Source organism: Pezoporus occidentalis, unplaced genomic scaffold (genome assembly GCF_034315485.1).
Source record: "Pezoporus occidentalis ecotype Australia unplaced genomic scaffold, CSIRO_AGI_Poc_V1 ctg50, whole genome shotgun sequence".
Lineage (NCBI taxonomy): Eukaryota > Metazoa > Chordata > Aves > Psittaciformes > Psittacidae > Pezoporus > Pezoporus occidentalis.
Window position 1 is genome coordinate 3,689,246 of NW_026915836.1, and position 144,179 is coordinate 3,833,424.

The 144,179-nt window shown below is 44.4% G+C and overlaps 3 protein-coding genes across 19 annotated transcripts in view; 1 reads left to right on the forward strand and 2 right to left on the reverse strand.

The window, feature by feature from the left end:
* Nucleotides 1–1,253: 1,253 nt before the first annotated feature.
* Nucleotides 1,254–92,840, reverse strand: RPS6KC1 (ribosomal protein S6 kinase C1). 15 transcript variants are annotated; one of them, XR_009968195.1, is made up of 17 exons: nt 92,688–92,840; nt 87,783–87,818; nt 82,965–83,085; nt 74,156–74,271; nt 72,045–72,138; nt 67,469–67,528; nt 65,737–66,099; nt 50,190–50,308; nt 42,968–43,060; nt 31,334–31,381; nt 29,660–29,792; nt 19,556–21,133; nt 19,195–19,284; nt 7,793–7,875; nt 6,992–7,087; nt 1,972–3,882; nt 1,254–1,684 (listed from the first exon to the last, which is right to left on the reverse strand). XR_009968195.1 is itself a non-coding variant. In XM_062637065.1 (17 exons), exons 1-16 carry the CDS (start codon nt 92,790–92,792, stop codon nt 3,772–3,774), a joined length of 3,246 nt encoding a protein of 1,081 aa, XP_062493049.1. In that variant the 5' UTR covers nt 92,793–92,840; the 3' UTR covers nt 1,254–2,114; nt 3,769–3,771. The 15 variants fall into 15 exon arrangements, 14 of the variants coding, with proteins under 14 accessions (XP_062493049.1, XP_062493051.1, XP_062493048.1 ...); XM_062637065.1 differs by having other exon boundaries at nt 1,254–2,114; nt 3,769–3,882; XM_062637067.1 differs by adding an exon at nt 86,819–86,932 and having other exon boundaries at nt 1,254–3,882; nt 92,688–92,761.
* Nucleotides 92,841–97,395: 4,555 nt separating this feature from the next.
* On the forward strand, nt 97,396–107,650 carry ANGEL2 (angel homolog 2). 3 transcript variants are annotated; one of them, XM_062637080.1, is made up of 9 exons: nt 97,396–97,553; nt 98,722–99,155; nt 100,371–100,624; nt 101,398–101,467; nt 101,817–102,238; nt 102,934–103,060; nt 103,661–103,721; nt 104,144–104,307; nt 107,151–107,650. In XM_062637080.1, exons 2-9 carry the CDS (start codon nt 98,729–98,731, stop codon nt 107,303–107,305), a joined length of 1,680 nt encoding a protein of 559 aa, XP_062493064.1. In that variant the 5' UTR covers nt 97,396–97,553; nt 98,722–98,728; the 3' UTR covers nt 107,306–107,650. The 3 variants fall into 3 exon arrangements, with proteins under 3 accessions (XP_062493064.1, XP_062493067.1, XP_062493065.1); XM_062637083.1 differs by lacking the exon at nt 97,396–97,553 and adding an exon at nt 97,800–97,921; XM_062637081.1 differs by lacking the exon at nt 97,396–97,553 and adding an exon at nt 98,035–98,267.
* Nucleotides 107,651–109,027: 1,377 nt separating this feature from the next.
* Nucleotides 109,028–144,179, reverse strand: part of VASH2 (vasohibin 2) — a 36,914-nt gene continuing 1,762 nt past the window's right edge. The window contains exons 2-7 of the mRNA XM_062637084.1: nt 140,474–140,562; nt 137,845–137,901; nt 128,516–128,590; nt 119,513–119,894; nt 117,477–117,592; nt 109,028–111,454 (exon numbers count right to left, since the gene is read on the reverse strand). Of these exons, the coding sequence (XP_062493068.1) occupies nt 111,385–111,454; nt 117,477–117,592; nt 119,513–119,894; nt 128,516–128,590; nt 137,845–137,901; nt 140,474–140,562 (789 nt within the window). The 3' untranslated portion in view covers nt 109,028–111,384. The remainder of the gene's footprint in view (nt 111,455–117,476; nt 117,593–119,512; nt 119,895–128,515; nt 128,591–137,844; nt 137,902–140,473; nt 140,563–144,179) is intronic.

Sequence of the window (144,179 nt, forward strand, 5' to 3'; positions counted from 1 at the left end):
GGGGATGCAAGTAGACAGAGAAATCCTGACCACACAACTCAGACCCTGCAAAAGCTGTGAGGCTCCGATTTGAAAGCTACCAGTGGCTCAGAAGACAGAGAGCCAAGGGCCAGCTGAGAGAGGTGTTCTTCAGCCGCATCGCTGCTGGCTGCCAGAGGACTTTGGGGGTGCCCAGCCATGGACCACTCCTCACTGGTTCAGTGGCACATGCTGGGGACCAGGTAAAGGTCCTCTCACACAGAGCACAGGGCTGGGCAGCGTCTGGAGACCGCAGAGGCCAGCTCAGCACAAACCCTGAGAAATCAACAAATGTACATTTTCATTTTACTGCTAAAACCCCTACCATAAATCTCACCTGAGAGGAAGTTTCTGTTTCTCCAGCTTCCTACTCAGTGTCCTTGAGAAAACAAATGACACCACACTCACTAAACACCCTCCAACAAACCCGGAGCGGTTCTCTTCGCACTTCCCTGTACCTTGTTATGCTGAGTGCTTCATTTAGAGGAGGCTGACCTCCCCAGCCTTCTTCATCCCAGTGCCCTTCACTGCGGGGACACACCAAGGAACAGGTTTAGCACCAGGGAGAGGAGCCGGGTGGATGCTGCGGTGCAGGTAACCCTGTCGACTCAGCATCCCAAAGGTGTGCAGGGAGTCAGCGGGACAGTGACTGCTGTCTGAGAGGTGATTTTCACAGGAGATAGAGGAGCTGTGCTACAAGCACAGAAGCTGTGAATACAGCCACTAAAAGCAAAGTTATGCCCCTTGTATTTCATAAGATTCAGTATCTTCCATAGGTTGGGGCTAACCTCACTCCTGGCTCAATCCTACTCAGTGCAAGCCTTCAAACACTCATCTCACAGTGTTTCTTAGCAGGACACAAAAAACATTATAGAGCGCAATGAATTACCACAAACAGAATTATTTGTCCTAAGGGTGTTGCCTGCCTTACCTGAACATCCACAGGAGAACAGGAAAATCTACAGGTTTATTTTCCTATGTTTCACATAGATGCTCACTAATTCCTGTGAACAAAAGCAGCACTCATTTGTTTTGCTGGCAGCCATTAGGTGTAACAGAAGGAAGCTGGAGTGGACTTTGCACTACTTAACAATGAGATGGGCACCACAGGGCTTTGTAAGAGGCACCAAAAAGAAGATATATGTTGAGCATTTCAAGTCCTAAAAGCCACAGATAAAAAGCATTTATTAGGTAGGAAGGACTGTCTTCAAGAACTAAAGTTCAAAACCAAGGTCTGAATTAGGCTTGAAAGGTTTTGTTTATTAAAGGAATACATGTAAACACCAATACAATATAATACATGTTTAAGGAAAATAATAAAGATAGAAGTAGGCTGGGGTTTTTTTGTGCAATTAACTCCAGACCGTGATTCCTTAAGCAAAACCATCATCTGAGTCAGCTGTGAGGTTACAAAAACCAGTAAAGGCTCATTTCTGACAAGCCATCTTGCCAAGTGCCTCATTCCTTCTAGACTCCATCATCACGATGCCCTCACTACTAATGTACTCGAGAAAGAAACAGTTGTGTCATTAGCTAAACCAAACGTGGGTGACGGGTCCCCTGCCTTCTGCTAGAAGAGCGTGCTCCTTCTGCTGCTCACAAACCCAGCTTGTGCTCCTGTGCTATCTTATCCTGCCTTCACTTGCAACCAGCACACGGGCACAACCTGAACAAGAAAAGCATTTTAAAGCAACGTGGAAAATATTTGTTCCGCAGTTATCACCAGGCAAACGCAATGGGACAGATCAACATGGGCAGTGACATTCTCATGGCCGGGCTGGAGAGCCCCAGGGATGGAGTCAGGCGGCTGAGGGAAGGGAGGCTTCCCTTGAGCAGCGAGCCCCCTCCAAAGTGACAGCCAGGGCAGTGCTGGAAGGAAGCTCTGGATCACATTGGTCTCCGCATTAGAGATTTCCGACCCGCTCAGCGCAGGAAGTTGTTCCTGTGGCTCACCTGAGGGAGTTCCTGTTATGAAGCCAGAGGGTGGTAGGTTGAAACACAGTTTCTGAGTGATGTAATCTTGGACAGCGCTCCGTAGGCAGTGATACCAGTGACCTGGTTACAACCTGCAGTGTTGTCACAGCCCCTGCGCTGGCCTGGTGATCACAAGAAAGGGAAGAAAAGGGAAAAAAAGCGAAGGGAGTGGAATAATTTAAAGGGGGGGGAGGAAGAAAAAAAAGACTTTCCAGATTTCCTTTGTTTAAGTGAAGCATTTTCCTTTTCCACTTTATTTGAACACACAGACCCGGTGTCTAACAGATGGAGACTGTGCAGATGCACTTTTGGGAGTGCCCATAAAATACACTGCTAAAATACAAATGGAGGGATACTTTTTTCCCTTTTTTTTTTTTTTTTTGGAGTTGTAAATTCAATAATCATTGCTGTCACCTCATTTTCCCAAAGGAATTTGCCCTTTGTTCTCCGGATAAAGCTGGGGAGAAGAAGAAAAAGGAGGGGGAAAAAAAAAGGGAGAGCAAAGGAAACATTTGGGAAAACACCCCACAGATCCATGATCTGTACGAGCATTGCAGCATAGAGCATTTGTGTGTCAGGAGCCCATACGAGCAGGGCTGCTCAGCAGCAACAGCAGCACACAGCGCACTATTCTGCGTTTCTTATACTCTTCTCCCATTCTCCAGGCGTCCCTAACAAACAAACAGGTCAGCTAATTGGCTCATGCCCAAGTCTTACCCACTAGGGTTTGCTCAGAGATGTCACTTAGTCATCTGGCATGAGCAAATCCCAGGCTTCTTCCTGCCTGAGCAGCGGAGTGGGTGAAGGCTTTCTTTGATTTATTAAGACTGTTAACAACCAAGCAGGAAAGTTCAGAAGCTTCCTCAAGCAGAAGAGGACAAGCAGAAAGGGTTTTCTTTCCTGAAGTAGCAGCTAAAAATAGGACACTTAGAGGAAGCAAAGTTCATTAAGTGATAAAGTGGTGGCTGCGGCGATGAGAGAAGAGTTTTTCCTTTTTTAATCTATACATTTATTTAGCGTTATGTGTTCTTGCTCCTTATTAGAGTGCTGAAGCAGTGTTTATCTGGCTGAGGAAAAGATGATTTCCCTTTCTGTAGTGACTTTAACATGTAGCTCATCAAATACAACAAAGTCAAGAGTTATAAACAGACATTGCCAGCCAACAAAGTACAACATCTGACAGCATTATTTGCCTTTTATATGCTCTTTCCACAGTGGGAAACGATATGCCATTTTCAAGACACATTCCACAATATTAAGCAACAGCTTTCTTAATTTTTAACGGATATATTATTTTTAATGTGTCAACTTTTGCATAAAGCATTTTAGTATTTTATTCAGCATATGCCGTTAATAAATTATTTGCTCCTTCCTTCCTCTGCCCCCCCTCCCAGAGCTGCACTTAGCACAGGGAAATGGTCGACTGCCACTATGAAAGATACTTTGAACTGGCACAGCCTATAGACACTTCCACCGTTAGACAAAGCACCAGGAGCACCCTCCTGTTTCTGCTTGGCCAACGAGCTGGCAGTGCTAAACATCACAAACCACCCTTTGGCAAAAAGACATACATACACGTAGCAACCAGTTGCCGTAAGAACAAGCCAGCACCCTGTACAACCTGTGATTCCTGTTACAAGCTTTTGGCCTCATTGCTCCAACATCCTTTAGTCACCACGTCCAAACAGTCTGGGACATCCAGAGGAAGCAAGTCAGGGTGCTTCTGTGCCAGACAAACTTGTCCACTTGACCCGAGTTTGTTCAGAGGACACGCACCTCTCATCTCAGCAGATCTGCCCATTCTATAAGGGCAAAAAAGGGATGAGATTTGATGTCTTCAACACCAGCAACGCCAGCACCAAGACGCTCCGCAGGATTAAACTGCAAAAGCTTGATATGAAAAGAAAAATATAGAGATGATTCAGTGAGTGAGAACAAAAACAACCGCTTAAAAGTTCCAGAAAGGTCTAAGGTAAAGGACATCCTACTGTTTTCCTGCTCTAAGAATGACTCTCAAGAGTGTGAAAGCATGCTTGAAATTCCTAAAATCTAGTAAATGGAAGAAGACTCTCCTTTCCTTGAGTCTCAGCGCTACAGTCTTCAGAGACTACTGATCACAGCATGCAATTCCCTGAAGCACTGCACACTGGGACTTCATTTTAACCTCGTTTTTCAACAAAAGAGAGCAGCAGCCAGAGGTGCATCAGGAGAACTCTGGACACTGCGTTTGCTTCATGTTAACCTTTGCTCCCATCACCGCACTATGGCTACAGCAGGGACAGGGGTCTGTAACTTTCCACTGCATACATTGTGAGTTGATGCTAAAATACCAGGATTACAGCCAGTTCTCTATTTCCTAAAAAAAAAAACAAAAAAAACAAAACACCCAACTTTTAGAGTCGTATTAATGGACTAAAAGTGAAAAATGCAAACCCCAGTGAGGGAAACAAAACAGTGTCATGGCTTCATGGAAATTTCCTAAAATCCAGCACCTCGTTTGCTTTTCAGTTGTACATCACATGCTGAATTAATGTGAAAAGGAAATCACAATATTTACATCTGTTTAAAGACACCACTCCATAGATAGGGAATGCAAAGGTACTACTCCAAAGAGACTAATAAAGACACAACACAAATATTTAGTTTAGAACTGCTTATACTCTATTCAATTACAGGCAGTACAAAGGCATGATTTCTTTCTTGCTTTTTCTGCAACAGCTAATAGGATAACTTCTCCCAGTTGTCACTTGGAACAATGTGTATTCATATCTTAATGCACTCAACATCTAAGTGAGTCCACATCCATAAACATAGGAATTCACACATTCTAAGATGGCTCTGCTATTTGCAGTCATAATGTCACATAGTAAAGGTAGCTCAGTGACAGCGAATAGCGCTACTGTGACATCTTCCCCAAGCCACCAGAAAGAGATGCAGTCAGTGTGTCTCAGCCTTCTGCTGAAAGGCAACCAGCACCAGCAGAGGGAAAGCATGGACACTTATCTTCTGGAGTCTGTCCTTCCAGGAGAACTTTAAGCTCAGCAAGCAGATGCGACACCAGCTGCAGTATCTATTGGAAAGCCACGCTGAATGTTTTGTTGGTGGTAAAGCCTGGAGGTGCCTGACAAAAATACTGGGTACAAAATGCCAAACCAACACAACAATAACAGCTCCCTCTGTCAGCAGGAATAAAGAGATCACTGTTTTCCTAGAAGCTGGCTAAATGAAGGGGGTGTTTACAATGAAGTCACCTGCACTGGAAGCCACAGCAGGAGACAACGCCTGGCAGCTTTCTATAGAGCTGAACATTGATCCTGGAGAGTTACTCTGTGATGCTTTGACCTGTTTACCCTTGCCAGTGGGGGGAAGGAAAGTCACAATGACAAATGGCTATCCATGCCAAGAGAGCTTTCTTCCTTTTCCTGACAAGGCTTCCTCAACAATGAATGGCAGTTTCCTTGGATAGTCACACAACAAAACTGTGATTTACTACTTCATATAGCTGAACCTCCACCAGATAAGTCACCACCCTGCACTAGAAGGCTTAACTTCACAGGCAATGGGGTGACTGTTCTCTGAACAGATATGGCCTTGTAAATATATCTGCAAGTGGCAGAGATGTATTTTTCACCTAAAGCCCAGATGGCAAAAGAGCCATTCTTTGGCATATGGGAAAATAGGCACTAGGTTAGTCTGCAGTGAAGAACAGTCCTACACTGGCAGGGAGGAGAGGACTGAATGACTTCATTTGTCTTCCCATCTAGTCTTAATGGAGGGAATTCCCTAAATTAAGTGTAGGTTTGCTTTTCCTTAGACATTTGAGTTCTGCAGCACCTGTGGGTGAGGGTAGCAATTTGCTACCATCTAACATTATAGATGTACATTATACAGAAACATGGTTTTTCTTTAGTCCCTTCCCATTCTACCTTTGCCAGAAACACAGAGATACATGCTTTCACCTTCAGCAACTTCATGTCACCTAGCCAAAACAGGAGGTCCAAACACCTATGTTCCATTTCCATTCATTGTTTCACAGTAACAGCACAGAAATCAGTCATCAGGTCTTCTGACTCACTGAATTTTCAACATTTCTCTCCTCCTTTTTCTTCAAAAACTATTTTTTCCACTCTGTTCAAATCTGCATCTAAGTCACGTCATTAATTATGCATCCACTTGGAAGATGCTCTTCAAAGCCAAACAACACAATTCACATATTCCACTTGGGCAGAACAAGTGACACAGGTCAGATCCAGGCTCCACTTCTTCAGTTATGTCAAAATTCACTAGAAGGAAGATGGCATTACCTGAAATTCAAGACCCTGTACTACAAGTTTATTCTCTCAGTCATGACCACCTAAAGCTAAGAGTAAACTACAACCAGCATTCAATACCACCCCTATTAAGTTTGAAAATGATGTATCAGTCTGGAAGGTTGTCTGTATTTTAAAGTTTGCTATTTTGCCTTTTGTCCAACCTATCAGTTACCTTCTTATTACAAAAGTCACTGTATTCACAGCCTCAAGTACCTTCCTTAACAAATAGCATACAGAAGGTTTCCTGGAGGACAGCCACAGATTTTCAACCACAGCAAGGTGGTAACTTCTAAACAGTGTGTTACTGGTTCCACAGTACTTGGCATTAACACATTTCAGTTTAATTCAATCTATTACAAACGTTTCCATGATCATTTAGGGCAGGATTCTTAAAACATCCATATATCACCAGCAAGTGCTTCCAAAGCACTAGGCTTTGATCAAACTTGTTCTTTAAAGCAATGGCAAAGCATTCCAGTTTTCTAGAGACTCCTGGCAGCAGAACTCAAAGTCTCCAGATGCAACAAGAGAGCTGAGCAAATTCATCAGTGCTGACAAAAGAGCCACCAACTTTCCTGTCAGCAGCTTTCTGCTTCTGCATTTACTTCACCAGAACAGCTTAGGTAGAGAAGTATTTGTCCAGTCTATATGTGTACCTACAGAGAACGAATTTTCCCCTCAATTACCTGCTGAATCAGTGATCTGGCTTCCTTCGATACATGGTCTGGTATACTCAAAGAAGTGTGAGTGTTTATTCCTGATGGATGGCACTCAATCAGGGTCTGCAGAAAGAAAGAAAGAAAAGAAACATCCAAGTAGGCAGATCAATTTATTAATCAAGCAATTGTAGTGTTGGATTATCTCCTAAAAGACACGCAAATCAACGTGCACAGCTAAAATCTTGGTGCTTTCTAGTACAAAGTACTGATTCTGGGAGGAATGGCTGCAGGCACTGAGGCCCCTGGAGATACAGCTTTAGAACGCTTACGTCTTAGTGCTTGTGCTCTATTGCTCAAACTTGAAGAGTCTGGGAATTTGGTGGACTTTGCTTTCTTCATGCAGAACTGTCAACTAATCGCCTGTTTGATTTGGCTGAGCACGCTCTGTCTCCAAAGGCCGAACTAATGTGTAACAGCAACACATGGCTTATACATTGTCCCAGGAAATAATACTGAAATTAAGGCAAACTTTCATAAACATACAGACAGAACATTTGGGAGCTCAGATTTCACTGCAGTTCGGAGGGCAGCATGGTTATCGGTTGTTGTTTCAGCCCTGAGTTTTACACAGCTTTATCAAGCTGTTCTGCTGAAGCTTGAGCATGTTTCATTGCTCTGGTCCCATGCGGACCAAACCAGTTGAGGGTACTCTGGTCGACAAAGCATAACTGAGAAAGACGAGCAAGAAAACCACAACCGGGCACACTACTTGTGAGAAACTACTGGCCAAGAGGTCAGTTTTATTGAGGCAGCTGCCCCCAGTCCTACCTTCCCAGTGAGGAGCTCAAAAAGAATTGCACCCAGACTCCACCAGTCACAAGCTTCTGTCTCTTCTAGGATAGCGCCAACCTCTAAACACAAGACATTTCAATTAATATTAAAAGGGTCAGTTACACCTTCAAAATTAACATATATTTACAAGGTGACTGTTTAATGCTGACAGAACATGTACTAAATACCACAGAGCTTTCATTATGCCTGCAATTTAGTTAGCCCTTTAGCCACCTACAGTTTGCATTGTTCAAACACAGCAATGCTATCTGTTGTGTGCATAATTTGCTTTTCCCATGCATACACAGGCATTTTCAAGACTTATGGGCACTACGGTTAGGATTGCTCTATACTGGACTAAAACTGGACAGCGACAGAGCAAATCAGACAATCTGCCATGGTCAGAAGAGCTGAACTGACCAGAGTGGCCTGAAGCATCCCTAGGTGCAGCACAAGGGAGGTTACAGTAGTCCACTGTGTGTTTTAGAGGGCACGATTTGCCTCATGGCTAGCCCATGCCCTTTGCTGGGATCACCATAGGAGGCTTTTCACAATAGCCTCTCTTGTCTGTTGGGAAACAGATGGAGATGCTAAATCTACTTCACATGGCCTAACCACAGCCAGCAACTGCCTATTGCTACAGCTCAGCCCAAATTGTACCTAGGTACAAATAGTTGTTGTTCTTAGCATCCAGCCAGCATCAACACTCTTACTGCTGTCCAAGAGACAGCGGAGATGTGAGATGGGAGTTAGAGTCCCTTGCCATACACACTCACACATTCAATAGCATGATGCATGCAGAAAACTTGGCCTTCCCTGACTCAGGCTTTAAACTACAAAAATTATGAAATACAAACACACCACGCTGTCTGCTCTAAAACAGGCAGGAAAACAGATTGCAGCAAAGATGAAATCTTCATTTAGACTGTCAAAAAAGTGCAGAAGCTGCACTAAAATAGCTTTGGTGGCAAAAGCCACACCAGTTTCCCAGCAGAGGACAACAATTAGCATACAGTTACACAGTGGTTGCCATGAAAAGCACTGTAGCATGTGTAAGAAAAAAATCTTGCTCATCATTTTATGGAGCTTTGCATGAGCATGGCCAAGGAGAACTACAGGTAAGTCAGAGTCCAGGGTCAGGGAAAGGAAGGCAGTAGACCCAGCCCTCCCCAGATGCAGGGATGGAGCATGGGAATGAGCAAGGGGATTCCCCCCCCCTTGGGCATATGAGCTGCAAGACACTCAGCACCTCTAGGACTAGGCTGAGGTTGCTGCTACAAGAGTAACAAGGAAGGATGGCTCGTTGTTCCTTTGGGCAGGACATCCCTCACATTGAGAAGTTTATTACAGTTAATGGTGTTTGAATGACCAATACATCACTATACGGGTGTCACACGTTAGAATTTATTCCATCCCTTACAGATTAATGTTTCTATCAGCATGGAGAAACTTCTACAAAGATCTAATGACAGCCACGTGAGGAACTGTAGCAGCATAATTACATGCATTTTTAAATGCCTTTAAGATCCCAGGCAAGCATCCAAATGAAGCTGAAATTAGGGTAAATTGTGAGAATTTGTGTAAAAATCAAAATCTGTTCTTGCAATTTAATTTTACATCCCTTCACAGACCTTCTAGGTAACTGTCCTGTAAAAAAAAGAGAAACTAAACCAAACTCGGGCCTTAACACATGAACCAGCTGCCGAAAGGTTTTCACATCACCTCTCAGTGAAACCTCCTGACTGGAAAGGGCTTTCCAGTCCGACTGGGATTTCCTAGAGCTGTATGCTCCAACAATGTACACTCAAAACCAAGATAACACGAATGGAAAGTGAAATCTAAAACCAAATACTTTAGGCTTCTTTAGAGCGGAGTTTTCCTTCCCATGTGGTTTTTACCCCGTGGATAATCCAGACCAAAAGCGCTTTCTTCCAAACAAATAACGGGGCTTATTTTTAAATTAAATTCCACACTTCTTCCAGAATAAGTTCCTATACTGCCATTAGCTTCCCCACGTTGACACATTTTACATTTTAGAATATAATGCCACAAAGGAGATAATCCATTCTTCCCCATAGCCATTCAGCGGGGGAATGGGCCTCTGGAGTTACAGCCAAGTATAAACCAATAGTCTAAAGGTGAGAACCACATCATTCTGAGCACAGGGGAAAGAAATACTACAAAAAAAAAATTCATTTCTGAGTTTTGGAATTATTTCATTTTCTCTTGGCAGTCATGGATGCCAATCCAGCTCTTTGAAGCAAGTTACGCTGCCTTCTTTCACAGAACCACACGCAGCTACTGACATAACCTCCCTTACTTCACTGATGAGGAAAATGGACAAAGAGCCAAAAAAGTAAACCGGAGCCCACTTTTCCAACAGCCAAGCTCAGATTTTCAACTGTAAGAACACCTTCAACACATGCCAGGTCAAAAAGAAATGTCATCGAGAAGAGTCATCTCTCCTAAGAAAGCAGTACTGAACTCCTTCATCCACTTTTACCATGACCAAAATGACACAAGTAGGATAAACTGAGAACAGTCAAATAACACAGATTTCTACCTGGGCTGAAGGGCTCTGGCTGGGTCCTCATGCACCCATCAGAAACTGCATGACAAGTCATCCAAACCAATGCAGAACAGAACAGTTTCCTCAGCTAAGGGAAACATCTGAGCATCCATTTTTACACAAACTAAATCTTAGCTCAGCTTTTCTGCTGTTACCCAGTGTCTGCTTTCCTAGGTTCTAGAGTTTCCTTACTTCAGATTAAGACACCTTAAAGAAAACCCCAAAATCATTGTGAATACTACAAATAAATATGTGTTGTTTACATTTCCTTACTTCAAACAGGTCACAATACGCTGATCATAATAAGTTCAGTATATCGCATCGATGTTACTGCATTTTATCTTGACTACACATCCTGGGGAAATTCAGAAACTAGATTATGAAGTGCTTTCAAGTGATACAGAGTAGCTAGCTAATGTAATGTACCACACAGGGCATATGCTCTTTTTAAAGCTTTAATATTGCAATAAATCTGAACTACAATATCTGCCTTCACTAAAAAAACATTTTCATCTCAATCCATCAGCAAAGTAATTTAGACTATAAATGCGAGCAACCCATAAGCTTAAGTGAATAACATGGGGATATTTGTGCCAATTCTTTACTTCATGAACCTTGAAATCAAGGACCTTATCCCCATTTGTACAAACATAAACGTGCACACACGGGTGGTGTTTCTAGGACTAGCAGTAGGATATTTGCAGGAAAAAAAAATCATATTATTCTGCAATAAAAAAATCCTTTCAAATAAAAAAGTAGGGTGAAAAAATACTCAGGAGCTCTTCCTACTTCTTCACTGCAACTTCAGAGGGAGAGCTTTCTTCTTTCTCCCTTCCCGATGCCTGTACGACATCTAGCACCAAGTAGAACATGTCAACAGCAATGCTAAATTCCTGCACAAAGCAATCTGAACAGCAGCCGAAGGGAAGGAGATTTGTAAAGGGCTATCAGGTTCAGCTAGAGACAGATGGTACAGGTAAACACCTTCACTACCCAGCACCATCCTCCTTCCAGAGCAGCTGGTCTCAACTGAAAGGCCATTTCTTTATGGTTTCCATACTTATCTCAATATTTGCATTATACACAGTGATACCTTACTTCCTGATAAGGGGTATGTTGCTGACAACGCTCTGTATTTCTAAACAGAAGTGCCAGTTCTAAAGTAAAAAAGCAGAACTTCACCTCTCTTGAACACACATCCCCGATGAAGTCATTAACCCTAACAGCAAGGCTGATTTTCTCGTTCTATCTACAGCACTGTGACCTGAAATATACTGTTCATGCTGAAGGATTTCAAAAGCTTTTATTACCACACCTCAAACATTTCCTCCTAAATACAGGTTCCTCCAGGGCCCACAATAGGGCCTCCCACCCAGCACTCACAAACACTAGCTTAACACAAAAGCAGCTCAGATTAAGGGTAAACTCAGACATTCAGTCAACTCAGGCCAGATGGGTTGCAAATCACCAAGAACAAAAACTCCAAAGAACAAAAAGACCAAGAGCTTTGCAGGATAAACTATAACATCCAAAAAAAACCCCTGCATCTGAAGCCAGCTCACAAGAAAACAGGCTCTAGGTGGAAGCTGCTTCTCCAAACACCTAAGAGTCAGGAAGGGCTTTGCACTGAGGTGCTTTGCCTGAGTTAAGAAGGGAACATTTGACTCTTGGCAAGTTGGTAAGAACTCTAAAACCTGAGGAGCCCTTTTCCCTTACCCCATGTTTCAAGCAGCAACGGATACCTTCTAGAATCATGCTGCACTGCTAAGAAAACAAGGAGACCCATCTGAACTACTATCAGGCACCTGAAACCATTCAGGAGGAAATGGACTTGTCCAACATCCTGCAAACATCACACACAACGTTCTCCCCTTCTGTGGCCATTAAGATAAACAGCATTGCATGAAAAACCATTAGAGTCGCTTCAGAAATTCTATTTACCTTACACTCGTTTGATTTTAAAAGCTTACTATTTTATCATATTTAATATCGATATATGTGAAGAAGCATTTGCAGAAAACCAAGTAAAATGAGTCCAAGCTAATTTACTCTAGGCAGATTCAGTCAGCCAAGATATCGTAAGATGCAGTGACTAAATAACACATCACACAAGCAATCTGGCCATAATGCTTTGCCTAAAATGCTTTAGCAATTTATAAACCACAGTATTGAACCATCTATAGTTAAGTAAAAAAAAAGTTTATCATGGTCTTTAAACAATAAAGTAGTGAGGCAAGTCCAATGAACATCTGCTAACATCAAATGGAGTATGAAAATAGGAAGTTTCATCTTAAAGGTATTCAAAACATATGAGGTTCCTCTTTGGAAGAAATTTCCTCATGCCACTAAGAGAAGAAAAACGAACAGAAGGAATTTGTTCTTTCTTCCTTTTAGCAACCCAAGATGGAATTAAAACTTCTTCTAAAATGTGTAGGTGACAAAAGAGACAAAGAAACCTTTTACTGCTCTGTTATCAAAGCAAACACGAATTAACCTTTCAGTTAGCTCCATTTGCGTTCAAAAGGCACCTTCTATGCTATCTTCAACTTTTAGCCCCATCTGTAATAATAATTAAAAGAAATAAATAAATCAAATCAATAAAGAAAAACCAACCACACCACACGGATGAATTACAGCTCCTCCCAGAGGTATTAACCAACCACAAGAACACGTACTTCACCTGAACACGTTGTGTACTTATAACAAGCCTGAGTGCCAAACTGTGTCAGATTCTTCTCGGAACACACCCAATTCTCTCCCCAGACCTAATGCTTTCAATTACCTACTCCAGGTTCATGGATGGCATCTCGCTATTTTGGGAGCAGTCAGTTGTCACCCTTTCTGCGGGACACTCGGGTGTCACTGGAGAGCTGCAGCACTCCAAACGCTCGCTGGAAAGCTGGTACTCCACAATAATCAGCACTTTTTCTGCAGCTCCAGCCCTTTCCTCGTTATTCACAACAACCAGATATTTTTCATGTTAATGTTTAGTCCTGTTTCCTACTGCCAGGGCTTTTCAAATCAAGCTAGCCCATCCTGCTGTCTTTGCTGCTCAATGCTCATTCACCTGCCCTGTTTGTTCCTTTCCTTTTTAGGATTACCCTGAGACATTCATGTCACACACAAAGCTAGGACAGAGGCAGAGAGAAAGTCTAGGAAGTCCAGTCTTACACTATAAGCAGGAGACCAGCCCTCCCCTCGACACCTCGCAGGGTCAATGGCACTTTAATCTACCACAGTTATTTCGCTTCTTAAACAATCTACTCAAATTAAATTACTATAATACAGAACAGCAGATTTAATGAGTGCCTGCAAGCTCCTACTGAAAAACACATACACAAATGATATGCAGATTTTCCAGCATCAAATATCTATTTGGTAAACAGAGGCAAACCATTTTTTCCTTATTCAGTAAATAAAAATTATAGCATACAGGCTAATAATAGCAACCTAGCAATTTTTAGTTTCATGCCATATGCTTTAGGTTATCAGCTGCACTTTGCATCTGTATTTTCAATTGTCTAAGAGCAGAAGTGACATCTTCATTTGGGAGCACAAAAATCAGGTTGCACATTGAAACAGTTTGTTGGCTGGTGGGTTTGGTTTTTTGGGGAACAAAATCGTCTACCCACAAAGCCTTCTTTTAACGTAGGCTTTGCATTCTGTACAATCAGCAGCAGGTTAAATAAAACTAAATATACCATGTATTTATGTGCAGGCTTCTGTGAAGGCTACTTCGTGTAAATAAGGCTTGATTACAGCGCACAGCTCATGAAAGCATCACAATAATATGATGCATTACTGATGGCCAGTTTCCTGCTTACATTTTCTACGAAGCTAAGCTCTCTTTGGCTTTATGATCTCAACAAGCACACCTCCAGTTTTTAGTGAACACAGTCTGGTGAAAACTCATTGTTTGGAGAAGAAAGCAAGCAAGAAAGACTCCAGAGGCTGCCCAGTTCTGAGATCTCATCCTCTGAAAGCAGTACAGGGATGCGACAGAATGCATCCCTGCTGCTGGAAAGAGAACTCTGTGAGTGTAAACAGAACATCTCATTCGCACGGCGTATTTGCACAAGATGTTAGAACAGAAAGCTGCTTCTACAACATGACACTTCACTGGTGAGATGGAGAAAGAACCGAAAGGATTTCTCTTTATGAGTAAATGCTCAACTTAAATGTTTTACTTGAAGACAGACCTGACTAGGCTGGAGACAATTTTCTCTCTCTCGCAGGCATTAAGCGTGCCATGAAGGGACTTTTTAACAAAGTTAACTATTTGATTTTTAACCCCCCCGACTATCAAGAACAGAATACAATTATTACTCCATTTAAAAGGTAATGACTCTTTATATTTAAGATCACAAAGTTGGCAAAACCGACACTTCAATAACAGAAGGTGATCATTTGCATTTCAAAATTCATCTATCTTGCTTTTCCCTCAATTAGACCAAAACATGTTGATTCACAGGTTTGTGCGTGTGTTTGTTTCTTTTTTAAACTTATTTATAGAGCAGAATAATGGCCCCCCTGCTAGGCTGGCATTTGCTCAAGTTTCTGTCCCTGTAAATTGAATCTGTTACCAGAATTTTCCCCCCCTTCAGAATACCAAGGCACATTAACCAAGAGATAAAGAGATAGGTTGCTGATACTATCAGCCACCAGGCAGGTGGATAATGCGAGGGAATTTCTGTTAGTTTTTGTGGGGTTTTTTTGGACAAATATGTGATAAGAGTTCTCAGGGGGCACGGAGAGCAAAGGGCTGTTTAAACAGAAGTGAATCATTCTCATCTGATCTGCTAATAACTTTGTGTTCAGACATCAGCTGCTCAGCACTCTTTAAAACATTCAGCAAACAAAATTGCTATAAAGAGGAGAAAAGTTAAAGAAATAAACCACATAAACCTCACATTAGTCACCTGAACTGCATTTACGCAGCAGAAATTCACAGTTACAAGTGCTTAATTCTTCTTTAAAAGCAAATAGGTTCCTCTTGGCCAAACCCCCCCCAGTTTTACTTGAAGTGGTGTTGAGTTTATAGGGGATGATTTATAATCCATCATTTCCCTTGTGGGTTAGAGAAACAACATTTGACTTATCATAGGTGAACAGCAAAGATTTAGTTTGGCCATTAATCAAAGTATAGCACAGGCGCTACTTTTAAGCATCTGCAGATAGCTTTGTTGTTGCAGTAGCTGGTTCAGCATGAAGTTTATTTTTAATTGGGTAGAACTATGCAGGAGTAAAGAGAGTTCTCCAGCTTTACCAGCAGCTTCAACAGCACTATAACACCCCCCGACTCAGAGCTGTGAGTACAATTGTCGATATGCAAATCGTTACAAATAAATCACATCTCCCGTCTCCAGTTCTTAGATGAAGTTAGGCGAATTAGAGCCAGCAAGTGCAACAGCAAAATCCATTAATGGTACAATGCCATCTGCCGTCTGCAGTGGAAAAGTGCCACCTCCTGCCACAGATTTAGCCCTGCTTTTAATTTATGCACGATATAAAATGACAATAGCTATTTCATACAAAATTAATTACATTGCTAGCAGGGAACGGTATGCAGCTTTTTAAACTATCTCTTCCCTCATCTTTTTGACACTTCTCCATTTACAATGTTTGCATTTGTGCCATTATTTTATACATGCACACCAAATAATCTCTTTTCTACACATGCAGTCCCATTGCTTCCCTGCTCCTCATACATTACCAAGCGCTGAGCGAGCCCTTGCTCTTCACCACGGCGAGGACCTGATCACTGTTTCTGTTCCAATACTACCTCATTTTGCATTAATACAAGGTTACAACCTGGGGTTCTAAAAGCCTCAAATACAAAATCCTACATGCTGCAAGCAAGCTCCACGTAGATGGACCTCTGTTCACCCCTGGGTGTGAAAAGCTTCACCATTAATACATTACTATCCCTACACCCCTCCAGGAATTAGATTCAGATACATAAATTGTAGAATTCAGATTCCACGTTTACATGCAACCAATAAAGCAACTTAATATTTAAATATGTCCTGAGGCACTTCACTGCTAAGCACTTTATAACTTGCGCTGTAAAGAATTAACACCTGAAACCTTATCAATTAAAAAGATCAAATTGCTTCAAATACATCTTTACAACATTCACGTAATTCAGCAAGTTTCCTCCCTGTTTTAAATTGAGCATCTCCTGCAATCTGTTTGAATTTCACACTCATCCTCCTTTTTTCTGCCTCCAAAACTTGCTCCTCAAAAATCAATGCAGAAAAAGAACTGCATCCCAAGACTCATCATCTGCTCCGAGTCTCAAACACCAGCTAAGCATCTTCCCTTTCTTACATACTCTTAACAAGTGCATTTAAATAACAAAACATTGCAATCACGTAACATGTACATTACTATGCCTAAACCCTGTCTATCCCAAACTCTGATAAAAACACACACCAAGCTATACACAGTGACAACATTTTACAAGCCAAGTTCCACTGCATCCTTCAGTTAGGAGGGAAAAGGAGACGGAAGGCTCAGCACCTGAGGTAGGGAGACACAGCACACAACACTGGAAACACCAGGAAAATTCAGAGCAAGGTAAGGACTCACTTTGAGACACCTTATTTAGTCACTGTGTTGTATTATGATACGTGATGAAATCTTGTAAAGATTACTTGTTCACCTCTACAAAACTATAACCCACTTGCCCATTTCTCTTAATGCACTGAACTAAAGCGTAAGTATCATTTCAAACTCCTTATTCCAAGCAGCAGGTTGAGAAACAATGCTCTCAGGATAATGGGGAAACATAGGTTTCCAGGGACATGGTACACTCCTTAAAATGAAAAATGATCATCCAAATAAGGGGTTTTTCTGTAATACCAGAAAGCAGAAAGGCCCCTAACATGATTATATTTTTAATACTGAACAGAAGTTCTAGAGCAAGATTTACCATCAGGAGGGGCACTATAAAGCTACTCTGGACTCCACCACACATCATCATCAAAGGTACAGGCATTAAATCACTGCTCACAATAGAATGACACTTGGCTCCAAAAATACATTTTATATTGCTAAATTACACCAAGCATTACTCTCCTATGCAAAAAGTAGCATGAAATAGCTCTACTAAAAGTACACTTAGCAGAGATAACATAAAGAAATATGAAAGAACCCCAGAGCAGTATCAATGCAGCCATCTTGCATGTATCTAATATTTGCATCTGCAAATCTTAATCTTGCAGCTCACCAGTGACAGCCACACAAAGCAAAGTGCAGCTCAGGACAGGACAGGGAGAGAAGGCAACTTAAGCAAGAAGAGCCCGGATGGATACCACATCCATACTGCGAGGTGGAAATAAGGATGGTGCAGAAAACTTTGTTCTAGCATCTGGGGACTTCTAAATATGATTTCAGTTGCTCCCTATGCACTTAATTACTGCAGGAGTTGGCTGGTTGGGGTTTAAGGGGCAAAAAAAGCCTCTCTTTGGATCCTCATTAAAAGACAGAAAAATTAAGCTTTGACTTTCCCAGCTCATTAATGATGACAGGGTGGGAGAAGGCTTCACTCCCGTCTTTGCTACTATTCAACTAGGGAGCACAGTGTTCAAGGCTGGGTTAGGGAGGCAGGAAAATGCCACTTTCTAACAGGACATCACGTATGTTGGCAACCAGGACACATCTCTACCTAGCCACCACAAGAACTACTCGGATTCCCTGATTTTCTTGCTCTTGAATTAAAGTGGGGTGAGAGTGGAACACAAGAGTTGGGTTTGCTTTGATAGGTAAAAAGGATTGTTTTCTGTCATACCTGCCTTTTTGACTGGCACCTGAAGAGAAAATACTTTATTTACTATTTATCTCAAGAGCATTCAAATTCCTTGTTGAGATCCTAGCACTTTTATTCACAGAGAGCAGTTTCTTACTGTGTTTCAGTCGCAGGACTAAGTCACAGAATAAACACCTGATGCCACGCTCAGTTCAGAACTTCCACTGCCGATAACTTGGATTCTGACCTCTCCTGAGCCCATCTGGAGACTGAGCTTGAGGACTCGCTGCATGCCAAGCTCAGAGCGCTCAGCAGAAAGGGTATGTTGGCAGTTCAAATTCCGAATAAAGAAGAGAAACTGAAAAATAGCCACCCAGTACTCACTTTAACTCAAAGAGTAGGTGTTTAAGCTAGCTATGAAATTGCTTATAGCTTTATATTTAAAGAAACACCTGCTTTTTGGCTTTTGCCGTCATCTGATCACTACATGAGCAGAAAATAAATTGGAAAAAGGAAAAGAGGGAAGGCTCTGTTTCAAGTGCCAACCTTGCTATAAAAAAAACAAGAGATATTGATTTTATCACACTCCTGATTGATGAAACTAAAGAGCTCTCTAAACTATTTTAAAGCCCACTGTAGCTCATGAGAAATGTCAGAGGCGCCTCTGAGCATAGTAAGGGGTTGTCAAACTGCTACGTTGGGGTTTTGCCCCCATGTCCTTTGCATGCATAAATTTTTGCATTTTTAAGGCTCTCGGTATCATCTTTTCAATCTGCCCCTTCCCTTCTTTGCTCTTTTCAGTTATGGAAAGTTATTGAAAGTAAGCGCAAGCAAACAAAACATTCCTCAAAGTTGCTTAAACAAGACATTCAATACAATTACTCTTTATGGCAACGATCTAACAAACACCACCACAGTTCAACAATAAAGCAGTTATGAGCCCTCCAGCTTTTCAAGACATTCAGGCAACGAAAATTCAGATATCGCATGATCTCGAGCACTATGCTATAGAGGCTCTGTGAGAAAATGAAAGCTGCTCATCTACTTTCCAAGTGAAACATTGTAGGTGATTGCTCTAACCTGGGGCACAGTACATTCTCTCTATGGCATCGTTGTCACAGGAATCTTCAACCTCCCTCCACCTGCTAAAATACGTTAGCTGAATGTGTCCTAAAAACAAAACGACAGGAGAAATCAAAACATTTTTCCCTTCCATTTTCTGCAGAAGTGAACTGTAATTACTCCTTTTGTAGCTAAAAACAGTATCATTAAGAATAATGGCATCATTAAGTACTAGAAGCTATTACTGGGGGTGAATTTGCTGCACTGATAATGAAGCTCTAGACAGGAAATGAAGATACTAATTACAAGATAAAACGCCTACTCAGTTAATTGGAAGCAACAGCGAATAAAAAGAAATGCATTTGCAAAAGTTCCTGACCTCTATCATTCAATAAGATGTTGTTTGGGTTCAAATCACGGCACACAATTCCTTCTCTATGTAAAGCATCAAGGGCTACAACCATTTCAGCTGCCCATCTTTGAATACAGTCCTCTGGGATATAAAACCTGGAGGTTATCGCTAATCTTTCGTCCAGGTCCTGGAAAATCTGATGTATTTCCTTCTCCCCTGCTACTGATATTTTGTCTTCCCTCTTTGGTGCTGTCTTTTTACTCTCAGGTGCTGGTAACAAAGCTGAGTCTGCTTCCTCTTTCCCAAAGTCTTCAGTTTGATCTGAAAACAGCAACACTGCTTCATTTCTTAGTATGTCTGAACCCAAGCTCACATCTTGAGCCCCCGAGAGCTGGTTGGAAACAAATGAACTTTCTTCTTCACATGTCACATTTACGGAGCAGGCTCCAAGCCCTAGAAACAGATCCCCATCTTCTGAACTACCTACATCTTGGTCAGATGTAAAGAGAGTCCCAAGAGCTCCCTGAGTGACACCACTTTGTCCATCTGCTTCCTTGCAGGAAGCATCACCCACTTCTGGTGCCACATGATTTGGCTCTTGATCAAATGCTCTGCATGGCTCTGCAGAATTATTTAGCTGTAAGACATCAGGGGTTTCTAATAACTTTACTTCCAACACGTCCCTATCAGTTTTTGTAAACTTTGTTGGCCTTGACACAGCTGCCTCTTCTGTTTCATCAGACAAACCAGGTAAGTTTATTAGGAGATCAGGCCTTCCTTCATCAGCACTATTTACATCATCAAAAGCAGCATCCTTAAAGGAGATAACTGGGACAGAATCATTCGAACCCCTGCTTACAGTGTCATGAGCTTTCACACCCATTTTGCTTTCTAGGGCATCCAAGCTTCTGTCGTGATCTGGGACAGAAAACAACGGTTTCAAGGGCTCTGATTTCAGGTTATAGAATTTTTCTCCAAAATCAAGCCCCAGGAGCTCACTCGTGCTGTCTTTGCTGTCAATTCTGAAGAGTTCCATGGGGCTGTTCTTTGATTTAGTTAACGAGTCCAATATCCTAGTAGGGCTAGCTATTTCTGACTCACTATCCTCAATGAAAAGCTTTCGTTCCTGAGATGCAATCTGAGAGGTGAAACTGTCGCTGCCAACGACACTGCGTTTCGGTAAGCAACTTCTCTCTTTGGGATTTAGACCTTCGCTCTCCAGTTTAACCACTGGTTCCTCATTTAGAGAGCCAGAATCAATTTTTTCTTGCCCATATTCATTGCATAATGTTAAATAACTAGTAGTGCACTCTTCCTCTGAGCTGGATCCCGAGTCCATCCACTTGGAACTCTCTTGGCCATCTTCCTGGTTGCTGCTGTCATCCTGAGAGCTCGGCGTTAGGCTGTTCTTCAGTGGGACCACCTTTAGCACGCTCTCCCCACAGCTTTCTCTGGAATCAGTGCTGCTGCCAATTTCTTTAGGACTAGGTGTTGGCTGCTCCAGGTGAATTTTAGTTGCACTGGATGTTCTGGCTTCAGGGATTTCAAAGCTTTCCTCAGGACTCCTGTTTAAGAACTTACTGACATAAGACCACAGTTTTCCTCCTGCAAGAGAAGAGGGAGAGGAGAGAAAGTCTTAGTTTCACTCACAACAGGATCAGTTTCATTGTGGAACAGGAAAATAACTTCATTGTCACAATACGCTGCATCCTTATGCCCACAGAGCACGCTGGATCCAGCGCCTCAGGAGGAAGTACTTACAGGGACCACAACTTGCTTTTCAAGCAGATTTGTATTATTGCATAAATATTTAAAGAGCCGCATCTGAGATGAAGCTGCCTTTTGTTCCTAACTTCAGTAAAGTCCCCTTTTAGAGTCTGCCTCAAGTTGCACGGTGGTCACTACTCTCCATCTGCTGTCTCAAAAGAAAGGAAAAACTCAGGAAGATCAAACAGTTTAGTAAATGGCTTAGTGTCCATTGCCAGGTCTGCCTGTACTGAATACTTCTGTATCGCAGCTCCAAGCTCCTGAGCAACATTAGGGGAGATGGATTAAAAACTAATTAGCAAGTTTGGTAAGAGGAAGGGAATTACCTCATATTAGCAGGATATTCTCTCTCTGAAGAGGTGGTTTTGCTAGTTAAATATGGGTGTTATTTCTCCCTTTAACTTCAGAACTCAAGCTTTTGCGCCTTGCTGCACTACACAAGGATTTATCAATATCAAAAGTTACACTGGCAAAGCAGTTCCTTCACCTCAAATACTCTAAAGCTACAGCTTCAAAAGCAACACTTGTATTTTAAAACTACAAAATAGGACTCTCTCTGTTTCCAAATATTGTACAGATAAAAAAGCTTACAGACTAAAAAGCATAATTCGCACAAAACAAACTGAGATGTTACTGCATATCCTGCACATGCCAAAGCGTTCGGCCTAAAGCTAAAAAGCCACCCTTGACAACCTATGGAAAAATGCAAAATCAAGACATTTCCATTTAAAAGATTGTCCAGATTTCCTGGAAAATGCAGGAGTTCTAACAAAATCTTTGTAAAATAATAATAAAAACAAGTATCCACCCCACTGAGCAGCTGTAAAATTCTGATTGATTTTCCTTTTTTTTTTTCCTTATTTGGATAAAACAGAGTTTTCTATTTTTCCAAAATACAGTCTTTAACAGTTACTTTTAGACACTCTTCATATCAAGAAAATTCCCCTAAAAAGTACAATAAAAGTATTTTTCATTGCCTACGAACAGGTTTCTGTATATTCCCAGGTATTTCAAGACTCACTTATCAAAGGCACAAAACCTTGATGCTTAAAAAATGAATCTGACTAACTGAATGTGGGGTTTTCTTGCCCTCCATCCCCCTTGCTAAGACAAGACTTGGTTTTGAAGGGAGAAAAAAAACCAATCCTGCTGGTTGTTATGAAACCACATATACTAAAAATAAGAGGGAATTCTAAGAGACCAAGGGCCCTGGCCCTGCCACAAGAGCCCAAGGAGCAGGACCCTGCTTCTCTGAGAAGCAGTGAGTCCATGCAGACTCTTAAACCAGGGCTTCTTGCCTTGAATACAAGACGTTACACAGCCCTACAGCCGCGCAAAGGCAAAGCTGGGGCACTGTGGTGCCTCCTGAGCCCTGCAGCTGGCACAGGAGTTCAGAATTCCCGGGTTTCAACTGATCTGGTAAAAATAAAAGCTGGTCATTCCACAATTACCAACAATTCTTTCTCTAATATTACATTTGTACATTTATTCATGCTTTTGCTATGGAATGGCAAGGACAGAAAACAACAGAAAGGAGAACGAGGAAGAGCAACAATATATGTGTTTTTATAGATCTGGGAAAGATTTTCTTCTCTTTTCCACACTTTCATCTGTGACCAACTGGTTTTCTTAAACTAAGCGAACTGAAAGTTTTATTCAATTAGATTAGTTTTAGCAAACACTATAATTACTTTAAGCAAACAGTAAACTGGGCAAAATCAACTTTGCCCAGTTTATTAACTGAGCATTGAATTATTCAGGCTCTTTCCAAACAATAAAATCTCATTTGACAACCATAAACCACTGCATTTCATAAAACACAGTCTTCCCCATCCCACCTGCATTATATTTATTAGTACAAGTAGATGCTAAATAATTCCATCTTCATATTACTAGTGGTTATGATTTGTGCTTCACAAATGTCTTGTGAAGACACAAATCCCGGGTTTCAAAGGGTGTTCAGAGAACATGACCCACATAACTGCAGCTTTGGGCAGGGCCTGGCACAGCAGCACCTCAGCCTCCAGGCACAGCTTTAATGCAAATATTAGCATTACCGCTTCTTCAGACGCAAACAGTAAGAAAACATCTTTCTGATGGAAAGCTGGGTTGAGCTTTGATTCAGGGATGCAGAAAGCTCAAAACCTTACTTCTGTGATCTATTGCCGCATTTTCTTCCTGTCATTACTGGTGTGCTTTTACATGCGACACCTGAACGGCTGTTGCCTACCTAAACGTTTCATACCCCCATATTAAGGTAAGAAGTGGCTGGGCTGCCTGTCAGTATGAAAAGGGCAAGAATTATCCTTGCACAACTTAGCTTTTCACCTATCAAGAGGTCAAGCTGCTCCCAGGACACCTCCTGCCTTCTGCTCCCTCCGCCTCCCATCATCCAAGATTTCATGCAACCTCCACTAGTGTAGCTTAAGAAAGAAGAAGACCCAAGAAGGATTAAGGAATGAAAACAGATGTGTTGAGATCAGTCCTTTAAAACCCCACAGAAAAATGACTGGAAGAGTCAAGGGGCTCTGTGTTTTAGTACATTCAATGTACTAAAATTTGCAAGAGACAAAATCTCTGTATCCTTACAGTATTCAGGCATTCACCCGACACCTCTGAAAACAGACAGAACTTGCAACAGCGACTCATTTGTTATTTGTAAATGTATCATCTTACCTTTGTATTAAAAGAAACTGCCTTTATAATCACTTGGCCTTAAAAATCACTTCCTGCAACTGCAATTCTGAGTGAAAAGCAAGTAAAAGCAAACAAAAACATTATTGCATCCAAATCTGTTTCCATACAAACATTTCAAGCCTGGCCTCCTGGTCAAGCAGAAACACGTAAATAAATGCTGTTCAATAATTGTGTTCTATAGTGAAAAACAACAATTTCGTTCCTTTCTGAAAAAGTCCAATCCAGGGTCAAACAAGAGTGATATTTGTATCTGGGTATATAATTATGCCTTTATGAATGACATACTAATCATCTTTCCCCCTCTCCCCATGTGCTGGGTAAGATCAAGAAAACCCATTAGCAAGCCATGCTAATACAGTATCAGGAATCTGTAAAAAGTAAAATCACAGAAATCAGTCCACACAAGTAAGCTTCAGTCATTGTCGGATGGTCTAACATAACAAATAACTATAAAAGCTACTGCTTTACGCTGAAGTTTATTAGTGTTTAATATGACTTCGGAAGTACAGTATTAACCAAGTAGTATTTTCTTCGACCATGAACTACAACCAACCTAGCTCACACTGTCTGGCTTGATTAGCACATGAAAACCACCAAGTTCTACGTTCTTCTGCAGTTATTCAATGTAAAACTACTTATTAGAATTGACTTCACCACATTTCCAGAGAAGAAGATGCGAAGACTTTATATCTATATCTATATCCTATATCATAGGATAAAATGAAACCTAACAGATCAGCAAATTTAGCCTCCTAAACACGTTTTTGTTCTAGCTGACAAGGTAAATTGATGATCTGTTGGATTCTTCCTCAGCCAGTGCTCAGACACTTACTGTTGCAGCTGCACATCCTGAAAGGCTGGCTGGCTAAGGAGACATATTCCAGAATAAATCAGTGACTTTTGCTAGCTTGGCCCATGAGTTGACTCTGAAGAACAATATACTCCAATTCCTGCAGAACTGGAATGCAGCTAAGAATGCAGTACCCACTGTGCTTAGGAAACTCCAAAGTCAAAGTGAACAATCCAGGCTTCCCAATAACTGTGACCGGATAGGGAAGAAAAACAGAGTACTGAAAAACAACTGCTTGAATTATTCTCCAAAACTGGGCCCAGCTCTCTACATCACTGCATAAGTATTTGTTTGTGCCCAGAAGTACCAATCATAAGTCATGCACCTCATGTGAATTAATATTCTTCCTTGCTGGAAAAAGAACCACTTTATGGTTTTCTTAGAATCACTGCCCTCCTTTTTTCAGGGAGGACATGGTAAACTTCATGATGTTACTATACAATGACTACATTAAATTATGCTTGTACAGTTTCTAGGCCAAAAGGGAACCAGACACACAGGCACTACCATGATACACGAGCATTTCACAGCATCCCAATGGCAGCCACAGTGGGGTCACAGTGTGCACATGAATCTGAAGCTCGTCTCCAACCAAATCTCTAACCTGACAGTAGTTACTAACACCAGACTCTTACATACGTGGCTGCTGGTGAATCTCTGCAACAAAGTTTGCTAGTTCAGGCAAAGCTCCCACTTCCCAATGCACATTGAGAAAAAGCCATTATTTCAAAGCAGCCTCCTGAAAAAGACACTTGCCAGGGACCATATCACCTTTCCTATGTTTTCTGAGTGCTGTTGAAAACCTACAGCTAGTACCATCTCCTCCCCTAAGGACGAATGCCCAGCTCTGCAAGCCAGAACACTAACACGGTGTTATCTCTCATTTCCTGCATGCAGCAAGCCTCTTCAGCATGAAGTTTCTTGAGTGCTCTCCAGATTGATAGGAACTCCAGCTTGCTCATGCTTAAAGAGATTTGACAGCTTCTAACAGCCACTTAAACTTTGATGTCCCATGGAAGCCCCCGAGCCTATTTTTGAAGCATCTGTTTCTAAAATTTCTGGAGTTGGTAGTGCCAAGAAGAAGTGAGGCCTTATTAACATGAGATTGGCTCTCTACCACACTGGAATTTGCCAAGTGTTTTCCAACAAAGCTATAAGATAACTTCATGGACTTCCATGCTTCTGTGACACTGCTGAAGCCTCCATCTATGGCCATGAGAAAAGTGTGTAAGAGAATCCAAGACCTCACTCACCCAATTTCAAGCATGCAGTGGCATAGAATCATAGAATGGCTTGGGTTGGAAAGGACCTTAAGATCATGCAGTTCCAATCCTCTGCCACATGCAGGGATGTCTCACCCTAGAGCAGGTTGCTTCAAGCCCCTGTGTTTAAGCTGGCCTTGAACACTGTCAGGGATAGAGCAGCCACATCCCTGGGCACCCTGTGCCAGCACTTCAGCACCCTCACAGGGAAGAACTTCTTCCTTAGATCAACCCTGAACTTCCCCCGTTTCAGTTCGAAACCATCACCCCTTGTCCTGTCACTACAGTCCCTGATGCAGAGTCCTTCTCCAGCATCCTTGTAGCCCCCTTCAGACACTGGAAGCTGCTCTGAGGTCTCCACACAGCTTCTCTTCTCCAGGCTGAACAGCCCCAATGTTCTCAGCCTGTCTCCATACAGGAGGTGCTGCAGCCCCTGATCATCCTCATGGCCTCCTCTGGACTTGCTCCACCAGCTCCATGTCCTTCTTATGTTTAAGACACCAGCACTGCACACGGTGCTGCAAGTGGGGGCTAACAAGAGCAGAGTAGAGGGGCAGGATCACCTCCCTCAACCTGCTGCTCACACTGCTTTTGATGCAGCCCAGCACATGGGCAGTTTCAACCAACACCCCCAAGTCCTTCTCCGCAGGGCTGCTCTGAATCTCTTCTCTGCCCAACCTGTACCTGTGCCTGGGATTCCCCCTACCCATGTGTAGGACCTTGCACCTGGGTTGGTTGAACTTCATGAGGCTGGCACTGGCCACCTCTCAAGCGTGCCAAGGTCCCTCTGGATGGCATCCCTTCAATTACCCTTACAATTACCCTTGTAATTTAAAGAATGAGTGCTACTAGCGAAAGACTTGATACGATCAAGACCATGAGTGGGGTGAGCAAGACTAGTCCCTGCATATAATACAGCATAACTTAAGCAATAGCATAACTATTTTTATTTATGCTTTATTCATGTAGAGCTAGAAAATGAAGCTCTTCTGAATCATTCCAGCATCAGTCTCCTGGGACAGGGTCAGGTGCACAGCTCATGCAGTTCTAGAAGGAACACAAAACTATTGCCCCAGTTATGGATCCGGGATCAGCCCCTATATTTGCAATACACTTGTTATATGCATTCTTGGGCAATTTACCACTTTGTACCCTAGCTATCCCTCTGTAGAACAGAATATATCACTCCTTTTGCTTTCCTTCTGCCTGTTCCAAGCCCTGACAGCAAATTCATGAAAGCAGGGAACTACCCTTAAATAATTAACCTTACTAATTCCCTAATCATCAGGGAAAAGTCCTTATAGCACATCATCATTTGTGAATGGCTTGTAAACAAGGATAGAGGTGAATCCATTTCCAAACTGCTTGCTGTTTTACCAGAAAATGAGGGAAAACCCTATGCAGTTTGTAACTTGTAGATGTAAGTGTCCAAGTCAAGTGAACCCTTGTATCATGTATTACTAACAACAGCCCTCACCCACATCAAAATCCCTTCCGGTCCCTGCAGCTCTCCTCTTCTTCCCCAGCACAGTCCTGCATCCTCTCTGCACTGCTTCCCAGTTCTTCCCACAATCCCTACCCCATATCCTGCTTCAGAGCTCTCCCTGTAGAAAGCATTTATATCATCACACTTCCTCTTCTCTCAACCCCAGCTCAAAATAACCCATGTCCCTCCCATGTCTTCGCTTGCACAGCTTTGACCAACAGTGGGGAGAAAGACAGCATGAGCTGCAGCTGCCTCCCAGTACGTGCTTGCTGCCTGCACAGCCAAGAGGAGGATGTTTGACAGACACCACCTTCACTGTTGGCAAAACAAACCAGTGGCCTGAGGTGCTGCACACAGCCAGTGTTGCACTAACCTGATTTAGAAGGCACTCAGTAAATTAAAAATCCTTCCCCCACAGAACTCAAAACGTGTTACAGCTGATGTTGGTAAGAGCAAGTCATTCAGGTGAAGCACATTTCACTGGATTTGTGACCATGACAGCTAGGAGAGAGTCATTCCTTTTTAAGCACAACACTCCATCCATCCCAAATGTTAAGCTGAGGTTTCAGTTCTTAAATGGAAGAGCTCTCATCATGCAATGTCTCATTTTTTCTCACTACTGTCACAATTATCACTTCCAGGAGATCACCTCTGTCACTGGTCACATTAAAGCCTTCCTTAAAACTTCTGTTCTCTCCATTTGACCACCAGTCCACCCAGATTCTACTACTTCTTCACCCAGTTATCCATCTGTCCTGTTCTTCCTGAAGAGCAAAACTGCAGATCTTCAGAAACTGCAGAAATACTAGGAATTATCATTTTATCCTGCCTCTTATCCTTTGACTATGCCAGCCTTAAGCAGTTTGCATCTGACATGGGTTGAGGGTGGCGTTTTTGTTTGGTTTGGGGTTTGTTTGGGACTTCTTTAAACCTTATTTCTCTGAACAAACTGTACCACCTTATGTGGAGATTACAGTTCAGGTGAGAGCCTCCAAGTTATTCTGCTGAATTACACACACCTCAAGGAAAGCCGCATTGCACAGAGCAGCACTGTACACCCTCGAGATCACCATCAGGCAGTACTGTAATGTGAGGCTTTTCTTCATGCGTCACTGGCCATGGCAAAATGAAGTCACACTTAGTAGGAACAGTCATTCACGTTGCAAAGTGAACTTTAACTGGCCTCATGTGACAAATTGTTCAGGAAAAAGCCAAAATCTAAGTTATTGGGGGGGGGGGGGGGGGGAAGAAATAATATTCAATATAATAAAATTACCTTCTTTATCAGTTAGCTTAGTTCCTTCACATCATCCATTCTGAGTTACTAACATCTCCTAAAAGGGAACTATTAGCAGTTCCCAGATTTATATTCTGCACTCATTCTAAACATGTACGGATAATTACATTTAGGGAATATTTAAATCCAGGTGTTAGACAAAAAAATCAAAATGCAATTATTTTGTGCCACCTGTTCCCTGTACATTTAACAGGAATTTTAGAGATGGTTTGAAGGCACAACTCCGTGGCTCTGCTTTGAACTCCCATGTGATGCCAGTAGCTATTTTCTTAGCAATCCAGACCAGAATAACTATGCAATATTAACCAATGGGCAAATGTTCATGGTTTTTAGCAGAGTTACTAAATTCCTGTGTAAATACTTGCCATTTTAACTATAAGATGCTGAAAAGATTTACTAGCCAAAGTTTACAACAGTAGCCAAAGACTTTAGTTCTGAGAGACAACTGTAAATACTGCAGATAGCTGCTGCAGTCAAAGCACTCCATCTCCTGTAGAAAATAAACAGTTGGAAGCTTTCAATATTGCTACAATTCAAGTAACCCACCAGGATTTGAGGCCATTTGAAAGAGGAATCAGATCCGCTGCAGAATGAGGGGGAAACAGGGAGGGAGACAGAGGATGGGAGTGGGGTGTCTTACACGACATCTCCTAGGCACACTAAATATGTTTTAATTGGATGCACAAGAGATTAATTTGATAATGAAATGTTCCATTGATTAAAACTTAAACCTTTGACTCTTTCCAACAATATACTTAAACGAGAGACAAACCTTCTGCATGCTGTAACACGAGGAAGACAGACTCCTCGGAGATGATGTACTTGTGCAGACACACCATGTTGGGCACGCAGCGGGGGATGATGGTCGTTCTGCTCCTGCTGTACTCACTACTTTTCCTTAGACCCTGACAGAGAACAAAAAGGTCAGTTGTACCCTCAGTTGCCTTTGGAGCCTGCTGTGCTCTGTGTTTATCAACCAAACTAATCTATCCGAGTTACTCTGGGCTTCAGAGAAACCACTCATCTGCTGCTCTATGCCCCTCGGTCCCCCGAGGCTGTGCTGATGGCATCTGGCGCATTTCCAGAGAACAGAAGATGGCACAAAGCTGCCATTAAAATCAATTACATGGGTCAATGTTTTTATTAGAATCTCTCTCAAACTAAGTCATCAGGATGACACTCAGTTATTTCCCTGTGACCTTTCTTTAAAATTTGATTTTTGTGTGTGACCAAAAGACACTATTACCAAAAAACAAATCCAAGTTCTACAGACAAAAGAAGTGCCTCAGCCTTACAGGTAACCCTCACGTGTCCATTGCAGCACCACAACAAAAAGGAAAGGAAGGATTAGTCTCCTTGAGAGGTAATGATTTTTTGGGAGGTAGCACAGAGATGAAGTTGCCAGAAGTGAAAAAATTGATGTGGGAGGGAGAAAGGGAGGGGAGAGAGAAAGAGGGGAAAAAAAATTATGTCAATAGTGTGACCTATTACAATATTGATAAACATAAGCAGTTAAATGGGAAATTCAATGTTACCCTATCTGCCAGTAGACAGAGTGAGCTTCTAATACACAATCTTCACTAATAATCCTTTCTGAGGAACAAACAGGTTTTTCTGTACCCTGCACATACAAGGCCAGATGCACAATGTTAAGGCAGGGTTGTAAGCCAGACCTGAAGTTACAAAACGTTAATATCCAATTACAGCGCTGTGTTTGGGACAGCAGCTTTTCAGCCCTTTCTCCCATCAGCAGTGGAATTCCTGTCAGGGGGAGCCTGAAATAATGGCCACAGTAACAATGCTCCTACTAAACTAATGCTCAGCATCACAGCTGCTCTGAGCATATTGTGATCTTGATCTGAGCGCTTTCTGAAACACAAGAGTAAGGTGAAAAATGTCATCCTGACCAATAAACTATTCATTCATCCCATCGTTCAGTAACATTAAACTCCGTTTTCACAGCCTATTGATGTAAAACATAGGAAAGCAATTCTGAATAAGACCAGTCGTCCATTTCATCCAGAATCTACTTCAGCCAATCTCATATTCTTCAGCCAAGAGAAGACCAAACAAAGTGTTGCGGATGTACTCGGGCTAAGGAGAATTTTCACCTTCAGCAGCAGCCTGCACACGTCCTGAGACACAGGGCTTTACAGATGCAAGCCCTGCAGCACAGTGATTCTTTACTGAAGCCTGCTAAGGTGTTGGCCTCAATAATCAGTGGCAACTCAAGTGACTAAACAGCACATCTGGGCACTAGAGACACTAAAAAGAAAGGCAGGGACTGCAGCTGAACGCCAAATACAAAAATACCAGTGGGCTTAATAGGGACGCATGTATTAACATCATATAACACAGGGATAACACTATACCTTAGATGCAAATGGATCTTTGTGTAATTTAGGAGGCCAAACTGTTTAGAGGAGCAATAAAACACTTTACCCACCTTCAGTATAAAAGTCTGCTGCGTTCTAGTGTCCATCACAAGCAAAACCTAAGCAAAAAGTATTCAGAGAAATATTTAAGATTCACGTAAGTTAACAAAACACAGTTCTTCAATTAAGAATATTCAACATTAGAGAGGAAGCTATAAGTAATCATTAAAACACAAACAGTCTAAAGCCCTGTGGCATATATTTGTTAACCAGCCTTTTGTTAGAAGAGAAATATGATTGAGGATATAGATCCCAAGAGAGCTAACAGAATGTGCCCCAATTTCCAATCAGCTAACTTACAGAATGAATGCTAACTTGGTAACAGAAAGAATGAGCACTTCATAATCATAGCAATAATCTAGCAGAACCCACTTTATAGAAATGCAGTGGTAGCAACACAACGAAGCACAAACAGCAACCTTCACAGAGCAGTACCTATGTCACGGTGCTGAAGTCCTCACTGTACCTACTTTCCTAGTGCATCACTTTTTCCCCCCATCAGGCTTCCCCTAAATCAAATGGGTTGCCTGCCAGTGGGTTACCAGAGTGGGCTTTCATGGGTTGTTTCGGGTTTTTTTTTCTCAGGGTGGTTACATAACTGCTTTCCAGGAAGCCAAGCTAGAAGCTGGCCACACAAGAATGCTTTTATCACCTGTGTAGTCACTGCTGTCTCATTTCTCCACTGGTGTTTTCATTTTGCAGCACTCGTAAGCCATAACAGAAATTGCTGCAAGGAAGTCCCCTTGTGCTGCTGTAAATTGGTATTAACGTAACAACACCAGCAACAAAATAAAGTGGATTTATTTAGGGAGAAAAGAGTGGATGGGTTTGCTGCAGAGAGGAGAACACCTACAGCTGCAGAGAGCGCGTTTCTGTTCACAGTGCATCACCTCTACTGAAAGCACTTCAAACACAGCACCAATGAGCGAAGTATTAAAGAACAACTACCCTCTTAGCAAGCTCCATTTATTTATGCGCTGAAAACAAAAATATACGTGTTTGGGAAACGGCATCTTTAGGGAGCTGGAACCCCCGGCATCTCCTTCTTGGAATCACCCTGCTCAGGAATTGTTTTCAAACTCCAAGAACACAGATGCACTTGAAAAGCACCAGCTGCAAGACAGCCACAGCAGCAGCAGCACAAGCACAACCCTCCTCCAGCAGCAAGGATTTACAATAGATGTTGTTTATTTACAATAGATGTTGTAAAGTTCTAGTCTAAACACTCACAGTCAAACCAAAACATTTAGGCTTCAAAACATCAAACACCTAAGGGGCTGCAAATGCCAGCACTAGGGTTGAAAGACTTTTGAGTTCAGTATACAAGATGCAGCAACTCCAAGTCAATAGGATGCAGTGAAGACCAAGTCATCTCGCACCAAAAAAGCTTTCTTGCAGGGGAATGACATGTCTGGTGTAACCAAGTGCTGGATTCATCAGGAGAGGAGGTCTCAGAGCAGGGTTGCACTCCATCTCAAAGATATCCTTTTTTACTAGGGTTGAACCCACATTTAAAAGCTGTTCTATCTCTTCTGGAAAAAAAGCAAATAAATCAACAGAAGCTGGTGTTTCTGGGACTTTTTTTGACAATGACACAGAATTTTCATGTCAAGGATATGGTAAAACAAAAGGCAAATGTCCCCAGGCCACTGAGTTTGCTGAACAGCTTCTCAGGGCTCTTACCTGGGCCTTCCAGACACAGCGGAAACCAGGGGAATACATAACTGTAAAACTGGTTTTGTTATCCTTGCTTAACCAGAAGGTGTTAAAATTAAAACCAAACCCAACCAACCAAGAAAGAAAACCAAAATAACAGGAGAAAAAAGAAAAGCCACTTCACAAGAGGTGCCAAAAGAAGACCGAAAGGGTTTGGAAAGGACTATGTGCTTACAGTCACTTTCCTTCTCCTCCCAAGTTTGTTTGTAACTAGCCACTGTTCACATTGAGGCAATAAATACGAGAACATATGTGATTTTTTTCCTCCAAATGTGCCCTTTGACTGTCAATATCTCCCAAACAGGTGTTGGCTAAATGATTATAAATTGGCCTCTGGATACACCTCTTCAACTGAGCCGTACAGGACTGGCGATAATATAATTAGACCTAAAAACATCAGGCTGGTGAATGCTTTCCATCTGTTTGGCAATAATGTTTAGTTAACAATAGTCTTTAAAAGAAGCACCTTCAACTTCAGGTCTTAAAGTTATTTATGGGGCCATTCTTAACACACCAGCACTCTTGCTAACAAGAGCTTTAGCCACTTGGAAATTATTAGCCATACGGCTGTATATGAAAAGGAATGGCAGCATTTAACATCTGTATCTCTCCAGATTTACAAGCACCAACCTCATTTAAAGTCATTTCTTAATGAACAGTTCCGTGGTCTGTATTAATATTATAGTTGCATGCACAAAGATCATAAGGAGCCAAACATTTTTTTAATACCAACAGTAGGCCAATCAGTAATGAAGCTGTCAGCATAAAGGACAGAATAATAGCTTCTTTAACCCTCAAACAGGATTTGTTCATTTGTAGAGTAGAAGACACCAATTTAAAAACTGCTCATGGGTTTGCTCACCTTTATAAAGACAAAAATCTAATTTGGTCCTAATTCGATACAATTGTCTTCCCAATAACAGGCTCCTAAAGCCATCTTTTATTCCATGATAAAACAACTGCTATAACTAAAACTGTCATGAAATAATTACCTTTGATAGCATACCTTATTGCACAAATACAATTAATGTATTCCTCCCTTTCATTTTTCACACTTGCTTATCAGCACTGTATTAGCATATGGTGTACAGAACAGATTACTGAGCCCTCGCCCTATAAGACAACATATAGAATGACTACCACTAACGCGACTAAAGCAGACAACAGGTCCCTTTAGGGCTAGCTTCATCTGTCCATTACAACATCAAAATGAAAGCAGCAGCTACAGTTTTATAACTGTAATAACAACAAATAGTATCGGTGTGCCTTTGAGGTTAACTGCCAACATGGGCGAAGCAGTCTCACTAACCAGCTTCTTTCTTTTACCTTCCCATCAAGCATCAGACTTCCCTGCAGTGAGGATCATCTCCAGCTCCACTTCATTTCATGGAAAGTTATTTCTTTGCTGATTCAATAGTGACCTTTCTGCAAGACTCCCTGTCTCAAAAGGCACTCCAAGAAGCCCAGGAAGAGCCATAACTGTAACTTTAGAAATCCACCTAGTGATGCTCCATTTGGCTCTGACAGACTGCAGACATGGGCCCACCTAACCAAGAACCTGCTTCAAGGGGAGGCAGCCGGCATGCATATCACAAAAAGGTGGTTTAACCAGGTTCACCAAATCATTAAAGGACCTCACGAATGAACAAATCACTATCAGAAAACTCAGGAAGGGGTAAGAGCAGGAACAAGATGGTCGCAAGTATATTTGCCTGACGTTTTATCACACATCCAGAGCAGAGAAAGGTGAGCAGCTCTTGGATGCACCACCAGGCTCCTGCAGAAATGCAGTAACAGTAAACCTGCCACTGACCCAAATGTCAGCTTACCCTCCCCGCCTCATGCTTTACAGCCAATTTCTAGATAGTAGAGCTACCCCAACAAGCCCTTCCTGTTTGCATTCCTTCACACTTCTCCCCCATTGCAAAATGAGGGTGCTTCAGTAACTCTTTTTTTAAGGGTTCTTTTTAAACTGCAAAGGGACAATTCTCCACCCCAGTGGCACAATGGGGCAAAACAGGATTCCACGTAGCATTCCCTGTGGCATAACACTGTTCTTCTCTGAAGCAGATCACAGAGATGCTCACATTAGACTAGGCTGCTTCTAGCTCACATAAGCTGAGGGAGCCTGTTTCACTGATGATGACCACTGCAATATTTAATACCTCCTAACAGGGAGCTGTTGGCTGTAACATTCAGCATCCTGACTTGGAGGGGAGGGAGAAGAATGCACAACAGGGCATTCCTAGGCACTGAGTAACTAGGCTGTGACACAAAAGGAGACAAGGCAAAATCCTATTTACAATACTAATGTAGAGTCAAGGTCTACATACCACGGCTGGCTTCTAGGGCACTTTTGCTTACTGATCCTTGCCCTGTTTTCCTGCACTGATGACAACCTCAACGTGGCCAAAACCACCAGCAGACAAGTAGCAATTGCCACAGATAAATATATAATGTAAATAAGTGTCTTCAGCAGCACAGACATCCCTATTTTGCAGAAGCACTTGAGCTCTCAGGCATATCCCAAAATACAAGCCAGTGCAGCAGTGCTGCATGGCAGCATCTCAGTAAAGTGGCAGAAAGCAATACCCCCCCACACCCCGTGATGCCAAGGAGGATTTTCTACTTGTGATATTTAGGGTTCTTTTCTAAGTCAAGGGTTAATTCTGATGCTGACAGCAGCTACTTAAAAAAATTAGCTTCTTAGATTTGATTTACAGTTTATCCAACGGCTTCATGGTAAATAAATTAAACTCAATTCAATATAGTAGGTACAATTAATTGGAGAAGAATAAAATAAAACCTGCCTGGTAAATAACCCTAGTCTTGCTTTAAGAAAACAGTTCATTTTAGGAGCCTTTAAATGCACAGAAATTAGCAAATGTTTCGGTATGCTAATTTTTTTAATTAAAAGATATTTCTGCAGTAAAAGCTCTTTCATATGCACTACTGATTCTTCATCAAACGTGAAGTTTCCAACTTAACACCACTATAGCCGGTGGCAGCCCGAAGGTTTACCATCTGCTGCCACCCAAAGTCACGGTGGCCACCTTCAGAACATATGCATCAAAGCCCTGAGATAAGAGACCGAAGGAATACTGCAGAAGTCAGCATAAGGGGAATCACAAACCCAGAGGCAGGCAACAGGCAAGTCACTGGGAAAAAAGGACGTGCTGAACCATCAGTCACCCCACCGAGCACCCAACCAAGGTCGCAGGGGACAGCACTGGAAGAACTAAGGACTGCTCTAAAGGCACTGCTCTCCTGCGGGGTGGCTTTGACATGAAGGCAGTCCTCTGTCACACTGCATACATTTGCTCCCCCAGTTCCCCTTTCTTTTCTTTTTCCCCTCTCTACCCCACACACAGCATCTAATACTGACTCCTTTCTAGTCTTCACACTATCAGGACGTGCCATAGAACATACCTGTGCTTCTCATTTACTTGAGAAGGTTTCAACACTGACCAAAATAAGCACCTTAAAACATGTTGGCTTACAAGAATGTGACTTTAAAGTCACTAACACAGGCTGAAGAATACCTCACGCCTGATCAAAGAAAATGGAATAGGATCTCTTACTGCAGTACCAGATACCAGAAAGGTTCTGAAGACACACCAGAGCTAAGGAATTACTTTAAAAACAGCTCCATTCTGTTATTAAATTACTATTCTACACTGAAAACACATCAGGTAATAATGTCACCAGTGGCCCATCTAGCAAATCTGGTCCTTAGCTCCTAAGAAAAAGCACTCTTACCATACAATTACAGAATGGTTTGGCTTGGAATGGACCTTAAGATCACACAGTTCCAACCCCTTGTCACCGGCAGGGATGCCTCACACCAGACCATGTCACCCAAGGCTCTGTCCAACCTGGCCTTGAACACTGCCAGGTTCTCTGGGCACCCTGTGCCAGCGCCTCAGCACCCTCACAGGGAAGAGCTTCTGCCTTATCTCCAACCTGAACTTGCCCTGTTTCAGTTTGAACCCATCACCCCTTGTCCTATCACTGCAGTCCCTGATGAAGAGTCCCTCTCCAGCATCCTTGTAGCCCCCTTCAGACACCGGAATCTGCTCTGAGGTCTCCACACAGCTTCTCTTCTCCAGGCTGAACGGCCCCAAGTTTATCAGCCCGTTTTCATAGGCTATATTCTCTAGCACAAGTCCTACAAACTCAAAGATGTATCAGATGATCACCCGGGATTCTTCTCCTTGCATATAGAGCTGGAAAATCCTGTCATAGGTAGTGACAAGACAAGCTGGTCACCCGAGTCTAGCATGAGTACTTTGGACTGCAAGAAAACCTTAGCAGGGGCTGGCACAGAGCAGGATGCCACACTCAGGATATGGTTGTGGTGACAAGGCAGAAGCAGGGGTGCAATTCCCCCCCCCCCTCTCCTCAGCTGTGTCCTGTCAAGGCTTCCAGGATTAAAAGATCCATTTAACACAGGTTTACTCTTGTCACTTTTCAGATTACACCACCCGGACTCTCGCTCGTCTCCTTCTGTTGTTATAAAAAGATTACATTTGCCTAATATGTATGAGAAATGTGATTATCGCTTATCCTTGTACCTGTGCAATACGAATTATCTTCAGTTTGCAATTATTCCTCCTTTCAAACCATTATTCTACGGAACTTAGAGCTTGTATATTCTGTGACTTGCAATAATAGTGTACTTAAAAGACAAACGGTGCAGCTTTGAATAATGCAAATGCTAAGAAAGTAGCAAAGAGTCAAACTTTTAAATACTTTTAGCTGGTTGGTAACAGAGAGGAAAGTCCACTTTCTTAGAGCAAACTAAAAGCTGGCCAGTGAATGACAAATGGTGAAATATTAACCTAGGAAATATATGTGGCAAGTTTTACTAGAGAATACAGTTTACAGCGTGAAATGCCACTCAGCATCACCAACTGATCGCCTGGCACAAATTATGGACTGAGCAACTCAGTAACAGTTAAGACTAACTTAAATATTAAAGGTTTAAAAGAAACTACCTCTAGAAATTATTTCTTTCTGGAGGCCAGCACTGAAATAGTCAGTAATTTAGTTTCTATTTTATAAAGGGAAGGACCCATGTCAGGTGAAACAAAACATTCACTGAAGTCAAAAGAAATCGTGAGATAGGGAAGCTAAAGACAGACTAAGGGTTATGACAACAGAACACTCAGAAATGTTCAGACTGGTACAAATGGAAAGACTTCAGGAAAACAAGTGGCAGGGGTTTGGGGACAGAGAAGATGGGACAGGAGTCTAAGTTGGGACAGAGAATGTGTTTTGAAGTTGAGCAAGTTTTGTTACTTGGGGCTTGAAATGTGACTGTAGCTTACAACTAATCCCACAGTGACAGGGAAAGGAAGGCAGTGAGCCAAGAAATCAGTTTTGACAACGACCCTGTAGTTGATTTGATTTTGTAAAACTTGGCAAGTCACTCAAGAAACTAAAGGGTTATCAAAATATAAACCAAGCTCTTGAAAGCTTATTTGTTTGTATTAACAGTTACTGCTATTACTCAGTTTCAGATTTGCAACCATTTTTGCCACTGCTATTTTCCATTATGCCCTGTTTGGATGAGGAAACCTTGCCAGTCAGGTGAATTCACTATACCCTGTTTACAGACAGCTTCCATTTCAAAGCACCATAATGAAACAGGAAAGAAAGTCTGGACTGGATCGTGTTGTTGATTACAGCTCCCTTTCCCCCATACCCCTTATATACACCCAGCCACTCATTCGAATCCGTAAGATGATCTCAAGAAACTTGGCAGTGTGCACCTGAGAGCCAGGAGAGAAGAAACATCTGCTACTGACAACTCAGTTTTACAACTGCAAAAGTCCTTATGTCACCTCGAAATACAATGTTGAACATCAAAGTTTTTAAGTGTTATTCACGCACCACACACACGCTGCCATAAACCGAGCCCATTTCTCCTATCCTCTGATTAAACTCCATTAAAACTAACCATAACCTGATTTGAATTCAGCTACGGGGCAGCAGATTATGCATGTGAACTCTGCATATACTCTGTGTACTTCTGCTTTTTGGCACTTTCACTCATCACGTAGACAAGTAGTAATCACCCTTTCTAAATAATTAGTAACACTGATTTGGTGGTACTGCCTCTTTCTAAGGTCAATTCATCCAAATGTATTACCATCAGACTTCTCACCGTAGCACGACAGCCACAAAACATAACCACGGCAGGGGGGTTGGAACTAGATGATCTTAAGGTCCTTTCCAACCCTGACTATCCTATGATTCTATATTCAAGATGAACAGAATTACTTCCAGTTCTTCAGAGAAGTCATTTATTTCTAGAATCCTCTCCAGAAACTCAGAAAATTTTAGCAAAGAGAGTATTTTATTTTCTAAGGTTTCAGATTGTATAACAGAGCTTAACAAACAGCGTATTGAACAACAAGCCCAAATGTACAGACATCTGTGGAAGGACTGATCACAGTCACACCAGTGCCAACACAGACAATGTGGCTTGATGGGGGACCAAGGGAGGGGATAGAAAAGACATAAAAGACAGTCATTGGTTACAGCAGCATAGTTATTACTTAATGCACTCTGCTTTCAAGATGAATCTTTAAATTGAATGAATCTAAATAACAGAGGGTTCTAAGGAATAAGAAATTGGGGTTGAAACAGCATTGTGAAGGTATCCAACAGCACCATAACAAAGTCGTTTCTTTAGGGGCCAGTTATAGCTTCAAAGCAAAGATTTGCCTAGGGCAGAAACTCAGCACAGAATCTGCAACCTTGATTTTTAATTAGGCAAATTTTGAAAGCAAAACCTACTATTCCAAAAAGAAGTTTCCTACTTCAACCTACATGAACTGATAAAATAATTGACCGTTCTACGTTGGTGATAATAGTAGGTAAAATATTTAGATATTAGCCTGTTTTCAGTGTGGTACCTGTGGTAACACTAACAAGAGCTTTGCTGCCCAATCAGCATGTCAGAGTCCGTAACATCTGCAGGACAAAAGCCACCCTGATGATTACATTAAACCCCTGTTTTCAGAAACCTACTCACCAGTAGACTTTTCCCATAACAAACACATAAAATACCTGCAAACACCACCTAGTTAACTGCTGACACCACAAAGTGAGCAAGCATAGCAGCAGTAGGATGCAGGAAACCTGGTTTCCTTACATAAAGTGTAAGCCCTCTTGGGTCTAGTAAGATAGCTGGACTTACAGCACATCCTTTGCATGAGAGCAGAAGGATGGGAGGCAAGGCACAGATAGGGTCATCATTCTATGACCTTTCATGTTTTAGAGAGTCTAACAATGCTAAGATCTCTAACTCAGATTCAGCAGAAAAGGGTCAACGCAGCAAAAATTGTTAAGGCGACAAGGAAGGTGGAAAGGCAGAAAAAGAGGGAAAGATGCCACACTGGGAATAAACTAGGCTAAAATTAAATGCCTAATCATTCTGGCTAGCCTAAAATAGTTTGAAAAACCCTGAGTTTCAGGTAGCAACAAGCATTTTGTCTGTGAAAATGAAGCCAATTCAAAACACTTCAAGAGGCTTCAAATGAAGAACAAAGACTGACATTACTCTGAGGGAAGGCACTGAACCTTTCAGCATTTGATGGAGAGCAGGTTAACAGCTGGTTTTCTCGAGGCAGCACTGTGGCAGACAGACACCACTCGGGGCTTCAAGCAGCAGCAGGAGAACAAGACTGCAAAGCAACCACCACCATTTTTAAGACAGCGTGTTTAAGCCAGTCTTGCACAGGATTAGGCAAGACAGCAGTTAAAATATGCCAGTTACTTTCCACACACCCATTTTCTGCTGAAACCAAAGCAGCTACCACAGGGTTAGAACAGGAGTTCAGGCAAAACTCTGTGATGCTGAATCTGCTACAGACTTGTGACCAAAAGCACGGCATCTTCAACACTGGCCTTGAAAATCAGAATCCACTTTCAAAAGCAAACACCCTCTGTCATCTACGTGTCTCCAGTGAGGATACTTCCACATTTATTCAGATTTCTCCGTGATGCGAGCTTCAGGGCACTACATAAGCAGAGAAGGAGGCAAAGAACAGTGATGGTGAGGAAGGAGGTGAGATGGTGCTTTAAACCAAAGGCAGGGGCATAGTCTCCAGCACACAGATACATGTGCATACTTCTGTTTTATATTCACATGCATTTTGCATAGGCGTTATAAACCCAAGTAAAAGATGCTCTGAACATCTGGGCTTAAAGCAGTTTTCCATTCACCTCACAACTTTATGAACACCTTAAAATAGATGAAAACAAAAGGCAGCATACTCAGAATAAGATGAAGTTCATAATAAGGAGAATCTGGAAGCATGGATGCAGAGTACAAAGACACCAGAAAGAATATTGCCCCCTTTTTCATACAATAATTAAATATCAACTCTGCCCCTTATGATATTGTTCACACAGGAGCATACCAGCTGTATACATGGGCCCGTTATTCCTCACACACATCTCCAACACTACCATCTTTTATTTCTATCATCACCAGAGCCCTGATTCTTCCCAACTCTGCCTGAAAGATCTGGATACGTTCAGCTCCCACCTGCAACACTTACTGGAGCCATGTGCTCAGAAAGATCGAGGAGATCTGATCCCACCAAGGACTCCAAAAGCTTAATTCTGATCAAGCATCTTTTCCAGTTGCTGTTCAGTATTCTGATGCAAAAATGAGGATACTGAAAAGGTTCCTTTCCAACACTTCTGCAGCCTCACACTGCCAAGCTAGTTCACAAAGGCCATGCCTACTGCATCTGCTTAGTCGCTACTAATTTAGTTAGTGCCTAATTCAACAGATAGTTGCTCTTTCCAACCTGTCTCCCTGATACATATACTAAGTGGAACACAGGCTAAATTCTGTACTTACAACTGAGGAAAGAAGATATAACGCATGTGAAGTCAGAGCTGGGAAAACCTTGTGTACTATAAAAACAACTATAATACCTAACGTATATAGCCCTCTGAGGAGAAGTTACCGACTTAGGCACATAATTACAATGAAATAGGCAAAGAAAAGCAAAAAAATCAGTCCCCATAGCTAGCATCAGTCCAACAAGAAAAAGAAACCGAGCAATCCAGACCTTAAGGGACCAGCTACAGGTTTTCTGGTGTATGATACAAGAGCATCAATTGACCATGCCTCAGTACATCACACGCAAACCAAAGACGATATAAGGAACCATCAAAAGGCAGCAGGGAATAGGCATGGCAAAAAGGAAATGAGCCCTTACAGTCTGCATTAGCCACTGCCACATTGCTGAATAACGCATCATCTTAGAAGTACTTGGTAGGGTGATAACTAATCAGCATCATCAAAACAATGCAGCAATTCTTCTGGTCTCTTCATTAGGCTTGCAGAAATATCCATATGGTGCTTTCCTGTCTAAAGAAGGGAATTACCCTGGGAGTTTGGAAGCCATGATTTGCATGAGTCAAAAGCAAACTTGGCTTCATTGCTGTATGTCTGTCTTGGCAGGGGATTTAAACTCCAAGTTCTCAGGGAAGGAGAAGAGCCATGTGTCCCCAAGCCCCCATTTCAAAAGTAACAGTTCAAAAGTAGGAACCGCTACCCCTCTTCATTTCACATATTCAGCAGATTATTCAACCAAAAACACATCAAGTCGTCCTTACCCCAGTACTGTGACCATGACTTCACTTTTGAAAAACAGGCCTCAGCCTATTGAATGCCACCAAACATGTACCTTATCCTTTAGCTCGAATACATTTTGCATGACCTTACATGAATTGCTTAGATAAAAGCCTTTTTTCTTCTACTTTTGTTATTTTAAAGTGCAGATGCATTTGAGTCATTTTCCCCTTTTGTTTCATATCCTTAAGATCCACAGCTTCAAAGACAAAATGTCAGCATGCAGTCGATTTATGACTGAATTCTTGAAGAGCCACTGAAGAATTACCTTGTCAATCACCCCAAGGACTCTGAAGGCCTTCAGTTCCTCGGCAGGGCTCCTTAGGTTCCAAGAGGGCCTTGAACTTAGTGATCCTGGAGGCTAATGGAAGATATCAAAGATGATACATCAATCAGGGTGGTACTTGAAGGAAGACTGCCTGCTGAAGCAAATGCCAGGCCGAAGGAAACTAAATTTATCATAAATCAGAGAGAGTGAAGATGAAAGGAGAAGTTTTCTGTTTGTCCTTAGTGGAAGGGATTGGAAAAAAAACCACAACAACTTGCAAGTAAATAAAAATCATTGAGATAACATTGAAAACCAAAATTTTAAAAGAAAATATAATGAATGTTTCTATTTTTTATGCTTAATGGAACCTGGCAATTGATTACTCAGTTCTTACCCATCACAATAATCAATCAAAGCCTTACAGGTATTCTGGATACAAAATAATTCAGAGATCACTGAGTGGAAAGCAAATTAGAGGCTTTTTAAGCCTGAAGAACATAAAATACAGAATTACAAACAGGGGTCTCGTGCTCTCTGGTGAGCTTTATGAAATCCTTTTAATAACAAGGTGCACAACAGAAATACATCCTCAAATTGCCTTAGAAAAAGGATCTAGCTATGTATCGTTCATCTAGAAATTAAACCATAGCAAGAGAACTGGCAGGAGCTAACTATTCAAGCAGTTCATATGCACAGATTCTTGTCTGTGCTATGTTCTGTAGCTACTCAGGGCGCACTCAAAGCTTGCACGTCAGAGGGGGGAACAACATTGCAACTGGAAGTCTTCTGGAACAAAGATCAACCCCTCAAGCATCACATATACCTCTGGCACATTAACAAACATTTCCAGGAGAATTCATTAGATGTTCCTCTAGACACCCAACGTGAAACTTCTACCAGAACCACAGACCTGGATCTCTTCCTCAGAAATAAGGTAAATTCATTTGCAGAGTTGTTGAATACCAAACTCCTTTTAACCATAACCTGGCCTTCCCAGCACACTGCTGCTGCACAAAGGTAAAGGAAGGTGAAAGGCTTCTAAGAAGTAAAAGCTGTTTAATTTGCCAGCATCCTGAAGTAATATTTAACAAATACATCACAAAGGAAAACTGCTGGTAAGCAATTATGCTGTGGATGAAATGTTTATCAAAGATCAAGAAATCCTTCCATATGATCAGAAACTCTCAGAAAAACTGAAGATCCTGAACTAGGACAATCCCCTTTGCTTCCCCACAAGCGTTTCTCTAGCATCCCTACTGTGCTATCCCCAACGGCCAGAGCACCTCTTCAAATCCCACCCCAAAACTGGTTCTGCTTCATGTTGCCAGTCAATCACCTTTTCTCCTTCCAAATTCTTTCCCCAAATCAACATTTATTTAAGCATTGGCCACAAAATTCCAAAGAAAGGGTCATGAACACGTTCAAAAAGCATGGAGGAAAATGTGCTTTTGTGTTCGCCTACCGGGCTTGATGTTTAAAAGAGACTATTATTTCTCTTCATTTGTCTCAACACTGCCAAGCAAGAGTACCAGCAACAGTTACGATAAAACCACCCAGATTCTGCATGAAGAAGAAATTAAAAGCCTCTAAATGCACTTTTTCCTCCAAGCCTAATTTAGGTTTCACATCCTAGTAAGCTGCTGGAAGGTCGAGGGAGTTCTTGTGTTGGGTTGTACTTTGAGTGTGTGCAATTCTTCTGCAATTTGCTTTGAAACAAGAAGTGGTGCTAACACAGAGCTTACCCATGACAAGATTTCAAAAGCATTCCAAGGAATATACTTAATGAAAGAGACATTTCCAAATCCTCCTGACTGCTATACAACATTTCCACTTTTATCTGCATGTTATTACCTTTTAGAACCATTCCTCAATAATCAAGCCTTTAAAGTTTTCTCTTATGCATACCATTTCAACCATGAATGAAGTTCCTACATTTCTACAGAAGTTAACTAATAGTTAACTATTAAGTTAACTAACTAATTAACTAGTCTAATAATGCTACAGAATCAGATTTCTTCACCCATCGTATCTGAAGAGCCCGCAGAAAAACCCAGTATGTACTTTTGGGCCCTTCTCTAGAACATCACCAGTGGTGGCACAATCAGCAATACCATGTACACACACCGCTTTTCAGTTATGCACTATACAGACACTTCTTACCTTAAAACGCTTTACGGTCACACCCACAGCTCCCAGTGGCTTCTCCATTTTTATCAGTTTCAGGTTATTTTTGCTCTTTACAGTATTTTGGTTTCACTGTTGTAAAGTCTAATAGCAGAGGCCAGTGCTGGGGAGGCATCATATTCTGTCGTGAAGCAAGCACACTCTAAATACCCAATTCCCAGAACTACACCAGTTAAGCACTCTATGAAGCCTCCTGCTCCTCTGAATAGTGAAAATCCAAGCTCTGCATCCAGCCATCAGTAACAAAGAAAAGCTAGCTCTCTCATCAAAAACAGAGGAACAGAATAAAATAATACAGAAGGAGTAACAAAGTCAAAAGCTTCCTTTGCCTATAAAAATAAGGCATTTATATGCTAAAGAAAGTGGCAAGCTACCTCTGCTGGCAGGTGGCCATCAGCAGCTTGTCCAAATGCTCAGCATGCTGCTCAGGTAACCCAGCATATTCTCTCTTGTGCCTAGACCCTCTGTGTTTTGAAACCATTTCCAGACTACATTCTGAGCAGCACAGCTGGAGTTACCTGACTTGGGATTGGCATCACCAGTTCCTTTCCCACCACCACCTTTTGCCTAGTGTGTGGTAATTTCAAGTAGAAAGGGATGATGCTGATTGTGATACTGCTCTTTGCAAAGAGTCAGCAGCTTGTGGCCTCCACCTGCCTTTGGAAGGCTCTAGTTTTTGCAAGCTACACAATGAAACACAGCAATAGCTCCTGTCCCAGCTTTGGCATCACTGCTAGCAGCTGTAAGAGCAGGGGAGAAAGAGAAGTACACCATGAGCCAAGCAAGAGGAAAAGCCTCATATGTTAAACTCATTTAAGGCAAGAGCACTATCCCAAGCTCAGTGACACAAACACCATTTGATAGAAAATGATGCTACTGCTGATGTTGCCACCTTTGACAGCAGTTACCACAGAAGCTGAGGATACAAAAAGAGCACTTTCACAAACACCGGTGCAGAGCTACACATCAAGATGTGATCTCCTCTCACCATTCGGAGGCCTGTGTCTCATGACTTCAGTAACTGTAGCTTGGCCAGGCCCTTACATATATATATATATATATATATATATATATATATATATATGCACACACACACATATAATGGTGCACAAAGAAACAATTCTCAATATAAAAAACTTGGCATAAGTAGCACTATAAATGATTTCAAAAAGTGAAAAAAAAACCCCATGCATTATAAAAATGCCAAAGTCAAACCAGACCCTAAGCCTGTACATGCAGCCGTGCTGGGCCTTGCAGCTGACAGCTTTGTGAGACTGCAGCTGCCCAACGGTCGATCCAGTGAGATGCAAAGGCTGTGCTGTAGCTCGTGCTCAGGTTTGGAGGTGGCTCCCCAGAGCTGCTACTAAAGGGGCAGAGGAGAAAATACACCTTCAGTGTCTGCAAAATGGCCTGCTACTGCTGTTACACAGCATCCTTGAGTGCTTGTCGGCGAGAAAGCCCTTGAGGCTGCCGTGCTGTGCCAAAGGAAGAAGAGGAGGACAGCATTTGCTGCAGCTTATTTTTCCCAGAAGGTCTACATGCCTGTTTACAACCTCCAGAAGCTGCCTCCGCATCTCCGATGGGTCACAGGAAGGCTTTTCTCAATGCTTACAAGACCCTGTCAAGCGAATTCCCAGTTCATGGTCAGTCATAGTTGCGTTAACTCCCTGTGCTTCTCTTCAGCCTTAAGAAATCTTCTATCCATCCGTAAGCCCTCTGCCCATAACCTTTTTTCAACAGCGCCAAGAGTTCTTCAAACACCTCCTCTTGTGCTCCTCTCTTCAGCACTCAGACTTGCCAGCAGTAGGGTGGTTACTAAGGATGCTATCCTTGAGGACTACACTGTTGGCTTTTGTTGAGGGAAGGTAAGCAACAAACTACTGTTGCTCTTTGTTTGGTTTCCATGGCATCAAAGATAATTTTTGCTTCTCAGCTCTGAAATGGCAGGCCTTTGCCTCTAGGGAAATCGGGTTTTCAAAGCAAAGGGCCTGGCATTTCAAGCTGGGGGGGAATGGGTTGATTCCTTCTGCCTCAGGCCCCTAGAGAAAATCCACCACGCTTTACCTTCACGTGGTGTTCAGATGGCAAATACGTGGCTTGGGGTGCATTCAGCAGGCAGTCTTTTGAGACTGCGGCACACGGCTCAGCACCCAACTGCTAGCCCAAGACTCTGGGATATGCGAGAGGCTGAAGGGTGCAGGATGATAACTGAACCTGCACTTCTGAGCTTCCCTCTTCCCTTGCCAGACATTTCTCATTCTGGTGGATGAGAAAGAAGTAAAATGTCATGTCTAAGAAGGACAGGTAAGCCTAGTTTTGATACTGATCACTGTGACTGCTCCTTGTAAGGGCATAATAGGAAGCACACAGCTATCTACACCAGACACGGTTGACAAAGCACTTCTGCCTTGTAACATCAGGTCATGAACAAGAACACTTTGCCTTAAATTCCTATGCTTGCTTATAAGTCAGACCTCTTTCTACAAGGTGCAAAGTCTCAGCACCCCCACTGCCCATGATGTTCCCAGCACTGAACCATGCTTCCCATAACAAAACCACACTCTGCCAATGTAATATTGCCGCAGGTACTGCTAAAGAACAGGATTTGTCCTTCATTTTCTCGCAAACCAATTTCAGTTGTGTGGTTCAAACTGTGCTGACTTGGCCATGCTTCTAGGACAGGCATCCTACGCATGCAGTGGCTTCTCTCAGCCTTCAGTATGTCTCCAGAAACATTGATGAGAGACCTCTTTACAGATCCATGTGGGCAGAGAAGGTATTGTATAGTGTTATTTAAAACACTGGCACACATATCCTGCCCAAGCACCAGCATTTGAAGAGATGGTATCAGTCAGCATGACCTACAGCAGTGCCACAGGAGGTGGCAACAGACCAGCCTTGCCCCAGTATGACCAATGGCATGTAAATGGCAGTCAGAGAAACAACAAGCTGGTGTGAAGTGGCAGTGAAAAGAGGTATACACACCTGTACACTATAGACTTGATTCCTTTAGGAGGAGGACATGTTATACATAGATGCAGGTCATTTCAGCTCACTTATCACTGTCTGCAAGGGGTGGAATAATTCATGCAAACTCTAATATAAACTATCTGGAGCAGTAACCATGAAAAGCACTAAGATGCAACAATTCAGGTCTGCTCAGGAATCAGCGTGCAGAAGAGTCACACTCCCCACTTGCCTCAAGACACTAAACCAAAGCACAGAGCATGCCAATCCTTAGTGGTTCCGACCACTACCCTTACAGCAACTTTGGAGATAAGTCCTTTTCTCAATGCACCTTCAGCTATCAACTTGGAAACAAGCTGTTCCTCACCATCACTATCATGACCCAGATGCACCATCTGCCCTTGTTGCCAGCAAATTCCAAAGCTCTACGATAAAAGTCAAATTTATGCATTATGAAGAGCAAAGAAAGGATATTAAAATACACAAACAGACTTAGTAAAGCAAAGCCAAACATGGGAACAGGGTGGGGTTTTGTGAAAAGAAGAATAAGCCAGGTGCACCATTTTGCTTGTGCAAAGTCAGGTTTGCCCTAACTTGTCAGGTTTGAGGTTTAACACACAAGAAGAATGGTTTTGTATTCTCATCACCTTTTTCTTCCTTGTCTTATCCCAATTAGTCCTGCTTTCCTTTGGGTCTGCAAAGAAGGCATGTGCCTTATTCTGTCCAGCATAAAAGAGGAAATACTTTACCTCTCAAGTTCACATACAAAACTACAACCTATTTCTTCCTCCTTCCCAACCACAATTCACTTTTAAACTTATAAAAAGGCAAAAATAGGTTGTTCACTTTTTTTTTATCTTGTTCTGCAGTTTCCAAACACACTGAGGTTTCCATTCAATACAGATTCTTCCCCATTTTCAGGGGTGTTTGACCCAAAGAAAGACTACCTAGTAGGAGTTCGTATCAGTCCAAAACACTAAATTGTTCAAAGTACACTTCATAGCAGCAGCAAGACTCCAAATGTCACAAAATATATCCCATTTGGAACATCCTCAAAACTGTACTTGTGGGCTCGCAACATTAAAAAGCTACCCTTCAAAATCACTGCCTTTGCTTTCTTCATTTACTTATTAGGGAGCTGGGTTTTAGAAGGCTTCCCATTTTTGCAGCAGTGGTCTCCTTAAAGCATTTTTAGATCTGTGCAAAATAAGAAGCAATAATCTTGTGCCCCTTTTGTCCTCACTTGATATAAATGTAGAGAGACAGGGAGTTGGTGACTTTTATATTTACTACAATAGGGCGGTCACTGACAAGCACACACAGTTTAGCATGACTGCAGTAAAAGTCTGAAGTTAAGAACAGATAAGTCCCAAAGGACCTGTTTGGGGAAGGGCAAAGTAGAAATTTATTGAGGGTATCTTGGAACAAGCTTTGTTTGTCTTTTGTACAAGTACAGATAAGGGTGTTTCTGCTTAAGAAGGTAGGAATTACTACAGGACCTCCTCAAAAAGCAAGAAGCAGTTGATCACTTCAGGATATCCATTTGAAGGGATCTGGAAGAACTTTTGCTCAATTAAGTACTTATTTTGAGGGAAACTCATCTCATCTCCCCTTGCAATGTGCTTGACTCACTTCTGATATACACTGTTACACCCTAGGCTAAAGAAGCCAACAGCCTTCTTGCTCCCTATAGGACTGAGCAATAGCAAGGGAAAGTCAAAAGCAGTGTTATGTTCTAGTGTAGATTTTTGCTTTAAATTCTTTAGCATGATTAAAAGAGTTTATGTCATCATGTGCTTACATCATTTACATTATATAAGTTGCAAGTAGAGGAAACCATGCAAAAAAAACAGACCTGTATTATATGAAGCACTCAGTGCTACAAAATGCAAACAAGAAGAATCAGAGAAGAATGGCAACTTAACAGAATAACATCAAAACACTCCTCAGGCTCCCTGAAAGAGAAATTCTAGACAGTTTGTGAACCTCAAGCTCATATTTGTTTTGCTAAATGCCAGGACAATTTAATTACATGAAATTCTGGTCAGAAAGAGAAGAAACTGAAGCCTACCATAGAAACAGATGAATCTTCTGAGGGTTTATGGCAGAAGCTGGAAATCTGTTCAGCACGCATAAGGTATTCTGCAGTCTTCCTTTTCACTGCTTCACGACGAGTTGGACTTGATTCACCTCAATGGGGGAAAAGAGAGAAGCACTAAGTAATCAAAGCACATGGCTGCTTTGATTCTACCTTTTTGGTTTGCTTCAGGTTATGCCTAATCAAACCTACAGATAGGTTTCCTTATAAAAAGCAAATGCTGTGATATCAGAGTTCTACAAAACCAACAATTCAAACCTTGCTACAGACCAAGGTAAACAGTCTTACCTCAGTTTTCTGTGTATATGTTTCTATGGTAACATAAGAAGTGAGACCCCTTATCCAAACATTATACTCCAAAAAAAAAAAAACACCTCAATTAGAGAAAACATAAGATGTTTGCAAGAAAACTATAAGGAAGCTGGGGGTTTGCCTCCTGTTTCTAATATTGGCTTTTCTAAATATAAAGGAAAGCCAGAAATGCTGTTAATAGACAAAAGACAATATGAGAGACACCAAGAAATCTTGCCCACAGCTTTCCAGTGCTAGCTCTTTGCCTGTTGGCCTGCGACTACACAAGAAGCAGCACTTACACCAACTATTTCACTTCCCAGGTGGCTGAACCACCACAGTGTTATGTCCACTTTACCCAGCCTCTTGCAAGAGGTGAGAATCCCAGGATCCTGCAGAAACTCCATCTTCACTCCAAAACTTAAGAGTTTATCACGAGCAGTATATTGTTATAATAGACTCAATTTGTGATGACAACAGAACGGTCAACTGCCAAGCAAAGATAAGACTGTGAGTCACAACTGCTATAACAGAGAATTGACATTACTATGCTGAAATATAGTTAGAGACAACTGTTCCAGAAGAAGTCTGAATGATGGCAGAGACTTCATGTGGCCCTGACAGCCTCCTCCAGCCCTGAGGCCATCCAAGACTTCAGAAACACAGCCTTGGCCATGATAGGCTTCTGCACCAACAGGTACAAGCCACCACCTCTCACAAACCAATGCTCTAACAGGGCAAGGAACTGCAAGGATATCTGCCTAACAGATACTCAACATGAAAGCCAAGGCAAGGAACATGAGAGGTAATAAATTAAGCACACAAATACACAAACCCTAACCAAGAGCAGATAACAGAGACAATAACAAAGACTAGAACTCGTAAGATACTGATCAATGGGCCATGAAAGGAACCATCTGAGTGTAACCTTGAAGAAGTTCAACCAGAAACTTGGTAACTGATAAGGGAAAAAAACAGATTATTGTAGGTTATCAAGAATGAGTCCCATAAAAAAGAGCAAACTTATTATGGGATGTCTGACAGAGACTTTACTGTGTAAATGCTTGCATGCAAAAGTTATTGTGGAAGATTTTGGGGGATGGGGGGATTGTGGCAATGTGTAAGGCTTTGTGAGATGTTTAAGAGCAGGATTAAAGGTAAGGAAAAGGAGAGGGTCAAGGTGGAGCACAAGCATGAGCAAGCAGAGGTGAGAATTTCATGGGCTGATTGTGTATAAGCAGGCTGATGATTGCTTGTCTGACTGAGCCCCATACCTGACCACCGCCGCCTGTCTTACCTTCTTATGAAACTCTGCTCCACACTATTGTGTGCTTATTATTCTCTGTGCATAAGATACACCAACAAAATTCAAGCTAGATAAGCAAGCAAGTCAGAGAAAAACATCTGAGAGCTGGACCATGGAGCTCTGGCATAGCCACCAGAGAGAGACCTGAACAGAGGATCTTTCCCTGACCAGCAACAGGTCGGAAGAAGTTGGTCATTCATGCAGCCTGTCGTTATGTAGGTGTCTGCAAAGGCAAGATGCTTCTGTCTGTGTCAATGTGTGGTCAGCCACGTCCATACAGAGTATATATACACACAGGCAAGCTCGTCTTACAAATCTGCACTCAGCTTCACTACTGGTAGGACCCAAAGGGATAGGGATAAGCTGCAGCCAGATCTCTCTAGCAGCTCAGGGCAGGAGCCACCGCTCTGATCCTTCAGTCAGCCAGATCTGGCTAGCTCTAACACCAGCTCCTTAATAAAGGAGGAGCAGGTTGTCTGGCTGTTCCATTTGCTAGGTGGCAAAGAACAATGAAAAACTAAGTACAAGGTCTCTGCCGAAAGGTCAGCAGAGCTGCTCTGCTGTAGGCTCTAGGAGTTGCTATTTTCCCCCTGCCCCATACAAGTGAAAATGAATCATTGCTCTTGCTTTAGACAGTCCTTAGACTCAGAGTGGGAAGAAGGCAGAGACTCTTTTTCACTTTATGTTGCCATGGTCTACTACCAATCATTTTGACCCTGTTATAAAATAAAGACTCCCCCTCCCTTTCATACTGTGACTACAAGTTACCTAAACACACAGAATCACCACACAGACTCCACCAAGAATGAACAGAAGAGACATGCAATCTACTCCACGCTCTCCAGTAAGTGACCTATTGTAAATCTCATTACCCACCTCACAGCAGGAGGGAAAAGTGATTGTCACTTCCTTGGACAGACATCGTGCCCTGCCCTGCAAAAACCTTTGGTTTGGGAAAAAAAGCTGGACAGTCATAAATTCGGTGCACTCGCAGCATACAATATTATGGGTATTTCTCGGTAACTTCTCTCATTCTAAACACAGAGGGGACTTTGTACCAGGTCCAGCACCTCTAATAGCAGTCTCCACTTGGTAGGACTCTTCGGGCGAAACTCCCCTAGATAAGACTGCTAGTTTTATTCCCATCTAGGAGAAAACAACTCAACAGCACTCCATTGTTTGAATGTGGATTTTGCTTGACCAGAAGACAAGAAACACACAGTGTTTCATAAGCGTTGCAATTTCTTAAAGCATGACTAACACTCTTGCTTTCATCTCTTCACTTAATCCTGCAGCACCATAAAACTCCCTTGTGCCAATCCACTGGTGGTCACCCACACTCTCTTAAAACACACGAAGTGGCAGGTGCTCAAGGAAACCAAGTCATCTGCACAGCAACAATAAACTATTGAGCCAGCATTTCCTTCAAGCAGACTGGTAGAAAACTGCTAGGTTAGTGTCTAAGGCTATCATAAAAGTCAAGCTCACTGCTTAATTGTTAGTTATGTGTATTTAGTTTGGATGTTTATTGCTCTTTTCCAATGCTTCAGTAATTTTACAGCGATTAATGCAAACAAGCCAGGATGCCCCCTTACAGCTGCCTTTATTCTCCCTACTTCCACATCCATCTCAGCTTCCCTTCTACTTTTCCTTCCTAATTTGTTAGCTAACATTTGCAAACTGTTCACTTCTTAAAATCTTCAGCCATAAAAGAGGGTATGGATTCACAAAGCAACATTTATCAGCAAGTTCTTGCTGTGAATAAGACCACTGACAGTTCAGTCTGAATGCTTTAACTGGTGAGTGTTGGAGAACTGGATTTATGGAAGGAAGATTTTTGCTTCCTATTCTTTGTGTTAGTTTGACCAATAAAATGTAAAAAGCTACATTCCAACACAGATTCCCATTTTAACAGCCAATATCTCACAAAAATCTGTGATATAGGATATGATTTCAAACATAAATGTTACTTAAAAAGCCTTAAACACAGGGGGATGAGTAATAATAAAGGCCCATTAAACTAAAAATAATCTTTAGCATTTATGCCAAATTTCAGGTCATGGAACTCTTCGCTTCTAATAAATCACTGAAACACAGCACTAGAACAAATCCTTCTCTTTGACAGATGTTAATGCTCTGACACAGACTTTATGCCTTTTTTCTTTAATGCAACATTACATTTTGCTCCAGGATAATGTTTTTAGTTACACAAAATGCATCCTCAGAAGAATCAACTCATTTATTCCTAGTTAAGAACTTTTGATTTAAACATTGTGTGAGCGTATTGCGCTCCTCTTTCTATTCTGTGGTTAGCCCACGACAATCTAAAGAAGTATCTCTAATTACAATTTAAACTTGAAAGGCATTTTTCTTTAAATGGCAGCAAACAGGAGATGTTTAAACTGTGTCAAAGCCTTTGATGAATCTTTACAACTACTCATAAAAGATCATCCTGCTTAAAATAATATTGATTTTTCATTTCTTTGCTCAGATACTACGAGATTTACGTTTCATCTGATCAGGATCAAAGCTTCTCCCCTCTCCTGATCACTGGGATTAAATCAGCAATGTCATTTTACACGTTTAAAAACTACGCTGCTAAAGCAAGATATGAAAGTGTAGCGAGGCTGATCATAGAGACCTTAGAATAAAACCCCCTCAAGATTCCCTGTCTCTCTCCCTCTGCATTTGCTAGGAAGCAGCTGTGCCTCACACAGCTTCACATGAATGAAAATATTAAGGCGAGAAACCACCCACTTAGTTTATTTTCCATATGACTTTCCTGTAATTATTTCGTAAACTGTTCACACAACAATATATAAAAACATCTGCAAAAACAGGTAATTAATGTGTCAAGCCAAACTAATGCATTTTTTATGGTGTCCATGCTTCGTCAACTGTAATTATAACTCTTTTTAAGCAAATGATGATGTGTTTGTTGCAACGTGCAAGTGGTTATTTTAGATGCTCTGTTTACTATAACTGCAAACAGAGTATAGAAAAAACTCTACAGCTACTTTGTCACACAGAGCATCCTTCATCCACACAAGCACAAGCAGGCTGCTCCCCCATTGTCCAAAGGTTTTTGCTTATTTCAAAGTAATAGAAGTATCTTTAAATGAAAATTGGCTTTGGAAAGGCTGACCAGGCCACCCGCTGACCAAAGTAACAGTAGCCAGGACATTAGGACAGCAGCCAACAACCTAAAATTTGTTCTTTAATTTTCATTTCTAAGGGCAGCTCAGCTACAATACATGTACAAAACCAGACCACTCCTAACAACATTCAAATGATCTTGAGGCTTTGACAGAGGAAACCCACAAATATCGGAATGATTGTGCCAAGGACTTCATCTGGGACTTGTTTTCCATCATTTGAAGGAGAACTGCAGAGAAGCAGCACAGGGGGCTTCTCCTCCCACCTCAGAGCATCTCAGAGGAGCACATATCTTTGAGAGATTAGCTTACTCAGTGCTGAAGTGTTCAGCTCAGTTAAGTGTTTATTCAGGCATCAAATCTTCTGTAATGCTATCCTATAGGAAAATGACTTATGTTCAGATATTCATAGCAAAAAACTATTGAAAGGGGGCCATAACCAATAAGCTCAAACAAACAACCTGGGCAGTAAGGACCATGGGATAAAATCTGTCCTTCTCCCCCACTTAACCTGGGGCTCTGCTAACACAACACATCTGAGGAGTGCTGTCGAACTCAAACTTGCTCTGGTCCTAACTATTTCCCTCCACAGATCCAGGATGAAGTCACATGGAAGAGATGTATCTTCCTGGGTGGTAACAAAGATAGCTCTAGTCTCCATTTGCCACTAACATACAAAACAGCCCCCATTCAATAAATCACAGTATATAGCACCCACCCAGGAACTGTAAATATTCCTTCCTTTGTTTCTCATCACATCCAAGTCATTCCTCAGTGGGAATTAGAGCCTCAGGAAGAGCCTATCTGCCAGGACAACATTAGTGCACTCCTTGTCCAACCAGCTCCTTGACCAGGATGTGGATCTTTCCACAGGAAAGATGAGGCTAAAAGTTAGCATTAACTGTCCCAATCCTCTGTAACCTTCCTGTTCCAAATCTTCCTGCTTTTCTCTCAGACTTACTAAAAATATATGTGGGCTGCCTTTATTTAAAGAAGATATTAGAAGAGATATGCTTCAGGAAGGAATGTCCTCTTGCAGAACAGGCTACAAGGAACTTGTGGGAGACTGCCTGTTGTGCTAACCCCAAACTCCATGTTCTTAACAATTTAAACAGTCAAACTTTTCTCTAAATACCGAAATCTTCAATGAAACGCTTATAATTGTCAAATCTAACAGCTATAATACCATTTTTTATTTTTAAAAGTTTCTTTATCTTCTTCACAGTCTTCCTGCACGTATCACCCAGCTGGATTGCTGGATTTTTCAAAGCCTTGCTCTCTATAAAAATGCAAGGGAGTAAGCCTTAAAAGATTTATTTCTTCTCACAATGAAAAGAGGTTTAGCAGCACCTTCCTTATTAGTGGGTAGCCCAGCTGTTATTTTTGCCTAATTGGTTCAAGAGGACCTCTGTTCTTCTTAGGGCAAACACTTCTTACATCATGTGAAGCAGACTCCTTTGTCCATATTAGCCAAACAAAAGCTCAGGCACCCCGTAAGTGACAATGCGGCTCATCATCCAGCACAGGTTTGTGACCACTTTGGACACACTTTTATAACCCCTGAATGTATTGCAGGAAGAGCTGCTGATTTTGGAACGAGTCTCCACCAACTTTCCCAGGAGAGCGGGTAACCTGGGATTTTAAACACTGACTTAAGTGAGATGTGGCAGGTGCTGGGGCAAATGGGCACTTCAGCATCAAGGGAAGATGCTCGAGATTTTAGCAGCAGGTGGCAATTTGGGATTGGGAAATAAGCCTGCTAGTTCTTCACCTCCAGTATGCTACATATTATATTAATGATGCGTTCCTTTGAGGTGGTGGCCAAATTCTGCAGCTGAAAAATATGTAATTATTAAAAATTAACACCAAGGTTAAGCCCACAATGGTAAAACAATTTTTTCCTCCCTTCCTCTTTCCCTCTTTTTCTCTCTTGCATTTTGAAGGAGTCGCATCTTTTTAAGATGCGCCACATTTATCAGAACCATTCTTTCTTAAACGTTTGAAAATACAGTACTGTACTCTAGCAACCAGGAAGAAAAAAACCTCTCCTGCTGAAGCACAAATGAGTGACAGTGAGTGGACACTTAAGAAGTCTTCCTCCAAACTTCCCATGTGCTTATAACTATTAAGTCTATATTTTATAGATCACTGGAGGTTGAGCCGCACACTTACAGATCTGCACTTCCTGGGAAGTTACCACTTTTGCATCCTGTAGAAAACCCAAGGTTAGACAGCAGTGGTGTAAAGGTCTAGGTAAACTCTTCTCTGGAGAAAAGATCTTGGCGTGTTTGCCAAAGTTAAGATTATACAGAAGAACGGTGTGGGTGAAATGCGAGTGACCAGTAAAGGAGTCAGTAACACTCAATATCATAGGATTCATAGATTCAGATTCACAGAACGGGTTGGGCTGGAAATGATCTTAAAATCACCCAGTTCCAACCCCCTGCCATGGGCAGGGACACCTCACACTAGAGCAGCTTGCTCTAAGCCCCATCCAGCCTGGCCTTGAACACTGCCAGGGATGGAGCATTTACCATTTCTTTGGGTACCCTGGTGCCAGTGCCTCAGCACCCTCACAGGGAAGAACTTCTGCCTTAGGTCTAACCTGAACTTGCCCTGTTTCAGTTTGAACCCATCACCCCTTGTCCTATCGCTGCAGTCCCTGATGAAGAGTCCCTCTCCAGCATCCTTGTAGCCCCCTTCAGACACTGGGAGCTGCTCTGAGGTCTCCACACAGCTTCTCTTCTCCAGGCAAAAGATACATAGATAATATCAACTTTCCAGCAACACTGATCAATCAACATCTATTTCTAGAGCAAGTCATGTTAAACCCACAAGGTGGTGGTGGATTTTCACACGTGTAGGACTGTCTGGAAAGAACTAAAATGAATGGTCACACCACAACAAACCACTGAAGGGAAGAAAAACTTCCCATCCACCTGTTAAACATGCAGTCCTCAACTGCAAAGGTGTTTCACCAAAGACCTCACCCTGTGAGAAATATTCTTGAACACTTTGTTATAAAAATACATAAGGGAAAACAACGGATACTGCAAGATAAAAGGACAAGCAGTGGCATCACAGCATGAGGACACGAAACATGAAAGCAGCAGCAGGTTCTCCATCAGGAGGAGAGAACTGACAGTCCGAGCAAGGAAAGAAGTTACACAGGCCGCCACCACCACAGAAAAGAGGAAATATTTTGCAAGTCCTGTGCACTCTTCCTTCCTACCAAAAAAGCCAGGTCCAGTTAGACCCAGCAACTGCAAACACTCCTGTTTTCAGAGCAGAGGCAACCCAGGCACACAGACACCAACCCCTTCAAGAACAAGTTACTGCAGTTTGAAGCAGAAAGAATTAAAGGCAAAAGAAACATGAAAAAAGCCCACAATTACGAGATTCATCAATCCTGACAGTCTAATAGTACTCATATCTATGTATTAAATATAATTCATGTGTGCTTTTATACAGCACTATGGGAAATTATATCTTACCATAAGCAATCCCTAAATTCCCTAAAACAGAAGGGCAAACAGCAGACGTTATAGATACCAAGCCTATGCTAGTCCTTCTACATAGCTTGGAAGCTGGAGAGGCTATTTCAAGATAATGGAAAGTAAAAAAAGAGAAAAAAGACAGGAAAAGAGAAAAAGAGGATGTGAAAAGAAAGAAGCTGTATATGCAAAACCTGTTTGCAGGCAGGGGGTGGTAGTATAGAAATCAGAGCACCGATTATCACACAGCATCACGCCCTTAAACACACCTATGCCATTTCCTACTCCGGCTAGTAATTTGCCTCAATTCACCTACCCTGCCCAAAGCATTTAATTCTGCAGCCACAGACTTCAGTTTTGTCACCTAAGGACACAAGTGGCACTGTAACCTAGGTCAGTCTGTTCTGTCTACACCGTATGCTGGAAGAAGTGTGGCAACCCTACTAGGTCTTCTGATGGGCAGCAGAAACCCCACATAGCAACAGTCAAAAAAAAGATGAATGCACTTAGCTGCAGCTAAATGCTGGCTAACAGCAGATAAGATAAAAGGCTGTGCAGGCAGGATGAGATGTCTGTCAAAGAGGCTGGGCACAAGCAGCAGCCTGGCAAGAAGCTGCTATGAGGACCGACTTGGATGTCTTGGAAAGGTCAGAGCAAGCTCAAGCCAATGCAGCTAGCTGTGTCCCCCAGAAGAGAGAAGAAAGAACTGATTTTTAAAGCCCCTTGGTCACATATTTATTCATTCTTTAACAGCCACATGCTAAGCATCTGCATTCAGAGCCATCTCTATATCATGCGCTACAGGCTGGCATATGGGTATTGCTGATATTACCCTTTACATGTATTATAAGGCTGTGAGCAGGGCTGCAGCTATGAAACCCCAGACCTTTATCAGCCTCTTGGTGCAGAAGTCTTGAGCTGTGCCCTAAGCATGCCCTTACATAGCTGAATCTGGCTGTATTTACACATAAATAACTTCACCACACTTTACAGACACATACTATATTTTACTGCCTTGCCACAATGAACTCTAAATCTGAATGGCATCTTGGAGCTGAGGCTGAGGTCCCCAGCATCATGAGTGGCCCAGATAAGAAAGAGGTGGCAGAAGCAACTTTGATGCAGTGCCATGCTCCCCTTGGCATTCTTTCTGAATATCTAAAGACATCACCCAGGGTGACCCATTCAGCATCTACTGCACAGTGATGGATCATACAGCACTAACCTGGTCCAAAGATCTGTATGGTCTACAATGGGCATAGAAACCAACGTATCAATTATTAACAGCTCGTAGCTCATGCGTAATAGCATGGGTTTCAGTACCACTGGCAGCACAGTAGGATTAGATGACTTTATAAAGCAAATCATAGCATTTCCAACATCCCTTCTTAATCAAGCTGCTTGCCAACAGAGAAGTCCTCTCACAACCGTCGGACCTTCCAAAACGGCAGCTGTGATTTCAAGGTTATATGAAGCACTAGGAATCAGGGAGCACTTGTATGCTGGCTTGGAAAGCCCAACCCAAACAGTTCTATAGCACCCTTACAGTCCAATAACAAGAAACAGTTTTCAGCTCCTTTGCAAGGAACCAGGGCAGGAAGTTTTTGTCTTGGCTGGTTCCAGTCCCAGGATAAGTGTAAAGCTGTAACAGCAAATAAGGCGAGTGATGATACACCATAGGAACACAGGTCTGAGAGCAGGCAGGGGAGACTTACAGTCCATCAGTCACCCTGTCATTAACCTCTCTGTGGGACCCAGCACAGCTTTAAGGGTCTCCCTGCAGACATCCAATGCATCTTCTTAGAAAACAGGTCTGTTGTTTCCTCAGGAGCTGCCTAAGAGACTGCTGCTCTCAAAGAGAAACTACTCTGAGGAATCATCAAGTGAAAGAAATTTAAAATAGCTACTGTGTTGTAACAGAAGTTGTGGTAGTTAAGTGCCAATCCACAAACAAGCAAAGGTGCTTTTCACTCTGGAAGCCCTCATGGAACATCCATGGCTGATCGCCTTTTCACAAAGTACTGTCTTCTTGGCATTCTGTCAAGCGTGCTCCTGTTTGCATCCCTGGCTCCATCACAAGTTCAAATCATAGCCCATCATAATCCCAGTAATTAGACACAAGTTGGTTTGTTTTCAGTATATCCAAAAATATCATGTAGTCATCCAAAGTATTCCCAGCATTTCATTGTATATGCATTTCTGGGTTAAAAGGCAAAGTCATTTTAGCAAGGTTCCAGTAATTTGTGTAATTTTTGTTCCAGCTCTGTTTACTGGATAAACATTAAAATAGCATGGTGCAGCGCAAAACTGACATTCACAGCCTGCTTTCAAAGACACCAGCCACTTATCTACAAGCTGTAGATACCTAAAACAAAATGCAGGTACCTGGGAACAGTTTGTGGTGCTGTGACTTAAGAGGCATCACATACTTCATGCAACAAGGTCCATGCTGCCCAGCCAAACCAGCCCCCTAAAACAAATAAATACTCATTGTGTGCAGTCACAGCTGCTACGCAGATGAAAAACACCCCACATCTCTCAGAGTAAATGGATCATCTCCCTTCAGATGTTAATGTGCGATATGGAGCCATGTATGTAACAGACCAGCAATGAACATGTTTGCTTTCTAAACCTCATGGAATACATATGTACTTTTCTACAGGTATTAGACTGACCATAGTACGAAGGGACTCTTCATCAGGTGCTATAGCAACAGGACAAAGGGTGATGAGTTTAAACCAAAACAGGGCAAGTTCAGGTTAGATCTAAGGCAGAAGCTCTTCCCTGTGAGGGTGCTGAGGCGCTGGCACAGGGTGCCCAGAGAAGCTGTGGCTGCCCCATCCCTGGCAGTGTTCAAGGCCAGGTTAAGCACAGGGGCTTGGAGCAACCTGGTCTATGTGTGAGGTGTCCCTGCCCATGGCAGGGGGTTGGAACTGGATGAGCTTTAAGGTCCAACCCAAACCAGCCTGGGATTCTATGATTCATTGTGTGCCTGTTACTGAGGTTACCAAAACACAGAAAAAAGTAATAGCGTTAACTCCATGCTCATCACCCACATCCATAACAGACATAACTTGAGAACAGTTGAAGTTGGATGAAGAGGAGCAATTTATGGAAACAGGAATCCCTCCTTTATTACAAAAAATTCTTTCCGTAACTTCAGCCTCCCCATCTATTTTCTCCCAACTTAACAATGCCCTATGCCAGAGTCAGGGAAAGCACTACTTCGCATAAAGCACAGTTAACTTCCACCCTGCAAGTTGGTGGCTTGCTATCGATCAGTGCATGTTTTTTCCATCACTAGACCTGAAGCAATGCATTGACCTCAAAGTGCTCTGACATGCAAACAAAACAACGGAACAGCTATAACTGTAAGCCGAAGTTTCTATCAGTTAGTGTACTTAGATGCTTCAAAAGGCAGAAAAATTGAATTCCTGAAGGTTTCAGCTCCTGGAGAGCTGTTTAACCACCATATGCAACCTCAGAGACCTGCCTTCCAAAACCTCGGAACTCCTGCATGCAGCAATGCCCACAAAACACAAGAGGGGCAGCAGCATTAGGACATACTCTGAAAAAAGGCAATGATGGCAGCTACTCTCTCCCACCACATGTGAAGGAGCACTCGTACAGATGGAACAGAGAGGTACCAGGTAGTTCAATGGCAGTTCAAGGGCTCTACTGCCAGTCCAAGAATTCGTTCTCCTTTTTACTGACAAACATGTTTAATATTAAATGCATGTACAGAGTAGAAATAGGCTGAAGATGTATAAAGAGCAGATGCCCAGCCTCTCAGAGCACAGACGGTGTTCATTCCCCAAGTGACATGTGTATTAGCACTTTTGGCAGGAGTATGAATAGGACATTTAAAGATTTAGTACTAAAACTGTGCAAGGGACTAGCAGAGAATACATGTGCACCTTGCACAGTATAATTAACACCACCACACTTCTGAGAGCATGCATATAGCTAAAAACCAAGTCAGGGGGACATCTCTTTGGATAGGCAACACCTGCCTCATCCAGCATTACTGCCATCAGCACAGAGAGCTGCAAAGTCGTCAGAAGTAACAGACTCAAGTGCACTCCACTGCCTTTATGGAAGCCAGCTACTTCAAACTGAACAACACAAGTTCATTACTGTGAGTTTACAGACTTGCTCAGACATGATTTTGATGAGGAAGCCTTAAGGAGAACTTGTACCAAGCCTAAAGGAAGGGCTGACAACAGAGACAGCCTTATCTTTCACATACACCTCACCAACCTAGAGGCACTACAGTTCAGAGGTTATTCAGACAGAAGTTTCAAGCACAGAGGATTGGGGATATTTCCCCCCCCCCAGGGCACTTCCCTGTTACACTTCCCAATTCCCATTTTTGGGTCTCAATTTCTATTTTCTTGGTGCCACCATGTGGCAAAAACATGTATTACCATTTTCCATGCAAAAGTCCAGTCCGTTCATGGAGAGGCCACACAACCTGCAAGGCCTGTATGCTGAAAGGCCGTGTCACTTTATATGTGTGTAAGTATACATGAACGTTGTGTTCCACTTTCAGATACCACAAAGGCTTATTTAGGCTGAAAATAATCAATGGCAGAAGACCAGAGGCATTTTGTAACAATTGCACCATCCTTATCTTTGAAAGGAGCACATTATTATCTATGTGAAATACATAACCAGGGGTTTTTACATAGCTGAAATGATTAAAGGGGGGGATTTATTGCAACATACACTGAATATTCACATATCAATGTCAGACATAGCACCTTCACAAAGCAACATACACTGAATATTCACGTATCAACGATACACATAGCACCTTCACAAAGCAGCTAGACTTTAAAGTGCAATACAGAGAGTTATTCATGGGGTTTTGTTGGTTTGGGTGGGGGGTTGCTGCCCTCATAGATCCCGAGAAGGCATGTATTTTAGGAAGGCATTTGAATCAGCCCTGTCATTATAAAGAAGGCATTGCAGCCTCCCTGCCAGCTTCCAGAAGCTGCAAAGAGAACAGGACACAAAATGAGCTGATCTACCCAAATCTAGTGTAAGTACCCAGCAGAGGATGAACATTCATTTGCTTTCCACCTTCACAGCCATGCAGGGTAACACAGAGAAAGGAGTAAAAAAGAGCTGACTGCTAGGAACTAGCCTGTGTACATTTATGTTCCAAAAGGATAAGATGCCAGTTAAAAAGCAACACATTCCCATTATTTCCTCTCCTGTATTATACAGATGCAATGTCAGCGGCTGCACTGAAGTTGCAGGTGCTGGCTATACAGCTCTACATCCATCCAGAACACCTCCACACACACACACAGAGGTACCACCACTTATTAATACATTTATCGGTATTATCCACTGTACTAGCTGAGTGGAATCAGGGAAACAGCACAGAATATCACACTTCTCTAAGACTCCTTGATATCTTCCTAGCCTGAAAAGCATGGATGCCAGTGGGCAGGAGTGAAGGATTAGCAGTTGTCTGAGACAGCTGGATGACTCCAGTTGACAGCAAAGAAGTCCTTGGAGGAAGTGTCAGCAAATTAAGCAAGAAGCCCAACTCACTCTAGTTGTTTAACAAGTTAGTGTGAGTCAGTTGAGCAATCTTCTACAACACATGCAAGGAAAGCCTTTCACAACTTCAAGGTAAATTTATTACCAAAAGGGTTATCATGGATTCAAAGCCAACATGTTTAACCACTGCCGCAACTCAACTATGCGTGCACAGTTACCACAGCTCAACTGATGTACAACAGCCTTCCTTGTGTTCATGCCCTAACGGTTTAATAAAGAAAGCCTTCTGAAGCTGAAACTTGAACTGTCAGTTTAAACCTGCATCATGCAGCCTTGTATCCTGGTAAGAAGATGCGTACATGATGAAACTGGATATTCATAAGACCATACCTGAATGGCACACAGGTCTATGAAGAAGTGTATTAGCCAAGAAAGAATAGCTGGGCTCTCCAACGGAAGGTTTGCCAGCACATTCAGCATCAAGAATGAAAAGCATTTTGACAACATGGGCAAAGAAAGATAGGATGCTATTGAAAAGCCACAACAAACAGCAAAGCAGCCACCCTACTGACATCAGTGGGACTTCAAAAGGAAGAGTGGATTTACTTCTGCCCAAACATACAAGACCATTTAAGCAAAGCCTGTGCACATATCTTGGACCACACCTCTAGTTTTTATCAGTAACCTATCCATTATTTTTTGCCAGGCCCCGTTACAGCAGCTCAGCAGGTAACTTCCATTCCTAGAGCTGCTCAGAGGGTCTGGACCACTGCTGTGCATCATACTGAGATGTAGCAAAGGCTTCTGCTTGTGTGTGCTTTGGTACATTAGCATTTGAGTTCAGATCTGGAGCAGCATAATGCATCCATGCTGTATACTGTCAAACAAAGGCACAGTTCTAATCTCACTCATTTGATCTGTGTGGGACAGACAATACAACACACAGACGCTGAAATCACTCCAGGAAAGAACAAATCTTTTCCTGTGCTTTATAGTTTTAAGCCATTGTTGGACAAAATGCAAATATATGAGGTTATCACTAGATTCTCAAGAACTGGAAATGGGGGGGAGGGGGAGAAATTGTTCCCTGGCTGACAAGGTGCAAGGACACTCCACAGAAATCTGCATGTAGTTGCATCTGATGCATTAACAGTAGCTTTGGTAGAGATATATTGACCCACCAAAAGCTTTGGAATCCTGTTCTCCTCTAGCAGGGCAGGAATGTAAGTTTGTAGTTTGCATGCATCCTTTAGCTTCAGAAGGGGAACAGTTTAGTGGAAGAAGCTAAGAGGCTGTGAGCCAAGAACAGTTCTAATCCCGTTGTGATTCGGAAGTTAACCTGAGTCTGCCTCTCCCCATCCGTAAAATGGGGATAATTAATCCTCACTTAAGCATGTAAATTAAATAATGTTTCAACAGTGCTGCAAGTGCCACATATTAATAAATGACTAGCTAATAAAAAGGGAAGAGGCAAAAGTGAAGCACTTTGTTACTTACCTGCAAATCAAAGGTTGTGCTGCAATTTCCAAAGAGGAGATAGTTGGCACTTGGAAGAGGAGACCCTAAATTATCATTCAGTCTTAGAAAGACTTCTCACTCTTGTATGCACAGCAGCTATCAGGCACATGAAAGCCACACACAAACCATTCTGCATTTCACTTCACCTCTTCGTAACACAGTGAGTTGATGTTAACTAAGGAAACGCCATAAACAAATACAAGTAACCAAAGGTAAGGCAAACATAATGGGGAGATCCATACCTTGAACACCTTCCAGAAGCAGATCAACCCCCTTTCTGTAAAAGCTGAAGGCAGTTTCATAATCTTCTTCCTCCTCCTTCTTCAAGGCCAGTTTTATCAGCTCTCCTGCTTTCTCCAGGTAATCTTGTTTCCCAGGTTTGGGTTTTAAGCTTCCAGAAAACAAACCATGACTTTCCCTCTCTGCTTCGGGTTTGCTCCACTCCTGCTCAGATGCCAGTGTGCTTTGTACCGGGGGTTCAGAAGTAAGGCAAAGGCCAGCAGCTCTACTGGGAGAGCTTTGGTTGGATGCCATTCCATCATCTAACTCAGCAAGAGAATCTATATCAACTGTTAGAGAGATCAGGTCGCTGTCACTGGAGAAGCCTGAAAACACAGTTAGAAAGACATCCATTACTCCAGATCTCTCATATACCTTAGGAACCTCCAAAATTCTTTATCCCATCCAAAGACTTTAGCTTATTTTCACTTATGACACTTCCTGAGACTTTATGCACACAAGTTCCCTGCATGTAAAGCAGTCTTAAAAGTTATTAGTACCTACACAAACAGGGTTTTTTAAATCAGCTACAAACTCCACAGAACAACTGGTCTTCATTATAGTATTGGTAATGAAAAGACCAACATCTAACACCCAATTTAAACTTTCAAATCCTGCTCACTGTGGGCTCCAGGAAGTTACCAAAACTAACTCTTTCTGCATAATTGCTATTAGAAAAGTCTATCAGTAGGAACCAAATTACTGTCGCAAGAAATCCCAACATACTGTCTTAAATCAGTAAGATGAAGCATTCCAAAACCAGTAAATTAGGAGTTTGAATTACAACAGAGTTACCCTCAGCTTATGCATCACAAAATGGTTTGGGTTGGAAAGGACCTTAAGATCACCCAGTTCGAACCCCCAGCTGTGGGAAGGGACACCTCATACTAGACCAGGCTGCTCCAAGCCCCATCCAGCCTGGCCTTGAACACTGTCAGGGATGGGGCAGCCACAGCTTCTCTGGGCACCCTGTGCCAGCACCTCAGCACCCTCACAGGGAAAAGCTTCTGCTTTAGATCTAACCTGAACTTCCCCTCTTTCAGTTTGAACCCATCACCCCTTGTCCTATCACTACAGTCCCTGATGAAGAGCCTCTCTCCAGCATCCTTGTAGCCCCCTTCAGACACTGGAAGCTGCTCCGAGGTCTCCATGCAGCTTCTCTTCTCCAGGCTGAACAGCCCCAATGCCCTCAGCCCGTCTTCACACAGGAGATGCTGCAGTCCCTGATCATCCTCATGGCCTCCTCTGCACTTGCTCCAACAGCTCCATGTCCTTCTTATGCTGAGGACACCAGAACTGCACACAGTGCTGCAAGTGGGGTCTCACAAGAGCAGAGTAGAGGGGAAGGATCATGCAGCATTTTAACTCATATCTACCATGTATAGCCTTCTTTATTGCTACCATGTGGTAAAACAAACTGGCTTACACCTCTTTCACTGAAATTTGAGCAAACACATTTTATTCTGCATTTGCTATAAACTAGAAGTACGTATACTTACTGCAAGCTGGCCTCCAGTAACTGAACCACTAGCAACTTCACAGGGTTATTTGGATATAAATGGCAACAAAGACATTTTACATGTACACCATTTCATTCTGTAGAGATTATTATCCACAAAAAGCATTCACTCATAAATACGACTTTCTAACAATTTAAAGGCCACAAATGTAATGGAAACAACTTCTAGATCTCACCTCCACATTCCGACTGGCTTGTAAGCGTCACATCATCAAGCCCGCTTAAATCCTTTCGAACTGAAAAGGACAAGAAGGACAAAAATGTCTCTGACATCCTTTTGTACAACAGATTAGATGTTCACTTGCCATCCAAATGAAAGGGCACAACCCTACTACAGGTAAAAGCATATAATACGAAACTACTCTTTGACCAGCTATCAGAGATATCCACTCAGTAACACACCATTAAAATGGTGACATTGGTATAAGATTTGCCATTTCTCATTGCCTCTGTGGTTAAAAACCAAAACACAAGTGCTTGCTCAGAGGGAGCTAATTCAAACCTCAGCACTCCAACTCGCCTAATTTCAACAGCAGCAGCACTTTAATCCCCATCTCTCACTGCTCTGATGGTTTACAGCTAAGGAGACGTAAAACTGGAGAGCCTTCAAAGCCAGGACCTACACATCAAGGTGGGGGGGAAGCTAGCCTTCAGTCTCAAAAATGTCATTCCAGAATAGTACCCTGCACAAGACATATGGAGCAAGCCATGAATTTGGCAGTGCCACCTGGATATCAAGTAACAGTTTGTTTTATCACCTTGGCACAGGTACCCACTGAGGCAATAAAATGGGCAACAAGGTCAAGACACTCAGCAGTGCGTACACACAGAGAAAGTAAATTCTGGGCTAACAACTGGTATCCGTTTTCTTCTGGATTATCAGGAGTCGAGAGTTTAACCCCATTATCAGGTAGTGTCCTGACTTATCTCCATAAAGTATGAGGCAGAAGCAAGGAGCTGACTCGAGGGCAGCTAATGCAAACTTTCTTCTGGATTTTGCAACCCCGGAGTTTACAATTTGTGGAAGAGGGGCCCAAGGAGCAAAGCGCTGCTCTTCCTTTAACACGAGTGAGCGGAAAAACACATGATGGAGAACAGATTACCAGCCAGTCTTTGAAAAGGAAGGGACAGTGATGGTGCCACAAGACTGCTTGAGAGCAGGGGAGAGGCTGCACAGAAGACAGTGCTCCTGATCTTTTCAGGGATGGACATAAAGTGTCCACGCAGAGAAGAGAAGTGCTGGTGTAGCCCCAAGCCCCGCAAGAAAGAAGGCAACCTCACCACAGAACAGCTGGAGGAAGACAGAAGATTCATTAAGCAGGGTATTAAAAAATGGGCCATTCACCTGCCCATTTTAGGGATAGCAGAGTCAAATTTGGGTGCAGAGGACTGAGTATTTATAACATTTAGAAGAGACAAGTTATTTTGCTCAGTGAAGAGAAATTGCTAGCCGGAGAACGTATAGGTGGAAGCAGAACTGACTGATGGACAAAGGGTACAGGCAGAATGAATGGAAAAGCTGGGAGTTCATGGGAAGGGTGTGCTGCCCACCCAGACTAGATGAATTAGAGCAAATCCACACAGACCCAAGTTCTCCCCCCTCCATTCCAAACAAAATCATGTTTGCTCTTCTCTTGCAGCCAACTTGACCAGAAGCTGTATGAAAGCAGCTAGCATGGCACAGAGCCCGAGCTAATAAACTTTGCTTAAGGCCTGGTCTGGCACCACACAACCACAGCCATGGTTCTTCCAGTCAGCCCAAGGGGTAGGAACAGTCTGAAGTGCATATGCTTGTTTCTGGGAAGACAATGTGAACATAGTAAAACAGAAGAAGGGAGGGGAAGGGCAGTGAGGAAAAAAAAAGATGAGGCTCCCAACGAACTCTCTAAAGAATCTGGCTATTTGTATAGAAAGGCTTTTGGAGAGGAAGTTGCATATTTGAGCATTATCGCACGTACCCAGAGAAGAAGACAGAGTGACTGTCAGGAATATTGGATGAGTACAATGATGCTGAAATCAAACATAAATCCCTGTACTTGTCTGTGCCTTGGGGAATTTCACGTATGAGGAGCAAACGGTTTCCAGGAATGAGTGGAAAGCCTGGATAACCCAGCCTCTTGAAAAGCAGATACCCGTGAAAGCATGAGCTGCCCAGCTGCTTTTACAAGCAAAACAAAACATTTCTACCCCCATCAGTTTGCATCTTCCACCCTTAATGCGGGAGAGGACGCAGAGCCGAGTATTGCCACTGCCATCTAGAGGCCTTGAAGACAGATGTTTCCTTCTGTCCCTAGTCTAACCCCGGCCCAAAATTTGGCGTCAAACATGAGAAAACAGGAGCTGGAAGACACATGGGTTTTTAGAAAATATAATTCCACAAGCCACATTCGGCATCAGGAAATCCTCTGCTCACAGCTGTGGCAAGCATCCCCTAAAAGCACTCCAGCTGACTCGGAAGAAGGGTATTAAAGAGGGGTGGTTTCTTTACTTTACAGCATTTTTTTCCTTTCATTATTTTATCTCACCTAAAGGAAGTGTTTTTCTCCTCAAAATGAGGCCCTTGTGAATAAAGAAGAGAAACATTCACATGAAGCATTTTTTTAAGCACTCTTACAAGGCACAGTGTAAAGCGAGGGCACTGTCAGAACCTGGAATGTTCATTTCACAGAAATAGTGCCCCTGTGTCACCAGCATTTACCATAACTACCCCATGTAATTAAACAGCTCTATACCTTTCCCTTCACAGAATAAAATACTGTGGGGGAGATATTTTATTGACATCATAGAAGACACTCCAAAATAAAACACAGAACTCTCTGCCCAAGTAGGATGTATTCTACAGCTAAGAACAAAGTTACTGACAGAGAGAGATCAGAGTGGCGTATAACCTCAAGCAGAAAATAAACCAACCCTATTAGAAAACACAAGCAGTTCCTGTTATTCAACCAGAGTTTTGCCAAAGCAAGTTCTACACCAGAAAGACCAGAGGAACTGACGTAGTTAAGACCAAACCCCCTCCCAACTAAGTGTGTTTGTATAATCATGTGTATTTATACACGAGTATAAAACAGTTCCAAATAATCTGAAGAGTTGGAAATGAATTTTTTGGAAGACAGAAGGACCAAAACTTAACTCAGAAATACATAAATATAGAATCATAGAATCAACTGGGTTGGAAAAGACCTGTAAGGTCATGAGGTCCAACTTTTACTGCTGCACTACCTATAAGACTGCATGGTACTTGGCAGATGATTACACACAGAGATGCTTCAGCTAGCTCAGCCTCCAGAAGCAGGCAAGAAGCCCCAGCACAGCATTTATTTGGGCTGATGGACCCTACCTTATAGCTATACTATTATTTACTAAAAGTGAAGTGCCACTTCACGCTATACATGGTATCCAAGTCAGCGCATCCATCTTCACACTATGCTAAGGAAATGCAATCACAGGAAAAGAGACACATCCTTCATTGCCACTGCACAACCAGAAAGCATTAGCAAGTTAAGGGAGGGATTTCCAGTTTTCAACTGAACACATCACACACCACCTCTCATTCTTTCAATGGGGAGCTCTTTTCAGCAAACAAAAACTGCCATCAGTTTTTCTTGAGAGAATTTAACAACTTGCTTACCTCCCAAACCCTGCGATAGGATTTCTCATTCACCACTCCAATATGCTCAATCCAGAAGGCATACCTGGACTTTTAAAATACAACACCTACTCTCTTCTGGATTTACTAAGCACTAAAAGCATGGGGACACCCAGAGCATGAACAGCTGAATGAGAACCCTCTGAAATTAATGGGACAGTTCAACTCCTAGACCTATTTTTCATGCTCTAGTCAAATTCAGTCATCTTTCCATTTATTGATCAACCTCAAAATGGTTTTAAAGTTCTCTGCAAATTTCTACAGCTTGAGCCCTGGGTCATGATTCGTAGCAAACACTACCACAGTGTTTGCCCAACCTTTTGGAAGCAGGCAGGATTATGTATGTTTAAACTAGAGGGTTCAGTTAGCACCAAAAGCAGTTCAATTTGAGCAACAGAACACTAGGACTTCTGGAATGAACTAGACAAACTCCCAGAAAACTTTCTGTGAGAAGTAAATTTCCAGCAGTGCAGACAGAGCTCTTCTGAGCCTAACTTCTCCTTTGTTAATCTCGGCTCTGGCATTTCTGACATACCAAGCAAAGAGAAACTGGAAGCCAATGCCCCACAGATATGGCACTTGTCATTTATCATAGAATCCCAGACTGCTTTGGGTTGGAACGGACCTTTAAGCTCATCCAGTTCCAACCCCTGCCACGGGCAGGGACACCTTCCACTAGAGCAGCTTGCTCCAAGCCCCTGTGTCCAACCTGGCCTTGAACACTGCCAGGGATGGGGCAGCCACAGCTTCTCTGAGCACCCTGTGCCAGCACCTCAGCACCCTCACAGGGAAGAGCTTCTGCCTAAGAGCTCATCTCAGTCTCCCCTCTGGCAGGTTAAAGCCATTCCCCTCATCCTGTCCCTACAGGCCCTTGTCCAAAGCCCCTCTCCAGGTTTCCTGTACCCCCTTCAGGCACTGGAGCTGCTCTAAGGTCTCCTCCTAAGGATCCTTCTCTTCTCCAGGCTGAACCAGCCCAGCTCTCTCAACCTGTCCCCATTGCAGAGGAGATACAGCCCTTGGAGCATCTCCACCGCCTACTCTGGACTCACTTGCTGCTTTAAAACAGATCACACTACAGGGTTACATGAGAAAAGCAAGCAAACCTTCAGAGCTGCAGTCAGACAGGTTGTCAGTCAGAGAGTCAGACAGAGGCTCAACAGGACCGATCAGTTCAGAGCCATCATGCACCTCTCCACCCTGCAAAGAAAGAGGGAAAGGAATTATTTAGCTGCTGTGCTCTATGAAAAGTCTCACTACACAGAAGCAATAGACAAAATTAACTTTCCTAACCAGTGAATGCTCCATTACTTTAGAGTTAATGTATTTAATTAAACTCTGTAAACCTGCAAAATTAAAACAGGGGTTTTGGTTAGGCAGTGTCTGATTGCCACAGACTATCCAGGTATCTAAACAGTCAGCCTACTGCAGCCTGAGAGTCCTGAGCCATAACAGGCTGCAGCACGTCTGCCTGAAATCCCAGAGTTTAACAGGGAGAAGAAAACCTGATGCTCCTGCTCTCTTGTGGTACATACACTCTGTGCTCTTCAGTGGTGCTCCCAAGCTCAGCAGGTCTCCCACACCACAGTGTTTGCCCATCAGACTAATGTCCCACCCATGACCCACTATCTTGAGTCCAGTCATAGTCAAAACTGGACACAGAGGGAAGATAAGGCCATCCCAGCCTAGGAGGTGGACATTATTCCCTCCCAAGCCTGAAAGGAATCAAAGGCAAGTGAAGTAACAACAGGAACAACTGATTGCACTAGAAAGCACCTAAATATTTCTTTCATAAACTTCTGCTTCACATGTCAGGTGAATACTTCCCACACAACTTCAACAGAAACTGCACCATTTCCAAGGCACTATTACAAATGGGCATTGCTAATATATTCTGATCTAGCCCAGGACATCTTCACACTAGCCAGCCAGTTTTTCTGGAGTCTATAGTACACAGATACACACAGCACTCCCTTCAGCTGTTTCTAAGACTTCGTTGTCCAAGTCTCTCTCTCCATGGCTATTTGCACAGGAATCTGAAAAGGCACAAAACCACCCCTGAGCAGAGCTAAAGGACATGGCTGAGCTGGTGACAGATCAAAACCTAAAGCTTTCTTACAGGAAAATATGATACAAGGGCAGCTGACAAATAAGCCTAAATTATTACACTTGCATAACTCCCCTTGTTAACACACTCGCTCCTGTAAAAACTAATGTCTTGCTAGTTTTACTCATTCCCTTGCAAAGCCCAAAAAGGTCCATTGGAAGGGTAAAACAAATACTTTTGTTGAGCAAAGCAGGGGAAGAGAGCTCTGAACAAACACCCCAAAACACAGAGGTATTTCCTAAGAACTGAAAAGTGCAAATGCAAATAAAGTGAAAAGCAAAATAACCTAACTTAGACTCCCAATCTCTGTTACCTTTAAGCTTTAAGAAAACTGATAGTTTAAAGAACTCTGCACCATGAAAACAAGTAAAGATTTGTAAGCTTTGCTCTTGTTTTGCTTTAGCATATGTATCATTTAAACATACTTAACACATTAATACACTTACGTCCCATCCCAGCCAGATAAGCATGCCCTTAATTCCAGGGAATTACTATCATGTTTACATGTAAATTTATGTTTATGTGTTTGCAGAATGCTGGAGTAAGCTACCAAAAATAAAGAGGTTTGAAAGAACTATTGAAAACAAACTACTTCAGATGTAATAAGGAGGAAATCTGGATCAACTTATCATTGTTTTGGAGAGTGGTTCTTACAACACTGTACAAGCAGCACATTTGACTAGTTATATGCCAGATTTGCTGTCATGGACCTTAATCCATAACAGCCCATAAGAAATCAGTCTAGGGAGTCTTCCCTCCTTTGGTTTGAAACTATGAATGCTTAAATAAAACATAGAAAACAGTGACAATATTTGCATAACTTCCCACTGAACACCTGGATTTAACATCCTGGGTTTTGCTCATCATTCAATAAACAAGAATTCCAAATTCTTTCACCTGAAGTTCCTGTAAAACTTTCCACCTTGTAGAGACATAGCATGAGGGGGGTTTTAAGCCTTATTTCCAGAGTGAATGGAAAACTCACAGTCACTTCTCAAAGCATGTCACATCAGCTCACCGTCACGCCACGGTTTATGGAGTAAAGCAGAATCAGCACTGTATCTTATTCAAATCAGTAAGAAGCAAATATGTCTGCAAATACTAACAAACCTTAAAAAAGTCTTCAAGCTGTTTGCTGTTATAGAGAGCAGGGATGTTGGCAGAAAACTGCAACAGATCTTCAGCACATTGCCTTCTTTCTTCAATCACGGTTTCATCGAATCGCCCTGGAACAGACACATAGCTTGACAGTTTTACAAGTAAGTACACAGTTATTTGCTGTAATAACTACAATAAAGAAAACACAAGGCAAAAGCAACCTTCTGGAGACAATGCCCTGAGTCTATGAAAGTCATTCCAATGCATCAGAAGAACACAGCGAATCTTCAAACTTCCTATTCTCAATTGTCCCTAGAGTCCCGTCTTCTGCAATCCACTCGGATGATGAAAGCTGGCAGCTACAACAAGAATCCTTCGCCCTCTCATCGTAAGAATATGGGAGGCAACAGTCTTCATTAGCCAAGAGACACTAACGGATGTCCAATGTTATCTAACAATAAATGAGACACGCACAATTTGACAATATGCCAGTCAGTGTCAGCCTTGATTACGGCCCGAATCCTGGAAGGAGCTGAGCAATCTTCACATAGTCTCAAGAACAACACACAATATGAGCGGACAGTAAACAAAGTATTGCTAAAAGCCCCCAAACAGATCATCATTTCCAAGGTGCCAGTTATGGAGGAGACAAAGTGGAGGGGAGATGGTGAAGCCCTGCTACCAGGCACTGAAGCTTTCCTCTGAAGTAGCCCCATGCACACAGGGTCTCATCTCCTCCTGGATTCAAGAGGTAAACAGAGCTGGAAAGCAGCTCATTTACTAACAACGTATGATCCTTCCCTTTTTCCTACCCTGCACCCAAGACATTCCAATTAGGAAAAAACCCATCTTTAAAAAACAATCCCACAGTTCACCTGAAGAGATTTGTTTCTCAGGAGAAAACCCTTGGATCGCTACCTTAAATTCACATTCTTCACAATCGCACACAACTTATTTTAGCTTTTCATATCAACATCACTTTGTTGTTGAAATAGTTACAAGTTTACAAAAGAAAAAGGGCAGAGGTTAACAGTAATAATTGGAGGAGGACAGAACAGATACTGGAACAGCTATACAGAGGGGAAAAAAGGACTGGGAAGACAAGTTCAAGAAACAGTATTGCTATAACAGCATGACCGGAAAAATAAGAACCACCTGTGACAGCTCTTGTGGCATTAACCTTTGAAGAGGACAAAAGAAACATTGAATACAAAAAGCAAAATTCATTTATACTCGGAGCAAGCAAAAAAAAAATAATAATCCCAGAAGAAAGTATCAAAGCAGGATTCTTTCCAGAAATTCTCCAAGTAAATAGCTCCTGCCCATGTGGTACCAGAAAAAAGGAAAGTAACACTAGAAAGACACACACATCCAAGATCACAAACAAAGCTTTTGGGGGTTATTTTTCTGGGAAAGAAAAGAAAAGACATCATTGGGCTAATTTGCAGCTGGATCAGTTCCGTGACTTGTTCACCCTGCCCTTTCAGCTGCACAAACATTAGCAAGCTGTACAAAAGAGCAAGCAACAAGCAAGCAAAAAGGCAGCAAAGGCAATGCTACCACATTGAGCGGCAACACTGAAATCAGGCTCATTAAACTGCTCCTCAAACTTCCTGTGTCTTCAGAGCAACACTGGGGTGCCTTAAAGCTTTTGTTTCATCCCATGCAAAACAGGACATCAGCTCCCCTCACTACAGCACAGCAGCACAGGCCAGTTAAATGAATCTACAAAATGACATGAACACTGTTATAATGCAACAGAAAAACGAATCGCAAAGAAGTAAACACCTAACAAGGCCAGAAACAGGAAGCATCTGAGATTTTTCCCGATTTCCCAGGGACCTTTCCCCATTCTAATTCATCAAACCCAAGAAAAACTCCTTTTCCTCATCCACATCATCCCAGTACTTCCAGTGGCCACCAGATGGGCACCATGTCAGGACCAGCCTGGCAGGGTTCACCGATTGCCCAGGCAGCTGCAAACCTCATGGGGATGAGCCTGCCTGGCCCTTGGTAGCCCCACCAAGCTTCTCACTCAGCTGGTGTTCCTCAGACTTTAGAGAACTAGAATTACATTTGCAACTGCACCCCCACTCATAATTAGCCGATATTAGCCACACGAGTAAGAGGTTTGACTTTGACAGCACAATTACATAAGGTTATTTTCTTAGGAAGCTGAGCTGAAAACAAAACACGTTTGAACAGAGCCACTGAAACATTAGTCACTGTCACATTTTCCAGCTCATCAGCATCATGATACACTATCAGGACAACTGCTTACAGAAGTAGAGGACTTCTGGGGGAAGGAAGAACATAATTCATACTGTTCACAGACTATCTGGCATCCTGCTGGCAGCTTCATTTCCAGCCAGCCCTGCCTAAGTCCTTCCCCTCTTCCTTCTTCATACTTTCACGGAATCTTGGATAGCTCAACACTTTCATTATCACCCTTCTCAATCAGATGTTCAAAGGTGCTTAGATACCCAGCTGCCTCTTCAAACATTAGGAGGTGTTCCTGCATATAAATCAACATCTCTCAGAGACACGGCAACTTCATCACAGTGATGGTGTCTTTCCAGGGCTTTAGGAAGTGCTAACTACAATCTTGGCATGTAACAAACGCGTTTGTACAGTTCTGCTGTTCCTCCAGCAACAATCCATTCAAAACTTGCTCCGTACATACAAACCAAATGTAAATCCCTGTGAAGAGAATGCACAGTTCATTCTGTGGAGCAGATATGAACAACAAAACACCTAGCAAGGTTTGTGTTTCAGTTTCTCACAAGGCTTCCAACTATAATTAAGTTGGAATCTTAAATATGCTACTTCATTTGGTATTTTCAAATGCAGGAAGCGTCCTTATCTAAGCTGTATGACGTGAATCATCTTTTTGACTTGCTGCTAACTTGCCATCACCTGGGAATTTTGGTTTCTTTTTGCCAGGGGGTGGGGAGAGTACTTTTCATACTAGAGTACATTTCTGCAGTTGTTAGATACAAGACATGCTGAGTACAGGTTTACCAGCAGTCTGGGAAAGTGCTATGTATAGCAAACACACAGGAATGCTTAAAAATGTCCAACAAAAAATAGTTTGAAAATACTGAAGAAATTATGTTGAAGCATATTAGGGTGGGAGAGTAATCACTCCCCAGAAACAGGTATCATAATCATAGAACGGTTTGGGTTGGAAAGGACCTTAAGATCATTCATTTCCAACCCCCTGCCACAGGCAAGGGCATCTCACACTAGACCATGCTGCCCAAGACTCTGTCCAACCTGGCCTTGAACACTGCATTTACCACTCCTTTGGGCAGCCTGCGCCAGCACCTCACCACCCTCACTGGAAAGAACTTCTGCCTTAGATCTAACCTGAACCTAATTGTTTCATAACATCTCAGGTTTTAGCAGCTGGATCTACTGGAACATTGTATATGCCCATGCTTGCGTTCATTATGTTTCCTCCCTAAGACGGGTGGGAAAGGTTCAAGCGAACTAAAAAAGAGTAAGAGTATTTCTTTTTCCCACCCCTAGCAAGTTCCATGCTTTGATGAGAGCAGCTCTATTGTAACAGCATGAAAATACATGTACTTGCACATTATAATTATCAAAAGCTGTGGTATCAAACATGAGACGCGGCCGAGTTCTGCAGATGTGGCAAGTCTTTGTTGACATGAAATGTAGAAGCACAGCATGACCCAGTTGTTTCTAAATAAATCACAGTTCTCCACACCATCTCCTAACACTCTGAATGCTCAACTTGAGATTCTGCTCAGGTTTAATACTTCTAATACAAGCGAGTTTCACTGTCAGAACCACCAATGCTCACTGTGTAAAGTGTACTCTCTATAGAGCAGTGTATGTAGGTTATTTAGAGCACACATCTTAATAAAACTTAAAAATAAAAGCCCTTCTAGCACAAAAGATACTCAAAAATTAAAGAATCTGAAGGTAAATGCTTTAAATGAAAACAAACCACACAGCAGTTATTATATGTAGAAGTGAGACCAGAGAATATGCAATAAAATTTCATGCTTTAAACAGAAATAATTCTTAAATCAAAGAGCAGAGCCAGATATTTCTGTTCCTTTCAGCTACGGAGCAATCACTTCAAATTTGTTTTTACATTACCTCCTCTTATCCTGTATTCTTCTGTGGCTCAGCTTCAGTCACATGTAGTGGGGATTGGTTTGGTTTAGTTTTAATTTCAAAGAGCTTTCTTATAAACTACCTTGAATATTCCTGTACACTTCCTACTTTTACAATGTGCATTTGTTCACCAAATACAATAGAAGAAGGATGTCTTTCAGAAGGAATTTCACTCAATTCTTCCCTTGCTTACAGGGCTAGTATAAAAGCAGTTAATTTGCATTTCTGGCAATTTAAAATGATTTCAGATACTAGAAGCCCATACTCTCTTTCCATCCTGATTCTTTTTAGCCCTCTTTGCTCCTCTACGAACAGCTACCACATCTTCTACCTGAAATTCAATTATGCTTTGCAAATATTAGCTTTGTAAACAATTTCTCCAGTAAGCACTCTAACTCTGTAGATCAGCTATAAAAGCATCTCAGGACGAAACTAATACTACATGCTCTAACCATTAACGCACAACTTCTGACATAGCACCAAAATTTACCCCACTTTCAAATTCATAAATAACTAAAAATGAAATTACATAAAAGTTGGATACAATTTAGCTGACGGGAAAGACAATTTAAACCAGGAATTTTACCCAGCTCTGCGCAAAGAGCCAGGAAGCCTGCATCAGAGTTCAGCTCCCTTGCCTCTCCCTTTGCTGCTCCACACAGAAAGCAGTTGTTCTCAGCTTCCCCAGGGAGACTGGACTTGGGTTATAAACTAACTTCAACTCGTTGAAAGTTCTTTATGTTAGTTTATTCTTCAGGGCATCTCAGTGCCATGCCTACACGCAGCAGCCATCAAAACCAAAAAGTAAGTACCAAAAATTCCAAGCCTGTCGCAATATTTGATCCCGAAACTTCAAAGGGAAAATCTGTGCTTTCCAGGCTGAGGTTTTACCTCCAGAGGAGTTTCAGTTTCTCTGGCACTCAAGGCAAAGGAGGGTCAGCAAATACCGCTGCAGTACCATAACCCCAGGCAGCATTATTATATTGGTGGAAAAGAGGCTGACTAAACACCCTCAATTTTGGCAGCTCCCAATCCAATAGGCTTAATTATCCCACAGCAATAGTAAACGCACACATACACAAAGGGAACAAAAAATAAATACAAAAAGCATAATACACTAAAAGAAGTATAATATTCATAGAATCACAGACTGCTTTGGGTTGGGAAGGACCTTAAGATCATCCAGTTCCAACCCCCTGCCATGGGCAGGGATGCCTCACACTAGACCATGTCACCCAATGCTCTGTCCAGCCTGGCCTTGAATGCTGCCAGGGATGGAGCATTTACCACTTCTTTGGGCAACCTGAATAAACAAATAAATAGATGTAAACCAAACACAACAACAACAACAGACAAACAAATAACCTAAAAATGCAGGGGCAAAAAAACCACACAAAAACACCAGGGTGCACAAAATGGCACAAAAGCTTATGCTAAAAACATGACAAAATGCTAAAAATCTTTTTGCACATTTTTCCATGTGAAGTAGGTATGTAGGAGATGCATGCCAACTAGACTCTAAAACATACTAAAATCATTACAAGGTCATGTAAAAGCATGCAACAGATGCATGTCAATAAAGTGCTAAATATGCTAATGTGAGACAAAAACCACAGAAATCATAGAATGGGTTGGAAAGAACCTTGCTATCATCTAGTTCTAACCTCCTGCCATGGGCAGGATATGGGGAAAATGCTCTAGATGCATATCTAACACTGCTAAAACTGCCACACACACACACACACACGCACCCTTCACAAATCAGCACTAGATTCATGCCAAAACACAGCAAGCAATGGCTGGGTGCTAAAACACAGACAATACATGGGAAATACATGTTTGACAAACACAGAAGACGGGCACAGTGCACGGGAAACATGCAAATACACACAAAGTCACGCACTGTATGCATGCCAAAAACCCACCAAATATGCTGGACACTAAAAATGCTAGAACTATATGGAAGAAACACAAAAAAGCAGGTGGTAGCAAGACGGAATAAAAAGCCAAACCCATGCTGGATGCTAAAACCTCTTAACAGCATATCATAAATGCACACAAAAAGAAATGCCCTAGAGTGTGCTGTGTGTTTAAAAGCCCACCAAAACATATGAGGAATAATGTAGCAATGGAAACCACCACCAGAGCAATGCCTGAGAAACAAAAAAGAAAGGAAAACCATACCAAGAAAGGGTGCAAAACCTTGGCTGGACACTAAATACCATGCAAGGTGCATACAAAAGCCATAAACACAGTCTGAATGCTTAAACAAAGCCAAAAACCAAAACTGTAAACACCACAGAGGCCTTAACCCCAAAACACCTTAAACACTGAAGCCTGCCCGTAAACACCTTGAAACTAAAAATCCATCCAAAAACTCCATCAAAAAAGGGCACATGGTAGACTCACGCCAAGAAAAAATGCCAAACGTGTTGGAAGCTTAAAAACCTGTTCAAATGCCCAATAATAGCATGCAGGAGATGCATGCTAAAAAAGCCCCAGATATACTGGGCACACAAAAAAAGTGCTGAATAACTTAAAGCCCACTGAAAATCATGCAGTGTATACATGCAATCCTCCCCTCCCCAAAAAACCCTATACATAACAAAGAAATCCTGGTCTTCTTCAAGGCCAAGTGAGACAGAGCCTTGGGGGACATGTTCTAATGTAAGGCATCCCTGCCCATGGCAGGGGGTTGGAACTGGATGATCTTCAGGTCCTTCCCAACGCAAACCATTCTGAGGCTAAGATCTATGAAATTACATCATAGGCATTCCCTAGGGACCAAAACCACACCTACAAATGCCCCAAATCCACACGAAAAAGAGCAAGCACATGGTAAATAGATGCCAAAAAACCCCAAGCATGCTGGCCACTAAACACCATGCAAAGGCCATATAAAAGAAACATAACACAGGCTGGATGCTTTAAAAAGAAAAAGCACAAAACCAACTTGTAAACTCCGTGGAAATGTCTTTGTGACCCAAAGAACACCTCACAAACCAAAACACCCATCAAAAACCCCATTAAAAGGAGCATGGTAGATTCATGCCAAAAAAAACAACACCAAACACATTGGATGCCTAAAAACCTGTTAAAACACCCAATAATTGCATGTGGAAGATGCAAAGAAACGCCAAACATATGTTGGACACTTAAAAAAAGAACACTAAAAAGCAGCACTATTCTGCACAGCTAGAAACACCTTAGAAATGCCTCAGAAACACTCATAAAGCATGCAGTAGATGCATGCCCCAAACAAATGCCAAATATGCTGGACACATTAAAGAATGCTGAAAAATGCTTAAACAAAGGCAGAACATCATGCAATATATGCATGAAGAAAAGCTACACCTCAGAAATGCTGGACACTGAAAAATAATTGCCACAGCAGTGCCTCAACCAAAAAAACCACACACAAAACAAGCCCTGACTTCACACCAGAAGCCTTGACAAATGAATGAGCATGAAGAGGATGCTTGCCAATACATGCCAAACACACTGGATGCCCAAACACATGAAAGGTACGTGAAAAGACACCACCATACACAAAAAAAAACACAGGCTGGATGCTTAAAAAAGACCTCAAAATCTATTAAAGCAACTTAGAAACACCATGGAAACATCTTAGTAACCCCCAAAGAAGTGCTGGAAACTGAAAAGCCTGCCAAAAACCACACCAAAAAAAGAGCACATGGTAGATGCACGATAAAAAGCAGCAAACACATTTGGGGCTGTCAGCAATGCCTTAGAAACACTCCTAAGTGGTAGATGCATAGCAAATGAAGTCAAAACATGATGGACACTTAAAATCCACAGAAAACTGTGTAGTATATGCACAGCAAAAAAAAAAAACAAACACCAAAGAAATCCTGGACACAAAGAACGCCACAGCCCTGCCTTAGGAACAAAAAACAAATACAACAAAAATGCCTTAGTAACACCAAAAGCACTTTAGAAACCAAAACGCTCACCTAAAACCAAACCCAACCAAGAACACATGGTAGATGCACGCAAAGGAATGCCAAACACTTCGTTGGACACCTGAAAATACTCAGCATTAAAACGTCTGGGGAAAAAGGCTCGAAAGCACATGGTGATGCACAACAAAAAGCTTTTTTGTCATGTATTTCTCATGCAGAGCCACGATTCTCTTATAGGTTGCTTTGGTGAAATAGCTAACTGCTACACAGAAAACGAATTCCAAAGGCCTAGCTAGATAAAGTTGATAACTACACTGAAACATCCAAAATAAACCCCACCACTTTCTGTAGCCATCACTTGCTACTTCACTATAACTCATCAGTAAAAAGCAGACGGCTCATACACAAACATCTTTGGTCTTTGCTCAAGTGCTGTTCATAAAGCTAATGTAGACCTCATGCTCCTGAAAACAGGGAATGTATGTTGCAAAGATACAGAACATCCACATCAATACATATTTGAGCTACCATCTCTAACACGGAAGCAAGGATTCAACTACCCTTACTTAACAAGGTGAAGCATCAAACTATGACAGACCTGCAGTAAGACACACCTGCAAGTACTATATAACAAACCTAAAAGTAGATTAGTAAAAGCACACAGAAAAGAGCTCTAGGCAGCCGTGAAACAAGACTTATTTACAGATATTGAGTTAAGGGATTTCAGCACATCAGGATGAAATTATGCTTACCAAATAGTATCGCTTTGGCAAAAGGTGGGAAGAGTTCTGTATGCCTGCATAGGTTTTTGTGAATTTGCCAGAGATCTTTGTGCAGTTTCTTAAAGTCACTGTATCTCTTCCAAACGACTATCTGAAGCAGAGAAAGGGGAGAGAAGTATTAGCGAGGTTCATTGTTCACATTGCCTCACACAACAAATGTATTGGGTTCATATGCAATATATATCTAATGTATATAATATATATATAATACAAATGTATATGCATTGGGGTTTTAGCAAATCGGACCACTACCTTCAGCAAATATGTTTAACAAAAATATACAGTCTGAAGTGCCAACTCTAACAACCGCAACAAAAAAGGTCATTATGTGTCCCCAACCCCATTTTGGCTACCAAGACTTTAGTACAGAGAAAAAAAACACAAGTAAATGCTGAAAGAAACAAAGAGAGCAAAGGCAGCACTGTCTCCATCACACTGAGATCCAGACCTACACAGAGAACCAGTAAGAGAGGAGAAGATGGCAAATGGTAGCACTTCACTACCCAACACTCCATAATATGCTGTGCTTGATGCAGCTGCAGGTATGGTGAAGTGACACAACAGCAGAAAAGAAAACAAGGCAAGAAAAATCAATACAAGACAGGGATTCTTAAGGACAGAACATTAAGCATCCAGGACAACAAACCTGCTTGCAATTTGTTTCTGTAAAATGCTGATCGGGGTAAATGCAAGCTCACATTTAAAAGGGTTTATTAGTAATAACCCTGATCCAAAAATTGAGTATGTTCTTTTTGTAATCCAGGCAAAATCTCTGACTTCAGGAATGTAAAGACAGCACTGGGTCATTACCCCAGCTTTTTCTGATCCGTCCCTTCCAGAAAGAAGTAGTCATCTCCCAGTCAATTTCTACCTTGTCGCTCTTCCATTCCTCCATCCCATTCTTTTTATTCTTTCCATTCAAGGATCCCAAATGGATAAGAGAACCCAACAGCAAAACCAGGCTAGGGAGAGAACTGAGCAACAAAATTTGCACTCCCTCAATTGCTAACAGGTTTCTTATCAGGATGAAAACAATTAAAGAAATTTTGTATCTTGGCCTCAGTTTTGCTCAGAGTCACAAAGCCATCACATTAAACCTCAAAACTAATGCAAAGTGACTAAAGTAGAACAGCAGAAGAAAGAACAAGAGAGGGAGACTGCAGTGCATTCAGGAGGTGATTCCAGTGTTCCATCAGTCAAACAGCACAATTAGCTTACAATTAACCATAAAGATTCCAAATACTTCTGACTGATTTAACAGTTTGCCTCAGGAGTGATTGTAACTGAAAAACAACTTTTTTCAAGCAAACCAGACCTAAAACCAAGTAAAAGGTTTCATTTTACAGGGGTCTTTTATTTGTTGTTCTTTTGTTGGAGTTTTCAAAGTTTTTTGTTAGTTTTAACACTAAGGTCTCAGGCCTTCTAAGCTTCAGCAGATACAAGTTCTACTTACAGAACAAGACAGATATATGGTAACAGGACTATTAACAGTAGATATGCAAAGCTTCAGTGTGGCAACACTCTCTCCACCTTATAAACTCAGCTATGATATAACTGAGTGCTATCATATATGATATAATAGCAGCCCTGATTCAGCTTCACCTATTGGGCACACATTTCCAGGACTCCACTACCACTAGTATTTAGTGGAGTTCAACAGACAAAGGAAGACAAATTATAACCTCTCAAGAAGGCAAACTATTTTTTCAATGCTGCACTTCCATCTAATCTGGTATCTTGGAAGTGGATGATTAGCACTTCTTCAGCACGCATATAGAAAAAAAATTGCTTATGATGGGGAAGTATTGAAACATTAAGTTATTGTATTGTCCGTACTTGGAGACAACATGAAAAGCTGCGAGAAAAATAAAAGCATGAGATTCTGTTCCCCTTAAAAAAATAGCAACTTTTACTGCTGCAAGTGATCCCCCAATAGCCAGGAGGAAAAAAAAATAACTGTAAGTAGCTTGCATAGCAAAAACAGTCAAAGTCACCCCAAAAGCTTTCACAAGCTCACAGAAATCATGCCTTTGCGTGCATGTGGCTCAGTAAAGTTCCCACTCTAACATAACTCATTAGAAATCAGATTTGGAGGAAGGACACATTGTACTTTGAGACCCAATAAAGCACAGCAAGTGTATCACAAAACATACGTTAGACTTGTAATGCAATAAGGTGCTTGTCATGGCTGCAGCCAGTAGATCTCTGTTAACTCATGCGAGTCATCTGTTCCACAACGAACAACCCTTTCTCCTCCATGAATAAGAGAAAAAACCCGCAAGACTACTCTAGCTACAACTGCCTCACACACCATGTTGGCACCATCAGTCCCCAGAAGCAAGGAAATTAAAGTCCACTAGCTTTTCTGTATCAACTCTTCCATTCAACTTGAACTCCTTTTCTTCTTCTGAGAAGAAAGCCCTTACAAGGTTATCTTCCTCCCTGTCCCAGCAACAACAGCTGGAATCATTTCAAATTGTAATTGGCTGCAGTGGGAGAGATGTTGTATTAAAGGCTTGTATCCCAAAGGGCAGTTAAAGGAGGTGAGAGAAAACTGGCAAGTAGAGCTGAAGTCACAACACTTAGCCTCATGTGCAGTTGTACATACATAATGTATGTATTAACATCACAAAAGTGGTATTGAAAGAGAATTCTGAGTAAGGAGGCACAGCTAAGTGGTGCTATATAGAATCACAGGATCATTTGAGTTGGAAAGGACCTTAAGATCATCCAGTTCCAAACCCCTGCCACAGGCAGGGACACCTTCCACTAGATCATGTCATCAAAGACTCTGTCCAGCCTGGCCTTGAACACTGCCCAGGGTGAGGCAGCCACAGCTTCTCTGGGCACCCTGTGCCAGAGCCTCACAGGGAAAGACTTCTGCCTTAGATCTAACCTGAGCTTCCCCTGCTTTAATTTGAACCCAACACCCCTTGTCCTATCGCTACATATATGGGTACAGGAAGGGGTTTGCATGGGACAGATCATAAAGCAACAGGGTGGTTGCGTGCACAAAATTTTGCCTATGGAATTTCTGAGAATTCTGGAAAGCTGAGGAACATTTATTTTCACGGGAACAGGTTAGGAGCATATTCTTTTTCTTTCAAAGGCTGCCCACAATCTTTATTAAACATAAGCAACCAATATAAAACAGAAAAGCTCACAAGGTGTGTGGTTTTCCGACTACAATTCAGTGTGGCAACTACCACCTAGGATATTCCTTTTAACACCTAGGTACTTCCAGATGCTCACTTATAACAGAATCACAGCACACCTAACATGCTATCACACACAATACACTCAATTTGGTACAATGAAGGGCAATCATCAATAAGCTCATAGCACATTCACGCCCCCTTATTGTCTCTACATGGCTAATCTACAGCCATGCTAAGCTACAACCAAAGCAATGACTAAAAGATAGTGTTTTGCTATTGTTTCAAACCTACTTAACATATATTCATGCAATACTCTAGCTGAAAGACACTTACAATATACTTTCCTGATGAATGGCTCATCGACAGCTTGCTATAAAGTGGTTTTCCCACAAATGAAGATTAAGGTAAGGGCAGAATGTGCCCATGGGAAAGTTCAATTCAGAAGTCTTCCTGGAAGAGGTGAACCCCAAACTAGACTACAGTAATGCAGTTCTAAACCCAGATCCATTATTCTCTCTGATTCTGACAGGCTATTTTAATCTCCTAGAGATTAAAAAAAAAAGGATAAATAAATACAAAAAGCATGAATGCTCATGATTGTCTGATTCCCAGGATTTCAAAGAAGGATGCAACAAAAGGGTGTTAGGTGTATTAGCTAATTCTCACCTCTGCCAAGCCACTAATCAGTAACTCATGCTTGACCACACAGAGATGCAATGAATTCATTTATGGGCTCTTCTTTCATCAACTATCCAGGTTCTCCTCAACTGTAGTAAGAAACTGCACCAGAAATTGAACAGATGCATATGTTACACAATGCCTGAAAAGCCATAAGGTTGTCCTTCTGAAGGAAGGATTTTGCATGTACATCATACAACAGTACCAGTGCCCATTAGTCCAGAAGAAATCAAGGGGGAGTGGAAAAAAAAGGGGTGTAATCTAAAAAACAAAACCCCACAAACAACACACACGTGATGTACTTTTTGGTCTCAATAATAATGATTCCTGCCAGTCTTTTGAGGTATTAAAGAGGCACGAGAATACAGCACTCTCATTCAGAGCCTTTTCAGAAGAGGCAAAGAGTAAGCAGTTTTAAAGCTTTAGTATTTTCCAGTTCTATGCTTTGCTAAAGGAGCCTCAGAGATACAGGCATAATCCATGACTTGCAGTCTAATCTCTCTCAACTACTCTACATTCCTCCATTTCCCCTAATACACAGTAATGGTGTAGGCTTTTCAGTGAAGTACTGGTTAAAGCAGAAAAGAGTACCTACAGCTGAGACCTAAGACTTGGACTGTGGACTGATCTCTAATTTTACCAGTAGGAGTCAAGTAACCATCAATTTGCCAATTCCATCCCTAAGAAAAGAGCTTGAAAAGTTATCAAAGCAGTTTTGTCATCAAAAGACACACTACTCCCTAAGACTTTGTTTCAAGTCAGGATTCATCACTGAGGAATGAACTGCAACATGTCACACTAGCTACTGTTTTCAACTGAAAGTTAAAGACAAATGGAAACATAAAAGAATTACAATGACAAAACACACAGAAATTGCTAAATTATACCACAGATGCTTCAAAAGGCATAGCGAGATTCACACAAAGACATTTGCACAAGCTTAAACTGTTACCTCCTGGACATCCTCTGGATTTTTTCTTGAAACAATCTGAAAAGCAAAACAAAAACCCATGTAAGCGCTTGGATTTCCAGTTTGGAAGTTGAGGAATAGACAGTGATCTGTTGCTGAAGAGAAAAATCATGAAAGGGGCAAACACTTGCACGTTCCTCCGCACCCAGAAGTGTTTTCATTTAGTTTGAGAGAAGTCTAATATCCAAATATAATACGGTGAAGTATTTTAGCAGCAGAGTCAATCCCTCCGATTAGAAATAGACATCCATTATAGGCAAAATGGCACAGAAGGCATCTCAAAACAAAGAGCACATCCCCCATCACCTTCTCAGTCTCTTCCTATTTAATTCATACTAAGACCACATTACTCTCAATAAGCGGAGCTAATTGAAGCTACTTGGCTTAATAAAAGCCGCACACAACCTCACTGTGAATGCGAAGCTTTGCATTTACTAAGGCAGTATTTCCACTTTACTTACAGCCATCAATGCGCACACACGTCTGGCTCGATCCTTGTGTATTTGTTTCTCCTTAAACACTCTTTGCCTGATCAATTATAAATGACTTTGTCCAAAGGAAAACTGCAGTGAAAACAAGGCTTGGCTCCACACCATAAAGAAGCCTGTCTTTTGTCAGGATTTTTTTTTCTTTAAATAAATATTGATTGCAAAAGCCTTTGTAATCCAAGTTCTGCATTGGGCTTATAAACAGCACTAAGCGCATATCCACACAAACAAATCAGATCAAGACATCTTTAATTCATAACTGCAATTATTTTGTGCAAGTCAGTATACCCTTCATTATAACAGCCAAAGCTGTTTAACAAAGTAATTAGCTTCTTGTTAGCTAAAGCAAGACAGGGCATTCTCAATGCAACTGAGAGTCTCCACAGTGACACACCCCAGAATAATCACTGCTGTGAATAAGTGATGCAAGTAGGCAAGTGCGAGGAGTCCACACTACCTGCACCCCAGAGGCTACAACACCATCCCACTGAACCGCAAACACCACGCTTAGAGCTGCTGCTCTAAGATGGAAGACACTGAATCTACACTTCCCTCTTGCTAAGTGACAGCAACAAACCCCTCATATTTAGTCCCCGCATATTAGCTCTCTTCCTCCCTTTCATTTTTCAGGAAGCCTCGCCAAAGCCTCCCAGATTTCATAACATCAGTTTACTCCACAGCCCAGCCACTCATCTTCCACACATTCTGGAGGAGGCAAGGCAGAAAAGTGTTACCTCCTCTAGCAAGCTCTCAAAAGACCTAAAACATTCTTCTTCAGAAGTCTTTCTCTCACCTTGCACATCAAAGTCCTCTTCTTCCGGCGCAGTCTACATTAGTAAAACCTTCCTCAACTTCTCCTCACTCTGCAGTAACCTAACATTTGGCAACTTTACCTAATTTTAACCTTGGCAGCCCTTGCTCCTTCCTTCATTACCAGGCAGTTGATATCTACAATTGGTGAAATATTACTAACCTTCTTTTCTAATAGCTGGTGTACTTGATGTAAGAAGCCTGCAGAGCTGGGGGAAGAAGGTATTACAGGTATGGCTACACATCATAGAATACCAAAGGGCACACAACAACTGCTTTGCTTTGCAGTTCACCTTTAGTTAAAGCCTTGCAACAGTTTTGGCAGCTAGGTAAGTTACCAGATGGGCAGAAGGAGACCCAGAGAGATGAGTAATTACCCAGCCAGTTAGTAAGAATCTGGAATAAAACCCACAGACCCTGTTTCATACTTGTTCTAATGTTACATCGCCTTCTATAGCTACCAGCCATGCCAGCTTTAAGTCAGTACGTAATAATTTATGTGTTGTCCTACTCTGTTCTTCATATCTTTTTCCGAAGGTCAACCTGAGAAGAGGTCTGCCCCTTTAAAACAACCTAGAGACTTGGCAAAGATTATCCAATCCCCCCCCAAATTTTCAGTGCATGTTTTTAACCCTCCCACAAGGATCAATGCAGTCAACTCTTACAAATCTGTAATGCAAGCAGCTTTATCCTTAAAAATATCATCAGGATACCCAGCGATGAGCTAAGCAATGCATAATTACTGTGTTAGGATCTGAAAATAGATCCTACAAGGATCCTGGCTAGCAAACAAAGTATTTCAGACTATCCTATTCTTTGTCTGACCAGCAGATATACAACATAACTCATCAGAATTTTAATCATCTAATCTTCAAAGTTAACTGAACTTTTATTTGTGGCCTATATTTTCAGATACCATTGAGGACACTCCTCACACTGTAACCCGCTTTAGGTTATTGTATCTTTGGAAATGAATATAATAAAAGGCAATATTAATCTAATCTTGTCTGCATTCACTGTTATTCCACAGTTTATAAGAAAATAAAATACATATTCTCTGCTATACAGACGAAGTCTTTAAGAAAAAGCTGTCGTAAGGATAGACCACCTTAGCACTCAGAAGAGGCTGCATGGGTGGTTGTGCCTTCAGTCAGATGTTTAGGACATAATGAAGAAGTGCCTGCATATCCATAATTATACTATATAATATTAATATATTAATATTAATTACATCTTTCTGTTGCAATACGTTATATTACAACAGAAAGTTCCTTGATCTTCATTTCACAAAGGATTCATAGACCACTGAAATGAACCCAAAGTCGCCACTTGCACATACTGAGTACGCTAAATCTCAGCCAGAAGGGTACTCAACACAACGGGAAGATCCACCTCACTTTTTTCCTGGCAGTCCCTCAAAGCTGCTGAGCATCAGATCAGCAAATACAGCTGTAGCGCTGTGATACCAGCCATGGAGCCAGATCACTGCAGGAACAGGAGGGGAGGAATAAGGAAAGAAAAAGGGAGTGCAACAGATTTTTTATTTTAAATCATTTTGTTCAGCATCTAACTCCTCATTTCAAGTATCAAGTACTCCATAACAGATTAGCAGACAGGGCCTTACTGAAACAAAGGTTATTTATAGAATTATTTGAATCATAGACTCATGGAATGGTTTGGGTTGGAAAGGACCATCCAGTTCCAATCCCCTTCCATGGGCAGGGATGTCTTATACTAGACCATGTTTCCAAATCCCCATCCAACCTGGCCTTGGGATAGGGCATTTACCACATCTGTAAATCCAGAGCATCCTTTGCTGCAAAGAAGTCATATTTTCTCCTTTTAGAGGATTTAGATATCAAAACACCCTGGAGAACTAATGATGTCTGGTTAGCTCAGTTTAATTTGGACAGCTCACAGACAGGTCAGCTCCATGCTCTACACTGAATCATGCGCAGTCAGCACATTGCCCGATTCTGCACTACCTCACTTGGAAAAGCACCAGAGCATCTTCAACTTGTGGGGCAGGGAGAAAGAGCAACACTGCTCACTAGGGAGCCATAGCTTGCTCTTGAACAATTCTGCATTAACAAAAGCATCACAGAGCCTTTTAACTGGCTTTAGCCAGTAAGAACAAAGTCACCTCAGTAAAATAAGCGAAGTCTTGGCTCATTTCTACTACTCTCCATTGCACTGACACAACTTTTTAGAACACACTCGCACAGCCCATCATGACTAGCGCAGAAAGAGATAATGACGCCGTTCTCTATCTCAGGAAAGGCTTTTTAGATTAGAACATCAGAGAGAAAAACACCTCTTTTCCTTTTTCCTTTAACAAATACTGCAGTTTGCTGGACTAAAAAGAACGTTTTAAACACAGCCCACATTTATGGTGGGTGGATTTGTACGTGTATGTTTGATTTAAAAAAAAAAAAAAAAGGAAGAATTTAAAACAGTATCTTAATTTCACAAGTCACACAAAGTGATCATAGCTGAACAACCCGAGAGCTACAATATATACATACATACAGAACATTGTATTCTTTGAATTTAGAGAAGATACATAAAAAAACCCACACTGTTCACAGGCAGAATGTCTACAGCTGCAATAGCTACAAGATCACAGGTCATTTAAATAAACTCTGTCCCTCCATGACACCTTCTGATGCTCTGAATATATCCCACCATACCTGTGACCTGAACTCGTCCTGCACCTATCTCCACACTTACTCCCCTCCCTTTTTGGCTTAAATAGGAAAGCGGAGGAGAAAAGGAAGCAGGAAATTTCCCTACGGGAACAGAAGGAGCTTTCACTAAAACTAGCATCAAGCCAGCTCTCCGCTTCAGCTTTCTTTCTCCTCCTGCTAGGCCTCTCTTACGCACTCAAACGCTCTTGTCCCCAATGGGGCTGAATGCTGGGCATATGCAACCCTTCAGAAAGGGGCTGCATAAATATTACCCAACTGAGCTCCGTGCTTCCAGTGCAGGCTATACCTACATACCCTGCTCCCATGGTTTTTCCCACAGCTGACTGTACTGTGGGGCAGGTGGGAAGACAGCACAATTAGGCTAAATGAGAGACTGGGAGAAGAATCACAGAATCCACCAGGTTGGAAAAGACCTGGAAGAGCATCAAGCCCAACCGCTACCCCAGCGCTGCCAAGTTTACAATCAAACAGGGAAACAGACAAATAAATAAACAGAGAGTTGATGTTTGTAAGCTATTCAAGCACAACCTGCAACAAACAGGAAAGAAACTGACACTGCGAAGCGCCCCGGGGGCCATCACGTTATGTGAAGCCACAAGTTCGCAGGAGACGACCGAGGTTCAGCTCAGAGGACCCGCCGTGCCCGAGCCCTCCTTCCTCCCCTCCCACCCGTCCTCAATGAGGGGGGCTCCACACCGCGACCGGCCCGACCAGCGCAGGGCACGCCAGGATGCCCATGGCCGTGTGCGGCTCTATTCCGCACGCAGCCGCGGCTTTACAGACCGCATGGGAGGCCGGCCGGGCCCGGGGACCTGGGGGCGAGGGACAGAGCTTGCAGCCGGCACAGAGGAGGCCGAGGCCGGGGCCGGGCGCTGACTCACCCGCGCCGTGACCTTGTAGACGGTGTGCCCGCGGGGATGCCGCCGCGGCTCCGTCACCGTGTAGAAGCGGGCCAGGTCCCCGCCGCGCTCCCGCGGGCTCAGCATGCTGAACCCCACACACCGCCGCCGCGCCGGGCCGGGCCCCGACACAGGCGGAAGCGGCGCCCCGGAACGCTCCGCCCCGCCCGGGCGGTGCCGAGGGCCCGGCCGGGTCCGCCCCGCCGCGGGGAGCGCCGGCTGGGCCCGCCGCGGGGAGCAGCTGCTGCGGAGGGGCGGGCGCGGTGCACTTATGGATGCTTCAGCGGTGGGAGAGGCTGAGCCTCGGCGGGGCTGGAGAGGGAGACACCGCTTCCAGCTGCCGGTTATGAGTATCCCCGGTTCCTAACGGGCAGCTTGGATGTGGCCTTTTCCGGAGTCTGAAAGCCTGCCTAGCATGGGGGAGGACAAGGGGTCATGGTCATAGAATCGTACAAACACAGAATGGGTTGGGTTGGAAAGGACCTTAAAGCTCATCCAGTTCCAACCCCCTCCCCACGGCCAGGGACCCCTTCCACTAGAGCAGCTTGCTCCAAGCCCCTGTGTCCAACCTGGCCTTGAGCACTGCCAGAGATGGGGCAGCCACAGCTTCTCTGGGCACCCTGTGCCAGCACCTCAGCACCCTCACAGGGAAGAACTTTTGCCCCAGATCTAACCTGAACTTGCCCCGTTTCAGTTTGAACCCATCATCCCTTGTCCTATCGCTGCAGTCCCTGATGAAGAGTCCCTCTCCAGCATCCTTGTAGTCCCCTTCAGACACACTGGAAGCTGCTCTGAGGTCTCCACACAGCTTCTCTTCTCCAGGCTGAACAGCCCCAATGTTCTCAGCCTGTCTGCATACGGGAGGTGCTCCAGCCCCTGATCATCCTCGTGGCCTCCTCTGCACTTTCTTCTACAGTCAAATTGAGACAATTAAAGGTGTTCTGCTAGGGCATGGCTGTGAGGGGTTTACACTTGGCAATGACCACCAAGTCCCTTTCAAATACAGGCACCCACATGGTGCCTACAGATCTTTAACAAGACCTTCCACTGACAGAGCTGGTCTGCCAATTCCAGTGTTCGTTGTGTTCTATTTTCAGATATGCTGCCTTAAATGTAAAGAAAGGCTTGTTACACATAAATGACTAATGGATTTCAAAGAGGAATGTTCACAGAAAGGCAAGTTTGATGGTTATTGCATTTCCATGTTTTGTGTTTAGTATCTTTTACAGATTCTTTAAGCTGTACCTGGAGTCCCTCCTGCAGATGGGCCTTCATGTGCACATAGGTCTGCAAAACACTTTGGGGTGAGGGAACTCTCCAGGGTTTGGCATGGCTTCAGTTCAGAGGAGCACAACTTTGTGCTGCAAGACATTCTCCTTCTGTAAGATTATAGGTACCTTCAACTGCTTGGCTGTAGTGGGCTCTATACAAAGGTAGCTCTATGCCAATAGAGATCACACTTTAGATTATATAAACTGTTAGGATTATTTTCTCTTTTTTATCATTGTTCATCATTTAATAGCAGATGTTAAAAAAATCATCTTTTCATTACCAGGTCTCTCTGGTCCCATGCAGGTCTTTGACTGAAGAAAAATACTTAACTGCATTTCTTTTTAAAAGATCAGAGACTCTTGTACTGAAGCTCACAGTAGCAAGTGTTTCTCCTTGGAGGACAACTGAAATGCACTGTGAATCTTTACACCATTCCCAAACATTGCTGTGTAAATGAAAGGTCATTGTCTATAATCACATTCATTTTCTGAGTTCTAGATCAGATTCACTTCCATAGATCTGGAAGCACAAGCTCACGTTGGGTACATCTAACTTCATGGAACACCTCTGGGGAACACCTCAGAGATAATTTGGTCTTGATCATCATTCTTCTAAAGCAAGTTTCCAAGTCCCAAAGCTAAGATATGCATCAAACTCCATTAGATAGCGATTGTTTTCTTATACCACTGATGATGCAGTTGAAGTTTCATTGCAAGAGACTTTCCAAAAGGAGATCTTCTGTTTGGAGTAGTTTTAATGTACAAGTGAGGAAACCTAATGTGAGGTTTGTTTAGAAGTGAAATTTAGATCAGAATTGAAGGGGTTGGACAGAATGATCTGAAGGACATGGTTTTATACTCAACTTCTTTAACTTTAGCTGTAGCTTGCAGCTACTCAGATGCAGTGGTATCACATGCAAAAAACAACCAAAGAGCTAGTTGAAAATACACTTCAATCTTGTAACTCAGAAGCTAGCAGTTTGGTGGGAGGAGGAAGGGAGAAGAAGCAGTAGGAGTAGAGAACAAGACAGAGAAGAGTATATTGCAACTGCATAACTCCATGGCTGAAACAAGAAGGACAATAAAAATGATCAAGTATATGGAATATTTTCCTCATGCAGAACAATGGAGTAGTCTGAGATTTTTCAGTGTGGAAGAAGGAATAATATGAGGAGACATGATAGTGGTCCATGAAAATCATGAGTGGCATGGAGAAGATGGACGGAGATGGACTGTTCAGTCTCATTTAGCACCAGAACCAAAGGCCAGTGAAGCTGGTATGAAGGAGGTCATAAAACTAATGATAATGAAAGAGTTCTTCATATGATGAGTGCTAGACCTGCAGGGCTCTTATCAGAGGATGTTGCTAATGCAGAACGTTTGCAAAGTCAAGTACTTGGGCGAGAAAGTCACTGAGAGTAACTAAAGAGACAAACACACCAGGCTTAGGAAATCTGCTGAGCTGGAAACAGCTGGAGGCAGGGAAACGTTCATTTGAAGTTTGCCCAGCCCCTGCACACCTCTAGGCATCTGCTGCTAACCGCTTTTAGAAAGCAGGAAACTGAGCTCACTGGACCATTGATCTGAACCACGGTGGCTGTTCTGATGTGCAGGATAATCAATCAAAACATCCCTCAGTGAGCCTCCATTCATTAGGGAGTTTCGAAAGCTCAAATGACTCATAAAGTAATTTGGCTTCTAGTTACAAACCTGAATTTGGAGATACCATGTTGAAGAATAGCTCTGAACATGGTGCAACCAACCTAGATGCACAAAATAATAATTAGAGGAGACTAAATAATCCACAATCGAGTGTTACTGGGTTGCTAAGCCTTTCCTAGATCAAGGCAAGAAATAATAGCAACTTTGAGAAGAGAGACAATTTGCATTGTATTAATAGGTTAATATTTTTCTTATCTTTTATTATGCTTCTTACACAATTCACTTTCATGCTTAGCAGCAGATCTTCCTTTTCATTAAGGTTTACCTTAAAAAAGCTTTACCCCTTTCCTTTTTCCAGCATCGCTACTGAGATGACTATTATGGAACAACCTTTGAAGTGGCAGAACAACTTGGGTGTCTCACACAGGTCAAAATGAAGAAACTAACTGCATTCCATAGGAAGATTCCCTTTGCTCCTAAAAATAACAGCAGTTGTTGTTGCTATAGCTCTGGCTTACTGTCTTCTATCTTAGAAACATACCTAATACATGAGAATGCTTCAAAAATTACCAGTACAGGTCTGGAAAGCTTAGCTGGGAAGTCTTGTACTACCCACATATTATGAAGCTAATAGCTTTGCTCTCTTACTACAGTGTGAAGAAACTAACAGAAAATGGATGGGTGTTTTTACCTTTTGCCAGTAACTTGCATCCAAGAAGCAGAAAACCCGCGGTGGATTTGACATCTTGCCTACCTAGCGCTCCCCTCACCTAACTCATTCTTCTAGTTCAGGCTTCCCTACCACCCCTGGGAAAACCTTACAATTATTGTCGTTTAAAGTCACTTCCATGACACCAGTCACAGGAATGCAGAGCCAGTGTTGGACGCGATTGCAGTGCCTGCGCAGCATCAGCGCTATTTGGCACAATCGTATTTCTGTACTACGTTTCCTTACAGTAAACAGCGCCAGCATTCACTCCGTCCTTAGACGACCTCAAGCAAGCATGTTAACTGCTTAAGCAACATCGCCAGGGACAGGGAGGGCTGTTTATGCAGCTGGTAAGCAGCAGTGGGTCCGTCTGCAGGGCAAGCAGCTCTTCCACCCATCCCTCGGGCCAGGTCTCGGCGGAGCATATAATCATAGAATCCCAGGCTGGTTTGGGTTGGAAAGGACCTTAAAAGCATGCAGTTCCAACCCCTGCCACGGACAGGGGCACCTCACACTGGGGCAGGCTGCTCAAGGCTCTGTCCAACTGCAGTTCCAACCCCTGCCACGGACAGGGACACCTCACACTGGGGCAGGCTGCTCAAGGCTCTGTCCAACTGCGCATCTTCAGGGGCGGTTTAACCTGGGAATGTTAAAACACTTTCTCAGGTGAGTGAGTTTCGGTCTCTGCAAGCATTAAAGCCGGCGCTGCTGCCCTGACACAGGTACCTTAAAACACAGGGCAGCTCTCCCTTGACCCCACGGGGGCACAGTAGCCGCAGGAACATGGCGGCATACAGAAAATACTACGTTAGCACACCTAAAAGAACAAAAACCCTGACACGCTGCGCCCTCCAGCCCGCTCCCCCAGCGCCCTGCCGCCACGACTCCCACCCGCAGCTGAGGCACCGCCTCCCGCCCCGCCTTGAGGGGCCCCCGGCCCCAAGATGGCGGCCGGGCTCCGGCACCGCCCTCTCGGGCCAAACATGGCTGCCGGGTCGCCGTGAGCCCTGGACTACAAGTCCCAGGAGCGGGCGGGAGGCCGCGGGGCGGGCTCGGGTGTCGCTGGCGCGGGGTACGCGGCGCGGCGGCGGCAGCGAGGGTGGAGCTGGCGCTGTCCTGGAATGACCCCCTCTGGGGGCAGCGGGGGTGCGCGGAGCCGATAGCGGGTCTGCCCTGGGCCGGGCCCGCACCGGGGCCCGCCGGGAGGTAAACGGGTCCGGGGGGGTGAGCGCTGGGCCTGCAGCCGGGGCGGCGCGGCGCGGTGGCGGCCGCTCTTCATCCTCCTTCTCCAGCCCCCGGAGGCCGAGGCGGTCTGCGTGCGGCTCCCTGCAGCTGCCGTGGTGCCGGCGGCCGTGGAACCGGCCTGATCGGGTGCAGGGCCGGGGAGCGGCCCTGCCGGACGGTTGGCAGCAAGAAGCGCCCGTAGAGCAGAGCGGGGCCGCGGTGCGGGGTTCCGCGGAGCGGGCGGCGCAGGAGCCTCCCCAGAGGAGCGGCGGCTCTTCCCTGCCTGCTCCATCCCATCGCCGAGGTGCCCTGGGCCGTGTTGTGCTCCTGTGTCTGTCGAGCTGTTTGTGGTGGGTGTTCGCGGACAAGCCGGGTCTTGCAGAACGCTGTATTTAGGCTGCACGGCAGGGAGGAGGTTCTCGCTTTGGTTCAACTTCAGGCGCTTCGGTGTCTTTTGTCTGTAAGCTCAAAATATGCCTTCCTTTTTAAACAATGAGGAAGCCGGGGCAGAGCGATGGCCCTCAGACATCCTTCCTGCTTTGCATTTGGTTTTGACACAGACGTTCTTCTTTTATGGAAAGCAACCAACCAACCTCCCCCGTATTTTCATGGCTTTAATTGCTAAGCTGTGGCTTTCCCACCTGCAAAAGAAATGAGAATCCAAGTCTTTAAGCTGTTGCCAGAGATTCCATGAGAGTTAGTACCTCCGTTTCCCGGTCCTGTTGGCACTGTGGCTTGATCCAAGTCAACAGCTTTTTTAAGCAACTTAAAGGAAAGTGGTTTCTGATTCCTTTCAAGTAGCTTTATCATAAAGTTAATGCTGCATGCTTGTTGTAAAGGTCATTCCACTGAGCACCTGAAAGATCTGAGAGTGGAATTCAGTAAGGCAGAAAATAAGTTGTAAATAGTTATTCAGTTGGGCAGGGTTTGGAAATGAAATGTCATTTGTAAATCTGAAGGGGAAGAATACACGACTGCTTCGTCAAGTCCCACTTTGTGTATTATTTAGATAAAAGTTTAAATGTCTTGTATGTATCTGAAAAGGTTTGAATATCTTGTATGTGTCAACCTGTGGGGAAGGAGTAGTTTGTATCAGCCATGTCCAGGATGACTTGAGTGTAGGTAATTCAATCTGTGCTTTCTTTGGCAGACCCCCCATGCTGGCCCGTCATGTGCAGAGGCTGGGCAGAGACTGCATCGCCCACTGGAATGGTTCTCAGATACTCCCCGTGAGCAACCCGATTTACAGCTGTATGAGATGGGCCGGACACTGTCCTTGGGCCTCGTTTCCACTTCCCATTCCAGCTGATTCCTCAGCAAACTGGAGACTCCCTCCGTTTTTTGGACCTTGGAGACAGTTTCAGAACTGTTATTGGCAGTTTGATAACTTCATGCAAAGTTCTTGCTTTCACCTACCCAATCCCAGTATGAAATCTGAGGGAGAAGAGCCACTGACAAAGAAGAGAAGAGTCAGTGGCCAGCATGATATTTCAGCTCCTGAAAAAGAAACAAACTTCTCTGATCAGAAGGAAGGGTTGTGTCTTTCTGTAGCACGGAATGAAAAAAAACATAGCAGCAAGAAAGGTAAAAGGTGGTCTTTGTTCATTTTCCTTCTTTCTCTGTAAAGCTAAACTCATCTAAGCTATAAGCAATCTTGCCTGCACCTTTTGAGTTACTGTTTTTCTTGGCTCCTTGGTCAAGAAAACATCTGTCTTAAAAGCCTTACAGTTTGTAATGCTGTTTGGTGTGTCACACTTGCGTTCTGTGCTGCCACACAGCCTGCCAGTGCTAGGTTCACTGTGGCTGGAAGTAGAACAGTCAGTTATGGGAGGGATTGCCCTCCTGGGGAGTCCTGAGTTTGGTTCAGACAACTCTCTCGGGTGTCTTTTGCCACATCCTGTCTGTGAACTCAGGAATCTTAAAGCAAAAAGATGTAGATAACTTGCTGCGGGGCTGAGCTGGGCTGGCAGTTGTATATAGCTTTGTGCCTGGTACTGTACCTGAGTCTGTAAGCCCTGCTGGACCTCAACTGGCTTTTTTCCAAGCCACCTGGTTCATAAATTTTTTAAGTGGAAAAATACATATCTGAAAAATAATCGGATACTTAATGATGGGTAGATACATTCTTAAAACCTTCCATATAATAAGTATGAAACTAGGAACGGCAGAAAGGTAAAACAAGCCTTTTTAGAAGCTGTTGGTAATTCTGAGGCTTATTAATGTTTTTAATTTCTCAGTCTCAAATCGGGTTCATTATCTGGTTTGGGACCCAGTTGTAGCGTATGTCTTGAGTTTTTCCGATTGTGCACAGGCTAGAGGTGAACATGTTGATTGATTTCTAACCCCTTCTTAGTCATGTATTGGCAGATCAAGATGCCCATGTCCGGTTCTAAGGGTGTATCTCAGACTGACATACCGCATCTCCACTGAGGAGGTAGTGGCAGAAGGCAGCGTAACACTGTCAGCAGACTGGATTTGGCTTACCAGTTTGACAGCATTTCTATAGGGAGCAGCAGGGTGGCGTAGTCTGACCACAACCATTTCCTTAGGACATACCAAAGCAGTTTGAAATCCAGGGCATCTAATGATTTTGGCTTGGGCCTGGGTTTGTTTGGTTTGGTTTTTACTGATGCTTATATAAAGTTCATCTTGAACCATGGTCTAAATCACTGCTACTCAAATAAGCTTTTAGAATTGATTAAGCAAAGACAAACAGTTGTCAGCAGAATGATTTCTAAGAGCAGTAAAAACTCATATGGTGTATTACATAATTTTTTCTGCTTCATGCTCTTTTAACAGGAACCATCAAAAGACACTGGGAATATTTTTGCCAGCACAGCAGAACAATTAAAATCATTGAAAATAAAGAAACTGACCAAAGCAGTACAGGAAGTGAGGCAAAATTTGATTTTACAGTCATGTCCTACAATATCCTCTCACAGAATCTGTTGGAAGATAACTCCCACCTGTACAGACACTGCAGGCAACGACTGTTAATCTGGACATACAGATTTCCCAACATTCTACAAGAAATAAAACAGCTGGATGCAGATGTGAGTAGACAATGAGCATGTGGACGTTTCTTTAGGACTGATAAACTGCAGTAGCAAATTGCTGCTGTTCTTTTTGATGGGTGGGTTGTCCAGTGAATCCAACTGAGCTATTAGTTATGTCGTGCTTAACACTAGCTTTGATTTATACTTATGCAGTTAGTGTATTCTGTGCAATCCGAACGTGGAGCAAAGGCAAACTCCACAGTACATACCACTCATAGTTACCTTTTTTGTCCATAATTCCTGGAATGGTCTTTTTGGCATAACTTTGTTGCCCTTCAGGAACTCGGTCCTTTCTCAGAGTCCCAAGGTGGTTGTAAATCTGTACTGCAGTGTACAGACAGAAGGCTCCAAGATGCTCAGAACTTTAATGGAGTATTTCGAGGTTGATCTTTGGTTCAGGTTATAGTACAAACCTTGTTGTCCACTCTGTGCTTAATGGAAAGTGTGCCCTTGGTCTCTTCATCCCACTGCTGTGGCATTTAGCCCTCCCCTAAACTGCTGGGAATGTATTCGCAGGTGACTACTTTGATTAAATTGAATTTCACATCTGAAAATGTGCAGCTGGCTGAGAGGGTGGGAGGAATTGGGGCCCTTTTCCCAATCTTAAGGAGCACTTTCTATAGGAGACTGAATCCTTTTGTGGAATTATGATGGCAAAAAGCCTCTGAATTATTATTTTTATAGTATACCCATACAGAGTGTCCAACAGAGGTGATGTGGTAATATTTTGATAGATTTAATAATCTTCTAATTGTGAACTTTTGCTTCAGGTACTCTGTTTACAAGAAGTCCAGGAAGACCACTATAGAACAGAGATCAAGTCAAGTTTGGAATCCCTGGGTATGATGAAACTTTTATGACCATAGAATCACAGAATCCCAGACTGGTTTGGGTTGGAAAGGACCTTAAGATTGTCCGGTTCCAACCCTCCTGCCATTGGCAGGGACATCTCACACTAGACCATGTTGCCCAAGGCTTTGTTCAACCTGGCCTTGAGCACCACCAGGGATGGAGCATAAGAATATGCCTGGTATCTTAAACAGATGCTGACACATCAGAGAAGATATTAGAATAGGTTTCCTGTAGTATCTAAATTGAAGCTAGACAGGGCAAAAAGGTTTTAATTATTTCTTGAGATAATCTCTATTTATACAATGACATTTTATGTTTGTCACTGCCTCTCTTGCAGGGTATCACTGTGAGTATAAAATGAGGACAGGGAGGAAACCTGATGGCTGTGCTATTTGCTTCAAAACTTCCAAATTTAGCCTGATTTCATCAAACCCTGTGGAATTCTTTCGCCATGATATTCCACTCTTGGACAGGGACAACGTGGGATTGGTGTTGCTTTTGCAGCCTAGATTTCACTATAAAACTAACGCTGCAATCTGTATAGCCAATACACATCTGCTGTATAACCCAAGGCGTGGGGACATCAAGCTGACCCAACTTGCAATCCTCCTGGCAGAGATTGCTAGTGTTGCTGCTCAGAAGGATGGTACCTTCTGTCCAATTATCATCTGTGGTGACTTCAATTCTGTTCCTGGTTCTCCATTGTACAGATTTATAAAGGAAGGGAAGTTAAATTATGAAGGCCTCGCCATAGGAAAGGTAGGCTATGCTTTTCACTTCTCACAAGTAAAGGTTGATGCTGATTAAAAGTATTACAGGATGTTTGTATCCCTGTGTTTAAGCATCCCTGTCTTTAAATAGGATAAAATAAGGGCTTAAGTAAACACCTACTGTGTACTCCATTGAAAGATGACTCTTGTTTTAGATAAACTTTGAATTACAGTAGCTAGAATAACTGTAAAAGCAAAAAATGCAATTAGATGCTGAATCTAAACTGTTTCAGGTTAGATGGGTTTTGTTGTAACCTCTTGTTATGTAGCTGTTGGATGTGTCAAATGCTATTTAATAGAAAGTAACTGGAGTACATACAATGAGAAAACATGGGGAAAAATAGCCCCACTGGTGTCTGTTGCTAGTGAGTAGTTGTTTCAAGCCCTGCTTCAACTTGGCTTGCTCCCAGAAGAATAAGCATTGTGAAGATGAAGTGTCTGCTGGGGAGCTGTGTATACTCAGTCCTGTTATGTTGATAAGTGTTCTTGGTAGTATCTCAGCTTAGTGTCACAAGAACTGGCTTGAAAAATTGGATAGCTGCAAAAACAAAGGGGGTGTGCGTAAGGGTTGTTGTTACTTTGACAGAGATTTGACAAGCCACGATAAAAGATTTATTCTAAGGGGCTGTGGCTTTTTTTTGCTTTAAACTTTAAAGTCCACTCATTTCATGTTGTTTTTCATAGGTCTCTGGACAAGAACAGTTTCCAAGGGGCCAAAGAATTTTATCTATTCCAATCTGGCCCCCAAAATTGGGTATTTCACAAAACTGTGTGTATGAAATAAAACAGCAACAAAAAGAAGAGAATGCAGGTCAGTTACTGGGTTGATGAATTTTGTGGACCTTTGAAAACATCATTTGGGTAGCACTGAAAAACATGTTCTGCTCTAGTGGAGGGGGAAAGCAGTGAGACTTTAGCTTGCCAGACTTCCCTGTTGGGCTCATTTGAGTGTGAAGTTATGGCTCACATAAGCATTTGCAAATTTGAATCTTTAGAAGATAACAGAAATTGCCCTTCAGGAGCTGGTGCATATTCTTTAAACTACTGTGACTGAATCATGAAAGCCAGTTGTGCTGTGGCTGGGAAAAGAGAGATGGAAGAATGCAGCACATGTACGTAGTGTGAGCCCACATTCTGCTTAAGTGGTTATGTATTACAGTGAAGGCAATTTATGGAACAAGTGGGAAGAGCAAGTGATTCCTTCCTTACTACATCTTTCATCCACCAATGAACGGGACATAATTTGGAAGTCTTTGAAGGGCATATTACAAATGGAACAGAAGAATTTAATCCAGTTTATATCCTGCCTGCTGCAAAGATACTTGTGTCTAGCTTTTCTATTGATCTTCAATATTGGTCTTTCTTACCTCTTATTTTTAAATGCAAATTGAATGCATTTTTTGTTTTACAGGAGAAAAATTGGAAGCAGGAAAACTGGACAATGCTCAGGAGATTGTAATAGCATCTGAAAAGTATGTGTTGGGGGATAAAAAATGGAATTCCTGTGCTTAGACCAAACTTGTTTGTGATTCCAGATGTGGATAGAAGATGTTCACCCAACCCAGTCTTGCCCATCTGGGTTAAAAATCATTGTCCATTTAAACATGCAAAGGCTGATCAGGCAGCAAAGGACTAGAAATGGAATTAATGGAGTGTGGGTTCTTGCAGGAACCTGCAGATACTATTTCAGAATGCAGAGGCAAGGTGTCAGTCCTGTTTAGGGGGCACTTTCTGTCTGCTTATTAGAAAATGTCTTTGACATTTTTGGTTACTTCTTGACATAAACAGAACGTTTGCTTTGTCGTGACATTGTAGGAAAGCTGGGAACTTCTTCATGCTCATTCTTTCTAGGAAAGACAAGAAAATAAGGTTCTTTTCTTTGATTCCTGTTCAGGGTGTCTTCAAAACTGCAGCACCATTTTAAGTTGTCTTCGGTCTATTCTCATTACTTTCCTGAAACTGGGATCCCAGAAGTAACAACTTGTCACTCCCGGAGTGCTGTCACCGTGGATTACATTTTCTATTCTGCAGCAAAGGACGCTGCTGCTGCCCGGCCAGGTAAAGAAACGACTTTCTGATTGTTTTCACCAAGTGCTAAATGGGAGCATTTGGATGCTGTTCCAAGGGAAATGCAGTGGTAATTCAATCCATATGAATTACCTCAGAGGTTTGTGGCAGTGCTTTGAATGTCAGCTGCTATCTGAGAACTGAGGCTGGGCTTGTGATCTCGCCACGCTTGGGCTTGTAGTGCCACGCCGGGCAGACTTTTCCATGTAACTGACCATTGCCGTGTTGCCATCTCAGCAACTACGGAGAAAAGACCTGAGGGCCCAGAAAAGCAGCATTGTAAGTAGCACCTGAGAATTACTGCTGTCAGTAACTCCTGCAGGGTGGTGGTGAGCGAACCTACAACAAAGCAGTGTTTCCAGTCATGAAAACGGCAAACAGCAGTTTATGATGTGCATTAAAAGGGTTTCTTAGTTACTTCTCAGATAGCCTTGATGTAACATCTGTCAAGTAGATGACCTCTGTGCTGTCTTGCTCTGAGAGCAGTCCCTTCCCCGTGTCCAGTTGTCACACTCTTGATTGTAGTTGCAGCTAGAACTCACCAGATGGTGCAAGAAAGACACGGTACCTCTGCGGGTGTATTGATGGGTAACACATCCATCCTTTACTGCTTTGTGCTCTCACCGTGGATACTTCCCAGCAGTGTGCTTTCCATGTCATCGGTAGTTCTGTGTTTTATGCCGTCATCAAAGGTCACTGCACAGTGCGGTGCTATCAGATTAATGGCTCTGCAGAACTTGGAACAAAGAAACCTGGATTCTACTCCCGCTCCCACTGTAGATTGCAACAGATTTTTATAAATTAACATTGTTTCTAATATGTGAAATAAAAATACCCCTTTCATTTCTCGTGCATTGAGACTAGATTGTTAGAATTCGGTGAGTCAATGCACAAAAGTCTCATTTATCATAACATGCACAGTAAGTACTACCTTAACGTAAAATACCACACACAAAAGCTTCACAATACAGAAATAAAAGCTTTGACTGAAAAAACAGGATCTGAGAAGTACCTAAATGACTTCTGAATCCTGTGTGATTTCAGAGTGCATCCTGTGCACAACTTAATCTTAATTCACTTGCTTCTCTATTTTTGTTGCACCATCATTGCCCCAGCAGAGCTATAGCAATTCTTCCTTTCTGCACTTGTTTTTCAAATAGATTCTTCACCCCACATCACAGTACAGAATGGGACAAACCTGGAACTCTCAAACTAGGTTAAACCGGTGTAGTTTTTATTCATTAGTTCTTCAAAACTAGAATAGTGGTTGCAGAGTGCTCTGAGCTGACATTAATCACTGCATGCAGGCCAAACTCTTTCCAGCAACAAACTGCTCCTTTGTAGACACGCAGGTGCTGTGCCAGATGATAAATTTGGCGCAAGGACGTGTGTGCTCTAAAGCTACCAAGGCATCTTCGCAGTGGAAAAGCTTTTCTTCAGAGCAGCAGTAAACAGCTGCTGGGTTGTTAGAGGGCTGCAAAGCTGGCAGGTGCCAAAGGAGTGAAGCTGTTGAACTATGTGAGGAGTTGAACAGTTGCTGGATAATCCTTTAAAATGTGCCTGCTGGTAAGTACCAGCTTCAGCCAGGAAGTCCTGGAATTGCTGATCACTTCCATACAGAAAGTATTTTTGTCAAAGTTACAGCTGCTGTTCGTGCTGGCCCTGAAAGCACTCAACCTGCTCAGCATCATCCCTGTGCTCTGCAGGCAATAGCTACGGTTGCTGACTAGTTGGCTCCACTCAAGTAGATCAAGAAGTCTAAAAGTTTGATGCATCATGGAAGGATTTTGTTCTCAATGGAATTTCTTGAGTTGAAAAAAACTTATGATGGTTTTCTGTTTGGTTTTAGGGGGTTGTTTTTTTGTTGTTGGTTGGTTTTTAGAATCATAGAATCAGCCAGGTTGGAAAAGACCTTTAAGGTCAAGTCCAGCTGTTCCTCAGCACTGCCAAGTTTCTTCTTTAATGAGGGGACAAATATTTTAAGTGTGGTATGTAATAATAAAGGCTGGGCAGGGACAGATGACATTAGAGTAGGGGTCTGCTGCAGGCCACCTGACCAGGAAGACTGAGCAAATGAGGTCCTCTATAGAGATAGGAGCAGCCTCATGTTCACCAGCCCTGGTCCTCAGGGGGGAGACAACACACCAGCAATAAGCAATCCAGGAGGTTCCTAGAATGTATTGATGATAAATGCCTTCTCCAAGTGATAGAGGAGTCGGTGAAAAGAGTGGTTGTTTTCTGGACCTTGTTTTCACCAACAAGGAGAGGCTGGTGGGGAACGTGAGGCTCAACATGTCTTTCGGCAATTAGGAATAGGTAGTAGCAGGAAATAATGGAGGAAGATCCCTTTCTGATGATGAACAGTTAGGAAGGGAAATGCCAGAAGGCTTTCACCCTTATGAGGAGGAGTTCCTGCCTGGTGGAGAACTGGTCTTGATGATACCCAAGTAAAAGGTTATGTAAACCAGTAACTCTAAAAGATGCTTAATTTTGCAAGTGTCAGCTCTGTTGGGCACTGCTGTTGTGCTAAAGTACAGGCCTGGACTGAGGCTTTTTCAGAGATACAATGAACAACTCAATCCCTTTCTACCTCTGCAAAATGGAGGGGTAGTGTCCTGAGTGCTTTGGGCTGTACTGATTGTAAGCCCTGCTGGGGGAGCAATCATAAACCAGAAGAATTTCTGAACTCCTTATTGGTGCTGTTACATGGAACAAAAATGACTTTCGGATTATTTGTGCCCTAGGGTTTTCCTCTTTCCGCAGGTGTGTGAAAATGTGATTCTCAGCCCCCACTGATGGACGTTCCCGTGTTTTGTTGTTTGTGTTTTAACCAGGAGCAGAGGATTCTTGTCGTGGAGGTCTGAAACTCCTTGGCAGGCTGGCACTTCTAACAGAGAAGGATCTTTGGACTGTTAATGGTCTTCCCAATGAAAATAACTCTTCTGACCACCTGCCCTTGCTAGCAGAGTTCAGGCTCATGGAACGGTAATACCCAAAGGACTTTTTGTGTAGACAAAGTTACTTTCACCTTCTCGCTCCATATGATGATCACTGTCTCTTTGAAGGTTAATTCAAGCACTGCTGGTCCGGTTTCAGTCAGTTTTTTGCATGCTGAGTTGTTAGTGTTGTGTAAAGTAGACTTTTTAAAGAGACTTTTTTTTTAAGGTTGAAATTACTTTATGAAGCTTTTAAGGCCAAACGAAAAGATTTTTACATTTGCTTCCTCTTTGATAACGGAAGACAGCTGTGCCAGCCTCGAAGCGGCATTATTTTTCATGAAGATGCTGTAAATGGTTTTTATTGTAAATCAGAGTAAAAATGATTATTCTGAGAACCGTGTGCTGCTTCATAGACTCATGGAATGGTTTGGGTTGGAAAGGACCTTAAGATCCTCTAGCTCCAACCCCCAAGCAAGTGTGGTTGTGTGCACAGCCCATTTCCTAATGAGCAGAAGATCATGTTTTACGACACCAGTGCTCTGTAGCCACTCCTATCTAAATACTTCTGCAAAGGAATTCACTTAGACTGTAGTCAGGCTGGAAGCTGCGGGATTACCCCTCCAAAGGAAGAAGCTAGCTTTGCAATACGGCAGAGTTTTAAAGGTTACTTCTTAAACTTCTAAAAGCTTAACTTTGGGTAGCATTCACTGGCATCTTCTTTAGACTGCCTGAAATAAAGCCGAGTGTAATGAGCACAGAACCTAACAGAACCCCGATCTAGTGCAGGAACAAAACAATCACTCCTTGACATCTTGAGGCTTCGTATGCATTGAACAACTGGGGGAAGGGAGTTTGGTTTGCCATGGAGTTATTAAAACTGGCCAGCTGTATATTAAAATGACAGATCCTGAGGTATTAAACAATCAAGATTTGTATTTACTCTCCCAATGCACTGACAAACACACCATTTCCAACATTAAAAGACTTCCTGAACAGTAAACTTGCAGGAAACAAGTCCAGCAGCATGTGGGTATGTATGTAAAACTGCCTTAACAGTACCATTTGGAGAACTGTCTTTCAGTGTAGTGCTGAAAAACCCGCACCCACGGTCCCGAGATCACATTCAGATGTGTTTGGCTCCTAGAAACATTTCTTTGTTCATTCCTTTTGCTGACTGCAGAATTACAACTGCAGTTACATTGTGCTTTGAGAATAATGCAGTAAGTACAGTAGTAACCACAAAACCAGTTGAATTGAAAAAGGCCTTCAGAGTTCCATAACAAAATATGGTTACTTACCACAGAATGTGGAGGGGGGATATTTTTCTCATAAGTAATTGAGAATAAGGATCTTCCCTCTCCTGGAAGATGACTGCGTATTCGATACTGGATGCTGCTTGATTTAAATATGAGTATTCTCAAAGCTGGAGCTGATAAATGCAAACATACTTGAATAAATGCAACCAATTTCTGGATATATACCGGTTACAGCTAAAAAAGCTGTTGCAGCAACTCTTGTAGCCTAAGGCGCTTTGGTAGTCTGGGGGACTCTTGTGTTACCTTCACAGCAGACAACTGTGAGCTCCTGTGTGTCTGCACCCTCGGCAGCACGCAGGCAGCTGAACAGGGGAAGGTAGGGAACAGAAAAGTGCTGCTCTTTGCAATAAGCTTTGTCACTCCTTGAATCTAGAAACAACAAATAGCTTTTCTGGAATAGAAACAGAACGGGACCAAAATTAACCGTAAGTCTTAAAGAGAAAAAGCCCCTCGAACTACCATGATCCTTTTATTGAAGTTTCATGCTGTGCATATACATACAAGTGATGTAAAAAAAACCCCAGCCCAGAAGTCATGCGTGTTTCCTACATTATTTGACCACTTTGCAGTCACTAGAACCACACTTAAGACAAACGCCATCATCGTGAAGAGTATTTCAGCTGAACTGCAAAACAGGAACCAAAAGCAAATTGTCACATGCCTCTACAGCATTCAAAAGTTTCAGTGCTAAGTTAGAGGTTAAAATAACTCAAGTGTGGTGGGCAGTGGTAAAAACTATACACAACCACCATTACTTGAGCTGAAGTAAACCATGGTTTCATAGAAAAAGCTTGCAACGCATCAGGTAACTTTGTGCTATAGGCTCCAGCTGATCAAAGTAAGTTTTTCACATCATTTTATCAAAGGGATACATGGAAAACACCTGTATAGGTCACAAGATACTAAACAGCACAAAGTTAACAGTGAAACGCTGCCACTGGTGTAAATTGTACAGGAATTCCTACCAAAAGAGTATTTCCCTCTTTTCAACTTCGCTCCTGAACCACAAAAATCCTGACGGTGAACGCAGGAGTGGAAAAGTTGAGAGAAGGAGGAATGGGAAAGGCCTCCCTGTAATTGATATGGTAATTTGTATAAACAAGTGTATGTAATACATTAGACAAGTCTTTCTAGACTTTCTGCAGGCTCATTAGTAGAAAGCCTTCCACTGGTTGTAGAAGGTTGCTGGGTCTTGGTATTGTCCTCCTGTCCTAGGTAGGGGAGATTCATTTACTTTTTTGAGCAATGAGGTCTGTGTACAAGCAATCATCTCCTGTATTCATTCAATTGCTGACTGACAAATGTTCTAGGAGCTTAAATCCTTCAGTTTGAGTAGGCATTACTGTCACCGTCTTACAATGTCATGCCTTCATTGAGATCCCAAAAAAGTCAGTCCCCAGGAGGGGAGGTACACAAGGCCCATGGCAGTATCATCTACAAGCACAGCACAAAGGGTAAAGGCTGGACTTGTACAATAATCCAGTTTCTATTTAGGCACCTAATGAAATAGTTTCAGGAATGCAGCACTCATCAGAGAACTTCACTAATGCAGAAGAAAGGCAGACCCCGGTGAAAGTCTTACCGTGTCACTTGAGAAGGCCGGTGTCCATCAAAGGTCCTCAGCTAAGTCTTAGAACAAAAGGACTGAGTAGGGAGGAAGCAGACAGGCTTGATTTTCACCCATTTCAGCCATTAAAGCTTCCTTATTCAGGTCTAAGCTGTTGTTATTACTACAACACACAGAGGAAAAACTCCCTACAGCAGCACGGCAGAAGGTTAACTTCAGCCTGCAATGTCTGATCTCAATATAAGATGTCAAGGCATCACCATCTGAGACTGCTCAGCCTTTCAAAGACAAGGTTCAAAGCTACACCAACTGCTGAAAGAGAAGCATGTGGGCTCAGGTTAGCATTATTCCAGGAACATATACAAGAAACAGACGGACGGAGAGGCGAATGCTTGTCTCTACAACAGCAATCTCTCTGTTTTGTGCTTCAGCAGAATAGTCCAGAGAGATGAAAAGCTTGTGACAAAGTATAAAAAACTTAGGAAAGTTTAAAAATTCATTATTATCATCAGTTAAAAACCCAAACCCTCCTATCTTGCCTAATAAGATGTCAGTGTTTAAGAATACACTTTGCATATTACTATTACTTAACAGCTTTCAGCAACATGCACAAAATAGTAATAGGGGTGGCAGTAAAACATCCAGTGCTGGTTTAATACTACCAGAAATGCTGGGAAACAGTACAAATTAGTTACAAAACAACAATACTGACAGGTTTGCATATCTATTAAGTTTAGTGAGGTAATTTTGAGACTTTAAAAACCCATGCCACTTCTGCACTGCTTGGTTTTATTGCTGAACTGAATATTAATACTGACTAGGATTTGTTTTAACTGCACTGCACCCCAGCACATCTTAACACTAAGAATATTGATTTCTTAGTTTTCCCATTGCTACTACCCAGCAAAATGCCCAAGTTCACTTTATACTTGTGGAGGCAAACTGTATTTGCAGAAAGTCTCTCACCACTGGAGTCATCTGCTACATGATGAACGGGAAAAAACATCATATCCTGGCAAACCTCACTGTAGGTTCCTCTGCACTGATGCCTTTTCTATAAACTGAAATAGAATAAATACTGCCACCAAAACCAAATTCCCGCCCCCCTTCTATTTTCTAGGTAAAACTTGCACCATAAGAGTCCAACAAGGTAATAAATTGTCCCATTCCTTTCTTCCTTCCAACGAAGTGCAGGTAAAGTGCAGCGGGAAGCACCAGGAAGCCCTCTGTCCAGCATATGGCTTTGTTAGATGCGGAGCTGGTAACCAACCTCGTTGAGCGTAGCCAGGTCTCCCTTCTTGTCCACCACAGCAGGCCTGCGAGCAAAGGAGGGAAGAGGGTTCTGCTCACCAGTAATGCCACACGGCCATGCAGGAGCACAGGCAGCAGTGGCCACCTCTGACTTCAGAACAGGGCTGACTAGATTCAGTTTCCTCGTCATAGGCACGATCCTGCTGGATCTGTCAGGTGAACCAGTGTGACTGTGCTATTCCTATGGGTTCTCCCTGAAGCCAAGCACCAGTGAGGAACAAGCTGTCCCATCCTGGGGTCCTGGGAGTGCCCCTCTCCTGAGCTGAGAGAGGGCCTAAATGAGCAGTTAAGAGCAGACACATCCTGCCCAGGATCTACCCCAGGGCACGACTCCGGGTTTTAGAATGAAGTGGAAGCAGCTGAGAGCAAATAGGCAAAGCCTCTCCCATGGCCACAGCATATTGTTGCTCTGAATCTCCCCTTTCCTCTGGGCTAGGTCCATGTGAAGGGCTGCAGCCCACCAAACAGAATCATAGAACAGTTTGGGTTGGCAGGGACCTGCAAAGCTCATCCAGTCCAACCCTCCACAATGAGCAGGGACATCTTCAACTCGATCAGGTTGCCCAGAACCACATCCAGTGTGGCCTGCAGTGTCTCCAGGGATGCGGCATCCAGCACCTCTCTGGGCAGCCTGTAGCAGTGTTCTACCATCCTTATTGTAAAGATTTTTTTCCTCACATCCAGCCTGAATCTCCCTCTTTTAGTTTAAACCCATCGCCCCTCGTCCTGTCACAACAGGCCCTCCTTAAAAGTCTCTCCCCACCTTTCTTATAAGCCCCTTTAAGAACTGAAAGGTGCAACAAGGTCTCCCCTTAAGGAGCCTTCTCTTCTCCAGGCTGAACAACCCCAGCTCTCTCAGCCCTTCCTCACAGGAGGGGTGCTCCATCCCTCTGATCATTTCTGTGGCCTCCTCTGTACCCTCTCCAACAGGTCCATGTCCTTCCTGTACTGAGCACTCCAGAGCCGGATGCAGGACTGCAGGTGGGATCTCACAAGAGCAGAGTAGAGGGGTATAATCACCCCCCTTGACCTGCTGCCCACGCTCCTCTGGATGCAGCCCAAAATTTGATTGACTTTCTGGGCTGCAAGCACACATTGCCCACTAGCATCCAATGTTTCACCCACAGAAATCTTTCATCAAACAGAAGACACAAGGTGAACTCCTTTCAGTCTCCAGGCATCTTGTGTTCTGATGCAATCCAGCCATTCACCGCAGTAATCCCATGCACACGTGGAATGCTGTTAGGTCATTAAAGTGTATCAACAAGTGGACCACGTGAAACCTGGAGACGGAGCCATCAGTCTCTCCCTATTTAGCAGGCAATGGAAAAGCTCCTGCAAAGCTGTCAAACCGAAACAATCCTGCTGATGTATATAGCCTATGGAAGTGTCTAATCCAGGACCTCGCTCCAGGCTCTCAGTTATTTCACACTAAGCTGTATGTTTGCTTTTCTAAAGAAAGGCATGGTTTAAAATACATTTCTCCTCATAGACTTTATTTACAGCATGTGCACTCCACTGCAGAAACACGGCTTAAAGCCCAAGTAGTGCAAGGTGAAGCTGGTGATGTCTCCAGTGCGTTCCTGCAGCTCCTCAGATCTGGCTTCCAGCTCTTGAGCTTTGCTCATCGTGCAGCAGATGAGTTTGCACACATGAGGCTAACACTGCTGCGGTCCTAAGAGGGGGGATGTGTAGCTTACGTTTGTACACACACATACATGTGTGTGGCAGAGCCTCAGAAACAGTTCTGAATTCTTTCATTCAATTAGTCTTTATTTCTTGTTAAAAGCAGAGCTGCTAACACCACATCTCTGTGAGAATTTGCACAGCATCTGAGACCTGGAGCCATTGCTGTGGACAGCTAATGCACTTCTGCCTAGTCACACACTGAGTGCAACCTGGGCTTCTTTGCAGTACTGCCCTGCACCCTGTCTTGTGTTTGTAGGTACTTCATACAACAGCGAAGGAGGCCTCTGTGGTCTCTGCCACTGCAGGAAGGGATCACACCTGAAGAAATCACTGTCCTTCAGTTTGGATTTTTCCCACTTTATTCCTTCAGAGCAGATGGGATTTGACTAGCCGGAAAACAAACTATAACCTGCATCCCTCAGAGCTCGTGTAGGAGTCTGAGACCAGCAAGAGATGCACTATGCAGTTCCCAGTGTCCTTTCTTCTTCCCTCATATTTAGGGATCCTCTTCCCACCCCTTCTCCCTCCCTTTAATTAAAGCCAGAATGTAGTTTTAAGTAAAGCACGGCATGCCTGGATGGTTCTACCTTCTCTGATTATCCAAGAGGGATGGGGAGTCACTGCACACCCATGACGACATGCCCATTTGCACCCCATGACAGCTCTCTAACTTGTAGCTACAAGCAGACTGTCCTCCATGAGGTTTTAGGAATAGGCAAGGATCCGTTGGAGCAGAAGCATGGTAGCCCCTGTTCTCCTGGGCTGGCACATGACCTGATGCCAAACATCCCCTCTGAAGCAAGGGGGCTCTGCCGTGCTAGCCCATCAGATCGCGTCTACCGAAACGAATAAGCTGTGCATAGCTGCTGGGTACACAGCACTCATGAGCTGCCTGATCCTGCATACATCCTAATATAATATAACCCCAATATACTCCTGCCCCCTTGCATGTCCTAATAGAATGGACCAACAGATTTTTCCTGTCAACAGCTAAATCATGCCGCAAGCACACAAGGCCAGTGTTGCTATGACACTCATGCATCTGTTGAAGCCTCAGTATGAAATTACAGGGAGATAGATCTGGTGAGCTGACATTTAGGAGCAGAGATTGCTTCAGGCTGCTGCATGATGCTCCCTTCCAAACTCCCCAGCTTCCTCTCCCAAACCCCTCCAGCTCCAAGCACTTCTGTTGAGGATGAAACACTGTTCCAGCACAGGCACTTGCAATTCACTGCACCCTCCTGCTTTGGGACTTCAGCGGGTGGACAAGGGGACACAATAAGGCTTCAGACTTGTCAGGCAGATTGACACCACCCTATGGGCTCTGTACTCATCCTGCCTGGTGGCCACCCCTAGCAGGGTAGCACCAGCTGTGGGCCAAGAGCACACGGACTGTTGCATAGCTCAGTCAATGAGCTGCCATTTGACTACACACCAGTCTCATCGACAGGCACCTACTCCTTACTGCATTGCCACCCATGTCCTGCTACATACCCTGTCTGCCTTGTAGCTGCATTTCCAGGCTTTCCAGTTCACCATTCCAGTTCATGTCTTTTTCACAGGGAGATTTCTCCCAGCAGGCCCGTGTGATTTGATTGTTGACAAACCCCAGGCTGTAATAACAGCTTGTCATCAGCGGGTGAAGCCTCTCAAACGAATGTGTTACACAGCCCCTGCCAGCTCCTGTTAGAGCAAAACACTTCTCTCCCCCTCCCCTGCAAGCTCTGAAAAGCTGTAATTACAGCATGTGAGTAAGAGACCCACAAAGAAACAACACACAATGCTGATAAGCATGGCCATTCTTTAGCTAGGATTTCAGCCCAATGCCTAGCAAGCCTGGAAAGCCTTTCCTCTTCTGTGTGTAACACAAAGGCCTCTCACTGCAACTCGGTTCTGGGAAATCTATCACGATGTGGAAGAAAATACCTGATTTCCCCTCCTGTATTTCCCACCCTGTGTCAACTGCTGTATGTGTTGGTACATGCCATCCAGCTCATCCCTGATGGGGGGATGCTGTTTCTTCTTTCAGGCATCAGAGACTTCCCACTGCAGAAAGCAGCAGATCTCAATTTTTCAAAGGAAAGGGTTTTATCACCAGGAGGGAGCTCCTCACAGCAGCACACTCCTCTGCAGCACCCCTCCGCTGGGGCAAAAGGCACAGTGAGCCTTCAGGCCACCCACACCACTGCACAGAAGCATTATTTTAACATCAGGAACCCGGTTCTTCTCCCTGGCACAGCTTTTCTAACACAGAAGAGCCTCTGGGCTCTGCTTAGAGGCTCAAAAGCTCCTTCACTCCCCTTTTGCTTCAGAGTGTACTGGCCAGGCCCGTGAGGGGCTGTGCAGGACCCACAGGGCTGTAACACAGTCACAAAGCACGTGCTGCAGGAGCTCTCACCTGCTCAGAGATGCTGCAATGCCTTCTGCCCAAGCAGAGGTGAAGGTCTTGTGTGTGGGGCCCGCTCTCAGTCTCCTGTTCCCCACATCATCTCATAACTGGGTCCTGGAACTTGTACTGTGTTATTTTAGAATAGCATATAATTCACCCTAGGTACAGAGCAGCACAGCGGAACCACCAAGCAGGTGAGGGGCTGAAGCTACTGCAAGGCCACCAGCACTTCACTTGTCTTCCTGCTCTGGAAAAGCAAAGCTACCAAGGAGGAATCAGCCACTGCAGCAGCAATCATGAAACCAGCCCAACAGGTGATCCTCCAAAGCCCAGCGAGACTCACTCTGCCCTCCCGACATACATGATACACTTCAGCAACTGCAGAAGCACTACCAGAAACCCAAAGAGGAAACCATCCCTCAAAGCACATGTAGGAGATGAAGAAGCCAGGAGCAGCCGAGCCTATTACAACTATAATTATCCACGCACTAAACAAGGAGCTCTCAGTGAAGCCCAAGGTGTGGCAGCATGGACCGAGTGTGAATTCATGCGTAAAAATAAAAGGCTGCTGTAAAATGCCAAAGTATCTTGAAGTTATCTTTAGAAGATGAGTCTAATGTCTTTGTTGGCTGCTTGAAAATAAATAAACAAGTGCTGAGACACTCGTCTGGGAGCCTATTTAAAAAGCAACGATCATAAATACGTGACTAATCTGTGTTATGTATAGGCTTGCACAGCTGTCAGCTTCCTGGCATGAAGCTGAACTGCTAAAACTTGACTCTTCCACGTCTAAGGTATGGGAGTCAGAATTGCCAGTGGCTGTAAAAGGCCTGTGATCTGGAAGCACAGTTTTATCCATTTAGAGGTAGTGCTTGCAGTTGGTCCACCCTTCCCCACACAGTTAAACCACTAGCTGTGGCACATGAGGGAAGTGGTCGCGGGTATTTTAAGCTGGTTAAAACCAAAGAACACAATGTAAGTGATGTTTGTGCTTTGGCAAGAAGAGCAAAGATCTACTTTTTCACTATTCCTGTGTCAGACAGTCCACAGTGAAAACCGCTCCATCAGAACAGCGCTGTACAAAGGCTCGTCACAAAGAATCCCAATTTCTGTCTCAGTGACCATGACAGCCGGGCACCACACCACCATTAGCAGGTCCATCCTCCTGTTTCTCATACCTTTGTCTGAACACCCTTAGATGTGATCAAACTGCTTTCCCTCCTGTACAGGTCCCCCAGGCTACATTCATTTCTCCAGGAATTATACAGTAAAAGGCTGAAGAAGGCAAACCCCACACTTGCACTTTCCCAGCCATCCAACCCCTGTAGAACTGAACCAAGCAAAGGCCATCGGGGCCTCCACAGACACCACAGAGAGAGGCCACTGGGGAGCAGTAAGCACAGCAATGCCAGAACAAAGAATCATGAACTGGTTTGGGTTGGAAAGGAGCTTAAGATCATCCAGTTCCAACTCCCTGCCATGGCCAAGGATGCCTGCCACTAGAGCAGGTTGCTCCAAGGCCCATCCAACCTGGCCTTGAACACTGCCAGGGATGGGGCAGCCACAGCTTCTCTGGGCACCCTGTGCCAGCGCCTCAGCACCCTCACAGGGAAGAGCTTCAGCCTTAGATCTAACCTGAACTTGCCCTGTTTCAGTTTGAACCCATCACCCCTTGTCCTATTGCTGCAGTCCCTGATGAAGAGTTCCTCTCCAGCATCCTTGTAGCCCCTTGTAGACACTGGAAGCTGCTCTGAGGTCTCCACGCAGCTTCTCTTGTCCAGGCTGAACAGCCCCAGTTTCTCTCACCAGCAGCATCAGCAGCTTCTGGAGCCTCCCTGGTGACCAAGACATCAGCCACGTGCCAGTGAGCACAATCAGGTTTTGTACAGCAAAATAACAGGCCATGACCCTCCATTCCTGCCCGTCAGTGATGGCAGAGGGATACTCACGACTTGTCTCTCCTGCAGGCCCGTCTCTGAGGGCTGGCTTGCCTTCGGCGCGGGGACAACGACTTACCCCGTGATCTCTCTTTCATTGGAGAATGGGCACTTGAGGGTTTCAGGATCTGCAAGAGATGGGGGAGGGAAGGAAGAAGCATTCGATAAAGGCCACGATTCACTGAAAATAAAAAATAAATATAAAGGGCCTCATACAGTGGCAGGCGGGGACGGCACACAAAGAGCCTTCAGTCCCTCGGGCTCTGTCAAACCCTGCCCAGGTCGAGAGGAACCCAAAGCTCTTATCATGTGATAGCTGTTCAGAGGCCCCCTGCAAAAATCAGTCGGTGTCACCAGTTCGGTTTCCAGCTAAATACCGAATAAAAAGCTCTCAAACACAGCTTTCTTCAGAGCTGGACACCGCAAGGGATAAGAAAATTGGCTTCGAGTCTCAGCTGAAGGGAACTCATGCAGCTACATCACCCTCTCCAGGTTTCCTCTCCACACACAGAGGTGATCGTCTCCCAGGCTGGCAGCTGAGCTCTCTGTAGCAGTGAGACTTTTCACTACGTCTGCAACTCGCCTGCATCCCCCATACCCTGCAGCCTCAGAAGGCCACCAGCACCACACTCGCCCTCCGCGCTGGTTTTAAGAGCTGATCCTCCAAAGTCAGCCCTTCACAATGGAAGCAGCTCGAACTCTGAATTAACTCAAGGGAAGAGTCAGATACAGGGTCTTCAAGCGTTCAGGGTTGTGGTCCTAGTCCTGAGGCGCTTACAAGGACTGGGCCCAGTGTCACAGCTCAGCACACCCTATCAAAAGCAAGTACTAAGTTCAGCAGGTCATCCGCCCACATGGACTTCTTCAACTTGAGCCTGCTTCAGCCCTTTGCTCTCTAGATGGCATTAAAAGTACATGAAAAAGGAAAAACCCCCTCCTTCATTATGTCTGTAATCAAGCACATGTGCTTAAGGTGACAGCATGGTACAAGCTGGCCCTCAGGAGAGGTGGCAGCAGGACGTAGGGACGATGCCACTGGTGATGCTCACCACAAGGTCAGGGTGAGGGGGCCCGAGCCAGAAAGGCAGAGGGCTGCTACGTCAGAGCCATTCCTCAGGAGGGCAGGGGCAGGGAACCCGGAATAGCTTGGACACGATGCCACATACCTCTCCACGAGAGCCAGCCCCATACTTAGCAACACACCTGCTCTGCTCCTGCTGCCAGCAGCCGGCTGGAAAGGCACCAAAATCCCCTTCACTAGGGCCACAACCAGCTCCTCATCCATGCCAGCATGGTCAGGGACACCCCTCATCCTCAAGGACAGCCAACCCCTCTGGCAGCCTGCCCTGTGTCCCTGTCATTTCCCTCTGGGCTCTTCAGTCTGAGCAACCAGCCTGTGAGGGACTCTCTTTCCTCGCCATTCCCACGTAACCTGCTTTGTGATTTAACTGTGGTGGTGGACATCAGGCAGGGCAGCCCATCAGCATGCCCTGCAAGGAGAAGCAACCACCAACACGCCTGTGCCACAGCACCCCTTGCAGCTCAGGTGTAAAGAGCAGAGATCCCTACCTGAAACCAGGCCACCCATCCCACCAGCCCCAGCCACGGTTCTGGAGTCAGTGAGAAAAGCAAATGGGAAACACCTTGATGGCCAGGGACAACAATGGCTTCAAGTGTGTCCCAGACTGAAGGGGAGAACCTTGAACTAACAAATACCTATAGGAGCTTGAGAACTAATGGGAGAATCGCTAAGGCCACTGCAAGGATGCTGAGAGGGACTGTTCTTCAGGGACTATAGCAATAGGAAAGGAGTGATGGACAGAGCCCTGGAGCAACCTGCTCTAGTGTGAGGCATCCTGCCCATGGCAGGGGGTTGGAACTGGATGATCTTAGGGTCCTTTCCAACCCAAACCATTCTGGGGTTCTACAAGACAGATCTAAGTAAACCCACAGCCCACCTGATACCACCTTTATCTCAGGGTGTGGTCAGCCTGCTGACATGGAGCAAAACCAACTTGTGCAGGCTGGGACAAGGTGTGCAGACCTACCTTCATCCTCATATCCCTGGCAAACTTCTCCAGCTCCTTCCTGACTTCCGTGCGCATCATTTTGGACACGTTGAGGACGAGCTGTTTCCACTCGATGGGCTGGAAGCTGTGCGGCTCATGTGGGACGTATAACCCGATTTTCACCTTTTTGACCGAATGCAAGTACTTTTTATAGGAGTCTTCAAAGTCAAAGATGAGGTCGCTCAGAGTCCGGTAAGTCAGAGGTTTGTCCATCAGGTCTGATCGCCTGCTCATGCCCAGCGAGCCGTACCGGCCGTTGCAGTAAATCCCGAGCACCACGTGATGAAAATAGTTCCCTGAGAAGTGGGTTTTAAAGCTGATGGGGAATCGTTCCACAGAGGGTTGCCCGTTGGTTAAGTAGCTGGTGTGCGCTGCGTCAAGGCAACAACAGGAAGGAGCACGCACAGTTACACCTCTAGACATCTTTAGCAGCTTTTATTTAAGTGCCAGGGCAAAAGCTTTCTTGCAGACACAATTTTATCGTTACTGTGCCCTAGAAACAGCCAATGCTGCCCAAACCCTGCTTGGAGAATAAGATGCAATGGTTCAGGCAGGGAAAGGACTGACTCTTAACCATGCTTGGAGGGGAAAAGCAAAAAATGCAAGTGTTGGGGTCAGCAAGGCAGGAGAGAGACCACCCTCCCCAGCTCTGTGGGAACTCCCCCATTTGATGCCAACATCAAAATCCCATGGCCCCGAAAGGGAAGAGCGTTGCCTTTCATTTCATGCTGGAGCTTGGTACGAGTCACCTTATTTTCCCACATCTTCAACCAGCACAAAGACTCTGAATGTATTCGAGTCAGCCTTCCCGTCATTAACAGGTCCTCAGCATGGCCACTCCTCATGCAAGGATGTTTTTGCATGTTGCCCTTGTAACGTCGTGCTGAGAGGAACAAAGTGAAGCTCCCAGGCAGATCATTCATTACATAAGCACACAGGCATGGTCAGGACCAAGCACTTTTAGAGAGCGAATCACTGCCTGGCCTTTCCAAATGCACCACGTGCAGGGGCCAGGGCCAAGCTCCATAACAGTGCGGTAGGTGACCTCAGCGGGGAGCTACAGGCGGGCCCAGGGCATCTCCTTAGAAAGCTGCTGGCCTTTGCCAGGGGGAAGGGAAACCTCAAGCAGGGGGGTTTAAAGGCATCGGTGCTTACGCTGCATGCGGCTCCCTGCTGCTAATCCCCGGACAGCTGAAGTCCATCCCGGCTCCATGTGCTGGCACCAGCCCCTGGGATAGCGGGTGTCCTCTCCCTGCAGCCAAGGGGATGGAGGAGGGATGCTCCAGCCTCGGGTTACTTCTGCCTGACGGTATCTGCTTTAACCCCGGAGGCAGACACGGTCAAGGCAGGCAGTCAGGTTCGTGCCACTATGAAATACACTGGCTGGAGGGGCAGCACTGCCCGCATAGCATCAGAGAATGGCTTGTGTTGGAAAGGACGTTAAGGTCTAGTTCCAACTCCTTGCCCTGGGCAGGGACACCTCACACTATACCATGTCACCAAGATCCCTGAAGAACAGAGCGGGGTCAGCTCCTGCTGGAGCTGCAGGAACCAGCACAGACAAGGGTCCTGCTCTGAGGACCATCCCCTCCTCCCCCTACCCTGTGCTCAAAAAGATGGTCTTTAACAGCAGCAGAGCAAGAGCCACCGCACAGCTCAGGTGCCCTGGGATGTTAGTGCAGCCAGCCTTCCCCTCTGCCTCCACAGCACGGCTGCCTGTGAACACAAAAAGCCTTTGCACCAATACCCTAAAGCACAACTTGAGCTTGGTTCTAGTCCTGCCCAGCCTGACACCCCACCTCACCAGCAGTGCAGCTCCCCGGGATGCTGACCCACCACCCACACCCCCCAGTTCACCTCTTCTCTCTACAGGGATGCAGGAGAAGCAGCCAGCGGCTCTCATCTGTCTCCAACACATTTTCACCCACCTCACACTTGCTGAATTTCACATACTCAAACTCTGGCCCTCCAGGTGAACACAAAAAGCAACTGTAAAGAGATTCATGAGCTGCCCAGACTCTGAGGTCAAAGGAGCTAAACCTCTGCACAAAAAAAAACCCAAAAGTGCAAGATAAAAACAGTCTCTCAGAACAGCCACAGGGAAGCTTTTCAGCTCAACGTCAAACACATTTCATTGTGCTCAGTACTACCTGTCATCAGCTTTAGCAGCCAGGAGAAAATGGATTAGAGGATATAGGAATGGACAACACCATGAACCCAGCCCCTGCTGCACTTCACCATCTAAGCAAGTCTTGCCCTAAGCAAGTCTGGACAAGCGTGAAGAGCAGAGTGCAGACCTCCACACATGCACACAGCTCCTCGCCCAGCCACGGCCACATGTGCCCACCTCTGTCCATCTGCTGCCCCACCACATCAAACACAAACACCCTGCAGCAACTGTCAAACCTCACCCTGATACAGAATCACTGGTTATGGTTGGAAAGGACCTTAAAGCTCATCCAGTTCCAACCCCCTCCCCACGGGCAGGGACACCTTCCACTAGAGCAGCTTGCTCCAAGGCCCTGTGTCCAACCTGGCCTTGAACACTGCCAAGGATGGGGCAGCCACAGCTTCTCTGGGCACCCTGTGCCAGCACCTCAGCACCCTCACAGGGAAGAGCTTCTGCCTTAGATCTAACCTGAACTTGCCCTGTTTCAGTTTGAACCCATCACCCCTTGTCCTATCACTGCAGTCCCTGATGAAGAGTCCCTCTCCAGCATCCTTGTAGCCCCCTTCAGACACTGGAAGCTGCTCTGAGGTCTCCACACAGCTTCTCTTCTCCAGGCTGAACAGCCCCAGTGTTCTCAGCCTGTCTTCATACAGGGGGTCTATATCAACTACACTGACAGAGAAGTAGCTCTGTTGCCCTCGTGGTCTTGCTGGGTTACTGCTGCATTAGGACTAGCTTCCCCAAGAAAAACCCACCAGTGGAATGAAAGATTATAAATACACTGCAGGGTCAGAATGGGGCCCACTATCACCCTATTTGAAAGGTCACCCTGCTCCAGGGCTTAAAAGGACCATCCCTCATACATCAAAGTCATGATACAATAATTTGTGCCCTATAGGCAGCTTCTTGCAGAAGCCCATTGTATTTATCATTCTGTGTAACTGAAAAAGCAGTATCTTTTATTAACACCTATGAAGCTTTCAAACATCACCACTATTTTTCTCCCTCATTATGAAAGGGTTTTCTCTCTGCTCCCTGAGTGCCTTTCTATTAAGTCCACACACAAAGCTTTGGTGGCCACCTGCCACACATACACGCATCTGCCACGAGGTCTCGGAGAAGTTGCAATTTAATCTCATTAAATACTAAGTAGGAGTAAAAGAATCTTTTGAGGGCAGAAATTGCCCAATATCAAATAACCCAGCAACAACCGCTGTGGAAATTAACCTTTAGGTATAGGTTGCTTCTGCTGAGTGACTAGTTAATGAGAGTCCCCACCCGAGATGAAATACACAGCAAATGGGCTGGAAAGGCATGTCAGATCTTCCTCTCCATCCATGCATCATTATTATTTCTTCTCCTTTCTGCTCTGCCCAAGGAGAGCTGTATTGTGGCAAACAAAAGGCAACGACACAGCAACGCCGCAGCTGCAATCACCCTTCTGAGCTGGGACTCTGACTGCAGGATGGAGAGTCAGGGAGTAAATTACATGCCACAATAGAGAAGCAGCGCAGAGCAGGAGAGGGCAAAAGCAGCTGCAAACAAAAGCTCTGTGGCCTCCTGATCCTGGGTCTTCGTGTACATCAAAGCAGCAGAAAAACAGCACTGAGAGATGCTGATCACCTTGGAGATCACACAAGAGGGACACCAACCTTCTGGCTGGCCACCTCTTGCCCTGGTATCCCTCCTCTTCCCCCACGTCCAGGAAACACACAAGGACAATACCTGGAGCTCCCCCAGGGTCTCCCAGGAATGGGCTGGTACAGCATGTCCCCATCCCTTGCAGGTTCTAAACCCTGCTCTTCTGCAGCCTCATATTAGCCCTTCAACCTCAATTTCTCTCACCCCACAGAGACACTAACACATGCCAACCAGGGATGTGTGTATTAGGCAATGAATTCTGCCCTCTTAACCCCAGGAGACTGATTTTGAAAGTGACAGGTTCAGGTCAAAGGAGTGTGAGAACTGGGCCCAAAACATACAACATGCTGAGGGGTAGCAGGCCATTGGGTGAACCAGCATGGCTCTGTTAACAAGAAGGCTTTCTTGAGCACACCAGTACTGCTGACAGCCTGCAGAAAGGGACACACTTCCCATTGCCAGCATGCAACCCCTACAGACCTGCAAGTCAACACAAGCATCCTCTGAGCCACAGGTTGAACTTCTCACAGTTGCCTTCAGCACCCAGGCCCATGCACAGCCTAGTTTGGATACCTGGGAGACATTCAGATCCCAGATGCAAATAGAAGCAAGACTTGGAGATCTAAATCTGATCTAAGGCAGAAGCTCTTCCCTGTGAGGGTGCTGAGGCGCTGGCACAGGGTGCCCAGAGAAGCTGTGGCTGCCCCATCCCTGGCAGTGTTCAAGGCCAGGCTGGACACAGGGGCTCGGAGCAACCTGCTCAAGTGGAAGGTGTCCCTGTCCATGGCAGAGGGCTGGAAGATCTTGAGGTACTTTCAAATTCAAACCCTTCTGTGGGTCTGTGATCTGGATGGGTTTACTTTAAACCTGCGCACTCACACGATGACTCAATCAATGCCCTTCTGTGGTGTGGGGTTGGGGGCTTTTAATTCCCCATCTCCTGGTGAGCTCTAAAATCAAAAGGATCCCACAAAGAAGTCTCAGCATCTTCCTCCCACAGTGCATCTTTCCCTACACAGGTGCCCCCACTGCAGAGCACAGACCAGCTCCCAGTCAGAAGAGAGACTTGAAGCCCTTCACCTTGTTTATTTGCCAGCAGCAACTTTTAGAACAAGTGCTCTCTCCTGCCTTTGTTTTCTCTTATTAATAAATAATCAGAGCAGGATCTTTCCATGCAGCAGCTGTGTGGCTCCGGGCTCCAAACAGTTCTGGCACTAGGTCTGAGCAGCTGACAGCACCCACCAGCCAGCCTCTGGCTCCCCATGGCTAATGAGCTCAGGTAACTGGCCACCAGCAGCTTTCCCACCTCTGCTAGGAACCGCAGCAGCTGAACCAGGAGGCAAGGGACACGCTGCAAGGACCTCAGCCCATCTGTGTCGACACCAGCTCAGCAGTTTAGCTGGGGGAAAGAAACCTGGTGCCTTGGCCAAGCTGACAGGCAGCAAGGGCTGCGCTAGCATCGGTGAGGAGAGCCGTACCTGCAGCGCCAACAGGGACCCCCAGGGGCAGGGGACATGGGCAGACCCTCCTCCTCAGAGCCCCATAGGAGAAAAGCCCAAAGGTAAGACAGTGCAGCCAGGCCCTGCAGAGGTCACAGCAGCTTGAAACACACCAGCTCCTCCCAGCTACCAGAGGGGCTGTAGATATTCAGCAGGAACCTCCTTGCCAGTATTGCGGTTAGCGAGTGGCTCAAGCTGTGCACAAGCCTGCAGGAGGCAGAGGGGCACTGTGGGGACCATCAGTATCCTGCAATGACTGCAAGAAACTCTCCTCTACCGAAAACACTAGTGCTGAGCCAAGATGTGTGCCTGCTAGGCAGGAGGAGCAGGATGGGCCCAGGTCTCCAGTGCTGACAGACATCATCCTCTGATTAAATGTGCAAAAGTGATAGTGCAGAACCTATTATATAACTTCTCCCTCCTGCAGCACTTCTCTGCCTCATTTAATGATATTGTTGGACAGGGGGAGGTCTAATACGCTACACTACCTCATGTGAACTGGGAGAAGCATGCTGAAGGCAACAGGAGTGAGTTGTGCTAACCCGACACAGACATGCTCTGTGAAACTCCCCAAGGATGGATGAACTGTGCCACTTCCCTCTCCCCCTCTGCTATTTTGCTCTCGCCATTTTAAGTAAGTGAATAGAGCATGGATAAAATTCCCTTGGCACATTTTGGTTTACTATTCCCTTTCCTGAGCACAAGACCTTTGGATCCTTGCTCAGAAAGAACGGGCTGAACGCACCATTACTCAGCTGATTTACAGCTGAACTGGGAAATGCCCTGGGGAGGACAGCAGGATTGCCTCGGGTCAGGCACTGACACCAGGCACACATCAAGCCTGTTCAGACAGCCACACAGAGCAGACTGCTGCAAAATAACACTGCAAGATCTGTACCAGCTTTCAGACAGGGTGCTGCAGGTATTTTAAGTCACTGCCCTATACAAATGCTGTAAGATCTAGCGCAAGGCAATTATGCAAAACTGAATTCTGCACCAAGAGGGATTACAGAGGCATTCTATAAGAAGTCACTTAGTAAAAGGCAATTGCACGGAGCCAGCAAGCAGCTCAATTAAAATGACATCTCGCTAAGCTGCTCTGTGCTAGTCAGCCTGTGAATGAAGGCTCACACCAAGGGTCTGCTCTAGCAGGCTGCGCTCTTTCCAGTATCCAAGCAACACAGCAAAGCCTGCCAGCACACAGATTACAAGCAGCACCTTATTCCCAGGAGGAGGGAACCAGAGGTTAACATACATGCACACAGGGATGCTCAGCTCAGGCGCATGTGAAGACATCGGTTTGACACTCAGGAGATGGTAAGCGCATCTCTCATCTGGCACTGCCTGAGCTCGGGAAGCAAGTCACAGTGCTGGCCTCACCGTGCCTTGCATCCAGAGGGCAGTGTTGAAGATCAGATTCTCACAGGCTGAGAAAAATCAGCACACTTCCCCACAGGAAGTTACAAAGATGCCTTCCAAAAACCCACACGGGAACACCAGGATGCTCTGCACAGGCTTCATGCCAACCACTTCCAAAGCACACATCTTCAGAAGGCACGTCCAGTCAGCACTGCTACACTCTGTGTACCCAAACCTCAAGTACAGTACTTAGGTTTTATACTGCATGGGTCTTTTAAACTTTCACACATCCGTTACTGGACCAGCACCCCAGCAGACAGTCCCTGTTCTCACACAGGAGACAGCAAGTATAAGGCATAGCAAGACAGACAGGGAAAGGTATGGGACAGGTTTAAGCCTTCTCAATTTACAAACCAAACAAACCACTTTTAGCCACTAGAGAGAGATTCATCCAAATCCTGAAAGTCTGAAGAAAGCCCAGATGACACCAAAGAGCATAAACCATAACTTTCAACTGCTGCTCTTCCCCTCAAAATGAAAACGAACAAAAGTCAGGTTTGAGGCAAGCTGAACAAATCCCTCTTTCCAAAGGAAGAGGAAACAGTCAAAACTTTCAGATCAGCAAGCATACTTTCACCTGTACACCACTAATCACCCTCTGCTCATGTGGTATGTGGAATAACCAGGCCATTGCTAGAAATACAGCACCAGAAGCTACACTGCATGCAGAGCAGCATCAACTCTACCCAGGGATTACTTCCCCCATATAGTTTGGGAAACAGCCCCGACACAAGTGTAAGCACCACACATCCACTGACACCATTTCTGTTTCTGGGAGCGCATTGATTTAAGTCTCTTGCTGAGGCAAGCCCCAGGACCCACATCCCTGCAGCTGCATGCAGACCCTGTCAGCCAAAGCCACCTTCCAGACTGAGACCTGAAGCTTATCCCTGGCGTACTGGGGAGCTGAGCACAGCTGCAAGCAGCACCCAGTGCACCCCACAGACCTCCTAGTGCAGCAGGGACTAATTCTGGCCCCAAGTCTCAGACAGGACACTCTTGCTTAGCCTATGTCCCCTTCCCACCCCACAGCAGCCACCCCTTCTCATGAACCTTCTCATGAACTCAGTCCCTGGCAGTGCTCAAGGCCAGGTTGGACAGAGCCTTGGGTGACATGGTCTGCTGTGAGGCATCACTGCCCATGGCAGGGTTGGAACTGGATGATCTTAAGGTCCTTTCCAGCCCAAACCATTCTGTGATTCTATGACTGAATCCGCACTGGCCATTACCTGTGAGGCTCTGCCAAGTCTTTCACCCACGAGAGGGGGCAGCAGCAGCAAGCAAAATGCCACAGGGACATGCCAGAAGCTGATTTGCTTTGGGGTTTATTTTGGGCTGGTTTTTGGTTTAAATCAAACTGAATCACTTGTGGGACAACGTATCCAGCATATGATTATTCCTGTAACCCTGCCTTGCCCTCCTGTAGAGCTTTAGGATGATGGAGGTTGATTTATCAGTGACAGCACAAATGGGTCAGGAAGCAAGTCAGTCTCTAAATGAAAATATTGTTGGGATTTTTTCTGAGACTGAACAGGAAGCAAGCATTACGTTAAGGTAAAGCTTAAATGTTTAACTGCATGGCTTCAAACCTAAGAGTTTAGGTTAGATCTAAGGCAGAAGCTCTTCCCTGTGAGGGTGCTGAGGTGTTGGCACAGGGTGCCCAGAGAAGCTGTGGCTGCCCCATCCCTGGCAGTGTCCACGGCCAGGTTGGACGAGGCTTGGAGTAACCTGCTCTAGTGGCAGGGGTTGGAACTGGAGGAGCTTTAAGGCCCTTTCCAACGCAAACCAGTCTGTGATAATACACATACGTTTCTGCACAAAGCACAGGGCTGAGACACAAAAACTAACATGACTTTGCTGTGTAAACACTAGACAAACAGGACAGAACCTGTGTACCTCAGGTATTACCAAGCTCCAACAATAACCAGCAGCCATATACTAACAAACAAAATAGGGATTGTGTAGACAGATACTTATCTGGGCACCTTGGGTCAGATCCTGACATCACACAGATTACCAGGGCAGGAGGCTAGGTTGGCACAGGCAGAGCATGACACCTGTGGGCTGGGCATAGGACATCCAAGCTCCTACCTGTAAGCCCAGCCAATCGGGCCACTTGTTGATCAGTACCACAGCAGCTCCCTGAGCTGCTGGCTCTCACCTTTGGCTTGCAACCATCTCAAACACCACCTGGGAAGGACATACATTAAACAGCAGTGCAGTGGGAGAAGTCACAGGAGTATGAAAGGATACATCCCCAGGATAACTGCTTCAAGGCATTTGATAGGTAAAGACTCCCTGGTCATTTCTTTTGCTGTCTCCATTAACCTAGGACAGAAACAAAACCAGTTTTCAGACCTTCCAGTTAGAGCAGTTGGCAGGAAACAAAGGGTCCTCTGGTACACTGAGAGCCACAGAGATAAGAACACAGGTTCTTATTTCAGCAAGTGCAGGTGAACTTGATTCTCCTCTTCAGCAACTTGCCAGAGCCCTGTTGACTTCTGTAGGGTGACTGAAAAAGAAAAGATATTAAAAGAAAAGGGTGTTTGGCATCCCAGTGCCTTGTGGCCCCTGAAGATGGGTTGGAGGAATGCAGTCCCCTCTGCCTCTCCCAGCCACTCTGTGAGCATCACTGCAGACTGTAACACAAAGCCCTGCAGAGCTACTACACATGCCCAGGATCTTGCAAATTCACAAGGTTTAGTTACAATCCAGACTCTGCCTTCGGAGTAGAGTTACGTGACAGGGACAACACTGTGACAAGAAACAAGTACCTAATCTCAGCCCAGCTGAGAAAGCTGTCATGCCAGACTAACAACCGATCAGGTATCCCATCCCCTTCCACAGGGGCATCCTGTTCCCAAAATCCGGGAGAGTATAAAGAAATACTGGAAGGAGACTGAAAAACATTCAATCACACACACAAAAAAGCAGCTAAAAATCCAAACAAAGGATGACTTCTATTCTGAAGTCTTCCTTAACTATATCTTTCCCTGAGAAGAGCTTTGTGAACAGATCCCTACTCTAAGGAAACATCACATTAAATGATAAAAATATTCGTATTAGACAAAATGATGGAAATATGCATCCAAACCCATTAAGATCTGTTTTTTCCACTATCTAATTTCCCTACCTCATGCATTTTAAGCCTCACGCTGAGTGTAGATGGCAATACAGCTTCCACTGCTATTACAGCCTGTCACAGCTATTCCGTGTCCCATTTTTCCAAGTTGGAAATTATCTTTTCATTTGTAAACACCTGCCTTTACACTCTGCCTGCAGCACAGGAGACAGATCAGTGCTAGCCTGCATCCTCCACGCTCCCCACCAGCCACAGAAACCCCACTGCGGGAGCACGGAGCAGCACAAGAGAGGGTGCACAAGGGGGGCCCTTCATCCCCCACAGCAGCTCCTCAGTGCTGGTCATAGCAGTTGCCACTGCAAAGCCCTGTCTTCGTCCAGGGAAGTATCACGTGCAAAAGTCCCTCTCCTGCATCCTTGCAGCCCCCTTCAGACACTGGAAGCTGCTCTGAGGTCTCCACACAGCTTCTCTTCTCCAGGCTGAACAGCCCCAATATTCTCAGCCTGTCTTCAATACAGGAGGTGCTCCAGTCCCTGATCATCCTCATGGCCTCCTCTGCAGTGCTCCAGCAGCTCCATGTCATTCTCATATTGAGGACACCAGAACTGCACACAGTGCTGCAAGTGGGGTCTCACTAGAGCAGAGTAGAGGGGCAGGATCACCTCCTTCGATCTGCTGGTCACATTGCTTTTAATGCAGCCCAGCTAAACTGAAACAGGGCAAGTTCAGGTTAGATCTAAGGCAGAAGCTCTTCCCTGTGAGGCTGCTGAGGCGCTGGCACAGGGTGCCCAGAGAAGCTGTGGCTGCCCCATCCCTGGCAGTGTTCAAGGCCAGGCTGGACACAGGGGCTTGGAGCAACCTGCTCGAGTGGAAGGTGTCCCTGCCCATGGCAGGGGCTGGAACTGAATGATCTTGAGGTCCTTTTCAACCCTAATTATTCTATGATGCATGGGAGGCATCCACGAACAAGACAATCCATTGAATTCCCTGATGCCATGATTATTAATGTACATCAGAAGCTCACGTTGTAAAGCTATTTAGCTTTAAGATATTTATGTGATGGTAACCTTGGACCTGGTTGCCATGGTCCATGGGACCTCCTTGTACTTCCTCTACATCTTCTCCTCCCCACTGGCCCTGCTGCCAGTCAGCCGGCAAACACAGTAACCGTACTGAAGCTGCCTCATCACCATGTGCAGCATCAGGTCTCCTAACGCTTGCATAAGCTCACTGCTGCCATGATTTCAGGGTGTTGTCAGCATGGAGATAACATTAATGGTTCCACAGCCAGGAAAGAAGTCTTCAAAGTAATGGGTCAGAATTTTAAAATTCTATTGGAATACTGAATTATATTTAAGGCACGCAAGCCACATACAAGCTGGTTCTGAAGCAAAGCTCTCCAGGATGCTACATGGTTATTAAGACAGATTTAAATCTAACAGGAAAGGCATTTTGCTTGCTTAAAAATCATGCATGAGCACTGTGGCTGGCACTTCTGAGGCTAGCAGCAGCCCTCCCTTCCCTTCCCACAGCATCCCAGGAGAGCCAGGCTCAGAAGGGATCCCAGGCAGCCTTCCTGTCCCACCTCCTGCTCAAAGCAGGCCCGGGAGCTGCAGCTCAGTGGCCACCCAGGACGTGGCAGCTCAGAGACAGCCATGGCCGCGGGACTATGACAGTGATGAGGGTCTGTGCAAGGGGAGCATCAGTGAGGAGACAGCACCAGTGATCAGCAAACGGGCATCCACCTGCACCACAGGGCAGGTCATGCTCTCCCACATCCATCTCAAAGGGCTGGGAACACTCTGCAAATGGTTTGCTTTTATTCTGTGTTTCCAGCACAGACCACAGGGTGACCCAGCTCAACAGCCACCAAGAGCTTTTATTCCACTTCTAACAAGCTTGAAATGAAGCATGGCTTTAAACCCCATGTTTGCATTGGAAGCAGAGCCTCTGGAGAATCCCCAGGCCACCGCTCTGCCCAAGGTAGCATAAGCCAAATCTAAATCACTCCTCACAGATAATTTTCCAACCTACTTTTAACCGGTTTCACAAAGGCTTGAGAACCCACCACTTAATCCATCCTATACTTAACCTTGCATCTAAGAAGGTCCCCTAACATTCAAACTAATTCATTCCTTTTTTGCTATTTAAATCAGAAGCTATTTCTGCTATCCACAGTGGGCTCCAAGACCATTTATTACCTGTGCTCTTGCAACACACACTTCTGTCTGCAACAGGCTGGAACCTACTCTCTCCTCTGTAAACATGAGCTTCATTTTGTTTAATCCCTCCCTCTCTTACCCCACATCTTCCCCCTCAGGGTCCTGGTTTTCAGCCCTTGGGCAATGTTTGTTCCTTTCCTTTTGAACTCTCACAACTGACCCTCATTTCGCAGTCCTCCAGCTAAGCCCACAACACCACAAACAGAGCAATTTCTTCTGAATCCAGCTTTCAGGATAACTTTGTGACCAACCCAGTGTGCTGCTCCCTGTTGACCCACACTGAGTATTTTGGGGGGCTGGGGTTTTGTTGGTTGAGATTCTTTTTAAGATCAGCTCCTTCTTTGGAAAACTAGCCTTTCATTCTCCACTGAGTATTCCCACAGCTGGCTATTCCCTAAACCCCCCTCTGCATTTGCCCTTACTAATTTACCTGCTGTTTGTTCAAGCCCAGCTCTCTCCTACCCTTCAAGATCACTCTGAAACCCAATTCCACCTTGCAAAGCCTTGTCACCTTGCCCAGCCTGGACCACAAAGCCCATCTATTAGCAAACAGTACCACTGTCCGTACCATTAATGAAAAAACATTGACCTGGGACAGAGAATGCAGACCTCAACTGACAAACTCTGCTGGGCAAGAGTAAGCTATTGCTTAAGTACCACCTTCTAGGTGCTGCTTTCCACCTTATGTCCTTATGTTCAATAGTTTTATTTAGACTCAAGGACCCTGCCTTATCTGGAGGCTGCCAAAAGAAATACTATAGCAAAGAATTACCACATCCACAACCTCTCCCTGGATTGACAAAAGCTCTTATATCCTCACAGAAGGAAAGTATCAGAAACAAACTGTGCCAAATTAAATCCACAATGCCTATTATTTACCCTGAAAGTGCAGATGAACAGCCCCATCAGGGCTCCTTAATGGTTTTGAGGTTGCTTGTCAGTTCTTGAGGTGATCTAGGACAGGTGACAGAGCATCCAGCTCACCTGAAAATAACTCCTTACAAGCACTCTTTGACTTGTCCTGTCCCTCCTTTGTTTTACTCCTACCTCTCTGTCTCAGCTGGTAATCATGACCAGAAGGTCTGCATGGTTAAACTTGTGAATGAAGACTGAAGGGGAAGAGAGAGAAGAATTAATATCCAGCATCAAATCTGAGCAGGGTTCGTTTCTGGGATTTTCCTTCAATCTTTCCAGTTATCCAAAAAGATTCCATGTCTATGGCTAATGCAGTACTTTCTGCCATATGACATTGTGTAGCTGGGAACTAGCCCAAAGTCCCTCTTCTCCACAAGACTCCAGTAAGCATGGGGCAGCCCAGCTCTTCCAGTAACTCAAGGGAGACTGCTGCAGGCAAAAATAAGCATCTCGTAGCTTCCCTCTTTGTGGCATTTACACCACTGCGTGAAGTCTGCCAGGCAGAGCTCTATTGCAGACCATGGTGAACACTTCTGCCTCCAACAAACGTAGCTGCATGCTCCTCCCTTGTGATCTAAACCTTGGCAGATGGTGATGTTTTGTTGTCCATTGACTCACTTACTCAACACACAGTTCAGTGTTCTCAGGAGCCCACCTGGATTTCTTGCTTTCTGCAGTAAGAGCGGTCCCCTGGAGTTGGTTCTGCCTCTCTAGGATGACCTTGTTTCAAATGGCAGCATCTGCAGAACCATTAATTCCTTTGGCCCCCAGATTTTTCACTAAGGCACCCAACTTCATATCTAGGTTAGAAAAAGCTTCAAACCTTTTTAAGCATGCCCAAACCTAGAGGATCTCACCAGCTGGCACCCATCACACTGGAGTCACTTCAGAGATGACCAGGAGAGGTTGTCCATTACCTTCACCAGAAAGGCTCTGTCTACAGACTCCAACAGAATTCCTGTTAGTGAGATCCTCTATCACATTTTCAACAAACTTCTCCTTCCCCAGCCCCCTGCACTCACATGAGGCCCATGAACCCCCCCCCCCCAAGTTTTTCTAAGGCTCCTGCCAGTTTTATTCTTCCCAATGAAGGCAAGAGAGAAGTGAAAAGGCACCAACAGGAGATAAAACAGGAGAGCAGCTACTGCTCTCGTGATTCTTCTCAAAACCTGATTGTTTCAGTGTTAAAGGCACTTCTCCCACATGCTCAACATAGCACCATATCCGTTACGTTCTCCCTCTGTGCGAGAGAGCACCAGATGTTCAAATGCTTTCCGCAGTCTATTGTCTGCAAACGGTACGAGCCCATTTTTCTTTACAGCCCCACTAGGGTTCCTTACTAACGTGGTGTGTTGAAACAGGGTTATTTTCTGTCCCCCCTTTACTGTTCTTTGGTTGCATCGCTCCCACGTGACTGCTTCTATAATACTCTTTTATTACAATTGATTACCCATTATATTTGCAGTCACTGAATGTGTCTGCATCTTCACAGAGCGGCTTCTGAGCTGTGTTACAGCTCCTCAAAGCCCCCAGACATCAGGTTTTGCTTCAGAGGTCCCACTGACCAGTTGGCACTGGAGGGAGCAGCACAACACTGCATCTATCTACACCCTCCCTAGATACTCTGTGGGGGACAAAGATATTTGTTCCTTGTGGTTCATGCCTGCATGCTAGAACAGAAGCTTGCAGGGGGCTTATTGCTCCTTGTAAAGCCAGTAATGAAAGCTCGTTGGTATTGAATTCACATTCATTAGTGAAATACAGGTTTTTTCCCCCCCTCTTAAAGCTCTTACATGATCTAAGCTTGGAAGTAAAGAACGCTCATTTCAGTTAAAGGCACCATTTCTTTATCAAGCCACTTGTACTGTAACATAGGTTCTGCCAGCAGAATCCTGTACGGGGAAAGGAAAACCAGCCCCATCAGGGTCTGAAACACTCAAATGCGGAGCTGAACTCCACAGGGGGCCCTTTACCTACCTACTGCAAAAGGGCACATTACTAAGCCTATGTGAAGGACACCACCCTGGGTCAGGATACCTGCATTCTCTATTAGCAAATCACTCCTATGGTGGATGTAGCTACACCTGCAAATCCAGGGTTTGCGCAAATACAACAAACTCAGCCAAGGTTAAACACAGACATGCTTTCAGACACAGCTTGTCAGTACAGCAGGAACACCACACACAGTTTGCAGGATCCCATCTCTACCACCCTGCCTCACACTGCTACAACCAACACAAGCCTCACACTTTCAAAAGCATTATCTGTAGTCTAGACAAGCCCACAGGGTGTCTGGCAGCCCAGAAGCAGGTTGATAGCTAACAGTGACTTCTCCTTAAGAGAGACTGTAAATACTGCATTGAAGTAAGCCCGTGCCTCTTAACATTGTAAGTTCCTACAGATAACTTGCGCCCTTCCTTCCAAGCGCAGCCAAGCATTTTGATTTTCTCATGCATCACAGCAATGCTGACAGTCAATCTCTAATATCCAGACCTCACGCCATAATAGAAAAGCTCATTAATATGCCCCAGCTGCTTTAAGACACTTTTGCATGGATTTATGAATATTCAATTTTCATCTAGTGCTCAGTTTCTTTGTGTCCGGCCACTGCTCTCTCGAAGAGAGGATGCCAAAGATCCTGCAATATTTTCTTCAGCTTTGAGCTGTTGTATTATAAGAAATAGGTTTAATACCAATAAATCACAGCTCTGGGAACAGCCTCAGCTTTAAGAGCAACTGGAGGCGCTCAGCATCTTGCCTGATTAACTTGCAAATACAAACTGTGTCTTGGAGCAAGCGAGGCCTTTCACGTCACAGAAAGCTGCTCAGAGAAGCGCTTGTCACCTCATACAAGGCGCCTGTTGTCACCACGCTGGAAGCAGATTCCTTACAAAGAGGAACACCTCTCCCAGAAAAACACACTGGCAGGTGTGGATGACTTTCCAGCTCTGATGGAAACTGGCCTGGCAGCAGAACAAATTGCCAAGGACAACTGCAAGAGAAGGTATGCTCAGATGGCATGAACACAAGCCACACAGCCCCATGAAGGAATAACATCCCTCAAGGGAGACCTTCCTGCTCTCTACAACTCCCTGACAAGAGGGAGTAGTGAGGTGGGGTCAGTCTCTGCTCCCAAGGAACAAGGGATGGGACAAGAAGAACCGGCCTCAAGCTGCCCCAGGGCAGGTTTAGATGGAGCTGAGGAACAATTCCTTCCCCAGAGGGTGCTCAGGCATTGGAACAGGCTGCCCAGGGCAGGGCTGCAGTCACCGTCCCTGCAAGTGTTCACACACTGTGGAGACGAGGCCTCAGTGCCATGGGTCAGTGGTGGCCTGGGCAGGGCTGGGGAATGGTTGGACTGGATGGGCTTAAAGGGCTTTTCCAACCTGGCTGATTCTATGCTTGCCTTCAGGGACACCCAACTTTAACAAGGCAATCAACGTGTTATTCCCCTTCCTAAAGTTAGGCAAATGCTCAAGCCCCACTGCAGTACAACAGGATCTGGGCAGCTAAGATGCTCCTAACAGCTCCATTGCTCCTAGCACCTGTCCATCAGGTCAAGGAGCAAAGCAGCACATGTCTTCGGATGTATCACCATGCAAGTCCAGCATATACCAGGTACAGGGGTAAGACCATTTCCCAAGGCACTCTCCTTAACTCCACAGAACTCCTGACACCACATACCAAGTCATCCACAGAAGTCCTAACAGCAACAGGACAAGGAGAGAAGACACGAGTCCCGAAGCAAACACTGAGGCAGGCAGGCAGAGGAAACAGCACCACTTCAGAGAGGATCTAAAAAGCCACGGGTACATCTGCAGCTGTGAGTGCTATACTGGTTCCCTTCCAGGAAAGAGTAGTGTCCTCACAAGCCAGGCTTTTATCCAGCCCAGGAGGATGCTGACCTTTCAAGTGGTGAGTGCTGAGCGCAATTCATGTTCATCCTCCACCTCCCGGGGAAAAAGTAATGGGAATCAGTTTAAGCTTCTGTAAACCCATCTATCATTTAAGGCACAAGACTTCTTGTAAGCTAGCTCCACCAGTGCAGCGAGTACGACACAGAGAAAGGAAGTGGGAAAGACAGCAAGATGGAAACCTGAAGTGCAGAGCTGGGCTGGGAACTGGAATTTACAGTGAGGGAGCATTAGATTAATGACAGACAGCTCAGGAGAGCTGGGTACACGTGGCAGGGAAGGGATGGGATCCACAGGGACCTTGACACACTTGAGAGGTGGCCAATGCCAACCTCATGAAGTTCAACAAGGCCAAGTACAAGATCCCGCACCTGGGTCAGGGCGATCTCAAGCACAAACACAGGCTGGGCACAGAACGGATTGAGAGCAGCCACGAGGAGGAGGACTTGGGGGTGTTGGCTGGTGAGAAGCTCAACACGGCCCAGCTCAAGTTTCTGCGCTTGAGCCCAGAAACCACACGTGTGCTAGGCTGCATCAAAAGCAGCATCACCAGCGGGTCGAGGGAGGGGACTGTTCTCTCTATTCTGCTCTCATGAGACTCCACCGGCAGCACTGGCTGCAGTTCTGGTGTCCTCAGCATAAGGACATGGAGCTCTTGGGGCAACTCCAGAGGAGGCCACAGAGATGCTGCGAGGGCTGGAGCAGCTCTGCTCTGGAGCCAGGCTGGGTCAGCCTGGGGAAGAGAAGGCTCCTGAAGGGGAGACCTCAGAGCAGCTCCAGTGCCTGAAGGGGCTGCGGGAAACCGGGAGAGGGGCTTTGGACAACGGCCTGTAGGGACAGGCCAAGGGGAATGGCTTTAACCTGCCCAAGGGGAGACCAAGATGAGCTCTTAGGCAGAAGCTCTTCCCTGTGAGGGTGCTGAGGCGCTGGCACAGGGTGCCCAGAGAAGCTGTGGCTGCCCCATCCCTGGCAGTGTTCAAGGCCAGGTTGGACACAGGGGCTTGGAGCAAGCTGCTCTAGTGGAAGGTGTCCCTGCCCGTGGCAGGGGGTTGGAACTGGACGCGCTTTAAGATCTCTTCCAACACAAATCGCTCTATGACTCTAAGCATTGCTAAGATTTATATGATCCATTGTGATTCTCCAGGGGAAAGGACTGCATCCAAGATGTCAAAATTCCTGCAGTACTTTGCGTGGCTGATCTCTTCCTACCATCAGCAAAGGGCATTACAGCACAATCAGAATATCAGGACTTACATAGCCTCCACAAAACCAGCCCAGCCCTCCCAGCCCAACACCAGCAAGCAAGAACTGGGTTTGGCCCTGCCAGAGGAGCCGTGGCACGGAGGAGACAGCCCTCTCAAGCCATGGTGCTATAGTGCTTAAATGCTCAAGGTGATGAGCTGGAGTGAGGTGGGACAAGGGCGCTCAGCCACTACCACAGACACTTACCCACTTAGAGGTCTGGTTTTTCTAATCTCAAAGAACTGTGTTCCTGTGTGATTGTATCTGAATTTTGTCAGTTAAAGGAAAGTAACTTGAACAGTCAAACAACGAAAGAGCAATGCTCACAAGTTCTGATTTCCTCTTGAAATGTGAAACAAGCAGTAAAAGACATTGATTCTAAGAACCGAAAACCTGACATGTGAAATAAAGCAATTATTCATTTGTCTTTCCATACAACATTAACTGGCATTAGGTGGAGTCAAGCAAAAAGGTTGTTTGTCTGAGACAACACTTAAATCTGGCACTTCAGGGTCCCACTAAATATTAGGTTGCAAGTTTGAAACATAAAATCTCAAATTTAGGTGAGAGAAAGCTTTTATAGTCTACTCAAACCAATCAGAATAACTTATGGTCTGAAAGAACCTATTTCCTTTATAAGATTTTATAACTCCATCAGCCACACAGCTCATGTATGACCTGTAAACCAAAAGCACAGCAGGCACATCCATTTACACCTAGGAATTATAAATCATTGTCTATACCGTGCACTTGAAATGGAAATAACCAGCCAAGTGCAACTCCAGAACATTAGTTAACACTATGAGCATAGGAGAAAAGTTCATTACAGAGGATGCCAGCAGTCACCCATGAACCAAACCTCAGCACCACTTGACTAGGAGTGCAAGCTACCATGCAGTGTAGCATCAACAAAAGCAGCCCCTTCCCTGCTCCTTGAGCAGAGCTGCTCAAGTAGTAACAGAATCATAGAATGGTTTGGGTTGGAAGGGACCTTAAAGCTCATCCAGTTCTAACCTCCTGCCACTGGCAGGGACACCTCACACTAGAGCAGGTTGCTCCAAGCCCCTGTGTCCAACCTGGCCTTGAACGCTGCCAGGGATGGGGCAGCCACAGCTTCCCTGGGCACCCTGTGCCAGCGCCTCAGCACCCTCACAGGGAAGAGCTTCTGCCTTAGATCTAACCTGAACTTGCCCTGTTTATCAGATCAGGAAACTGATCTGGCCGGTAAAAACATGACAAAAACACCATCTCCACCTCAAAAAAAAAATAATTACAAATAAATAAAAATCCCATCACCCAGGCACTTTTGCAAGGTTATTTTTCCAGCGAATCTGTTCCCAGCCTATTTCCCAACATCCCCACAAGAATATTCCCACCAGTAAAACAGTGGTGGTGATACCAGGCCAGAAACAGGTGACCTCATGGAGGCAAAGGGTACCCAGCCCAGCTGCTGGCTGCATAACCATGGCCTGAATAAAAACCCCAGCTCACACCAGGATGCTCTGAAGCGATTACAGTCAGAGTTCTCCAGAAAGGAGGCTTTCCCTCCAAACCCTAACTCATGAAGTCCTTTCAGAGTGCAATGAACACAGCATACAGCTTCTTTTAGCCACCAAAGGAAGCCCAGACCCCGTTTCTGCAGCCCACTCTGAATCTCTTCTGAACACTGATGCAAACCCCGTGCCTAAGGCCTGCTCCTGCTACGTGGCAGAGTGAAGGATTCCAAAACCATCCCCTAGGCAGCTGCTGCAGCTCCAGCCCCTGCTGTCGCCTTGATCCCAACCACTACTCCCCAGCAGGCTGCTATTTTTGGATGCTCTTCCAGCTGCCACCCATATCCCTTCTTAATCCTTACCAGGGCTTGACATTCATTCCTCATCCCCCTGCTTCCCCACACACACACACACACACACACACACATCAAATGGCAGTTTAGAAAAAAGGGAAACAAGGACAAGAGGAAACGGCCTCAAGCTGCCCCAGGGCAGGTTTAGATGGAGCTGAGGAACAATTCCTTCCCCAGAGGGTGCTCAGGCATTGGAACAGGCTGCCCAGGGCAGGGCTGCAGTCACCGTCCCTGCAGGTGTTCACACTGTGGAGACGAGGCCTCAGTGCCATGGGTCAGTGGTGGCCTTGGCAGCGCTGGGGAACGGTTGGACTGGATGAGCTTAAAGGGCTTTTCCAACCTGGCTGATTCTATGATTCTGTGAAAACAGAGGGAAGAGCAGCATCTGGGCCGGCAACTGCCTCCTCCAATATTATCTGCCAGCAATGAACACAGTCAGGTTTTAGGCATAGGGCAAACAGATGCGTACACCTCTGATGAGCCCCCAAGCAAGACTCGACATTGGGAAGGGGGGATTGCTTTGGTCAGTTCCTGTGTCACAGGCAAGCCTGCCCACCTCATGGCTAGGGCTTGTGCTCCCCACCCCAATGACAAGCACTCCCTGCAAGCTCAGCACGCAGGCAGCCCTCAGGGGCTGCCAGGGCAGAGGCACGAAGGGTTTGTCACAACACCACCTCTCCTTTAGTTGCTTTACGACAAGATGCCACATTATGCTTCCAGGATCATAACATCCTCATAAACCAGCTTCACAAAGTGTATCTACTCCCACCAGCCTCAATTCAGTTAAATTCTTCAGCATCATTTAAAGTTAATTACATCGCCCAAAGAATTGCTGTGACAAGCTCACTGCTTCAGGTGCTAAAACAAATCCTGAGGCATCCTCCCACCCCTAAATGATCCCCAAGCTCTAGCAATCAGCAAAGTCCCCGTTAATTCATGCCGGACACAAGCCAGCCTTATCTCTGGAGACCGCATGCTGGAGAAGGATACTGCAGCATCTTCATGTAGGTCTGTATTGCCTGGAGCCATTCTGGGATTGACATGGAGAGCTTGTAGTTTGGCACCGGCGGCACTGAGGGCTGGACACAAAAGAGAAGATAAAGAGGTTAGACAGTAGCTGCTCCCCGCAGAGCAGGTAAGTGATTTACTTGGGCAGCGGCATGTGCTTCCTGCGACGCAATGCAGCAGCACAGATGGCTTAAACCCCGTGTGAACTCAAGCATCCTGCTGACAACAGGGGCTGCCCATGCACCACAGCCAGCCCCATCCCTGCCACCACTGAGGGACCAGGGCAAGTCCCAACCGCATCCCCCGAACACACCCTACACGGGCCAGCCGGCCGGCGCAGGAGGCCGATGCTTCCCATGTCCCCCCTCTGGCACAGGACAATGTGGATGAGCAGAGTCCCAGGCGCTGGCTCTGCTGTCCTCCCTCCCCCAGGACCTTTCAAGTCTAATTCCTGGCTTCCTCGATCACGAGAGAAAGATAAAAGGAGACAAGGATCCCGGGCTGCATAATTCCCCATCTGCTCCATGTCAGCGGCACGCTCGCTGGGCAGGGCACATGTTGGACCCAGAGCACCGCCTGGGACCCAGATATTTAATGATATTAAGACACTTAAAGATATAGATGGGCAACGTAATGGGATTTTTCCCAAATCCCATCAGACATCTGCTTGTGCCTAAGCACTTTAAGAAGCCCTCCACCCATGCTTAATCCCCACAGCTACGTGGCTCCTGAGCCTGTAACCACGCAGGAAGGGGGCACGGCCTTGTCACAAGTCCCCTTAATTTTAGGGAGGAGACTGTAAAACATGGGGCCAGCAGACGTTACAGCGGGTAGTGTGGCTAAAGAGATGTTAGGACAATCCCCACAGACACTGTGGGGGAAGCAGTTTATGTAAACATTAATGCAGACCCGAATTCAGGAACCAGGAAGTCAGGCAGCCATGACACAAGGCACAAAGGAAAGCGCGCAGGGTGCGTGGGGACACGACGTCCTCACACCACTTTGAGTGTCAAAGGGAGGTATCGGTGTTCTGAACACCCTTCAAGTCAGCGATTACAGGTGGGAAAAGGAAGCTCGGGCAGTTTGGGGCTGTCTGCACCACACAGGTTTTCCTCCCTGGCTCCACTACGGTGGAGGGATTGTGTGTTTGCTGTCGGAGAGCAAGCACTGGTAATCCCAAGACAACCAAAACCCAGCATTCACTACATGTAGCTAGTTACTGCAATCAATAGCAAGTACACCTCAGAGAAAGGGGAAAACGCAAACTACAGACTCCTCCATCACTGCTGCACAGAAATGGACTGCCAGTGGCAAGCAGATGGGCAGCCTCCAGCTCACGGCCGCCATGCCCAGCGCTACATGGGAGACACCCGGCCCACAGGCCTTGCTCAGGCCTCTTTAGCACTTCTTCATCACCATCTCCACACCCAAGCTTCCCATTCCCAACTCCTCACTTCCACAAGTTCCTTCTGGCCCCTTTGGTCTGGGTGAACTATTGCCCTGTCCCTCCTGGCACTAGGGCAGGCCAGCAAGAGGCTGAAAGGGGGAACGGAGGCCGGCCCCTCAAACCCTCCCAGAGGAGTCATGTCTGCTCCGATAGGAACACTCCTTTTCTTCACAGGTAAGGACGTTCCAAGGCAATGGGAGTGCCAGCCAGCGAGAGGCCTGGAGGCTGCAGTGTCACTGGGGGGACATAACATAGAGGGAGGCTCCTGCCCTCACCTGGCTTTGGGGCAGACACAGCCCTTGATGGAACACACAGGGGCCACCCTCGCCATGGTGGTTGGGTTTGGACATCCAGGCGAGGTGCCTTCCGTCTCCAAGGCGGAGGATGATTGTGTTGGTTGCTGGAGCATGCTTGGGAAGAACATTGGGGCTGTTCAGCCTGGAGAAGCTGTGTGGAGACCTCAGAGCAGCTTCCCGGGTCTGAAGGGGGCTACAAGGGTGCTGGAGAGGGACTCTTCATCAGGGACTGCAGCAATAGGACAAGGGGTGATGGGTTCAAACTGAAACAGGGCAAGCTCAGGTTAGATGTAAGGCAGAAGCTCTTCCCTGTGAGGGTGCTGAGGCACTGGAACAGTCTGCCCAGAGAAGTGGTAAATGCTCCATCCCTGGCAGTGTTCAAGGCCAGGTTGGATGGAGTCTTGGGCAACCTGCTCTAGTGTAAGGCATCTCTGCCCGTGGCAGGGGGTTGGAACTGGATGAGCTTTAAGGTCCATTCCAACCCAAACCAATCTGTGATTTTGGGATTAACCACGGTTTTCCCTACAGCTGATGCATATCCCATCACCGGTCTGTTAGGCCAGGCGGTCCAAGCCCCTCTAGATCTCAGGCAATGGGGCAGAAGCAGCCACCAGTCTTCCCCTGCGCACTGCTCTCCTCTTTCCAGGCCAGACAGGAAGTACACAGCATGGTCCTACCAGCCAGGACAGGCCACCCACCGCTCCCACTGCCTCCAAACACAAACCCCATTTCCCACCTTCCCCCCGCCCCCCCAGTTCCTTGCCCTGGCTGCAGGAGCAGCAGCCCTGGGCACCCAGCACAGAGCAGAAGCCTGGGCATCCACAAGCTCAGGACAGCACAATGCTGCTGCTGCTGCTGCCGAGGCTGCAGATACCGGTGTGCATCCCAGCACAGCAGCCAGGAGCTGCCAAGAGGAAACGCAGACACAGCACTACAGAACAAGTGAGATTCAGAGACCAGGCAGAGGGAAGACCTTGAACCTGTATCAGGATTTCAAGCAGCAGCAGCTCCAGAGACAGCAGAGCTGCTGCAGTGCAAAACCTCATGTCAGAGCTGGAGGCTGTCGTCCTATAGCCAGAAACCCCATAGTCTCAGTTCACCGCAGACATCCTTTGTCAAAGTCATCCTGCTCAACTCTGATCCGTCTCATTTAATGACCAGAGAGTCATTTTCTGCCAGCTCGCCTTCCAAGTACACTGCTACTCAGCACGGACAAAGCTGGTAGGCTAGACCTGGTCTGAGCTTCATTGAGATCTACAAGCATCTTGTAAAGGATCACACAGCCCTTCCAGACACAAGCTTGCACCCTTCCCAGAGCATAAGCCAAAAGTCAGAGGTGGAGGGTGTAACCAAAGGACCCCACAGGTCCAAAAACTGACCCACCCCCCCTTGCAGACAAGGAAGTATCCCAAGAGAGATGCACCCTGCAGTTTGCATTTGTTCCAGTAAGGACAACCTCATCAACGCACTAAGCAGCCACTTACCATCCTGCGTGTACAATCACCGAGACTAATACCAAGGTGATTAGAGCAAGCAAGTGGAGCTTCCTGGGGAGGGGATGAAAACTCTCTCCCATCACCAGGGATTAAGGACAGATCAGAGGCAAAAATGGAGCAGTTGCAGGCACCACTCACTCAGCCTCCACCAACTACCAGTGCAAGCAGATTACAAACATCTTCTGGCAGGCACAAGCTTCTCTCCTCACTCCCAATCAGGTCTTCTGAAGAGTGCCACATACCCAGTTAAAAAAGGCGGTACCATCATTTAAGGAACAACTCCCCGTCACATTCCTACTCTGACCCAGAAGTTACCATTGCATTAGGAACCTGCTACCCTTCAGTAGCAAACAAACCTGCTCCCAGCCTCAATTTGCTCACCTGAGCTCTGTTGGCCTATAATAAGGGCAAACTACTCTCCAGCCCCAGAGGTCTCAGGCTTCTCCAGC

Coding starts and splice junctions, on each gene's coding strand:
- RPS6KC1 (XM_062637065.1), bottom strand. CDS start 92,792: ATGCTGAGCCCGCGGGAGCGCGGCGGGGACCTGGCCCGCTTCTACACG. Junction 29,793..31,333: donor AGCAGACTTTTATACTGAAG/GTGGGTAAAGTG, acceptor GTTCTCTGTCAG/GGTCTAAGGAAAAGTAGTGA. Junction 7,876..19,194: donor GAGAATGTACTGTGCCCCAG/GTTAGAGCAATC, acceptor TCTTGTGTTTAG/AGGTTGGCGCTATCCTAGAA.
- ANGEL2 (XM_062637080.1), top strand. CDS start 98,729: ATGCTGGCCCGTCATGTGCAGAGGCTGGGCAGAGACTGCATCGCCCAC. Junction 99,156..100,370: donor AAAACATAGCAGCAAGAAAG/GTAAAAGGTGGT, acceptor CTCTTTTAACAG/GAACCATCAAAAGACACTGG. Junction 104,308..107,150: donor CGCTGCTGCTGCCCGGCCAG/GTAAAGAAACGA, acceptor TGTTTTAACCAG/GAGCAGAGGATTCTTGTCGT.